Raw genomic sequence first — 106,817 nt, 5'->3', positions numbered from 1 at the left:
CCGACACAGCGGAGGTTAGGAGGAAGCCCCGAGCTGTGATTACACAGGGCTTATAAGGCAAAGAACAAGGTTACAACAATCAGCTGTGCAAGCAAGATTAGAACACAGGTACAAATCTGATTGGCTCAGGGTTCGATTCTAAAATGGGGTTCACGTGATGGGGCCTGACTTCAAAGTCTGGCACCTCACCATCATCCGTTTGTCAGTCAGGCACAGTGCAAGAAAGAAAACACACAAAAATAATCACAGGCACAAAGACCAGACAACACTTACAGACAGACTTAGGGAGCCGCGGCTTACAGGTTTGACTGTGTCTCTCCTGCCCCTGTGAGGAGGCAGACCACACAATCTCACTGTGCCTCTCCTGCCCCTGTGAGGGGGGCAGACCACACAGTCTCACTGTGTCTCTCCTGCTCCTGTGAGGGGGCAGACCACACAGTCTTGAGGCTCTCTCTCTCCCGTTCCTGTGTAGGAGCGGACCAGGACAACCCCAAATATAGAGTGGACTAGACAGACACCCTATTAGAAGGGCCTCTCGGTTCCAGTCCTTCAGGTGGTAGTGGGAAACCTGAGCCCCCTGTGAAGGGCTTGAGGTGTCCCCCAAGTCCCCCAGGACTGCCCTTATGAGCATGTCCACTCCGGTTCGTCCTTCACTACCTACAGGTTCAGATTCAAGTGGCTGGCCTAAACAGAAAACAAAACCACAAATCACACAGACACAGACCACACATAACGAACTGCCCTATTTTTCTTACCTTCGGAGTCTGGGGTCTCGCGGGGTCTCTGGGGCCATCCCGGACGAAACCCCAAATGTTGTGCCAAGTTGCAAGACCACCACCAAAAAGACCACCGAGACTCAGACATTTCCGAAATGCAAAAGCAAGGCAAGGCTTTATTTAAGCGAGCTGCAACTCGGGCCTCGTCCTACCCACCAACACAGCGGAGGTTAGGAGGAAGCCCCGAGCTGTGATTACACAGAGCTTATAAAGGCAAAGAACAAGGTTACAACAATCAGGTGTGCAAGCAAGATTAGAACACAGGTACAAATCTGATTGGCTCAGGGTTCGATTCTAAAATGGGGTTCACGTGGTGGGGCCTGACTTCAGAGTCTGGCACCTCAAATATAAAATATCAGTTATTCATTTAAAAAATAAAGGTAATCTGAAGGAGATTAGAGAAAATTACATGTGATGCCACTAAGACCTTTTAATTACTGCTACAGACTAAAGTACAAAAATGATATATCACCACACCTCTATTAAGAACTCTGAAATGGGGGGCTGGGAATATGGCCTAGTGGCAAGAGTGCTTGCCTTGTATACATGAAGCCCTAGGTTCGATTCCTAAGTACCACATATATAGAAAATGACCAGAAGTGGCACTGTGGCTCAAGTGGCAGAGTGCTATCCTTGAGCAAAAAGAGGCCAGGGGACAGTGCTCAGGTTCTGAGTCCAAGGCTCGACTGGCAAAAAAAAAAAAAAAAAGAATTCTGAAAATGGAGGTATAAACTAACAGTAGTAGCAACAAATACTGTTTAGGGATGATGAGGAAGTGGATCATCTACATTCAAGTAGATCCAAACTGGATATACAGAGATGTCTTCCATAAATCAGTGGTTAAATGGATTAGTCCAACCAATAATATTGAGTCATCCTGTAGCTATTTTTCACAGGTTATTTTGAGACAATCTCACTTTTTCCCTCTCCTGGGCTTAGACTATTTTTTATAATCTATTTCATGCTTCATAGTATAGCTAGGATAATGAATTCTTACCAGCTTTTGGCTTGAGGACTGCTTCTCCAAAATGTATTGCCTGGGCAATCCTTGAACTGCAATTCTCTTGATCCTAAGCTTTTTAAGTAGCAACAATTACAAATGTGAGATTCCATACTGTGTTCCATCCATTACCTTTCTTTGAAGTCACAAAATTTTAGAAATAGAACATAAATAAGTGCTTGCAAGAGTCAAGATTGAAGCTGTTAGTATGGTATAGATATAAAAAGAATATTTAGAGATCCTATGATACCAAATTCTGTATTTTCACATTGGTGGTAGGCAAGCAAATATTTCATATAACCAAATTAGTAAGAAAATCTATGTTCATAAAAATAAGAGATTTGGGGCTAGGAATATGGCCTAGTTGCAAGAGTGCTTGCCTAGTGTTCATGAAGCTCTGAGTTCGATTCCCCAGCACCATATATATAGAAAATGGCCAGAAGTGGTGCTGTGGCTCAAGTGGCAGAGTGCTAGCCAGCCTTGAGCAAAAAGAAGCCAGGGACAGTGCTCAGGCCCTGAGTCCAAGGCCCAGGACTGGCAAAAAAAATAAAATAAGAGATTTTGTACAATAACAAGAAATCCAATGTAAGTAGTATGGTAAAGCTTGTACCACTATCAGTCCTGCTTTTATATTGTAGCACATAAATTATTGCACAAACATTTGCAACTAGGAAAATTATATAAAAGGTACAGCTGTCCCTCAGTAACCAAGGGTAATTAGTTTCACACTCCTCTAGATACCAAAATCTGAATGTTTTTAGCATTACAAGTAAAATCAGTCAATGTCCTCCATACAGTGAACATCCAAACCAAAAGGCTTTTATCATTGAAATAGGAAATAAATGAGGAAATAGGAAATAAATATACTTGTGAAAGTTGTAGAACATGGTATATACTGGGATATTGAGAAGCTAATACAAAATTCCTCCCTTGGTACAAGTATACCAAAGCACATAATTGAAGGAATATATCAGGGGACCTGCATGAGAAAAATAAATTGAGATTTTTTTATTCCCCTTTGAAATCTTGAATTACAGTATTGTGTGTGGAACATTCCCTAACAGAGAATGAACGAGAGTAACCACACCAGCACACTCACCAGAATGAGAAAAATACTTGTTATACTTTATTGTGCAAGGGTAGAACTCTACTACTTGAGCTACAAGGGTAGTACTCTAGCACTTGAGCTACAGCTCTGCTTCTGGCTTTTTTTTTTTTTTTTTTTTTTTGGCCATTCTCAGGCCTTAGCACTGTTCCTGAGCTATCACTATCACTTGATCCACAATGCCCAGTTCAGCTTTATCTGTTATGTAGTACTGAGGAATCAAACCCAGGGTATTGTCGGGAAATTTTAGCCTCCCAATCTCTCCTGTCCTGCAGGAGAGACAGGAAAGCGTACCCCATGCAGTCGGGTCCAGGAAGAGGATATGGGGGCTGACAGACCACCACTTAGCCCTCCTCTCCACAGAGGACAATCAGGCAGCCCTGGTAGCCGGTCAGAGCCAAACTCATTTAATCAGGAGTTACCTGTGTAACTCATTACACAGGTTGGAGGGCAGTGAAGGGGAGGGATACATGCACCCTACGTAGGGGCTGTGATTTGATGCTGAGCTGTCCACCAGGGGTGATGTCATGGGACCTCCCTAAGGGGCGGCTCATATCTATGTCAGGGGCCCTCAGAACCGCCCTCAAAATGATGCAAGGTGTCTGGAGGGGTGTGCCCCACAGGGTATCATGCTTGCTAAGCAAGCACTCTACCAGTGAGCTATCTTCCCTGCCTATGGCTTTCCTTTTAATTTTTTGTTGTTGTTGTTGAGATGAGCTTCAACTCTGGGTCTGTACACTATCCCTGAGCTCTTCAGCTCAAGGCTATTACTCTACCACTTTGAGCCACAGTGTCACTTACCATTTTCTGGTGGCTAATTGTAGAGAGATAAGAGTCTCACAGACATTCCTGCCCAGGCTGGCTTTGAACCCAGATCTTCAGATCTCAGTCTCCCTGAGTAGCTAGGATTACCAGGTGAGCCACCACTGCGGCTTGCTTTTGGCGTGGGGCGGGGGGGTTGTTAGTTAATTGGACGTGAAATTTAGAAGTTTTCTGTCCAGGCTTGTTTACAACCACAGTACCTCATTTCTCAGCATCCTGAGTAACTACGATTACAGGTGTTGAGGAGCCTGAGCAGCTGTTTCACCTCCATATTGTAGCTTGGGGACTGACTGGGCCCTGAAGCTTCCTGGAATACTGTAGAACATGTCAATGTGAAGCCTGAACAAAATGCAATCTAAAATAATGAAGGTAACCCAGAGAGACTTCATTTGACTAGAAATGCTTTAGCCATTGTTTGTAAGACCTTCACTGCCTTGTTTGATAATTGTGCTGTGTACTGGAATATGTTTCTCATAGATGTGATTAACTAACAAATTCTATTACTAGTCAAGAGCCAATAGCGTCCCCTCACCTCAGTGACAAAATGCAAACTCTAGGAAACAAGTCAAGGACCCGAATTCTAGGAAAGGTCTTAACTCCTCAAGCAACAGATCAGCAGATAAATATTTAAAGTGCCAGGTGCTCCAACAGGCAATTAAGATAATCAATAACAGGACTCTGAACAAGTTACTGCCCCAATAAGTAACTAATGTATACATAGCCGGAAGGGACTGATGGCAAAAATCCCTGTAGACCTCCCCTTCCCCCCCACTAACAGTCTTGAGGTTGATAACAGGAGAAGGCTGACGCCAGGTTTCTTTTGCAAACTTTGTTGTCTTGCTGTTAAGTGACAATGCCCCAGCTAATCAGAAATAGATAACATGCTAAAGGTTAACCAATTACCTGTCTTTTTAACTGGGAAACCCCTAGACTTATTTACTATAAAACCGACGTAATCTATGCTCAGGGCCTTCGTCCATCCTGGGCTGTGTCCTATGTGGGCATAGGTCCAAGCTCGAGCTTGCTAATAAACGACTCTTTGCTTTTGTATCCGAATCAGCTTCTTGGTAGTCTTTAGGGGATCTCAATTTGGGGCATTTCAGTGGTGCTGTGGTGCAAGTGGTAGACCACTAGCCTGAGCACAGAGAACTCAGAGACACTTGCCTAGGCCACAGGACCAGCATAAGAGCACTCCAGAAGAGTGTCCCAGCTTGCTTGAACACCTGATTGTTGTAACTTTGTTTTTTGCCTGTATAAGCCCTGTGTAATCACAGCTCAGGGCCTTCCTCCTAACCTCTGCTGTGCCGGTGGGTAGGACGAGGCCCCGAGTTGCAGCTTGCCTGAATAAAGCCTTGCCTTGCTTTTGCATTTCGGAATGTCTTAGTCTGGGTGGTCTTGGTGGTCGTTTCGCGACTTGGCATAATAGCCTTCAGCAAAAGCAGCTCAGTGACAGCACCCAGGATTGGGGGGAAAATAAAGATACAGTAATAGGGTGAGGAACAAAGAGTATGGAACTTGGAATTCCTTCAGCAAGGAAGATGGCCGCTGGTCAATGTGAAGTTGGAGCACCTCTTGGATGGGCCAAAGGGGTCAGGGTTTTCTAAGCAGTATAGATTCCCACATAGGGGGAAAGGTAAGGTCACTGGGAATGCCTCAGCCTGAATCACGTACCAATGAATCTCCAAGAAAATGACTTGCACACATGGTCACATACAAACAAAAAGAATCTAATGTCAGTAATGTGACATTCTATCTCAAGAGCAGAGAGTAGCAATAGGGCCAGGTCACAAGCAGGACTTTTTTTTCCCCCCCCACTAATCCTGGGCCTTGAGGGACTCAGGTCCTGAGTATTGTCCCTGGCTTCTTTTTGCTCAAGGCTAACTACCTCTTGAGGCACAGCACCACTTCTGGCCCTCTGTTTATGTAGTACTGAGTAATCTAACCCAGGGCTTTTTGCTTGCCAAGCAAGTACTCCTACCACTAAGCCACATGCCCAACCCACAAACATGACTTTTATAAGGGCAGGTTCATGTAAGATGTAGAACAGGAAACTTTTGTGAAAAGGGTTTATATTTGCAGTTGTTGTAGCTGCACAAACAAGGGAGTTGGAAATTGCCTTAGGGAGGAACAGAGCTTTGAAATTACAGCTATCAGTGAAAAGTCTGTGTCACCTGATTTCAGAGAAAGTCAGTTTTGTTTCTCAAGTGGCTGACTGGGCAGGAAGATGGAAAGAGTGAGGGTAACACTCACCAGACCAGATCAGTTTATTATCAGTTTAAATTTATTATATATGTTTGAATGTATGTATGTATTTTGCCAGTCCTGGAGCTTGATCTCAGGGCCTAAGCATGGTCCCTGGCTTCTTTTTGCTCAAGGCTAGCACTCTACCACTTGAGCCACAGTGCCACTTCTAGCTTTTTCTGTATTAAATTATAGGAAAAGAATGTAACTCAATTAATGAAGTTCCAGGTTGAAGGACAATTTGGCAACTTGGGCAGTTAGGGCCAGAAAGGCACTGGGATAATGGCCCATCTAGCAGAAAACAAGAAAAGGATAATAACCTTTCTTGTTCCTGCCCAGGCAAGTTCTAAGTCCCTGCACTAGGGGCTCAGACAGAAGTCAAGCCCTCCCACTTTCATCCAGGATGGGTGAAGGGGGAAATGAAGAGTTAAAGTAAACCCCATTTTCAGGCAACCCCTATTTTGTTGTCTGTTTAAACTCTGAGCAACCCAGGACAAGCTTATTAGGGCCCAGCCGGTAGAGAACTCTAATCACTGGGAATGCTTAACTCTACTGCCCCTAGAATGCCTCGAGCCCTGAGCCAATCAGATTTGTCCTAATCTTGCTTGCTTGAACACCTGATGTAACTTTGTTTTTTGCCTTTATAAGCCCTGTGTAATCGCAGCTAAAGGCTGCCTCCTAACCTCCGCTGTGTTGGTGGGTAGGACAAGGCCCAGGCCGCGGCTCGCTTGAATAATTCTTGCCTTGCTATTGCATTTCGGAATGTCTGAGTCTCAGTGGTCTTCTTGGTGGTGGTTTCGCGGACTTGGCATAACAATGGGAAGAGTCCTACCAGAGAAAAACGTGCTTACAATCTAAAAGGCATTCCACAGTGCACTCCTTGAGAAATCCAGAACTCTTCCCAAGTGAGAATGGTTTAAGGAGCAAATACCTAACAAGAACAAAAAGTCTGGGACTTTACCTTCTGGGGTAACCAGGAAGATCTCTTCCCATTCAGGGAAAAAGCCAGACACCTAGTTTTACAGACTTGGGTGTGGTCTGTTTTTTACCCTAAATTGTGTTATCATCAGCATCACTGACAGCATATCATTGTTTCCTCACTATAGAAGGTGGAGCTCCTACCCACTTACAGCTCACATCCTCTGCTAGAAAACCCTAGGGACTGGAGTTTTTTAGCTAATCCCCGGCAGGCCTAACCACTGAAGCCGGGCCACATCTAGCAGCTTGCAGGAGCTACTGACTCCCCTAGGGTTTTTTCAACACAAGCCACCATCTTGTGCTCTTCATTCATTTTTCCCACCTTCTCTTTGGTTCACCTCCCTAGGCAAAGGATTCAAGCCACTGTTGACCACTCTGCAAAATGGACACAGCGCCCACATCTTATGATCAAGTGGTCCTAAACCATCTCCGCTTCAGAGCTTTCAAGTAGTTTCAACTTTCTGAAACTTGCTAAACACAGGTGAGGGCAAAGTTTATAGAGTAATTTATGAATCTTCCCATTGTGGAACTTAAAGCAACGAGAAATGGAAAGTAGAAGAAAAGTAAGGAGGTCCTAGGAAGTAGGGGAGAGTAGAAAAGGCTAGCAGAGTAGCCATGCTTATTAATATTCTAACAGGAGAACGTCTAGAGGGCAGTTCTCTCTAGTTCTCAATAATCCATATATAGAAAGAGGGCGGGGGAGGAAAAAGGTCTCGCGATTTCTGAGAGCTTTGGGACCTGGCGGATTTCAAGATGCCGCGATGTTAAGTGAACAAACGTGAGTAAGGGAGTAACCGTAAACCGTTTAAGCAGAGGAGCACGCTTGGGTACTGACGAGCCTGTCAGACTGGATATATTGTGTTCACAAACTGTTTTTCAGAACTGCAGTTTCCTGCTGAGAATCCCAGTTGGACTCATATCTGCCGTGGGAGTCCTTCCCTCCAGGTTCTCAGTTGTCGTCAGGGATGAGTTATGTGCCGTTGGGAAATTCGTTTGGGCTGGACCAGCAAGTAAGTGGCTATGAACCTGGGGATCTCATCTCTTTGTAGACACTTTCCTTCCCAGCTTTATCTAACTTGGCTTGTGGCCACAGTGGTAACTAGTTTCAATTCTCCTGGCCTTTAATTTGTTGAGGCCATAGAACGATGTGAAACTGTAGTTTTACAGGATTAAGTTTTAGCTGAGTTGTTTGGTCAACAGAATGGTACTAAACAGAATTTGTATGTTGTGTTCTAAGTCATACACAATGGCGTTTTGTTTGGTAAATCTTGAGCATTAGTAATGAGCAACTGGTGATTGTGATGGGGCTCAGGCCTCTGGAGGGACTATTTGTGTGAACTTCACCCTTGTTTACATCGATTACAAGATAATCTGTACTGGTGGCCTGAGGCATGGTATTTTGATGGCTAATTGAGAACGTGCCTATTGAGTAGGGAAATGGAGAATTTTTTTCTGTGTCTAAAGTGTGGGTGCAGCAGTCCACTCAGTAGGGCCTGCTACTATGGTGATGGAAACAGATGTGTTCTTCCTCAATTCTTGGAGATGCCATGGACTGGAAGAAGTTTGAACTGCAGCAGAGGCAAACCGAGATTCATTTTCCACAGAATGGAAAGTTTTGTGACATACAAGAACAGAAAAGGATGCTTTTCTTGACAGATGTCTGTACCTAATAAAGTTTAGACTGAAAGAGGAATGGACACCAGAGATGTTAGGAATGGTGTAAAGTTATACCATCTTAAATAACTAGTCGAAAACATTGTTTGTAAATACAAATGTATATCTTTGTTTTACCTAGGGACAGCCAGAGGAAATAATAGGCACATGGTTTTGTTCACTTGGGTGAGTCTGTGAATACCAAAATAATTCAAAGGCAGAATTTAATATATCATTTGTGCGATTTTCTTCTTTTTTTTTTTTTTTGCCAGTCCTGGGACTTGAACTCAGGGCCTGAGCACTGTCCCTGGCTCCTTTTGATCAAGGCTAGCACTCTACCACTTGAGCCACAGCGCTACTTCTGGCTTTTTTCATATATGTGGTGCTGATGAATGGAACCCTGGGCTTCCTGTATGGGAGGTGAGCACCCTACCACTTAGGGCATATTTCCAGCCCCGGGATTTTTTTTTTTTTTTGAGGTCAATGGACATGAAGAACATACAGTATGTACTACAAGCACTGTCTGTTATCGCAAGACATTTCCTAGTGTGAGTCATTCTCTGATATCTACCTGAAAGCAATTTACCTTATTTTTAAAGGCTATATGAGTAGTATGACAATTCGACGCTTAGGATTTTTTCACACCACAGTTGTGTTTATGTAGACTATCAATGAAACAATATGTTAAATGCAGCATAGAAATGGAAAAGTTAGAGCCCTGGTAATCTATATATCTGATACTTTTTTCATAAATCTATACAATACTGATAATATTCTCATGGTGCCAGTGCTCATGCCTGTAATCCTACTTAGGAGACTACCCCTGTGACTGACAGAAAAAAAGAAAAAAGTCTCATGACAACTGTAGTTAAATAATAAAAAGTTCAAAAATAGGTTTATTTTTAAAAATTTTTTTTTGGCTGGGCTTAAGCCGTGAACCTGGAGCCTAGGTATATCGCCCTGAGCTTCTTTTGCTCATGACCATCTCTACCACTTGAGCCACAGATCCACTTTTAGCTTTTTTCTGAGTAATTTATTGGAGATAAGAGACTCACAGACCCTTCCTGCCCAGGCTGGCTTCAAACTTCAATCTTCAGAATTCAGCCTCCTGAGTGGCTACAATTACAGGAGTGAGCCTCTAGTGCCTAGTCATCATAGTTTTGCAAGCATGTTAATGGTATAATAAGTAGCAAATAAATGACAATAAGTAGCAAATAAATGAACTTTGGCTTTTGTTTTGTGGAGGCAAAATAATTAGTATTTATATAGTTTGTCCTGTGCTTCAGTCATTTTTTCATAGGTATGAGTATAAAGAAAAGTTTTTTCATCAGAAAAGTTGTTTATTTTCTGTTGTATAGAGGAACTTTATTCTACAAGTTTTCATTTTCTGTTTGAAGAGTAATTTTAGAACTTCTCATGCCTAAAAAAGGAAAAAGAATTATACTTTCAACCTGTCAAGTTTTAATTTAGTACTATGTAAACACACATGGTATTGAGCCATCTGGTCAGTGATAAATTTTTTATTTCATGTTTAGTGATTTATCTAAAAAAAATATGATTAGGTTATACAGGAACTATGGGAGCCTCAAACAGCCCTAATGTGGTAGTTTTTGTTAATGCAAGGGCTTCAACTTATAGTGTTAAGTTCTCATGGCTTTTTCCACTCAGGTTGGTGTTTTTGAGCAGCGATAAGTCCCACAGGACTGTCGGAGTAGCTAATATTACAGTCAGAAACACAGGCACTTGACTGTTGTTACTTTGATTTATAGGTTTAAAGTGCTGTCTCATAGGAAAGGACAGTGATATTGCAAACATTAGTATCACATGGGTAAAATTTTAAGTTATTGAAAAATTGAAATGCCATTGGGGTGATTGAAGAGCTTTTACTATGAGAACCAGATCTTTCAAGTAGACCAAGAACCTAACAAAAACTGTAGAAATAAAATTTAAGACTTCATTTGTGTTTTATGATGTCTGCTCGGTATTTTATCTTAAATTTTTAATGTGTTAACATCTTTTCCAGTTTGCTGATCTAGACCTGAACTCCTCTAATAATCAAAGTGGAGGAGGAAGTACAGCGAGCAGTAAGTCATTTGTTGAATTTATAGTATTTCTGTCTAGTTATTTCTTTAAAAAGAAGACATTATTTGAATTACTTTCAGTTTTTTTGTTGGTTTTTTTTTTCTTTTGCCAGTCCTGGGGCTTCCACAGCACCACTTCTGGCTTTTTGTGTTTCTGTGGTGTTGAGGAATGGAACCTAGGACTTCATGTATGCGAGACAAACACCCTACCACCAGCCACATTCCCAGCCCCCTAATTTTAGTTTTCTTCTTGTACATTTTTATACCATGATTAATGGTTGCCCTTCCCCATGAAAATGCAGAGATTTAATGATGAAATCAAGTTATATTAATTCTTTGATAGTAGGTTTGGCTGTTTTGCTTTTAGAGACTTGTTTGGAGTTAATATTTGGATGAGGCATTTGGAGTTATTTGTAGCAATTGGTAAATAACCCTGGAAAATCTTGGTGGTTTTTTTTTTTATTTCAAAGCTTTTCATTAATTTCTTATTATACATGTTTAGTTTTGAATTTTAAATTCAGAGGAAGTTAAAATGGATTTATCCAAGTTTTCAAGTAGAATTAGGTGTTTTTACCTCAGTTGCTTTTTTCTTTCAGTTATATAGGCTCGCAGTTGATGATTTTAATACCTTAAAAATTAACTTTTTGAGCTGGACCATGGATAGCTCATGCTTGTATAATCCTAACACCTTAGGAGACTGACATCTGAGAATCACCCAAAACACCGAAGTAGAGCTATTGTTCAAGTGTTAGCCTGGAGCCAAAAAGCTAGGAACAGCAACCAGGTTCTGAGTTCAAATCCCAGTACACATACACACACACATTTAAAATACATAGTTGAGCTGTGGATATAGTTCTGTGAATTCAAATAGTGGTCCTGGTTGGCGGAATCAAAGTAAATATTCTTTGTAGCTGATTTTTCTTTCTTTTTTTTTTTTGTATTACTGTTTTGTTTTTTTGTTTTGTTTGTTTTTTGGCCAGTCCTGGGCTTGGACTCTGGGCCTAGCACTGTCCCTGGCTTCTTTTTGCTCAAGGCTAGCACTCTGCCACTTAAGCCACAGTGCCACTTCTGGCCATTTTCAGTATATGTGGTGCTGGGGAATCGAACCCAGGGCCTCATGTATATGAGGCAGGCACTCTTGCCACTAGGCCATATCCCCAGCCCTGTATTACTGTTATAAGGTATTTTAGCAGTAGAAAAAATTACTCTGGGAAATTGACATTTTGGAAAAAATGTATCTTGGAGAGAATATCAATATTACATTTTCTCTTCTAGAAGAGCGCTATATACCTCCTCATTTAAGAAAAAAAGAAGCATCTAAAGTATGTCATTATGGCATATGGGTAAACCTGACTTTTGCTTTTTTGGTTGTTTTTGGTCATGGGGCTTGAACCTGGCCTGTGCATTACCGCTGAGCTTTTCAGCTCAAGGCTAGTCCTCTACCATTTGAGCCACAGTGCTATTCTATTTTCTGGTGGGCAATTAGAGATAGGATTCTCACAGGCTTTCCAGCCTGGACTGGCTTTTGAGCCACAATCCTTAGATCTCAGCCTACTGAGTACCTAGATGACAGGCATGAGTCATTGGTGCCTGGCAGGCTTTTATTTTTAAAAGTAAAGACTGGGGGAAAATATAAATTTACAAAATGTAAACATTGGGCTAGGATATAACTCAGTTGTAAAATGCTTGCCTAGCAGATTGTAGCGTTTGATCCCTAGTCCCAAAAGGGAAAAGACAAAAACACACAAAATATAATTAAAAACAATAAAGATGTAAGCTTTTTTTTCTAGTGCTTCTTTCACATCTGTCTTCAAGAGTTTGCTTTTCAAAACTGGGTACGGTGTATGGCTCACACCTATAATCCTAGTTTATCAGGAGGCTGAGATTTGAGGATTGTAGTTCAAAGCCAGCTCTGGAAGAAAAGTCTCCATGAAACTCTTATCTTCAGTTAGCCACTCAAAAACTGAAAGTGTATCTGTGATGCAAAATGGTAGAGCACTGGTCTTGAACAGTAAAGGTAAGAGACAGTGCCCAGGCACTGAGTTAAAAGTCGCGCCCTCCCCCCCCCCCCAAAAAAAAATGTGCTAACTTTGTAGACATTTATATAATGGTAAATCATGAACAGTCTTTATTTCCTTTGCAGAGTGGGCCCCAAAGGTTTAGATTATATACATTTACGTATATTACCAAGTATTTAATCCATAGATATTAAGAAGGAAGTGTGTGGTATGGTTACTGGCGGCTTGCACCTGTAATCCTAGCTATTTAAGAAGCTGAGGTCCAGAAGATTGAGATTGAAAAGTCTGCTAGGATAAGAAAGCCCCTTAGACTCGATCTCATAATAATAATATTAATAGTAATAATATTAGGAGAAGGAGGAAGAAGAGGGAGAAGGAGGAGGAGGAGAATCAGCAGCATGATGTCTGGAGGCCCCTGTTATTGAATGCTAATCAATAAAGGACAAGCCAAAGTTCAGACCACAAAAGAAAAATATTATGGAAATAGTATGAATACTATGTGTTAATGAAAGAGATAACATAAAGTTTACAGAAGGAGTCAGAAAAAGTACTTAAAGCCAAAAGGAAACAAAGTATTAATATAAAATGAAAGGCTCTGGAGATTGTAATTGTCTATATAGTATAGATTAATTAGTGAAAGAATTCCTTATTTTCAAATTACTGCAGAGTTATCTTTTTCTTTTTCTTTTTTTTTTTTTTTGGCCAGTCCTGCAGCTTGGACTCAGGCCTGGACACTGTCCCTTGCTTCCTTTGACTCAAGGCTAGCCAGCACTCTGCCACTTGAGCCACAGCATTTTCTGTCTATGTGGTGCTAAGAAATTAAGCCCCGGATTCATTCACGCTAGGCAAGCATTGTACTACTAAGCCATATTCTTTTCACAGACTTTCCTGCCCCATATGGCTTGCCATGATTCTCATATCTCAGCCTCCTGAGTAGCTAGCTACAATTATACATATGAACCACCAGCACCCAGCTGCCCCTCTTGATGCCCTTGCTTTAGTCTTTTTTGGGTGGGTGTACAGAAATGTGTCACCTTCCCAGAACGTTATTCTTGAGGCAAAATAGTTCTTTGTTTCATCTGTTACATTTTGGTAGAGGAGAGGCTAAATAAAGATTGAACATCAGCTAGCTCGCTAGCTGCTGCTGAGACATGAGAATCAAAGGTTAAAGCCAGCCCAGGCAGACAAATCAGACTTTTTATCTCCAATTACACAGCAAAAAGTAGGAAGTGAAGTATTTCCATTTGGCAGAACTCCATCATTTAGCAAAAAGCAAAGTAGAAGCGAAAGGTCACAAATTTAAGCTCAGTACTGGCATGAAAAAAAGTTACAAAACAGCTGTCTGTGGAAAAGCCATTGATTTTTTTAATCCCACCAAGGATCAAATACATGCCATGAGCATGACAAATTTATGCTATTTTTGAAAATAGAAATAGTAAAGTATTATCCACTTGTAAAATTTGCTTTTTTCTTCAAGGATTCTATGATAAGGACAGTTCAGGGTGGAGCTCTACCAGTAAAGATAAGGATGCCTACTGCAGTTTTGGGTCTCGTGACTCAAGAGGAAATCCCAACTATTTCAGTGATCGTGGGAACAGTTCAAGAGGAAGGTAAGAATTTAGCTTAATTAGGCATTTGTTACTTGTAAGAGTGTTAAACAATTGAGCTAAGCAAGGCATTTGTGCCTTAGTATTCAATCCTAGTTACTCAGAAGGCTGAAAATTGTTTAAAACCCCAGACCAGGTTACAAATTCTATGAGACTCTTTTCACTAACAAGCAAAAAGCCTGAAGTAGACCTGTGGCTTCAAATGATACTGAAAAATCTAAGGGGCAGAGTCCAGATCCTGAGTTCAAGCTCTATCCCTACACACATCACTTTTTTAAAAGTCAATAAATACCCAGGTACCTATCTTTTTCTTTTTTTTTTGCCAGCACTAGGACTAGAACTTAGGCCTGCGTGCTGTTCCTAAGGTTCTTTTGCTGAAGGTTAGTGCTCTATCACTTTGAGCCACAATACCTTTTCCACTTTTCTAGTGGTTAATTGGAAATAAGAGTGTGGCAGACTTTCCTTCCTTAGATCCCAGACTCCTGAATAGCATGGAGCCACCAATGCCTGTCTTACATAGGTACCTTTCTAGAGATGGTAATTTCATCTTATAAATTTCCTACATTATTTATGTGCAGATTTGATGATCGTGGTCGGAGTGACTATGATGGTATTGGCAGTCGTGGTGACAGAACTGGCTTTGGCAAATTTGAACGAAGTGGACATAGTCGTTGGTGTGACAAATCAAATGAAGATGATTGGTCAAAACCTCTTCCACCAAATGAACGCTTAGAGCAGTAAGATAGTTTTTGAAATGTATGTTAATTGTAGTGAGACTTTTAATGTACTCTAACATATATAATAAATTTTATTTCAGTGATCTTTTTTCTGGAGGGAACACTGGGATTCACTTTGAAAAATATGATGATATACCAGTAGAAGCAACTGGCAATAACTGTCCTCCGCATATTGAAAATGTGAGTTTTTGTTTTACTTTTTATTTGTTTATTCAATTAATGGGTTTGAACTTGTGCCCTGGCCTGGGTGCTGTCCTTGGGCTTTTTTGTTCAAGGCTACTCTGTTTTTTTAGTGGTTAATTGGAAATAAGTCTCACAGAATTTACTGCCTTGCAGGCTTTGAAACACACATCCTCAGATCTCAACCACCTGAGTAGTTAGAATTACAGGCATTAACCACCAGCACCTGGCTTTGTTTTAACCTTTTATATTATGTGCTATAAGAAAAAAATGATAGGGGCTGGGGATATAGCCTAGTGGCAAGAGTGCCTGCCTCGGATACACGAGGCCCTAGGTTCGATTCCCCAGCACCACATATACAGAAAACGGCCAGAAGCGGCGCTGTGGCTCAAGTGGCAGAGTGCTAGCCTTGAGCGGGAAGAAGCCAGGGACAGTGCTCAGGCCTGAGTCCAAGGCCCAGGACTGGCCAAAAAAAAAAAAAAGATAGTTACTATTATGAATAAACTTTTGGTGTTTTTTTTTTGCCAGTCTTGGGGCTTGAACTCAGGGCCTGAGCAATGTCCCTGGCTTCTTTATGCTCAAGGCCAGCACTCTACCACTTGAGCCACAGTGCCACTTCCAGCTTTTTCTGTATATGTGGTGCTGAGGAATCAAACCCAGGGCTTTATGTATACGAGGTGAGCACTTTACCACTAGGCCATATTCCCAGCCCTGTTATGAATATCTTGAAATCGAAAATATGTAAAATGTAAGAACCTGAATTTCTTCATTATTTGAATTAGACCAAGAATTTTTTCGTTTTGTTACAAAAAGGTACTCTGATATCAGCCTAAACCAAGGCATTATAGAAATACTAATAGTCATTGATTTGAGTTACTTTGATTACATTAGTGTAAAATAAAAGTAGCTTTAGATAAGTTGGGGGCAGGGGGTTTATGGCCACAATTCTAACTACTCAGAAGCTAAGATCTGAGACAACAATTCAAAGCTAGCCTGGATAGGGACGTCCATGAGACCTTTTTCCCCCCCAGTCCTTGGACTTGAACTCAGAGCTTGCATGTTATTCTTTTTGTGCTTAAGGCTAGTGCTCTACCATCTGAGCCATAATGCCACCTCTCTCTTTTCTAGAGTAGTAGTTTGAGACAGTCATACACACTTTCCTGCTAGGCTGGCTTCAAACCACGAACCTTAGATCTCAGCCTCCTCAGTAGCAATAATTACAGGTGTGAGTCACCAGTGTCCAGCCCTTGAGACACTTATCTCTACTTAATCAACAAAAAGCCAGAGTAGAAATGTGTTCAAGTGGTAGTGTGAGAGCCTCAAGCAAAAAAGCTCAGGGACACAATGCCCAAAACTGAAGTCCAAGTCCCATTCATTACTGGCACACACATATCCTCCCCCCCTCCCCAACTGCTATAGAAGTAACATTTCTATTTATATTGATCTGGTTCAACTTCTTTCACAGTTCAGTGATATAGAGATGGGAGAGATTATCATGGGGAACATTGAGCTTACTCGTTACACTCGCCCTACCCCAGTGCAAAAACATGCTATTCCTATTATCAAGAAAAAAGAGACTTAATGGCTTGTGCTCAGACAGGTAAGTTTGCTTGTTAATGAACAATATAATACTTTAACTGGGACATGCTGTAAGTGTAGTATTTTCTTTAGGAAGCCTGTATATCCTATTTTTGTGGTTTTGATGATAGGTTAAGACTAGTTAAGGTATATCTTTTTGTATTAGACATTTGAATCTTTGAATGAAACCCAGTATACACATACACATAAATTCAAAGACTTTTGGGGAAGCCTTTAGCAAATTTCAGCTTAAATTGCCACCACATGAAAAAATTGTGAATTTGGTGGGAGGGGAATAAGCATAAATACAAAATATAAAATCAGAGGAAAATATGTGAACCCATTAAAAAATGTGAATTCCAGTTTGTGGGGAATGAGTCAGAGATGTATAGAGTTCTGTAACAGTTTGACCATGGGTGAATAAACTGTAAAATATTTCTTATATGTTGTGTGTGTTACATGTTTACATGTATATATTTACATGCTTACCTGCCTTTGCCATAAGAAACTTGGGGTTTATTTAGATATTTATTACTACAATAAACACATCTGTAAACCAAACTAGTAGTTGTTTAAGAAAAAACTTGGTTACCAGGCACTAGTAGTTAGGCTTATAATCCTAGCTACCGAGGAGGCAGAGATATGAGGATTGTTATTTGAAAGCCACCCAGACAGGAAAGACTGTTAGACTCTTATCTCCAACTAAACACCAAAAAGCCAGGGGTGAAGTTTTTACTCTAGACTCCAGCATAATTTCTAGCCTTGAACAAAGAACTCTGGAATAGTGCTTTGGCTGTTTTTGTTTGTTTGTTTGTTTGTTTGTTTGTTGTTGTTGTTGTTGTTGTCCTGGCACAAGGCTAGCACTCTACCACTGTGAGCCACAGCTCCACTTCTGGTTTTTGAGAGGTTCGAGTTAAGAGTTTCACAGACTTCCCTTCCATGCATGGCTTGGAACCATAATCCTAAATCTCAGTCTCGTGATTAACTAGAATCACAGGACTGAGCCACTGGCACCCATTTTCTGCTTCTGGCTGCTTTTTGTTTGGTGTGGTAGGGGGATGATAACTGTTTTTTTGTTTGTTTTTTGTTGTTTTTTTGCCTTTTCTTTTTTGGTACTAGGGATCAGACCCACCGATATTGGACTTACTAGGCAAGTACTTTGCCCCTGAGCTACATCCCAGGCCATTCTGGCTGATTTTAAAAAATAATTAATTGTCACCACAATAAGAATTGACAATTTTTTCTTTAACAGAGCTTTTAAGCCATGGCTTTTTTAAACAGGGTCTGGAAAAACAGCAGCATTTCTTCTACCCATATTGAGTCAGATATACACAGATGGTCCAGGAGAGACTTTAAAGGCTGTGAAGGTAAAAGCTTATTTGTAAAGTAATACATTTTGTGGACAAGAATTGTTATAGATCTTTAAATGGTGCTAATTGTACATTATTTTGTGGTGATGTAGATTACAAAAAGCATCTTGTTCTGATGACTTAGGTACAATAAAGAGAAAGTATTGGATTTTATTTAATGTTATGCTTACTCTTAGGAAAGTGGAAGATATGGGCGCCGCAAACAATACCCAATTTCATTGTTTTGGCCCCAACAAGAGAATTGGCTGTACAAATCTACGAGGAAGCGAGAAAAGTAAGTCTTTGATTATTGCTTTAATTATCAATTGTAATATTTCTAAGACTAATAAACTTTTTTCCTTGTAGTTTTCATACCGATCTAGAGTTCGTCCTTGTGTCGTCTATGGTGGTGCTGAAATTGGGCAGCAGATTCGGGATTTAGAACGTGGATGCCACTTGTTAGTAGCCACTCCTGGGCGTTTACTAGATATGATGGAAAGAGGAAAAATTGGATTAGACTTCTGCAAGTATGTTAGTTTTTACAAATGGAAGGGTTTTTTTGTTTGTTTTTTTTTCTTTCCAGTGCTTGGACTTGGAGCTCAGAGACAGAGCACTGTCTGTCCCTGGCTTCCTTTTGCTCAAGGCTAGCACTCTGCCACTGCAGCTACAGTGCCTTTTCTGACTTTTTCTGTATATGTGGTGCTAAGGAATCGGACCCAGGGCTTTATGTATGTGAGGCAAGCACTCTACCACTAAGCCAAATTTCCAAACCTAGTATTTTTTTTTAATAATCTTAATTTTTTAAAAACTTGTAATATCATTCCCTCTTATAGTACTTTGTCCTAATTTTCCAGTTTCTGAAAATGGTAGTGAACAGTGGAATTTTAACAGACCTTTTGTGATTCTGTTTACTACCTGACTAGATTAGTATAGTTAATTTTAGAAACACTATGCAGTATATTTATGACATATAAACCAATGGCTTACCTAAATTCAGCCGTTTTCCATTAACAGATACTTAGTGTTGGATGAAGCTGATAGAATGCTAGATATGGGATTTGAACCTCAAATACGACAAATAGTTGAACAAGATACAATGCCACCAAAAGGAGTTCGTCACACTATGATGTTTAGTGCTACTTTTTCCTAAGGAGATTCAGTATTACTAAAATCTTCCTGTGGAATGTTGGTGTTTTTAGGTACTTTTGTAGGTAAGTTATGTATCAATACAAGATAATTTAAGTGGTTTCTCCACACCCCTTCCACTTTTTCAGATGCTTGCTCGTGACTTCCTGGATGAGTATATCTTTCTTGCTGTAGGTAGAGTCGGCTCTACTTCTGAGAACATCACACAGAAAGTAGTTTGGGTTGAAGATTCAGACAAAAGATCTTTCCTACTTGATCTTTTAAAATGCAACAAGTAAGACTATCATAGAATCTGTAAGATGTAATGTTAGTCCTTTAATCCTCATAATCAACTCCCTTTGCTCTTCAGTATCCTTTACACAAAACACAAAGATTGGGCTGGTAATAGGGGCCTTATGGCAAGAGTGCTTGCTACCTCATATATATGAACCAGCACCAAATATAGAAAATGGCCAGAAGTGGCACTGAGGCTCAGCTGGCAGAGTGCTAGCCTTGAGCAAAAAGAAGCCAGAGACAGTACTTCAGGCCCTGAGTCCAAGGCCCAAGACTGGCCAAAAAACCCCACAAAGATTAAGCTAATTTGGTAAATAGGTGATAGTGTTAAATCATGGCTAACGAAAGTTTGCTGATTTTTCAGGGAAAGATTCACTGACTTTAGTGTTTGTGGAGACCAAAAAAGGTGCAGATTCTCTGGAAGATTACTTACAACAGGAAGGATATGCATGCACAAGCATTCATGGAGACCGGTCACAGAGAGATCGGGAGGAGGCCCTTCACCAGTTCCGATCAGGAAAAAGTCCGATTCTAGTGGCTACTGCTGTGTGTATATAATTTTTTTATTTAGTCATTTGTGAAGTTTGCTTTTTTTTAAAATTACTTTGCTTGCTTTGAATTCTTTGAATTGTTTGTTTGGGTTTGTTTTAGGTAGCAGCAAGAGGTCTTGACATTTCAAATGTGAAACATGTTATCAATTTCGATTTGCCAAATGACATTGAAGAATATGTACATCGTATTGGACGTACAGGGCGTGTAGGAAACCTTGGTAAAGTGTTTGGATTTTTTGTGTGTGTTTGCCAGTCCTGGAGCAGCACTGCCTCCAGTACTCTACCACTTGAGCCGCAGCTATACTTCAGCTTTTTGGGTGTTTAACTGGAAATTAACTCACAGTCTTACTGTAGTCTCGTTAGTCTCGCAGTCTTTCCTGCCTGGTCTAGCTTTAAATCTTGAAAATCAGATCTCAGCTCTCCAAGTTGGTACAATTATTATAGTTGTGAGCTACCAAAGCCTGGCTGATATTTTTTGTTTTCTTTTCTTTTTATGATGGTCATGGGGCTTGACCCTCAGAGGTAGGCACTGTCCTGAGCTCTTTTGCTCTAGGCTAGTGCTGTACCACTTTGAGCGACTGTGTCACTTTCCGTTCTCTGGTGGTTCATTTAAGGTAGGAGTCTCAATAGATTTTTTTCCTGCCTGAGCTGGCTTTGAATAGTGACTCTCAGGGCCCAGCCTCCTAAGCAGCCAAGATTATGGACACTAGCCACCAAAGCCTGGCTTTTTTAATGTATTGGTTGATTGATAGGCAAAGTATTTTTTAAATGTAGCCCTTTATTTTTAGGGAAAAAACTTAAGTAATAAGCTAACCAAGTTTTTGTTGCAATCTCTGACTAAATTCAAATGAAAAGTGTTATTTTGTATCACTATGTTACAGGCGACTTAGGCTTCTAAGTACTTTCATTAATTTTTAGGCCTTGCCACATCATTTTTTAATGAGAGAAATACAAATATCACCAAGGATTTATTGGATCTTCTTATTGAAGCCAAACAAGCAGTGCCATCTTGGTTGGAAAGCATGGCTTATGAACACCATTACAAGGGTAGCAGTCGTGGACGTTCTAAGAGGTAGAAGTCATTTTTAACCTTTATTCTGTTACTTGCTCAGGGAAGAAATTATACTTGTTATCTTATTAATTAATTAGTTGCAAGTAATTTTTTTCTTGCCAGTCCTTGGGCTTGAACTCACAGCTTGGGCATTGTCCCTGAGCTCTTTTCTCAAAGTTAGTGCTCTACCACTTTAGCCACAGTACCACTTTTCTGGTTTTAATTGAAGATAAGAGTCTTAAGGATTTTTCTGTCCCAGCCCACTTGATTCTCAGATCTTAGTCTCTTGAATAATTAGGATTACAGGCACGAGCCACTATTGCCCAGATTGTAAATTAAATCTAAGTTTTAGCTAACTTAATTCATTTCCTTTGGATAACTGATAATATCAGAGTGACAGAAAAAAAAGTCTTTACTGTTAAAGCTTTTAGGAATAACCATTAAAATAAAGTGATTAGAATAGGAATTAACTGAAAAATCAAGTTGGGAATTGGGAAACTTGAACAGAAATGACCACTTTACTTGAATTTCATACTCATGGATTACTACCTAGTGTCTTTCCTTAACTAGTAGATTCAGTGGAGGATTTGGTGCCAGAGACTATCGACAAAGTAGTGGTTCCAGCAATTCCGGCTTTAGTAGTAATCGTGCCAGCAGCAGCCGCAGTGGTGGAGGTGGTCATGGTAAAACAGAGGATTTGTTGGAGGTAATATTAATCTTTCTTTTGAAGTTATAAGACACATATACATACCTACATATACATAGTCATGCTTTCTAAAACATAAGTTTGTTACCCATACTGAGACTTGAACTCAGGGCATAGGCTCTTTCCTTTTTTTGCTAAAGGTGCTGATATTTTTACCATTTGAGCCATTTTTGGCTTTTTTCCTGTTTAGCTGGAGAGTCTCAGGGACTTTTTTTACTTTCTGTCTTTGAACCAGTAACCTCAGATCTTAACATCTGAAAATAACTAGGAGCTACCAACTGGAAATTTAACTTTTGAAAAACACTCTAAATTTCCAGGTTACCTTTTTCCTGGTGATTGCAAACTTAACTCATGGCTCTCACTTGCTAGATAACCATACTTCTATTTCCATTTTTCTTTTGTTGTTTTGTTATTGTTGTTATCTCTTGTACCAGCATTGGCACTTGAACTCACAGTCCTCTAGCTTTTTTGTTAAAGGCTAGTGTCTCTCGCTTCCAGCTTCTTGCTGATTAGCTGGAGACAAGAGTCTCACAGCCTTTCTTGCCCAGGCATGCCTCAGATCTCAGAGTTGGCAGAACACAGATGTGAGTCACTGGTGAGTGCTCAGGTTACCTTTGTTATTTTTGAAGTAGGCCCTAGTTTTATTATATCCAGTGTAGGTGTGAGCCTCCTAATTTATACTTTCTAACAGTGGGATAGATAATAGGCTGAAGCCATGTTGGTTGAGAAGTAATATCTTAAACTTTTTTTCTGTAGCAGTATTTCTGATCTTATACATTGAAAAGTGGAAGGAAAGGGAAGATATTAACAGTAGAGGATTTAATTTCTCTTTTTAAATGTTTCTTGATAGGTGGATATGGAGCATTCTATAATAGTGATGGATATGGAGGAAATTATAACTCCCAGGGGATTGACTGGTGGGGCAACTGAACCTGCAGCAAAGTCATCCTTTTATACAAGTCAATATGAAAACCACGTGTAAATTTAGCCAGACAGTGTATCCTGTAGCTTCAAGTACCTGCAATGCATTACCAGCCGTGATTCTCCTGAAAATTCTAAAGGAGCTCAGTCACCAGAAGAAATGAAAGGAACAATCAGCATCCCTGTTCAGAAGCGATTTGAAGAAAACGTGTAGTTTGGATTAATTCATCTCCTTCCTGCTTAGTCCCACCCCAAACTGCATTATAATTTTGTGACTGAGGATCATTTGTTTGTTAATGTACTGTGACTTAACTTTAGACAACTTACTATTTTGATGTCCTGTTTACTCAGCAGTGTTCAAAATATTGATTCTTTTGACCAAATAAATTTACTAAACTTGGGCTACAATCAAAAGTTGGCACACAAGGGTGATACAACTTACCAGGAATCTTTGTTCATATATTTTATGTTAAGGAAAAACATAATAGCCAGCATTAGGACTCTTTAAGTATATGTAGACTGTGAAAAGAAACATCTTACAACATGGTGTTCAATGTGGCAACTCATGGCTCAGGTGCTGGTTTGCTCATGGTAAGTCTTCTACCACTTGAACCACAGCTTCACTTCTCCCTGTATGGTGGTTAATTGGAAGTACAAGTGTCATGGACTTTACTGCAGAGACTGGCTACCAACTTCATTCATCAGATCTCAGCCTCCCGAGTAGCTGGGTTTAAGCCAGGTGTGAGCTTTTAATGTTAAATCCCATTAGAATTTTATCAACATAAACAGACCCCAGCATTAAGCAAATATAGAGGTAAAATTTTGTCAAAGTTAGAGATCAGATTGGCAGTTTGGAATTAATATAAAGAGCCACAACATTGTTAAAATGCCTACATTTTCAGTGGTTTTATGAATTTTGTTTAGATAAGTGTGTTTATTCTCTTCCATTTTCTCTGTCTGGCATATTTTAGTCACCTACGTGTAGTTATCTTTGTGTGTAGCCCTGATCAGGACTCAGTAGGAATATTATCAGTTTATTTGCTTCATTCAGTTTGCTGAATGTAAAAATATTGAAATACAAAGATTACTATGTTTAGCATTACTTTATTGTATTTAGGTGCCATATGCTATTTTTATCCTGAGTTTTCTAAAATAAAAAGTGGAGCATAATCCCTACTATAATTGTTCCTTAATATATTGAATTTGTATACTTGAACTGAGAATCTTAACAACCAAAGCATTTGCTGAGGGGTGTGGGACGATGGGGGCTTGCATTCTTTGGAGTTTGAGTGATATCCCTGAGCTTGAATTCCTCAGGGTTTGGGTTCTGTCTCTGAGGTTTATTGCTAAGCTCTTACTTTCCACTTTTTCCCCCCCTGCTTAGTTGAAAATGAGAATTTCATCAACTTTTCTTACCAGACTTTGAACCATAATCCTTAGATCTCAGCATTCTGAATAGCTGTGATTATAGGCAAGAGCCACTTGCACCCCAGCTTTAAAAGATACTTTTACAATAATTGATGCTGTTGCAATTGTGCCTTCTGATTGTTTCAATAACAGATGAAGTAGGTTGGAGCCTAGAGAATAAAGGATTTTATTAAAAAATACTGTACATTTGAAGGCTAGTATATATAGGTATAGATACAGTTATGTTGACATGAACTATAACTGCGTCTTTTTGTTTCTTATTGGTACTGAAATGTGAGCTCAGCTTTATGCTTTTTTGGCATATGTTCTATGTTGAGAACTCTTTTGTTAAGCCTAGTTTTTTAGCTTCTTCTGAGCAGCTGGAATTATGAATGACAACTATCTTGAATGCCAACTTTTTTTTTTCTTTTGCCAGTCCTGGGCTTGAACTCAGGGCCTGATCACTGTCCCGGAGCAGCTTTTTGCTGAAGGCTACCTCTCTACCACTTGAGCCACAGCACCACTTCCAGTTTTTTCTGTTTAGACGGTATTGAGGAATTGAACCCAGGGCTGTACACATGATAGGCAAGTACTCTACCACTAAGCCCAGCTAGAATATCAACTTTTTAAGCTAGATTTACACAGATATAAGGAATGTGCCGCCTCATATGTTTACAGATAAAGTATTTTACTCATCCCTCACTGGATGTGCCATAAACATGTGCGTTGGATGTTTTTATTAAATGGAGATATGTCAGCCTGATACTTTTATTTTGCCAGTCCTGGGCCTTAAATTCAGTGTCTGAGCCCTCTTCTTGTCTTTTTGCTCATCTAGCACTCTGCCACTTGAGCCACAACACCACTGCTGAGGAATTGAACCTAGGGCTTAATGTCTACAAGGCAAGCACTCTTGCCACTCAGGCCCTGTTCCCAGCCCAGCATGATACTTTTGCGGGCATTATTTCTGTTGCAATTTCATATCTCTAGAAGACAAGGGCTAGTTCCCTTTGTCAGCAATTCATTCTGTATTTGTAATCTTAACCACTCAGGCTGAGAATTTGATCATCCCAAATCCATCTATTGATGGACAGAAAAGTTCATTAAACTTTATCTCCAAAATAACCAGCAAAGGCTGGGAGTATGGCCTAGTAGTAAAGTGCTCACCTCGTATACATGAAGCCCTGGGTTCTATTTCTTAGCACCACATATATAGAAAAAAGCCAAAAGTGGCACTGTGGCTCAAGTGGAAGAGTGCTAGCCTTGAGCAAAAAGAAGCCAGGGACAGTGCTCAGGCCCTGAGTCCATGCCCCAGGACTGGCAACAAAAAGCAAAACAAATAAAATAACCAGCAAAAAGCCAGATGAGAGACATAGTTCAAGTGGTAGAATATCATTTGAGAAAGCAGTTACTGAAGTATATGTGTGTGTGCATAAATATACATATATATACACATAGTATATTTTACCTCCCTTTTAATACTGATGTGTATGTTATACATATGTATACACACATACATATGTACATACACACGGACACATTAGTATTAACTAAAAGGACCTAAATATACTAGTCTGTAAGAAAATTAAAAGGAAAAGTCTTGAAGATGTCCTGATTTGTAGTTAATTCAAATAAGTCTCATTGGATGCTAATGGCCCACACCTGCACTTAGCATTTTGGATGCTGATATCTATGGGTTGCAGTATAAAGTTAGCCAGGGCAAAAAAAAAAAAAAAAGCCTTTAGACACATCTCCAATTAGTCAGAAAAACCTGGCAGTAGAAATGTGGCTCCAGTAGCAGGGAACCTACCTGTACCAACACAAAGTGCCTGGTAACTGACATGAAAGTAGCCTACTTGTAAATCTTCACATAATATAGCCCAGTGTTTAGCCACTATCAAGGATGAGTTAATAGTCTCCATCCTCTACCATCTCAGCATTTTAAAAGTAAAATTTCCACATAATGCTTTCAATGAAAGTTCCTGAGTATCCAAACAAAGTAGATGTCTGTCGGGGCATGTGGCTTAGCAGAAGAGTGCTTGCTTAGTTAGCATGCATGAAGTCCTGGGTTCAATTCCTGAGTACCACATGAGCTTAGATGGGGCTGTGGCGCAAATGGTACAGTGTTAGCTGGTCAGGTCTGGTGAGTCAGCTGGAGTAGCAGTAGAAGCACACTTCCTGCTCTTGGGGATGTAGCCCACAGGCACGTCTGCTGGGCCCCGCCACTTCCCCGGGGGACCTAGTGCCTTACATCAACTCCCCGCTAGGTGATTGGCTGGGGAGGACTTAGGAGGTAAGGGTGCTGGGGGCTATATAATTCCTGATCTGTGCAACAATAAACGAGACCTGCTTCAAGCTTGTCCTCCTGGCGTGTGTTCCTGTGTGGGTCGTTCACGCTTATCTTCTGCCGGAGATGTAGCCCTGCAGTTTGCCTTGTGCATAAGAAGCTCAGGAACGGTGCCCAGGTCCTGAGTTGAAAGCCCAGGACTGGCAGAGTAGGAAAGGGAGGGAAGGCACTATCACTGTATCTCACCTTAGTACCCTGGATACTGTAGATATGTGTATTAGAACTAGGGAAGGGAAAGGGAATACCAAAATCAGGAGACAAAGGATAAAAAGACAACCATGGGCTGGGGATATGGCCTAGTGGCAAGAGTGCTTGCCTCCTATACATGAGGCCCTGGGTTTGATTCCCCAGCACCACATATACAGAAAATGGCCAGAAGTGGCACCATGGCTCAAGTGGTAGAGTGCTAGCCTTGAGCAAGAAGAAGCCAGGGGACAGTGCTCAGACCCTGAGTCCAAGCCCCAAGACTGGGAAAAAAAAAAAAAAGACAACCATTCCAAAAGCAAGACTTACAAAACCATTTTGTGTAAACCAACTGTACAACTCATGGGGATGGGGGAGGAGAGGGGAAAGGAGAGGGGGGTGGATAAGGAAGGAGGTAACAAGTTGAACAAGAAATGTACTCACAGCCTTACATCTGAAACTTTAATTCCTCTGTAGGGGCCCAAATGAGAAACCATGTTAATACTGAAAAAATTCTGAAATGCCAATTAATAGAAAGTTATTCTTAGTGTAAGCTCTGTCCTGGGTAGTGCTCCATGCAGATGCCCCTCCACCTGGTTAATTTTTCACCCAGTTACCTGGGTAACCAGCATACCTGGAGGCAGTTACTTCCCCCTTCCGTGAGGTCACATCCTAATCCACCTAGCCACATACCCCTGCCCCTGCCCTTGAACCACAATGCCACTTTGGCCTTTTCTATATATGTGGTGCTGGGGAATCGAACCCAGGGCTTCATGTATACAAGGCAAGCACTCTTGCTATGAGGCCATATTCTCAACACCTAGTTGGGAGGTTTTTAATGATATGTCTCTCAGAATAAGGAGTTTAACAAAATGAAAACCCAGAAGCTGAAATGTATTGTGGGTGGAGAGGGGAGAAAAGGAGAGTGGATGTATGGCAAATGTAGCCAATATATTTAATGAGCATATGTGAAAACTCACATGAGGAAGGCATGGACAGGATTAGGAAACGGGTGTAAACAATGGAAGGGGTGACATTGTACTCACAATGTGACTTGGTAAATTGAAATCCCTTTGTATTAAACATTTTTTTCAACCATGCTGATAGCTGTTAGTGTATCTTATTATTATCTTATTTTTTCACTAACAGATGCTATTGAGAAATTTGCATCTTATTTATCCTCATCCTCTTCATCCTACACATGATGCTGCTGCTATTACTGTACCTTAGAGGGTGCTATGGTCCCTTAGCTTTTTTCCACAAGGCGGTGCCCACATCATAGTCTTTTCTGTCTGGGCTATTTTTGAACTGAGATCCTTAAATCTCAGTTTCCTGAGTTGCTAGCATCACAGATGTGAGATCCTGATGCCTGCTTTCTTTTTTGTATATGCAGATATAGGAGTTTAAACTCAGAGGCTGGGTATTGTTCCTGAGCATTTTTGCTCAAGGATAGCATTCTTCCACTCAAGCCACAGCTCCACTTTTGGCTTTTGTATTTTCTTTCACTTAATTGGAAATAAGAATCTCATAGACTTTGCTAGCTTTGTCTTCAGATCTCATCCTCCTTAGCAAAATTACAGATATCAGTTCTTGGGCCTTAAGTTATTTTGTTTTGTGCCAGCCCTAGGGCTTGAATTCAGGTCTTGGATACTGTTCCTAAGCTTTTTTCTTCAAGGCTAGTGTTCTTCCACTTGAACCACAGCTCTACCTCTTGCTTTTGGGTGTTTAATAAACTGAGTTACATGGGCTTTCTTTCTTTCTTTTTTTTTTTTAACGAATGCTGAGGCTTGAACTCCAGGTCTGTGCACTGTCCCTGAGCTTCTTTTGCTCAAGGCTAGCACTCTGCCACTTGAACATTTCTGACTGAGTTACTGAGGAATTGAATCAGAGCTTCATGTATGCTAGTCAAACACTCAACCAGTAAGACACATTCCCAGCCCATGTCATGGACTTTCCTAACTATACTGGCTTTGAACCCATGATTCTCAGATGGCAGTTAGCTATGTTTACAGGTGTGAGTTACTAGCACCCAGCTCTTGGTTTGTTTTTTGATTTGTGCCAGCAAGCAAAATTTAGGGCTTCAAACTCATTTGGCTTTTTCACTCAAGGTTGGTACACTATTTAGGCCATATTTCCACTTGTGGCTTTTGATAGTTACTTAGAGATTAAACTCTCATGACGTTTTCTGCCTGGATAGGCTTAAAAATGAGGTCTTTAGGTCTCTGCCTCCTAACTAGCTAGACATGAGCTGCTAGCACCTAGTTTGTTTATTTTTTCATAGTACTGCAGGTTGAATTGAGCTGGAGGTTGAATTGTGGGGTAGATGTTCTTTTGAACCACAGCATTTTCCCATACTTTATTTAGTTGTTTTCTTCTTTCTTTCTTTCTTTCTTTTTTTTTTTTTTTTTTTTTTTTTTGCCAGTCCTGGGCCTTGGACTCAGGCCTGAGCACTGTCCTTGGCTTCTTTTTGCTCAAGGCTAGCACTCTGTCACTTGAGCCACAGCGCCACTTCTGGCTGTTTTCTATATAAGTGGTGCTGGGGAATCGAACCCTGGGCTTCATGTATACGAGGCAAGTACTTTTGTCACTAGGCCATATTCCCAGCCCAGTTTTTTTTTCTTTAAATAAGTTCTGACATTCATGACTAGTTTGACTTGGACTGCCATCCTATTTGCTTTCCTGCATGAGTGGTGGCCTTTTATTTCTGGTCCAGGTGGTGCTCTAACCCTTGAGCCACACCTCCACTTTTTGCATTTTGCTAGCTAATTATAGATAAGAGCATACTACTTTGTTCTCCCAGGCTGGCTTTGAACAATGATACTCATATCTCATCTTCCTCTTTAGCAAATATGTTAGGCATGAGCCACTGTGCCTCCCTATTTAGTGGCCTTGAACCTCAGTTTTCTGTCTCTACATCTCTGGTAGCTAGGCTTGTAGGCATTTACTACTACAGGTAGTCCCTATTTACCTTATAGTTTTTGTTTTTTGAGGATTGGAATTGGTGCTTTAAACTCATGACTCTTTTGATGTTTATATTTTTCTCTCATGACTTGTGCTGTACCCCTTCAACCATGTCTCCAGTCCAGCTTTTCTTGCTCTTTAGAGTTTCTTGGACTTTCCACCCCGTATTTTCCTGCTTGGCTGGCTTTAACAAAGATCTCAAAAGTCAGTCTCCTACGTAGCTAGAATTATAGACAGGAGCCTCTTGTGTCTAGTAGAATTTACTAGTTTTTAAAAATTTAATGGATTATGTTTTTTGATGTATCTAAAATTTCATCATGAAAATGAAGTGACATGATGTATCTCTGGTTCCTTCTACTGTTAAATTTTAAATTTATCCTAAGGGTCCATTTTGGATTAAATTTGTGAAAGAGATAAACATCAATGTGTAAACTCTACCTAGTACATATACCATTTCATTGTTCTGTCTCCTTGAAATGACTGTGATAAACGGAAATTACTGTCATGAGATAGACAGCTATTATTCCTAGAATATCTACTGTGTAAATATAAGTGTGTGAAAAGAGTTTACTAGGTCACTTAGAGTGAATATACATATGTTAACAGAAGTAATGGCATATTCAAATTTCCTAGCTATTTACAATTGAGTACAGGGCTGTGAATGTGGCTTAGTGGTAGAGAGGGTTTGCCTAGCATGCATAAAGCCCCTGGGTTCAATTCCTCAGCACCACGTAGACAGAAAAAGCCAGAGTGGGCACTGTGGCTCAAGAGGTAAGAGTTGCTAGCTTTGAACAAAAAGAAGCCAGGGACAGTGCGCATGCCCTGAGTTCAAGCCTCAGGACTGGCAAAAGAGGAGGAGGGGGAGGGGGAGGAGGAAGGGGAGGAATTGTTTTCTAAGTGTTACAGTTTTTGTAATCTTTATAGAAAGATTCCTCAAATGCTATTCATAAGTGATAAAAAGGAGCTCCTGTTTGTTCCATTATGTGAGATTACAACAGTCCAACTTTTGCAGTTTTGTCTTCACAATTGTTTTACCACTGTTTTGTTTCTCCCTTGAACTGCTAAACATCACTATCAATTCCCCCTCCCCCCCCCCCCCCCCCCAGCTGGGGCTTGAACTAAGGCCCTGGACAGTGTCCCTGAGCTTCTTTTGCTAGCACTCTACCTTTTGAGCCGCAGTACCATTTCTGGCTTTTTCTGTTTATGCGGTACGGTGGGAGTCCAACCCAGGGCTTCATGCATGCTAGACAAGCAGTGTACCACTTAGCCACGTTCCTAGCCCTCACACTTACTTGATATCAATGTGTCAACTGAATTTTGGAGCCTCTTAGGTGAGTTTTCATTCCTTCAGCAAGATGTTTTCAGGCTAATGTCACAGGTTAAGCTCTTTGCCTTAATATGATCCTCTTCAAGATCTTCCAGGTTCTACATGAGAGTCAACAAGACTGAATCACAAAGACCAGAAAAGCAGGTAAAATAAGTTTAGTATTGTCATTTGGTATTGGCTTCCACCACTAGAGATTGGTTTTTTTATAGAACACTTTCATTTTTGCAAGGCCAACAGACAACCAAATAACACGACCTGGACTTTTCATTTTCTGGCCAGTGAGTAGCTAGTACTTTTAAGCCATGTTCTATCCTAATAACTATTCCCCCAAAACGTCAATCTGTCATTCTACTTCTGCAGCTACACCTTTCTAGGGAGGAGCTTATCAGCTAGCAAGTTTCGCGGCACCATTGCTGACGTAAGCCAACAAAGGTCACGTGACACGACCCAGTCGCTTCCATAGGACATCCAGGCTAGTTGTGAGGAGAAGAAACTACTGCGTCGGTTCAGCCTTTCACACTATATGCACTATATGCAGCCGCTGGCAAAGTTTAATGTTCTAAGAATTTCTCTTCGGCTTTACAATACTGCTAGCTCTGTCTTCCCGTGATGCTCTGCCATTTGGTGTAACTTGGCTGCGAAGCTCTATAGTCCTCACGTCCGTCCGTAGCTTTCGTTTTTGCTCTTAAATTTCGTGTTTCGTTGTGTGTGTTTTTTTGTTTTTGTTTTTTTTGTGGCTCTGCCAAAATAGGAGATAAAGTTAGTCTGTCAATGGCAAGCTGCGCGTGAGGGCGTTATTTTAACATCTCGTTTGGGTGGAGTTGGGAGGGTAAGTTTAGTGCTGGAAGTTGCATTTTCATGAAATCCTGTGGAGTGACCTTTCCTACTGCGGCTGGTGCCTTCGGTGATGCTGAAAATAAAATGGCGGCTGAAAAAGCGAGCGGAGACGGCGTAGAGCTCACACCGAGTCTGACTGTAAAGGAGAAGGAGTCGCTCGATGGACTGGACAGGTACAGACAACAGTCGCGCGGCAAGTTGGTTCCAGATGGGCTGGCGCCAGTCTTCAGAAAGATCAAGCTGAAGCTTGCCGGCGGTGGTGACTGGAGCTTGTATCTCGGGAAAGGACCAGTAAATACCTCTCTGAAATGAGTTTAACAAGCCGTGTTTCTTCCCACAGCCGTCTCTTCGGATTCCTGAGCCTCCGCGAAGATGGCGCCAGGACGAAAATGCTACTGGGGAAGGTAAGGCATCTAAAAATACATTCTTTTGGCCTATGCGTTCTCGATACCCCAAGTCTAAGTCCCTTTTTTGCTCCGCCACTCCTTTAAGGCTGACAACAATGGCCAAGACACAGTTGAAAACTTTCAAGCCCTTGATGCCTTTTCTCCAGATGCTTAACTCTCTACTTTTTCCAAATTCTTTCTGACTCGAAGCAGCGCTTTGGAGGCAGACACCAACAAAATGAATATTGCTTATTGTCTGTTATTTTAGGGAACTTTTTTTTTTTTGTAAAGCCGACAGTCACTGAAATTTAGTATCAAAGAATGTACGAAGTTTTCAAATTTTATATTACTTGCTTTCCCCTCCCCCCCACTTTAGTTGTCTACACGCAATATATACTTTGTTTCAAAAATAATCTCAGATAATTTTTTTCGCTACAGTTTACACTAAAGCTTACACCTGCGTACGATTAATATATGTTTGACCTTAGAGTGATTTATATTCTTAGGATTTAAAAACCTACACAAATAGTAGACAATGCCGTTTAGTTAATGGCTGCTATCAGCCAAGATGGCGGAACCCTGGAATGGTGTAAATGCAGAGAGAAGCTTTAATAAAGAGAGAAGGTATAAACAAGGAAATGATAGCTACTGCATACTAAAGCCTATTCTGTAACTCCATAGCGCTTAATAAAACAAATAAATTTCCTATATAAAAATTCTCATGTATTTTCAACATTGAAAGCAACATTTTTAAAAGCTAATGTATATATCAATTTGAGGGACATTTAGCCATAAAGGTTCTTCGTTTCTATGGCATTTTATCAACCAAATTTTGATTAAAATGCGATTTCTTTTCTGTTATGTAGTATTATGACAAACCAATGAAATCAGTCATTGAGAACTCGATAGTTTATGGCCTCAAATGATGCATACCAGTTGTTGTACTTGTCTTTCTTTGCCTGTTTTACCTGACATAATATCTAAAAATCCATTCATGTTGTAAAGGAGAGGATTTCATCCTGAATTATTCCATTGTGTATATGTACCATGTTTGTAACATGAAGATGTTTGTACCATATTTGTAATTTTCATAGATTAAGCATAGTCACTAATTTCTATAATCTTTCTGTTTTGTTGACAAATAATCAGGAAACTAGTATGATAATTTTTTCAGCAAAGTAAATGAAACTATCATTCTTTGAGTGAAAATTGCTCCTTGAATAATATTAACAAAATTTGACATGATTTACACAATAGCTACACATTTCTTCCTTTGTATGAAAAGAATAATACAAAATATCTTTAAATCATTTGAATATTTTCAAAGTTTTAACTTTAATACATTAAAAGAGATTTGAGATTAAGCAATGTATTTTCTTTGTTTCTTTTTTGCCAGTCCTGGGGCTTGAGCTCAGGGCCTGAGCACTGTCTCTGGCTTCTTTGTGCTCAAGGCTAGCACTCTACCACTTGAACCACAGTGTCACTTCCAGCTTTTTTTAATGTATGTGGGTGAGGAATTGAACCCAGGGCTTCATGTATATGAGGTGAGCACTTTACCTCTAGGCCATAGTCCCAGCTGCAAACAGTGTATTTTGGAATTTCCGGATTTAATGTGATATTTGAAGTTGGTTACACGAATAGTATTTGAAAAATAATGGACCCAGGCCCTAGTATAGCTCATGCCTGTAATTCTGGCTATCAGGAGGGTGAGATAGGAAAATCATAGTTCAAAGCTAGCCTGGGCAGGAAAATCCTAAGACTCTTTTCTCCAATTAATCAGCAAGAAAATTGCAAGTGACACTGTGGTTCAAAGTGCTAGCCTTGAGTAAAAGAGCTCAGGGATAGCTCCTAGGCCCAGAGTTCAAGTAAAAAAAAAAGGAAAATAATGGTGATTATCTATTATTTTAGTCAAAATAGTAAATAAATTAATCTGATTCTTTTTATAATATGTAAAAATATTGGTTGAGCATTTTAAGCTTCCAAATACTTCAGTGTACATTTTTTTCCAGTGAGTCATGGCTAATATTATCAGCTGGACTGAGTTTTTCAAGTGGTACTCATTTTATATTCAGCTTAAAGTATGAGGAACCACTTTCAAATATTAATAGAGAAGTTGGACATTTTTAGCTGCAATGACTTTTTTTGTGTTTTGGTGACTTTTTTTGCCAGTCCTGGGCCTTGGGCTCAGGGCCTGAGCCCTGTCCCTGGCTTCTTTTTGCTCAAAGCTAGCAAGCACTCTTGTCACTTGAGCCACAGTGCCATTTCTGGCCATTGTCTATATATGTGGTGCTGAGGAATCCAACCCAGGGCTTCATGTACACTAGGCAAGCACTCTTGCCACTAGGCCATATTCTCAGCCCCCTAACTGCAATAACTGTTTAACATGAGAAGCTAATAAAGTAACTGTGAAGAACCTTAATTTTACTTAATACAGTATCATGTATATGTAGTTTATATATTAATTTGATTTACTTTCATTTAGATTTGACTCATTAACATAATATTAAGGTTATTTAATGAGCCTTCACATTTATATTAAATATTTATGTGTTAATTTATATGTGGGCTAGCATCACATCTATATGGAATTGTTTTTTTCCCCACTAGCAGATATTTAACTAAGGTTTCCTTCCATATGCCAATCTACTGTCATTGCCCCCTTTTCTGAATTAAAATAACTTTATTGAGGCACAATTGATTTACACGAAAATTAAATCTATTATACATGTACTTTATTATATGTTGACATGCGGAAATATGTGATATGTTTCTGTCAAGGCACGCATAACACCACATTTGAAAGTTTTGTTTATCCTTTGAAACACTCTTTGTTTTTAAAATTTTGCCTGTTGTGGGCTTTTACTCAGTCTTTGTGGTCTCTTTTAGTTTTTGTTGTCTGGGCAAACACTTAACCACTGAAGCCACTTTTCCACTTCTGGCTGCTCCAGGACCTTTTTGACTGAAGGCTAGTGCTCTACTGCTTGACCTCTACTGTCTGCTTTTTAGTAGCTTATAGGAGGTAAGAATCTCACAATCTACAGACATAGCTTCTCAGCTCACTTTGAACTTCCATCCTTAGGTCTTACCTGCTTGGATAGTTAGGATTAAAGACATTAGCTAATGGTTCACATCTGGCTTTTTTGCTGGTTAATTGAACATGAAAGTCTTTTTTTTATTAATTAAATTTTATTGACAAGGTGTTGTGCAAAGGGGATACAGTTACAAATAAGGTAGTGAGTACATTCTTGTCATATCTGTTACACCCTCATTTTTCTTTCCCTTCCCTAGTTCAGGTAGGCATATATACAATATCCAGTGTACCAAAATCATATACATATACCAAATCTTATACCATGTAGGGTACGCCCAAAGGAAATTCACCTAGAACATTAAATGTAACCACCACCACAGAATCCTCCTGTGTCATCTTGGAGTTGTTTCTGCTTATCCTTATCTTATATAATCATGTGTACATAGCTGTTGAGCTAGTGATCCACTGATAGGTCTATCGTAGCCCTTTTTATGTTTGTTTAGTAATTGGTTTTAGATACGTACTGTAAGGTTGCTAACCCAAATGTGGAAATACCATTTGAAAAGAAGTTGGTTATTTTGCAGACCTGTCTCTACTGTTCTCCCCCTCCCCCTAGCAGTCATATATCAAGGAGACCATGCCCCTTTGTTCTCTGTGTTCTAGGTTTGTCTTGCTCAACATTATTTGTTCAAGCTCTGACCATTTCCCTGCAAATACCAATATTTTATCATTTTTAATTGCTATGTGGTATTCCATTGTGTACAAGTACCACATTTTTTGTATCCATTCATCTGTAGTGGAGCATCTGGGTTGTTTCCAGATTTGAGCATATTTGTGAATTGTGCAGCAATAAACATGGATTTGCAGATAGATGTCTTTATGGTATCCTGAGACTTGTTCAGGATAGATGCCTAGGAGTGATGTGACTAGGTTATAGGGTATGTCTATGCTGAGCTTTTTGAGGGACCTCCATACTGTTTTTGAAAGTGGAAAGTGGTTGTCCTCCCACCAACAGTAAAGAAGGTTCCTCTTTCCTCCGGATCCCCCCAGCATTTGTTGTTGCCTGAGTTCAGAGTATAGGCTATTCTAACTGGAGTGAGGTGGTATCCCAGGGTTCTTTTTATCTACATTTCCTTTACTACCAGGGATGTTGAACATTTCCTCATATGTTTCTTTGCCATTTTTATTTCTTCTCCTGTGAAGTCTCTCTTTAGCTCCTTTGCCCATTTAATAATTGGTTTACTGGGTTTGTAGGGGGTTAGTTTCTTGAGTTCTCTCTCTGTAGATGACGGCTATTAGGCCTTTGTTGCTGTGCTGGAGAAGATCCTTTCCCATATGGTTGGCTGTCTTTCTAGTTTAGTGGCTATATCTTTAGATGTACATAGACTTTTTATTTTGTAGTAGTCACATTTGTCGAGTCTTTCCACTATCTGTTGTGCCCCTGAGACTCTTGAGCATGAAAGTCTTATAGCTGTCTCTGTAGGTTGACTTCAAACTTGATTCTTTGGCTCTCAGTTTGAGTATTGCATTCCTACATACTTACCAGTATTTGTTAATTCATTCATTGTGCCAGTAGTGGGCCTTCAACTCTGGGACTTTCCTGAGCATTCAAGGCTGGTGCTCTGGTTTCAACCACTTGACCCACAGTTCAGGCTGTACCATGGTTAACTGAAGATGAATCTCAGACTTCAAACTGCAATCCTCAGATCTGTGCCTTCTGAGTAGTAAGATTAGAGCCGATTCCCCAGCTTTTTTCTAGATCATTGAGTTTTTATTGCTAAGTTGTAGATATTTAACTCTTCTTTTTTTTTCTTTCTTTTTGTGCCAGCCTGCAGGCTTGAATTCTGGGCCTAGGCAATTTCCTTGAGCTTTTGGAAGGCTAGTGTGCTACCAATTGAACCTTAAGGCTTTTGGGGTTTATTGGAAATAAGAGTCTGGTGGTCTTTCCTATTCTGGCTTGCTTTGAACTGCAATCTTAAGATTTCAACCTCTTGTGTAACAGGAACCCACCCATTTAAAAAATGTTTATTCTTCTACATCCTCATCTTACTAAACTTTGATTTTTGCGTGCCATGAGTTTTGCTATATTTTATATGTTTGTTTGATTTTTAAATCTTTCTCTAGATATTTAAAAATAGTTTCTCTGATTAGTTCCTTGGTTAAAAGCTTAATACATTTTCCCTCTATCTGGGGAGTGGTTTGAATTCAGAGCTTCTTGTTTGCCACATATATTCCCTTCAACTTGAGCCAAACCACTGGTTTTTTTCTCCTTTAGATACATTTATATGTACAGATGGTATATGTAATGTGTTTTACATAATATTTGTAATATAATATAACATGACTAATATATAGTTGGATAATATATAGTATATACATTATAGTAATATGTACTCTAGTAATATATATAGTATATATATTTCTTACATCCATATAGTATATATATACATATAGTACATATGATACATGATATAACAAATAATATATAATATGTAAATAATATACCATAATACATTGTGTACAATCTAGTATAATAATATAATATATAATGAGATAATAGTATACAATGAGATACAATAGTAGTTATATCATATAAAGCCGGAACTCCTAGCTGCTCAAGAGGTTGAGATCTGAGGATTTTGGTTTGAAGCCAGCCTGGCCAGGAAAGTTCATGAAATTGTTATCTCTAGTGAACAACCAGAAAACTGGACATAGAGCTATGGCTCAGTGCTAGAGTGCTGTCCTTGACCAAAAAAGCTCAGGGACAGTGCCCAGGTTAAGAGTTCAAATTCCAGGACAGACAAAATAAATAAATAAAATAAAAATGTAATTATATAGGATAAAATACAATGATTATGTAATAAGTGTAAAATAAGATATATTTTTATAATATATTATTGTATATGCAGTATGTAATATATATTTTAATATTAAAGTGTTTTGGTTTTGGTTTTGGCTTGTTTGGCCTGGACTTGGTTTTGACTTTAATCCCCTTACTACACTTTCCATATTGTTGGAATCACAAGAGTATTTTCATGTATTATAGATTTAAATTTTTATGTTTATATATTTCCAGTTTCATTGCATTTATTTATTTTTAACTTTATTTTATTGTCAAGGTGATGTATAGAGGGTTTACAGTTATATACATAAAGTAGTGAGTACATTTTTTCGTCAAACATCTCTTCCCTCATTTGACTTTCATTTTATTGTAAAAAAAAAAATAACTTTTTTTTCTTTGTATTGTGTTGCATTTGTTCCATGGGTACTTTGGAAGAATGTGTACTTGCATGTCATATAGTTCTGTACCTAATTAAAATCATCTGTTAAACTATCCCAATGTCCCACTGTCTTCATTATTGTCAGTATGTACTTAGTATAGTCATATTCTTTGGTGTCCCCTATGTGATTAAATTACTTTATTTACAATGTATTTTTGCCTTTTGGTAGTTTTTCTTGACTGTTTTGTCCAGTAGTTCCTATTTATAAAGTCTACAGTGTCTAAGTTCCTCTGTATGTAGTCTCTTCTTTATCTTTTTCTTTTAACCTAGAAGGGCCCTTAGATTTAAAGTAAGTCTTTGTTGGCATTATACAGTTGGATTTTTTTTTCTATTTATTCATCCACCTATGTCTTCTAATTGGTATTTTGCTTGTTTTCATTTAAATTCATTACATTATGAGCTTTCTAATGTTATTTTGTTAATTTTTTACTTATCTTAAAGATCCTAGTTCCTGTATTTCTCTTACTGTCTTTTTTGTTAGATTCTAGTGATAAGGTTTTGTTGGTGATGGTGCTATCTGTATGTTCTGATACTGGGGTCCTTTCAGTTCTCTTATTCATGTCTGATGCTATATCCACATAAGTGAGGTCTCCAGCCTAGTGTTTTGCTGGTTAATTTTGCCGGAGTTTCATAGACTTTTCTGTTGGGGCTGGCATTAAGTTTTAATCCTCCTGAGTAGCTAGGATTACAAGCGTGAGCAACCAACACTGGTCTCCAGTTTACTGTGACAAATTTTGATGTCTTGTTTCCCTCTTACTTTTATTAGGTCTCATACAATTAAGTAAATCATAATAAAGCTATAGCAGGCTCATAGGTGATTTTAGGGAAATACCAGTATTTAAACTCAGAGCATTGGGTTAAACAGCTAGTATTCTGTCATTTGTCCCATAACCTGGGCCCTATATTTACTTTTTTTTGGCCAGTCCTGGGCTTGAACTCAGGGCCTAGGTATTATTCCCTGAGCTTCTCTATGCTCAAGGCTAGCATGCTACCACTTGAGCCACAGTGCCACTTCTGGCTTTTTCTGTGTGTGGTACTGAGGAATCAATGTATGTGGTTACTAAGGAATCGAACCAAGGGCTTCATGTATGCTAGGCAGACACTCTACCACTAAGCGACATTAGCATCTCTACTTTTTTGCATTGTTTTTGTTTTTTTGCCATTCCTGGGGCTTGAACTCAGGGCCTGAGCACTGTCATTTGACATTCACAAATAACATAAGTGTATTAATGTCTTCTATCTTCTTCATAGCTGATTTTACTGGTCCTGGGGAACTTGATGATAGTGTAGTGGCCAAGCTTGTACCTCCTAAGGGCACTCTTCTGATGATATTTGGGCACTCTTCAAAGCTTCAGTGTCTTGGTCTACTGGAAGGATGAAGTGTATGTTTTCTTTTTTCTTTTTTGTTGAATGAGGGACTTGTCAGCCTTTTCTCAAGACTGATATAGATCTACCACTTAGAGATGCAACATCACTTCTGTTTTTCTGATGGTTAGATAAGAATTCTTGGATTTACCTGCCCAGGCTACCTTGGAACTGTGGTCCTCAGATCTCAGCTTTCTGAGCCACTGATCCTTGGCGTATCTGCTTTTTTGTGCTGACGGCTTTCATTACTGCTTGCTTGGACTTCAAAAACTTTGACTTGTCTTTTGGCTTTCAAAGGGACAGGAGCTTCCTTCTTCCTTCTTGGCATCATCTTGATCAAAAGGGCCCAAATTTAATTTTTGTGCCTAAAATATTAGATATTCCCTTCGAGTGGCTCATACTTGTAGTCCTAGCTATTCAGGTGCTAAGATATGAGAACCTTGGTTTGGCGCTAATTTGAACAATAAAGTTCATGAGACTCATCTTAATTAACCACCAAAAAAAGCCAGAAGTGGTGCTCTGGATCAAAGTGGTGGAACCCTATCCTTGAGCACAGAGATGCCCAGGCTCAAGCCTAGGACTAGCAAAAAAAAAAAAAAAAAGAAAGAAAGAAAAGGTGGAGCTTAAAATAGTTCAAATGGAGATACACTTTGATAGAAAGGCTGTGTTTTTCCTCACATCCTTTGTTCTAGACACTTGGTATATTAAATTATTTCTGAATTTTCACCATTTGACAATGTAAGTTGTGCCCAGAATACTAAATCCAATCTTAATAATTCGGGTCATTGTAATGTAGGTATCTCTTTTCTTCACCACCCTTAAAAGGAAAGATGGGTTTTCTGAGTTGTTTTTAAGATGATCTCTAGCCTGGGGCCAGTGGCTTATATTTGTAATCCTAGTTACTGAGGAAGCTGAGATATGAGGATTGTGGTTCAAAGGCAGCCTGGGCAGAAAAGTCCCTATATGACTCCTATTCTATGTAACCACTCAAAAACTAGAAGTGGGGTGGGGGGCTGGGGATATGGCCTAGTGCAAGAGTGCTTGCCTCGTATACATGAGGCCCCTGGGTTCAATTCCCCAGCACCACATATACAGAAAATGGCCACAAGTGTTGCTGTGGCTCAAGTGGCAGAGTGCTAGCCTTGAGCGAAAAGAAGCCAGGGACAGTGCTCAGGCCTGAGTCCAAGGCCAAGGACTGGCCAAAAAATAAAACCCAAAAACAAATAAAAAACAGAAGTAGGGCTGGGAATATGGCCTAGTGGTAGAGTGCTTGCCTGTATACATGAATCCGGGTTCACTTCCTCAGTACCCACATATGTAGAAAAAGCCAGAAGGGGTACTGTGGGTCAAGTGGTAGAGGAAAAAAAAAACAAAAAACACAACCAGGGACAGTGCGTAGGCCCTGAGTTCAAGTCCTAGAAATGAAAAAAACAACAACAACAACAACAAAAACCAAACAGGTAGAGCTGTGGCTCAAAGTGATGGAGTATTAATCTTCAGCAAAAGAGCTCAGGGACAGTGCCTATGCCTTGAGTTCAAGCTCCACAACCAACTAAAAAGGAAAGAAAAGATGACATCAATCCTTGAAATAATTTTTTTTAATTTGTAAACTCGTGGAGCAAATGCTATTTTCTGGGAGCCTCTCAGTTTTGGTGTCTTTTTAGTACCCAGACTGTACTGGATATTTGTGGAAGTAGTCAAGGTCTTTTCTCCACTTCTTCTTCCGCCTTCTTCTTTTTGCTTTGAGTGTAAATGACTCTTAAAGCAAAAGAAAGTAGTGTCTGCATGTGTGCTTTTAATCAAGTTATTCACCAATTCAGTATTTATATATATATGCATGTTCTGCCTACTGTTTCCTGTTTTCTTACTTCCCTTGAAGTTTTCTCCTTCAATTGATAAATGTTCTGTCTCTGTCACACACACACACACACACAGAACTGAAATCTATTGTATTCAGTTGCTTCTATAGCACATCTCAATTTGAGTTAGCCACATTTTAAATATTTAAAAATTACATCAATCTGGGCTGGGAATATGGCCTAGTGGTAGAATGCTTGCCTCGCATACATGAAACCCTGGGTTCAATTCCTCAGCACCACACATACAAGAAAAAGCCAGAAGTGGCACTTTGGCTCAGGTGGTAGCATGCTAGCTCTGAGTAAAATGAAGCCAGGCACAGTGCTCAGGCTCTTGAGCTCAAGCCCCAAGACTGTAAAAAAAACAAAAAAATTACATTAACCTAGCCAATGTCGTACATAACTATGATCCTACACTTGGGATAGAGAGGCTGAAGGTTCAAGGCTAGTTTGGGCTACAGACTAGTGGCAATATATTAAAATTTCTGGACAAGAGGCAGTGGCTTAGACCTGAATTTTAGAGGCTGAAATTGGGAGGATTGTGGTGCAAAGCTTTAGATAGATGGAAATTGGCTGTTACTCACTTATTTTAAAAGCTGATTGGGTGGGAGGATTGTGGTTCCAAGACAGACTAGATTTTTTTTTTTTAAATCACATGTTTGGAAGTGGTAGCTTACTCTTTTTTTTTTTTTTTTTTTTTTTTGTACTGGAGCTTGAACTAAGTGTTTGAGCCTGTCCTGGCTTCTTTTTGCTCAAGGATAGCACACTACCACTTGAGCCACAGCACACTTCTGGCTTTTCTTTTATGTGTTAACTGGAGATAAGAGACTCATAGACTTTGCCCTGGCTGATTTCAAACAATGACCCATCCGATACCAGTTTGCTTAGTTAGCTTGGATTACAAGTGTAAGTCTTCTGTGCCTAGCTTCAAAAATAGTTTTGCTATATGAACTAGTACTAAAGTAACAGTTTGGAGTTTTGGCTTTTTTTTTTTTTGTGCTCCTATATTGGGCAGTTCTTATTCCCTTATTTAGCTGGAGGAAGCATTTAGGTTATGGCTCCATTAATTCTTAGAGAAGCTTCTCTAGTTGGAGGTGTGCATTACTATGGCTTAGTATCGTATCAGCTTACCAAACACAAGACTCTTAATTCAAACCCCTAGTACCACTAAAAGCAAACTAACAAACAACTCAGAAACTTCTCATATTGGTAGTGAATTACAGACATTTTTGGAAGAAAATGACATTGGCTTCTTCAGTAATACTAAAACATATGCATTTTTTTTTTCAGGAAGCAAATGCAGTTCATGGTTTTGCTTCTTTTAAAATGTTTATATTTTTCATTTCTAGGCTGTTCACTGCTACGAATCTTTAATAGTAAAAGCTGAAGGAAAAGTGGAATCTGATTTCTTTTGTCAATTAGGTCACTTCAACCTTTTATTGGAAGATTATTCAAAAGGTAATTTTTTTTTCTCTTTTAAATTTCTTCTTAATTTGTTTGCATTAGTTCTAATGATTTTTATTTTATATCAAGGCCACTTGGTACCAGTGTTTATGATCATCCTAGGAACTCATAAACTTCATAAGCAGTGAAAAAGAGTAGATAGAAGTGTAAAACGTTGGGGCTGGGGATATGGCCTAGTGGCTAGAGTGCCTTGTAGACATGAGGCCCTGGGTTCGATTCCCCAGCACCACATATACAAAAAACGGCCAGAAGTGGCGCTGTGGCTCAAGTGGCAGAGTGCTAGCCTTGAGCAAAAAGAAGCCAGGGACAGTACTCAGGCCCTGAGTTCAAGGCCAAAAAAAAAAAGTGTAAAACGTTGATGTAACTCATAAATATTCAGCAAGTTCAATGATTCAGTAAAACTTGAAACAATCTGTTGTTACCAATATTCAGTTACTGGTCTCAGTGCTAGTTTATAGTTAATAAGGGTAGGGTTTTGAAGTAAAGGAAATAAAAGTTTATATTTTGCTAGGCAACGAAATGACTCTACTGGATTACTATGTTACCAAACAGCCATCCTCAGGGGAGGAAAATGTATTTAAGGCAAAGCCCTAGGGTGCTAGGATTTTAGCTTTTCTTATATGTCCTCCCTTATTGGCAATAGTCTCAGAAATCTCATGTTTACAAAGGCTTCTTTCCTTCTTATGGTAAAGAGACATTAAACACCATAATGTAGCATATGGCTGAAGGCACATTGGTATTGAACTCTCCTTCAGAGTTTAAGGAAGAAAACAAAGAAAAATAAGTTAAACTTAACCCCTTAAGCAGAGCAGGCTGGCTAATGATAAAGTTTCATTATAACATAGTTGTCTTTTCTTGTTAAGTAACATGTTCATTACTATTGAAAGGGAGTAAGCTTGATACGTGAACATTTCTAGAAAAGATTGTGATTTTATGAATTGTAGATTTTTCTCTAACTTTTTTTTTTCCAGTCCTGGGGCTTGAATTCAGGGCCTCCGTGCTGTCATCACTGAGTCTCTTTGTTCCCAAGGCTAGCACTCTTATCACTTGAGCCACAGTTCCACTTTTGGCCTTTTCTGTGTATGTAGTACTGAGGAATTGAACCCAGTCTTCATGTATGCTAGGCAAGCAATCTTACTACTAGGCCACATTCCCAACCCCCCTAACTTTCACTTAAGATAGAATTATTTGAAAAGTCCATTGTATGGCCATACTATTTCAAAAAAGCACAGACTTATTTTCCTTAGTTTTCTTTTTGATAGTATTGGGATTTGAGCTTAGAAACTTATGCTCATTACGAAGATACTCAAAATTTGAGCTATGAACTAGACTTTTGTCTTGTCTCAGACTTTGATTTCCTTTTATATACCTCTCATATATCTACGATCATAGAAATACTCCTATAACTTTTCTTTTGTTGTTGTTGTTGTTGTTGTTGTTGTTGTTAGTAGTGGGGCTTGAATTGGGCCATGGGCACTGTCCCTGAACTCTCCTTTTTTTGCCAGTCCTGGGGTTAGAAGTCAAGGGCAGGGCACTGTCCCTGAGCTTCTTTTGCTCAAGGTTAGCATTCTGCCACTGAGCTACAATGCCACTTCCAGCCTTTTCTGTTTATGGAGTGCTGAGGAATCGAACCCAGGGCTTCATGCCTACTATGTAAGCCCTCTACCACGAAGCCACTTTCCCAGCCTGACTTTAGATTTTTTGTTTTTTTAAAGAAATTGTTATGGGGCTGGGAATGTGGCCTAGTGGTAGATCTTAGCCTTCTGAGTACTTTGGATTGCAGGTGTGAGTCACTGGTGCCTGGCCACATAGCATTCTTAATGATATTGTGTATTTATAGGAAATGTAAATATATATATATGTATATATATATATGTTTTATACAGAGAGAAAGGAAGAGAGACAAAGAGAAGAACAGGGAAAGAAAAGAGAGCAGAAGAAAATAAAATGTTTCACTCCCATTAATAGTATTTTGGGAAACTGAAGTAAACTCAAGGACAGTCATGGTAGTTATAACTGTGTGGCAGTAGTTTATCACAGTTAAATCTCTATAGTTTCAGGTGTTTTTTTTTCTGTTTGCCAGTCCTAGGGCTTGAACTCAGGTCTTCAGCACTGTTCCTGGCTTCTTTTTGCTCAAGGCTAGCACTCTAACCACTTGAGCCACAGCACCACTTCCAACTTTTTTTGTTTATGTGGTCCAAAGGAATCCAGCCCAGGGCCTCCTGCATGCTAGGCAAGCACTCTACCACTAAGTCACACTATTAGCCCCTAGTTTCAAAATTTTTATGCAAATTCGGTTGTGTAGTTTTAGGTTAGAAATTTATCATTCATATTGGAAATATGCTCTTGGTAATGTAATTTTTCTTTATCTTTAATTGCTTTTTATATACTTATGATGTGTAAGTGGCTCATGTCTCTTGTTACTGAGGAGGCTAAGATCTGCAATATCTCAGTTCAAAGTTCTCAAGGGCATTGAAAAGCAATGAAGACAAGCTTCACATGCTGCCACCTGTGAGCAAGAAAGAATGTAAACAAAGGAGAGGCTAGAAGTCATGAGTTCAAACCAGGGCACATCCACCACCAATAAAAAAAAAAATTGTGCTTAATACTTTAATATATGCTTTTTGGATTGAATCTTTTTTTTAACTGGAGGAAGAAATTTTGGGGATAGAATGTCATTATGTTGCTTAGGCTGCCTTAAACTCCTGGATTGTAATCAAGTCCTCCTCCTTACCCTTTCAATTAGCTGAAATAGCAGGTGAGTACTTCAAACAATTTTTATTTATTTTATTTTTTTAGGGTGAAATGTACAAAGAGGACAAATCAATCAACTTTTTTGGAACTTAGTCTCTTTGTATTGTGTTTTGCATTTTGTCTTTGCTAAAATTTATGTTTCTCTATCTCACCTTTCAAACATGAATTGAATATAGAAGTGTGTATTGATTTTTAGATTCTCTTTCAATTCTATACATAGGAGATTCCATCTCCAACAAAGTAGTAAAAAGCCATGGTAAAGATATAGATTACATGGTAAAAACATCACCTGTTAGCAAGAATGCTAAGCATTCTGTTTTTGCTTTTGTTTTTGTGTTTTTTTTTTGGCCAGTCCTGGGCTTGGACTCAGGGCCTGAGCACTGTCCCTGGCTTCTTTTTGCTCAAGGCTAGCACTCTGCCACTTGAGCACAGCGCCACTTCTGGCCATTTTCTGTATATGTGGTGCTGGCGAATCGAACCCAGGGCCTCATGTATATGAGGCAGGCACTCTTGCCACTAGGCCATATCATATCCCCAGCCCATGCATTCTGTTTTAAGTTAGTGTAAATTAGAGGCAAAAATACCTTTCAGTGTCCTATTGGTTTTGAATAAAACAAGGAAACTAATCCAGCTTCTTGTTTTTGTTTTTCTTTTTGCTAGTCCTAGAGCTTGAACATAGGGCCTGAGTACTGTCCCTGGCTTCTTTTTCCTTAAGGTTAGCACTCTGCCACTTGAGCCACAGTGCTACTTCTGGCCTTTTCTATATATGTGGTGCTGAGGAATCAAAACCTAGTTCTTCATGTATATGAGGCAAGCACTCTTGCCACTAGGCCATATTCCCAGCCCCTAATCTAGTGTCTTACATACAACTTTTTCCTTTTTTTTTTTTTTTTATTATCCTGAGGACTTTATTGGCAACTAGAGATTCTATTTTTCAATTTTCTTTATACAATATTTTGTTAACTTTAGTTGTATAAAGGGGTTATGATTCAACATTTTATCTTTAGGATTGACTTATGTATACCTATAAAAATATAGCTGGGAAATTTTGTACATTTATTTTTAGAACATAAAACATGATCCAAAGTAATTTAGTGCAAACTTAGGAAATTTTTATAATTCTATTTTTAATTTACATAATTGTTCAAAGTTATGTGATGGTTTTCATTTAAGTGTGTATTGTGTAATGACCAAAACAGGACAGTTGCCATATTTGTTACCGAAAATATTTATCTGATTGATCGATTGATTGATTGAGGACCTATAACTCTTGTTCAGCTTTTCATTCATTCATCATTTTGGCTTTTTGCTGTTTAATTAGACAATTTGTTTCTGCGTGGTTGGCTTCAAACCTTAGTCTTCAGATCTGTCTCCTGAGTAGGTAACATTATAGGCATGACCTACTGTTGCCTGGCTAAAAACTCCTCACTTGTTTGTTTAGAACTCAGAGAGGTCTCCTTTCATTATTTATTTGTTGTTTTGTTGGTTATGGCACTTGAATTTGCCCTCCTGGGCATTGTTCTTGAGCTCTTTGTGCTCAAATCTAGCATTATACTACATTGAACTACAGTACCACTTCTGGTTTTCTGGTGGTTAGTTGGAGATAAGAGTCACATGGACTTTCCTGCCAGGACAAGCTTTGAACCACAATCCTCTAATCTCAGCTTCCTGAATAGCTAGTATTATAGGTTTGAGCCACCAGCACCCAGCTTCTTCATTTCAAAGTGTGATTTGTGAAGCCAGGTTTTTAGAACCCAGGTCCAAACTCCAGCATTTGCATATTTGGTCCAATTATACCCCATCCCTTTAATGCCAAAGAAAAGAGAAAGTGAAGGAAAAAAGGAAATTTCATGTCAGCCATGGGAAGACAACACAGTCTTCAACTGTGTTGGTGGTACACATTGATAGGTGATTTGAGGGGTACTGGTGAAAAATAAATCAGCCTCAGTTTACAAGTGTGTTTGGTCTGGTTGACAGCTCATTCTTTGTCTCTGGATAACTAAATAGTGGTTGGTAGCTTTGGCCTTTTTTCTCAAAATGATAAGGAGATGGATGCCATTGCCTATCTGAGGGGACAATTTTTCTTTGGCAACAAGGTGCTTATCAGTAAATCTGTACTTTTTGGAGCCCATAGTGCAGGATGTCATGGCTTAGATCAAAGAGCATCAGTGTTAGGTAGGGGGATTGGGGACCAGCTTTTAGTTAATTAGCAAGTCAGGAAAAAGTAGTTTTAAATTTCTTTTTACTTTGTAAAAATGGTTTAAAGTTACTTCATTCTTGAGTATTACTGTTAATGGAAATTTAGTACAGCTAATTAACCTTGGTCCTTCCAACATGAGAAAAAAGGTTAAGATTCTTAAAAAATAATCATAAAGCTTATTAGCAGATAAATATGAAGAGAAAGAGATTGCATACATGATACAAAATATCATCTGAATTTAACTTAAGCTCGCTCTTTTTTTTTTAGTGTTTTTTTGCTAGTCCTGGGGCTTGAACTCAGGGCCTGAGCACTGTCCCTGGCTTGTTTTTGCTCAAGGCTGCACTCTGCCACTTGAGCCACAGTGCCACTTCTGGCTGTTTTCTGTATTTGTGGTGCTGGGGAATTGAACCCAGGGCTTTATATATAATATACTCTTTGCCACTAGCCCTTAAGCTCCTTTTGGAGTTCACTGACCTTTAATCAAGTGTGGAAAATATTGGGGGTGGGGCAAGGGCAAGAAAAATATGTTTACCAAGTCACCAGACAGGTTCAGAGATTGCTTCAGATGACCTGATAGTGTACTCTCACAGGATTACAAGAGGTCTGCCGTTTCTGGTTACTGCAAAGTGACTTAACTATCTGGGGAAACTGGGTCAGGAGCATTAAATTTTTTCTCTGTCTGTTGGGTCTCCCCTCCTCTGGTTGTTTTCTTTTACCCATCAGAGCAGAATACCTGTTTTAAGGGCCTTGAGAGATTTACTAAATTTCTTCTTTTCTAGAACATGGCCAACTGTCCTGGATTTGTAAGTTGAAGCTCTAGTGTTTTATAACTATTTGTTGACATACCTTACGGTTGAATGAAGCCTATCATTTATCCTCAGAAGGAGAAAGTTCACGAAAAAACTTGATTCTGTATTTTGACATCTTTTGTGACACCAGTGCCACATAGGCTAATCACCTTTAAATTCCAATTGCACCTCTTAATACAAAGCTACTATCTAAAGATGCTATGATCTTAGTGTCCCATATTAGATTTCCTTTGTATTTCCCGTTGCACAAGAATAACTGCTACAGTGGTAACTATAGATGTTAGGTTTGTATCCTGTTTTTACACATTAAGAACTTATACAGTTTTTGTGTTATTTTGATGAAGTCACATTCCTTTCAGTAAAGTCTGTTTAATTAAGTTAGTAACTGTGAATTGAAAATTTCTCTGATAAGTTTCTTGAGTTAAACTTCATGACACTTGCTACTGTAGATAACTCTGAAATGGGGTACTCTTACAATATTAGGCCTGGCTAGCTACAATTTTCATTTTTGTTATTTGTGCTCATATATTTTCTAATCATGGCCAATAAAATTTAAATTCAGGCCTCTTGGAATGTACTTTTTGATATTATGTTCCACCCAACTAGGTAGGCTTGATTATCCAGATGAGAGCAGAATACAGTGAAAGTGATAGAAAATTTGATTAAGAAAGAATCATTGCACAGAAATGAGATTATTTATGGCATGTTGCAACTGGAAGATGGCACTTCAGTTCATCCTTAGAGCCATCTTCAGGGAACTAACAGGAACTTAAGTTTAAAGGGTCAGAGGGCAAAATGTGTTTATAGTTTAATTGCAACACAAAGTGTGGCTTTGATGGTTATTATCTCAGTTTTGGTTGTTTTATGCTTCTGGAGAGGTTGTTAGCATAATCATTACTGGAGGGGACCAATCTAGATCCCATGAGATGATTTCTCTGTAGTTGTTCTCAATATATTGCCAAAACTTTAGGATAGCTAAAAGTTGACCTGGGGTCCTGTGCCTGAAAGAGAGAGAGAGAAAGAAAGAGAGACAGAGACAGAGAGAGAGAGAGAGAGAGAGAGAGAGAGAGAGAGAGAGAAAGAGAAATACATATGACCCTATTAGGATTTAATAAATTATTATCATTATTATTTTGCCAGTCCTAGGGCTTAAACTCAGCACTTGAGTACTGTCCCCTGGCTTCTTTTTCCTTAAGGTTAGCACTCTGCCACTTGAGCCACAGTGCTACTTCTGGCCTTTTCTATGTATGTGGAGCTAGGAATCAAACCCATTGCTTCATGTATATATAAGGCAAGCACTCTTGCCACTAGGCCATATTCCCAGCCCCTAAACTATTATTAAAAAAGAAAAGAGATGCTAATGCTAGTGGTTCATGCTTATAATCCTAGCTAGTCAGAAGGCTGAGATCTGAGAATTGGGGATCAAAGACAGCCCTGAACACAAAAATCTATCCGGCTCTTATCTCTGATTAAGCACCAAAAAATTGGAAATGGAGCAGAGATTCATGTGATAGAGCACTAACCTTAAGCAAAGCCACTCCGAGATAGCTCCTGCATTCAAGTCTCAGGACTGGAAAACAAAACAAAAAACAGCACAGGACATATGCCATGGAACGACAGCACTTCAACATATTATAATCATCTTTTGTCCTAGATAGGGACAGCTGGGGACTTAGAAGATAGCTTCTTGATTGGTATGTCTCTTTTCTGTTTCCTATAAATTTATGGCACCAAACATTTAGTGCTCTGTGTTTTTCCATTGTTCTTTTGCCTTTCCTTAACAAGTGTCCTCTCTGTGTCTCTCTGTCTCTGTCTGTCTCTGTCTGTCTCTCTCTCTCTGTCTGTCTCTATCTCTCTTTCCCTGCATCCCCCTGGGGTGGACCTTATAGTAACCTTTAGCCAAGGCTGGAAATTCACTTCTGTCTCCAGACGGGAGTATTTCCAGTGGAGAATGCTATATGTGGTCTGTGTTGGTTGGTAAGAGAGCAACTAATGGTGAGACAAGGGAAAGTGAAAAGGGATCCAAACAGATTACAGGTGGATGAGGGGAAAGGCTACCATGGGAATATTAATAAATCAAAACACTGGTTTAGTGTCTGAAGGTAAAGATACCTGTGTATTCAGACATAATTCTGCTGCTTTTCTACTGCCTCTTGGAGCTTTTATTGTTATTGTCACTGCCTGTGAAAAATTCCTATACCTATGTCCAGTCTACAGGGATGGTGTCACCTGTGAATTAGGCAAGTTTAGTTACAGTACAGTAGATTCATAGTCCACTTGGATATTTCTTTCTTTCTTTCTTTCTCTCTCCTTCCTTCCTTCCTTCCTTCCTTCCTTCCTTCCTTCCTTCCTTCCTTCCTTCCTTCCTTCCTTCCTTCCTTCCTTCCCTCCCTCTCTCTCCCTCCCCTCTCTCCCTCCCTCCCTCCCCAGTCCTGGGCCTTGGACTCAGGGTTTGAGCACTGTCCCTGGCTTCTTTTTTTTGCTCAAAGTTAGCACTCTGCCACTTGAGCCACAGCGCCACTTCTGGCTGTTTTCTATATATGTGGTGCTGGGGAATTGAACCTAGGGCTTTTCATGTATATGAGGCAAGCACTCTTGCAACTAGGCCATATCCCCAGCCCCCACTTGGAGATTTTTATTTTTTTTTTTTTTGCCAGTCCTGGGGCTTGACTCAGGGCCTGAGCACTGTCCCTGGCTTCTTCCAGCTCAGGGCTAGCACTCTGCCACTTGAGCCACAGTGCCACTTCTGGCTGTTTTCTACATATGTGGTGCTGGGGAATCAAACCCAGGGCTTCATGGATACAAGGCAAGCTCTCTTGCCACTAGGCCATATTCCCAGCCCTGGAGATTTCTTTATGTCCAATGTTCATAGCTACCTGCTACCTACCAGGTCTGTCTCTCTTTCTCTCTCTCTTTTTTTTTTTTATTAAACTTGGAATCTGTCTGAAGTTGAGATACTTGCTATCATGTATTTCCTTAATTATTATTTACTGTAAAATTTCTATATTTTCAATGGTAGCCCTGAAAGTAGAATTTTAGACGTACCCAAACTTCTGGGATTTAAATGTTGGGGCTGGCCCCTGTACACACCAAATACAGCTGAAACAAGTTTTTGAGAGAATAGGTATTTGTTATTTCATTTTTCTAAGGAATTACGCCATATGAATTATGGAAACTGGGTTTTTAGACCCCAGGCCATAAATAAAGTCCAGGAGTCCTAAGTTAGGTTCTGCCACTTACCTCCATATGCCAAGCAAAGAGACATGGTAAAGCACAGAGGAAGATTTATTAAATGGTAGCCTTGGAAGGATGATACTTTGATACATTTTCAGCCAGCTTCCAGGGTACAGACACTGCTTCAGATAGATAGGGATAATTAGGAGCTGTGAGAAGTGTGTATGTATATAGTTCATACTCACAGATGTAGCCATGTTTATTATTCAGTCTTTGTCCTTAAAGGAGTTCCAGAGAATTGTCTTCAGCACAGGAACCAGATGGTCTTTTGAATTTTTGGCTGTTTCTTTTAAAATGCTTATAAGACTCTTTATCTGAGGGAAAATTTGCATTCCATACAAGATACTTACCAGTGGATTTTCATTTTTTGGGAAGCCCAGTATGATTGTAAAGTAATTACAGCAGAGAGTAGCTCAAATCAAAGGGCATAAATACAAAGATGGGGAATTTCAGTTAAATAACAGCAAATAATAGCAAAAGCATCTTTTAAGTTCTTTCTTGCAGGGAGACATGGAGAAGGGAAGAGAAATGAGATGCATTATCTGGCAAAGGCCCCCGCAGGAAGACAATACCTTAGTACTTCAATTATAACAGACATTTCCCTTAGTTTTGCTGTAAGGAGGTCACGTCTAGCCAGTGCCATCTTGGCCCCATGATGAATTGTAGGGCTTGGCATCTTGTCTCCATGGTTGAGGAAAGGAAGTCTCACCCCCAGGTGATGGGTGTGCCTGAATTCCTAGAGACAGGGGTGGGCACTTGGCCTATAGGATACTAAACCTGTCAGTCCAATGCCTGAGTCTGGAAGTTTCCTGTGACTCTGCTCCCTAACCTGAGCCTATTTACACTTGGGGCAGCTTAGATGCCAGGGCGCCATGCCTCCATATTCCTGTCTAGTGTCCTGTCTCCTGGCTGGTCTCTAGTCACCATGATGTCCTAATTCAGCTCTCCCCTGAAACTGAATTGGTTTGTTGGTATTTTGTTCTATCTTTCCTCTCTGGCCTGTTTTCTAACAGTATTAAGCACGTTTGTGAGCTGCAGGCCTTTTTAACAATTGGCTTCTTACAGACTGCTAGCGATCTAGTAATGACTCCAAGATTTGATTCTTCAAAATGTGCCTCTATGATAATTTACCTTGTTACAGTTTAAATAGAGAGTTAGGGGCAGAGGGAGACAAATAAACAAAGAATTGGTCCTATATGTGTTCCTGTGTTCATTATCTTAGTCCTTGTAATGTTTTAGGTACCTGACAAAGTAGTCTGGTATTTCCTGAATTGCAGAATGGCTACAAATTAATTTCAGAAGACTGACTTAAAGCAAAGATGAAAAAATGAGGGCTGGGGATATAGCCTAGTGGCAAGAGTGCCTGCCTCGGATACACGAGGCCCTAGGTTCGATTCCCCAGCACACACATATACAGAAAACAGCCAGAAGTGGCGCTGTGGCTCAAGTGGCAGAGTGCTAGCCTTGAGCGGGAAGAAGCCAGGGGACAGTGCTCAGGCCCTGAGTCCAAGGCCCAGGACTGGCCAAAAAAAAAAAAAAAAAGATGAAAAAATGAGTCTGGGATGCTCAGCGTTTTCTTTGCTTTTAATTTGTGGTCCCAAGTAAGGAGTTCATATTTCTCCTCAAAACAACTAGTAAGCCTTCCTCATCTTAGGCTTGTATATATCCAAGCTCTTTTTCAAATAAGTACAGTCACTTTTAGGAGAGCTCTTGAGTCTTGTTTTAGCATACTTTCCACCAAAATTGATTTTGGAGAAGTTCCAGAGGCTAAGCTTTTATGAACAAATTACTGTTTAATTTTTTAAAAATTGGATCTCATATCTGAGAGCTTCTTGTATTTTACTCTCCTGACATCCCAGTAAGTACCACTGTGGTGAAACCTACCAGTCTCTCTTTAAAAAATATATTTTTAGGTAGCTCAAGCTCTCAGCTTTTGTACTCATCCTGATGCTGTAGCACATGAAATGTCTTCTTTAATCTATCTTTCTGCTAGCTTACTGGAGATGAGAGTGATTTGTCAGCCTGGTTTGGGTTTGAACTTCAATTCTCAGATCTCAACCTCTGAATAGCTAGGATTATAGATGTTAGACCACTGGTGCCCAGCCTTCTCACTTTCTTGAATTGTGGGCCAAAGGTGATGTGTGTATGTATGTGTGTGTGTTTGTGTGTGTGTGTATTAATTTTTATTGTTTTTGTTAGTTGTGGGTCTTGAACCTTAGGGCTTAGGCATTATCCCTGAACCCTTTTGCTTAAAACTAGTGCTGTACCATTTTGAGCCACAGCTTCACTTCTAGTTTTCTGTGAGTTAGTTGGAGATTAGCATCTCAAACATTTTCCTGCCTGGAGCTTTGAATTATGATCCTCAGATCATTGGTACATGGCTGGTGATTGTATTTTTTTTAATGTACTTCTTTTCAAATTATTTCACAAATACGGGGTTTCTGAGTCTTGCTTGGAATAGTTTCTGCAAGATGCAACTGGGTGGAGATTAGAACTTTTGGGACTCTCTTAGGACAAATAGCCAATGTCCAAAACAAGGAGGTGGTCCTTTTCTACCAATGTGTGTGTGTGTGTGTGTGTGTGTGTGTGTGTGTGTGTGTGTGTTGGGAATTGTGCCAGAGACAAAGAGTTTGTGTTGGGAATTATGTCAGACAGAATATCCTAATTTTTGTCCTGGGCTGGGGCTTGAACCTAGTTTGGGTACTGTCCTTTAGTGTTTTTCATTTATACTTGGTGCTGTACCTACCACTGGAGCCACAACTCCACTTTCCAGCTTATTCATGGCTAATTGGAGTAAAACTCTTAGGGACTTCCTTGCTTAGGCTGGCTTTGATCAGTGATCCTCAGATATCCACCTGAATAGCTAGGATTATGGGCTAGAGCTGCTGAGGCCTAGCTTAATTTTTTTGCATTTGAGAACTTTTGTCATGTATTTCTCAGACTTCAAATATACTATTGAAAGAGTTTTAACATTAAAGTTGATTCTTCTAAAATTCTCAAATTTGTTATTGTATGGTAGTTTAAATAAAGCATGTCGATCTCATCAGATACTTTTCTCTCAACACATTGTAGTTACACTTATGAAAGAATTTTAGATATGTTTACAGTTACTTGTTCTAAAGATACCTAAAAATAGCAAACATTCTTGTGCAAGAGAAAAAAACTTCTCAGCCTATTTTACTGAGTTGAGACTGCCATGTCATTGGTATTTGGCTTCCTTGGGTTTACTTTTTAAAACTTTAAGATTGTAAGCAACATTTACCTAATTGAATTTAAATGAATATATATCTGTCATTTAGAGAGATACCGAATCAGTTGGAGTTACCTGCCTTTAATTATTTTTGGTTTTTGTTGTCGTTAGTGGTGGTGAACTCTGCCTGGATACTGTTCCTGACCTTTTTCATTGAAGGCTAGTCCTCTACCACTTTGAATTACAGTGTTACTTTGCAAACCTTTTGTGAATTTGGATTTATGTAAGGAGCAGGAAACTATTATTTTATATTAAATTGAATATTGAAGCTTAAGATAGTATATAATACTTGACTCAAGGAAATATCTTAAATAAATATTTTTCCCTTTGAATGATTGAGTTGTCTTCTTTCTGGCAAGTGAGTGATTATTAAAAAAAAAAGAGAGAGAGTTCTTTTCTTTTTTGGGTCAATTATGGGGCTTGAATTCAGGGCCTGGTGTTGTCCCTGAGCTCTTCAAGTAATTGGAGACTCACGGGCCTTTCTGACCTGGGCTGGCTTTGAATTGTGCCCCTCAGATCTCAGCCTTCTGAGTAGCTAGGAATACCACGATGAGCCACCAGCACCAGGGAAATTATAACACTTTTTTTTTTTTGCCAGTCCTGGAGCTTGGACTCAAGTCCTGAACACTGTCACTGACTTGGTTAGCACTCTACCTCTTGGGCCACAGTGCCACTTCCCGTGTGTACTAGGCAAGCACTCTACCCCAAGCCACATTCTCAATCTGAAAAAATGAGAGTTTTTATGAAAACATGTGGTATTCCTAGAAATTTTGTTTTATTTTGAAAGATCTAAAGTTGGTTTAACAATAGTCAACTGTTTGGAACAGTAGTCTGTGTCAGAAATGTAGAGATCCAGTATATCTCCACAGTGTCAGAATTTATTGAATAGCCATAAATTCAAAAACAGTGTCAGTTTTATTGGCATTAACTCAACAAGTTCTACTGTAGTCCTTGATATCCTTAGTAGCAACACTAGTTCTTTCACTCCACTCTTAAATACTAATATTAACTTGTAGATCATACATATTTCACAATAACGTAGTTTTTTCCTTTCTTTTTTTTTTTTTTGTACATGTTCATATGAGGACTTCATTACGGAGCCTAATGCTCTTGAATGGATTTATTCTCTCAGGGTAATAAAGACTAATAAATAAGGCAAAGAGACCTGCAGAATTTAGAGGTCTCTGAAGGTACAGAAAGTGCCGATATAGATATAGGAAACTTAGAGTCTCTGAAGGTACAGAGAGTGCTGATACAGATATAGGAATCAAGTTTTCTGTAGGAACTGTATAAGAATTCCTATCAACTGCAGGTACAGAGCTGTCACATGGAGTTCAAAGAGTGGGAGAGCAGACAAATGGAGAAAGAAAAGATAGGCAAATATACTCATAATATCATTTGTGTGTGTATGTGTGTGGGTGGGTATGTGAAAATGAACCTAGATAACTTGGGGGTCGATGAGGTGGCAGAAATAGGGATAATGATTGAAGGTATGACACTGATCACGATGCATTATATGAATTAACTAGTAAGTTGAATTGAAAACCCTTTTCGAATTGAAACAACTAAAAAAAAATTGGCTTGAGATGTGACTTAGCCATAAAGTGCTTGCCTAGCATGTGTGAAGCATTGGGTTTGATTTCTCAGCACCATGTAAACAGAAAAAGCCAGAAGTGGTGTTGTGCCTCAAATGGTAGAGTGCTAGCCTTGAGGCAAAGAAGCTCAGGAACAGTGTCCAGGCCCTGAATTCAGGCCCAGGACTAGCAAAAAAAAAAAAAAAAGTATATATACACATAAATGTATATATATGTGTGTGTGTGTGTGTGTGCGTGTATATATATATATATATATGATTTAAAGGGCAGGTGTGGTTGGAAGACTATTTCTAGTGTCATTTTAAAGTAATATCAGTTAGGAGTAGCTGTAGTTGCTAGAGCAGCAGTGACACCAGCAGAAGTTGTTCTGTTTGCCAGTTACAAGGACAAGGCTCCCTCTGTGATCTATGTTACTACCACATCTTAGGTTGGGATTCTCTCATGCTTTTTTCTTTGTTTTAATTTTGAAATTGTTACAAATATATTCAGAGGGCTTGCCATTATGTAAGTTAGGTAAAGAGTACATTTGGTTTTGACAAGGCACCCCTTCCTTCCTTCCTGTCTCCCTGTTTTGCCCTCCTCTCCCCATCCACAAGTTGTATAGTTCATTTTCAAAATAGTGTCTAATGTTTTCTTTTCTTTTCTTTTTTGTATGTGTAAAGTCCTGAGACTTTTAACTCAGGACCTAGTTGCTTCCCTGAGCTTTTGTACTCAGTACTAGTGCTGACTACTTGAGCCCCACAGATCCACTTGTTGCATTTTTTGTGTATGAGTGTTTAAGTGGAAGTAAGAATCCCAGGTGCTTTCCTGGCCTTAATTCTGAAATCTTAGCCTCCTGAGTAGCTAGTATTATAGGCATGAGTCACTGGCGCCCAGCTATTTGCATTGTTTACAATTATTTATTTGTGAATTATTTTTTGGTTGCAGTTACTGATTCAGGCCCTCATGATCTTGCTTGGGATTTGAGCTCTACCACTTGAGCCAGAGCTCCAGTCAGCATTTTTTCTGTGTAATTGGAGATAGAGTTTGATATTTTAATGGATATTTCTACATGGGCTTGCTTTGATCCTTGTATCTCAGCATCCTGAACAGTATTATAGGCATGAGCCACTGGTACCGTGTGTGTGTGTGTGTGTGTGTGTGTGTGTGTGTGTGTGTGTCATTTTGCTTTTTAGTTGAGAGCTGAACAGTTTTATTAAAAATTCTGGCACTTTTGCCAGGTGTTGGTAGCTTATTTCTGTAATCATAATAGCTCAGGAGGTTAAGATATGGAGGATAATGATTTGAAGTTAGTCCAAGTATGAAAGTCCTATGTCTAGGGGCTGGGAATATGCCTAGGGTAAAGTGCTCATCTTGTATACAGGAAGCCCTGGGTTTAATATCTCAGTACCACCTAAACAGAAAAAGCCAGAAGTGGCATTATGCTCAAGTGTTAGAGCACTAGCCTTGAGCAAAAAGAAGCCAGGGGCAGTGCTCAGGCCCTGAGTTCAAGCCCCAGGATTGGCAAAAAAAAAAAAAACCAGAAAAGTCCTAAGTCCATTCAACTAGCAGTGTGCCAAACTGGAAGCATAATAAAATATTAGAGTGCCAGATGTGAGCAAGAAAGTCCAGTGAGAGCTCAAGACCCTGAGTTCAAGCCCCAGTATTTGTACACATATACAAAACATTGACAGTTCTTTTTAAAATATTTCTTTCTTGTTATAAAATGGGATGTAATTTAATTATTGTTTTTCATTTTCTAGCATTATCTGCATATCAGAGATACTACAGTTTACAATCCGATTACTGGAAGGTTAGTACAAATTTGAATACCAGTTTTGTTGTCTTCTGTGGAGGTAGATTATAATCAATATATTTTCATCTTTTTTTAACTTTTATTTTTTATTAAACTTAAAAAAATTGTTACTATGAAGGTGATGTACCAGAGGGATTACAGTTATGTGAGGTAAAGAATACATTTGTTTTGCATAATGCTACCCCTTCCCCTCACTCTACAGTCTTTACCTCCTATCCTCACCCATGAATTGTACACTGAGTTTGCCACATAATGTCTAGTACTACTGCTGCATTTATTCACCCTGGTTCTTTCATTTCTGTCTCCCACTTGCCTTCCCAAAGACAGATAAACAAGATTAAAGGAAAATAATAGTTCTAACAATGGAATATTGTTCGCAGAGAAGGAATCAGTACTTCTTTATTTATCTTTTGAGAAAAGGGTATTTGTTTGTGTGAGCATTTGGGCAACATGTCTTAGTCTTTTTTGTTTGTTTGTTTGTATTTGTTTTTGCGAGTCCTGGGGCTTGGACTCCGGTCCTGAGCACTGTCCCTGGCTTCTTTTTGCTCAAGGCTAGCACTCTACCTCTTGAGCCACAGCACCACTTCCAGCTTTTTCTGTTTATGCTGTGCTGAGGAATTGAACCAGGGCTTCATGCTTGCTAGACACGCACTCTACTGCTAAGCCACATTTCTAGCCCTAGTCTTTTTTTTGTGTGTGTGTGCCAGTCCTGAGCCTTGGACTCAGAGCCTGAGCACTGTCCTTGGCTTCTTTTGGCTCAAGGCTAGCAGTCTGAAACATGAGCTACAGCGCCACTTCTGGCCAGGTATATGAGGCAAGCACTCTTGCCACTAGGCCATAGTCCCAGTTCCCCATTCTTTTTTTTTTTTTTTAAATCTGGAATGCTTCACAGTTTATGTGTCATCCTTTGTACATGGGCTATGTGATTCCTGTATCGTTTAGGTTTCAGTATATATTCTGCTGAAGCACATGGGGTGTCTTAGCCTTAATTAGTATTATTACGGTTATTGCTAAATTACAGACAGAATGGCCTGATTCTAGAGGGCTTTACCTGGAGGTTTCAATAACTGGGTCTAGCCTCTAGGACCCAACTAATACTGGAAAGGCAAGAAAATCATTAAGTCACTGTAACATTTTAGGAGACAAAAAAAGTGAAGCATCCCAACCTGCCTTCTAGGTTACTTACATAGGTTTTAGGCTTAATTAGAGGCAGAATTGAGGGAGGAAGTGAAGGCAGTCTCAGTTCTGATTACTATCTTACTCTTGTACTGAATGCTAAATTCTAGAGATATCCATCCAGAGAAGTCCTTGTCACTTGAGGAGACAGCTTAGTCTTGAGAAGATGAGTGTTGCTACTTGAACAGTTATTTACTTTCATTTAGAGAAAGGGTGGTTACATCCTTGTTACTCTACTATTTTACTTTATTTTTTTGAGCTTGAAGTACTCTTCTTTATTTGTTGGCCTGGGCACTGAACCTGGTATTTTTGCTCAAGGCCAGCATAGTGTCACTTCTGGTGTTCTGATGATTAATTCAAGAGTCCTGCCTTGTATGGCATTGAACTGTGATTAAATCTCAGCCTCCTTATTAGCTAAGATTACAGAGCTATGAGCAACAAGTAGCCCAGCTATGTTTTTTTTTATTTCAACATGAATACAAGTTTAAGACATTGACAGAAATTCCAAATGTAGTTATAGTCTTGTTATAATATTTTTTTTTTTTAGAGAAAAGAAATTAGAAAGTTTAAAGAAAAGCAAAAGCTCACATTCAAAAGATTATTACTGGGAATAATGAAACAATCAGGCTCTGAGCAAAGGAACATCCTGTTTTTAAATTGTTGATTGATTTTCTAAATTTCTTTTTACCAGTCCTGGGGCTTGAACTCTAGGCCTGGACACTGCCTCTGAATGTCTTTTGCTCAAGGCTAGTACTTTACTACTTGAGTCACAGGTGCCACTTCTGGCTTTTTTCTTGTACATGTGGTACTGAGGAATTGAAACCTACGGCTTCATGCATGCTAGACAAGCATTCTACCACCAATCCATATTCCCAGTCCTACTTTGTTAAATTTTTTTTGCCTTACACGTATAAATCAGCAATGTGCTAAAGATATTTGCCAGAACCCTAACTCACAGCAAAATTGAAGATGCTAAGTTATCAATTTTTTTTTTTGGTGGGGGGCCAGTCCTGGGGCTTAAACTCAAGGCCTGAGCACTGTCCCTGGCTTCTTTTTGCTCAAGCCTAGCACTCTGCCACTTAAGCCACAGTGCCACTTCTGGCCTTTTCTATATATGTGCTGCTGAGGAATCCAACCTAGGGCTTCATGTAGAAGAGGCAAGCACTGTTTGCCGCTAGGCCATATTCCCAGCCCAAGTCCTCAATTTATTAATATACAATTTTATATTATATATAAGTAATTTATATACATTCTTTCTTATATATATTTGAAATGTCTAGATGGCATGTAATGATTATATAATTTGAAATCTTGTTAATCCAGGTTTTTGTTTGTTGTTGTTGTTTGTTTGTTTTGGGGTTGATACTAAGGCTTGAACCTAATCAGGACCTTAGGCCCTATCCATTAGTTTTTTGCTCAAACCCAGTGCTCTACCACTTGAGTCATAGCTTTGCTTCTGGCTTTTAGTGGTTAATTAGAGACAAGAGTGTCACAGACTGGCTTGGCTGAATTTGAACTAGAATCCTCAGATCTTATCCTCCTGAGTAAATTAGGATTATGGGCATGAGCCACTTGTACTTGGCTCAAATTATCATCACCATCAACAATAATAATAAATGTTAAATAATAAAATAAATAAAAAGTATGTAATTAAAAATTAATACATAGTAATAAAATAAAATTATATATAATAATTAATAGTTACATAGCCATAAAAAAGGATTATAATTCTATAATCAGTTTATAAATTTAATGCTCATTCCTTTACTCTTCCCCATTTTCCCTATCCTGTACCTACCCACAGGTGATGTAGGCCACTTTTTATATTATGTACACTGCAAATGACTGTATTTGCTTACCTTTCTTCCCTCCATTTTTGTGTTCCCCCCTTACCCCCAAAAGAAAAACAAATTTCCTTTTCTTGGTACTTATTTTGATAATACAACTTTCAGAGGACTTAACACCTTTTATTCTTCCTCTAAGTGTACCCTTGTTTAGTCACTTTGTGTATAAATGCATTGTGCCCTATATATTTTATCATGCTCAGTTACATTTTAGATTTAGCTTTCACATGAGAGAAAACGTGCCATTTGTTTCTTGAGCTTGGCTTACTACACTTACCATGATTTTCTCCTTCCCATTTCTCCACAAACAGAAACCATCTTTTATGAAGCAAGCACGCTTGCTATTAGGCCATTATTCCCAGGCCCAACACCAATTTTTAAAGTTCTTAACTCTGTCATCATTTCTAAGGTAGAGTCCCAAACTTTAACACATAACCTTTGGGGGACATCCCTAATTACAGTCTGTAGAAAATACTTCAGAATGGGTTTAGCAGTCTGATAATGTTGAGATAATCAGGCCTGTTATGCCAAACAGCCTGGGCTTGATTTCTCTAGTGTTGGCTGTGATAATGCCATTAGATGCTATAGCAGCAAATTGCGTAGCATAACAAAGAATAGATTTCACATATGTCCAGTCTTCCCCTTGTATATGAACTTTTTAATGTAAACTTTATTTAAATTTCCTTTGTTCATTTTTTTATCTCTCTCTCCTTCTCTCCCCCTCCCTTCCCAGTCAGCTCCCTGTCTCCATTTGTTGTGTGGGTACTAGGGCTTGAACTTGCTTTTTAGCTCAAGGCTAGCACTCTACCCCAGAGCCACAGCACAACTCCACTTCCTGGATTGACATCAAATTGTAATTTTTCTAGATCCCAAGTAGCGAAGATTATAGGCACAAGCCACTGAGCCTTGCCTAAATAACCATTCTTCTTTAGCTTTTCCCCGGCTTTTATTTATGTTACTCATAATATAAAAACAGAATACGGAGAAGGGAAAAGTAAAAGCTTTCATAGAAAACTTGTGATGTCTTTACCTTTACCCTTTACCACATGATCAGTTCTTGGTGGAAATTTTAGGGGAGAAACTGAATTAACAATTGGATAAATTATATAAAAGAAAGGCAGGTATAAAAGGTAGGTCCTTTTTCAAATTATGACTACAGAAGAAACAAAAACACCATTTCACTCCTCATTATATGTTAGCTATAAGTTGAATTAAAATTTTTTAATTGGGACTTGAACTCAAGGCCTGGAAACTGTCTCTAATCTGTTCTGCTCAAGGCTAACTACTTGGGAGACTGAAATCTGATGATTGTAGTTTGAAGCCACCCCAAACAGAAAGCCTGTGTAAGACACTTATTTCCAATTAACCAGCAACAAGACCAGAAGTGACAAGTAATAGAGTGTCAGCCTTGAGGGATAAAGCCAGATTAGAGTGCCAGGCCTGAGTTCAAGCTCTAGTACTGGCACAAAAAGTATTCTTGTTGATAAGTTTTTTAAAAGCAAACATAATTTGGAAAGATACTTTACTCAACTATTACACTTAAAGTACTTTATTACAGAGAAGTAGAATTTAAGCAAGATATGTTGCTTAATCCTTAAATGGGTTTATTTTGCTTTACTGTATGCACAACTGATATTTCACATGCTATATAGGTGTATTATGTGAGTTTTATCTTCAGTACTTTGACAGTGTATCTCTTGAGCTTTTATTAAGATTTATTCAAGCTAGGTCCAGTGGCTCCCTCATGTAACCTACCGACTCAGGAGGCTGAGATCAGAGGGTTCTTGGCCTGTCAGGAAAGTCTGTGAGATTCTTATCTCCAATTAATCACTAGAAAACCGGAAAGTGGTGGTGCTGTGGCTCAAAGTGGTTGAGCGGACAAAGCTCAGAGACGGTGCATAGGCCCTGATTTCTAGCCCCAGGACTAATTTAAAATAATAAAAGTTTTGTGAGAGAACTTCAAGCACCAAGACTGGTTCACACCAGTCATCCTGCTTCTCAGGAAGCATGAGATCAGAAGCCAGCCCAAGCAGGAAAGTCTGTGGGTTTGATTTGCAGTCCTCACATCTCAGCCTCCTAAGTAAGAGTCTGCATCATAGATACATGGCATAGAATGTAGTTTTTTGTTGATGTTGTTGTTTCGTTTTTGTTTTTGCCAGTTCTGGGGTTTGGGACTCAGGGATTGAGCACTGGCTCTGGCTTACTTTCCTTGAGACTAGCACTCTACCTCTTGGCTTTTTTCCTGTTTATGTGGTGCTGAGGACTTCATGCATTCTAGTCAAGCACTCTACCTTTAGACCACATTCCTAGACCCTCACTAACTTTTTTTTGTAACATTAAGTACAAATTTCATTATAATTTACAGTTTAAAAAGAACTACAGGAAGATTACAAACAGAATGAAAAACATTATTTTTCCCTGAATATTTCTTTTGCATTGTCTTTAGAGAGTTCTTTTGGCAGATATGTTTGCTTGTTTTTTTAATTTTAATTTTAATTTTTTGCTTCAATCTATTGAAAAAGAAGCCAGAACATTTCTCTAGGTTGCTAGTCTTCTCTGTTAGCTTTTGATTCATTCTTTATTTAAATTAGAATATATATAATGTCTTGTACTTTAAACTTAATGTATGTTGTAGATATAAGAACTTTAGTTAAGAGTTTCTTTCCCTTCCAGAACGCTGCCTTTTTATATGGTCTTGGTTTGGTATACTTCTACTACAATGCATTTCATTGGTAAGTGTTTCTTTAGATTTTTCTAGTAAATCATCATGTTTAATAAACACTATATATTAATGTTCATTCAGTATGTTTTCCATACTAACATTTTTACCTTTCTGGGCTTCTACATAAGCTGAATTCCTCATTCCCTCTGTATATACCTGTATTTTGGCCAGTGTATGTGTTAGTTTTTGGTTTTTGTTGGTCATGGGGCTTGAATTCAAGGCCTGGGCTTTGTTCCTGAGTTTTTTGCTCAGAGCTAGTGCTCTAACAAATGAGATAAGAGTCTCATGGACTTTCCCTGCCTTAGTGGGCTTTGAAACATAATCCTCAGATCACAGCCTCTTGAATAGCTCTTGAGGATTACAGGTGAGAACCACCAGCACCTGGCTATTTGTTAGTTTTTGTTGATATGATAAATACTAGAGGGAAACAATTAAAAGAAGGAAAGATTTGGTTTTTGCTCATGGTTTTAGCAATATTAGGTCTAATAGGACTATCATTTGGACTAATGATCCAGTTACTTCCTCCAAGTTATTAGTTGGTAATCAAGCCTTTATACATCCACCTTTGCAGGGATCAGGCATGTTTTAACCATAATACCCAATAATTTGTAACATAGTTATGTTGTTCAGGGCTGGTGCTCTAGTGCTATATTCCTGGTTACTCGAACTCATGACAATTAAATCACCAGCACTCATTCTTATTGGGCTAGGAGTCTTAATTTAGCTGTGCACAGCATCTGGTTTCCACTATTGAGATGGTAAAGAACAGCAATGAGCCACCACAGGGCTGGGTTTTTAAAGGTAGAAGCTATACACAAGAAGCAAGGTGGTCATGTAGCACAGATTCGGGGGTCAGAGCAAGTCACAAATGGGTTAAGCAAGCCATTTACAAAAGCAGAGTTTTGTGCTCAGGCTGACCTAATATCAACTTTAACAATTGTTACTATGTTTCCCTAATATCAGCTAAGCAAGCATGAATGGGCTAAAACAATCCAGTACTCAATCATAAATGGACCAACCTGACAGTCGCCATAGCATTTCTATAACTACTACTGATTATTTCTATAATCTATTACTATGACCATTTTTTACAACCTGTTACTGTGGTCACTACCTAGATAGAGAGAGGAACAAGGACTACATATATTTTTAAATGTCAAACTACAAGGAACTAGTCTGATGGGTTGGGGTAAAGCTTTTTAGTGTACTGCTCTCTAGCATGACGTCACCAAAGGGAGTTATAGAAGCTAAGAGCAAACTCTAAGACAGTAAAATTTACAAACCCTATTGTTTCTAGGAGCTCAGGGGCTACACTTTGCATTGTTTTTCACAGATTACTAAGTCTTTCCACAAATAACCTATAACTAGTGAACCATTTATAAACTTTCCTTAACTACCATTCTATATTAAGAATCAGGAATGATCATAATATACAAGATGTTGAAAGGCATGGGAAGTCTTTGAATGTTTTATAATTATAAAAGATGATGAACAGGGAAATATATGGCCAAGATTTGTGAACATGTTATCTAGGTTGTCCATAATATTAATTAATTAGCTAATTAGTTAAATTTCAGTACTGGGGGCCTCCAGCTCTCTTGGTTTTTTTCGTTTCTAGCCTGGTTGCTGGCCCTGAGCTTCTTTTGCTCAAGTCTATTTCTCTACCACTTAAGTCACATCTCCATGGACTTTTCTGCCCAGGTTCACTTTGAACCTGTATCCTAGGGTTTCAGCCTCCTAAGTAGCTTATATAAATGTGAGCCTCTAGCACCTGACTTATCCTAAAATTTATTGTGTAGTTTTATAATATGAATTTATAGACATGAATTTACCATCTAAGATAAATATTTTTCCTAAACTTCCTAAACCTTCTGCTGCTGTTTCTTTGTTCTCTACTTTTTACTGCTTCATTATGTCGTGTGGAATTAAAAACTTATTTGTTAGAGAGTGTAAAGTATAGATGATTATAATTTTTTTCATTTAAGTATTGTGTGTATGTATGAAAGAGAGAGTGTGTGTGAGTGTGTGTGTGAGAGTGTATATGTTCTGGTCCTTGAAATGCAGGGTCTAGGTGCTGGGTGCTTTCCTTTAGGCTTTTTTTGCTTAATGCCAGTTTCTACCACTTTAGCCACCGCTTTACTTGCAGGTTGTTTTTATATGCCAGGCTTGGGGCTTGAACTCAGGGCTGGAGGACTGTCCCTCGCTTCTGTTTGCTCAAAGCTAGCACCCTACCACTTGAGCCACAGCACCACTTCCAGCCTTTTCTGTTTATGTGGTGCTAAGAAATCGATCCCGGGCATTGTACATGCTATTCAACCACTCTTTTGGTAAGCCATATTCCCAGCCCCTTTACTCTTACAGGTTTTTGATGGACTTTTCCTAATCAGATTGGCTTCCAATTAATTAGTCTTCATATTTCAGTCTCCTGAAAAGCTAGGATGTAGGTGTGAGCCCCTAGCATCCAGCCACTTTAAGTAATTTTACACTTCAACCAATTACTTTCTTATATCGTCAGTCATATTTAAAACCAGTGATAATTGGGACTAGTTTGAAGTTTGTATTAATTTCTTAAAATTCTATTCAAAGTAGTCCAAGTTTTAACTTTTAAAGAGAACAGGTCAGGGCTGGGAATATGGCCTAATGGCAAGAGTGCTTGCCAGGTATACACGAAGCCCTGGGTTCAATTCCTCAGCACCACATACATAGAAAAAGGCCAGAAGTGGCACAGTGGCTCAAGTGGCAGAGTGCTAGCCTTGAGAAAAAAGAAGCCAGGAACAGTGCTCAGGCCCTGAGTTCAAGCCCCAGGACTGCCCCCCCCACTCCCCCCAAAAGAGAGAGAGAGAGAGAGATAAGAGAGAGAGGTCTTACTTTGAAGGAAAAAAACAGAATTTGTTAAGTTTTGTTTATTGTTATTTAATGATTTATTTACTGAAATGTGCATATCTGGTAATTGAATCCTCAGTGTAGTAAATATTTTGTTGGTTTTGTCTTGTGGGGCTTGAGTTCACAGCCTAGGTATTATCCTTGAGATTGTTAGGGTCAAGGCTAGCACTCTACCACTTTGAGCCATAGCTTAGCTTCCAGTTTTTGGGTACTTTATTAGAGATGAGAGAGAGCCTCTTGGACTTATATTCCTGAGCTGGCTTGGAATTATGATCCTCAGATCTGCCTCCTGAGTCACTAGGATTACAGGTGTGATTCATTGCCATGTTGCTTGAAGATGTGTTTTCTTTTTTCCTCTCAATTTTGGAAGACTGAAAATGGTATTATTATTGTAAGGTTGAGTATATGTGTACTAGAGTTTAGATACAGGGTCTTTAGCTCCCTCTTGGCTTTATCATCATGGCTGACAGTCTACTACTTGAGTAATGAATCTCCATTTCTGGGTTTTGGCTGGTTAGTTGAAGATAAAAGTCTTGAGAATTTATATGTTTGGGCTAACTTTAACCTCACTCCTTAGATCTCAACTTTCTGAGTAGCAAAGATTAGAGGCTTAATTCCAGTGTCCGGCATAAGATCTTTCCAATCATGTAAATATGGAAGAGTACAAAGGTTACAAAGTCTATGTTAGGCCTAAAAGTATGTAAGTTATGCCAAATAACTTGTTCTAATTTGGCTCATTTCGTCAATATTTATAGTTTGTTATTTGAGCATGAGAAACTTCACAGCTAGAACTCCATTAGATAAAATCCAAGATTGGTCACAGATTCTGTAGTTGGAGAATAGTTAAGGATACTTTTTGTTGATCCATTTTCATATACTTAAAATTTCCCCTATATTGAAGGTAAAAACAGAACAAAAAGGGAAAGCTCAGATTCAATTGTGTATGGTTAGGTTTATTAGTTGTGCATGATAAGTGTATCTTTTGATATTTGTTTAAAAGATTTAAAAAGTATTTTCCATAAGTGATTTTATTTTCATTTGTTTTTGATGTTCATCTTGGGGCTTGACTCAGTCTCTGGCCTTTGCTTCTTGAGGCTGGTGCCCTGTTACTTAAGCCAAAGCTTCACTTCCAGCTTTTTTTTGGTAGCTAATTCAAGATTAGTATCTCATAGACTTTCTTGCTCAGGCTGACTTCCAACTGGAGTCCTCATATCTCAGCCTCCTGTGTATCTAGGATGAGAGGAGTTAGCAACCATGACCTGGGTTAACATCATAGACTTTTTGTTACTGTTTTTGGTGGTGGTGGTGGTGGTGGTGGTGGTGGTGGTGGTGGTGGTTGTGGAGCTTGAACTCAATGCTTGGACACTTTCACTGAGCTCTTTTGCTCAAGGCTTTGCACTCTACCACTTTGAGCAATAGCTGCACTTCTGGTTTTCTGGTGGATAGATGGAGATAAGAGTCTCTTGAACTTTCTCACCCAATTTGGCTTTGAACCATGATCCTCATAGCTCATCCTTTTAAGTAGCTATGATTACAGGTGTGACCCATGAGTGCCCAGCCTAATCACATACTTTGTAACCATAAATGGATTATCAAGGTAAATAGGGCATTACTTTGCATTATTAGGTGCTGGGATGGGGATCTACATTTATTTATTTATTTTTGATTCCCTAATCAGGAACCAAATCTACATCTTTTTATGCTGATTAGAATATTGTTATTTATTTTGTAACATTAAGGTTTCATATCTTTTTCTTTCAAATAATAGAATACTATAGGGAAACAGACTGGCTTTGTTTCTAGTAGTACTCTTTATTTTTGGTTCTGGGTGGAAGTAGTATTTTATATAATTGAAGTAATAAAAAAAGTATTTCCAGAAAAAGTATGTTCTATTATTCCATTTGTAACTCTCTAAAGATAAAGCACTTTCTAAAGATAAAACAATTATGACAGTGTGGAATTAAGATTATTGTATCCATTAATGATTGGATTAGAAAATAAGCTTAATTTATCCACAGATAGCCATGTCGTGTGTGTGTGTGTGTGTGTGTGTGTGTGTGTGTGTGTGTGTAACAATGGTAATTACTACAAACTAAAATACCCTAATGGAAACTCATATGAAAAAATTAAAATAATTCCTTTACTGCATTGTTACTACTTAGAACCATTTCTCAGTAGATTAGAAATTAAATATGAAACACAAAATTAAAGCTTATAAAGAGTATATGAATTTTAATAAAAACTATAAATTATACTTAATTTGTATTTGGCTATTTTAGTCAGTGTATATAATTTGTTTTTTTAACATGAAAATTCGCCCAGTTAGAACTTAACTAGATAAAATGTAAGGTTGGTCACTGGTTCTGTAGTTTGAAAATACTTAAGGGTACCTTTTATTGGTTCATTTTCACCAAGTTAACATTTCCCCTAGAGTACACCCTTATCTTCTTTCCTTTTGGAGAATTTACTGGCTGGCTCAGGCCTCTAAGGCCTCTAAGGAAGTTGAGGTCTCAGGATGGTGGTTACCAGGCAGAAAAATCTATGACATTTTTATCTTTGATTAGCCTGGAAAAAAAATTAGAAGTGGAGGTGTTGCTCAAGAGGTAGAGTACCATCCTTGATTAGAAAAAGGCAAGTGGGGAGATGCCAGCACCCTGAATTCAAGTCACACTATTGGGAAAGAAAAAAGGAAAAGGAAGAAAGGAATGAAGGAAGGAAAGAAGAGAGGAAGGGAGGGGAACAGAATTTTTTTTTTTTGTTGTTGTTGTTTTCACTGTTGGGCTTGAACTCAGAGCCTGAGTACTATCCCTGAGCTCTTTTTGCTCAAGGCTAGCTCTCTTTCACTTTGAGCCACATCACCACTTCTGACTTTCTGATGGTTATTTGGAGACATGAGCCTCATGGACTTTCCTACCCAATTTGCTTTGAACCATGATCCTCAAATCGTAGCCCTCCTGATTAGATAGAACTATAGGCGTGAGCCACCACCACCCATGGAGAACTTTCTTATACCCCTCTATAATCAGATATTAATCTTAAAGTTTTATTGGAAGTTTTTGTTTTGCCAAATGATATAATAAATTGAAAATCCTGAGCTTCCCTCTTGTTTTCTAAGCTTTTGAAAACCATTCAAATATATATTAAAATAATATTGCTATTAAAATTGAGCAGCCAAAATGTTTTTGTTTTTTTATAACTACCAAGAAAAATATACATGAAAAACTGAAGTTCTTGTGTCTACTTTTTCTCAGGGCAATTAAAGCATTTCAAGATGTACTTTATGTTGACCCCAGCTTTTGTCGAGCGAAGGAAATTCACTTACGGCTTGGGCTTATGTTCAAAGTAAACACAGACTATGAATCTAGTTTAAAGGTAGGTGGTTGAGATTTTCTTTCCCCCAGAAACACTTGGTGAGTGTGTGTATGTTTGTGGGTGTGTTTTCTTGTTAAATGCTATTGAAAGTATAGAAAATTTAGGATATGGATTAAGAATACTAGGTTTGGGCTGGGGATATGGCCTAGTGGCAAGAGTGCTTGCCTCTTATACATGAAGCCCTGGGTTCAATTCCCCAGCACCACATATACAGAAAATGACCAGAAGTGGCACTGTGGCTCAAGTGACAGAGTGCTAGCCTTGAGCAAAAAGAGGCCAGGGACAGTGCTCAGGCCCTGAGTCCAAGGCCCAGGACTGGACAAAAAAAAAGAATATTAGGTGTGACTGACAGGTTGCAAAATAAATGCTTCATTTTTAGATATATGATTCTTAGCTACACCCAAATATCTCATGTCTTATAGACCTAACTTCTTAGGAAGCTGTGATTTGAGGATCATATTTGGAAATGAGACTTGCATACAAATCTGTGAGACCCCGAGTTCCAAATAACCAGCAACCAGTCAAATAGTAGAGGTGTACCTTAAGTGGAACAATCCTAGCCATAGGTGGAAAAAGCTGAGCAAGGAGTACATACATACATACACAACACACAACACATACACATACACACACACATTCTCAAATGTAAATTATTCTTTTCCAGTCCCACTTTTTTCATTTTCTTTTCTTTCTTTCTTTCTTTCTTTTTTTTTTTTTTCCCAGTCTTAGGGCTTGAACTCAGGGCCTGAGCACTTCCTTGAGCTTCTTTTGTTCAAAGCCAGTACCATATCACTTGAGCCACCACACCACCTCCTGCATTTATAGGGCACTGGGGAAACAAACTCAAGGCTTCATGAATGCTAGGCAAGTACTCTACCATTATCTACATTTCCAGCCCCCACTTCCACTTTTCAAAAGAGTTTCATGATCTGGAGATGTGCAGGTACTTACTTCATCTCAGCATCAACGTAACTTCCTGCCTCCATTCAGAAGAGCAAGAAGTCCATCATAATCTTTTAATCTTTGTTAGATTATGAACGTTTCCTTATAAAAACTATTGACTTTTAGTTGCAGAACATGTATCGTAGCAGAATTGTTGAACAGCATGTTCTCTGAGGCTTTTTACTTTATATAAATATTATTAACCATTTATAGGCTTTTTCTATAAATGAAGTCAACATAAAGGCTAAACTTTAGGTTCCATTGGATCATAACTATAATCCAAGCTTCTCAAAACCATCTCCTGATCAAATGAATAAAGAAAATATGGAATGTATATCTAAAATTAACCTATACTTAGCCATAAAAGAATAAAACACTATCATTTCCAGCAAAATGGATTAATTACAGACTCCAATATGGGTCAGTGTAGTATTTGTGCATTTAACAGTCATGCACCTAATACCTTAATCCTCCTCTCTTTTTAGTAATCACTTTTCCACTTGCAGGTTAACTCTTTATGGCTTATACATTCTGAGGGAAAGGAAGTATGATTCTAGTCTTTCTTGTTTTTTTTTTTGACTGCCATGGGGATTGAACTCTGGGCCTGGGTGCTGTCTTTTAGCTTTTAGGCTGAAGGCAAGCGCTCTACCCCACAGGGCCACTTCTGGTTTTATGGTGGTTAATTGGAGATGAGTCTAATGAAGTTTTCCTGCCCAGGCTGACTTTGAACTTTGAGCCTCAGATCTCTCAGTCTCCTGAGTAGCTAGGATAATAGTTGTGAGCCACCAGTACCTGGCTGATACTAGTCTTCTTGTACCTATTTTATTTCATTAAACATGCTGTAATTAATCCATTTTGCTGGAAATGATAGGTTTTTTATTCTTTTTATGGCTAAGTATAGGTTAATTTGTATATATTCCATATTTTTTTATTTATTTGTTCGGGAGGTGGTTTTGAGGAGCTTGGATTATAGTTATGATCAATGGAGCCTAAAGTTGAGTATTTATGTTGAGTTCTTTTATAGAAAAAGCAGGCTTCGGTTTATTTCCTGCAGCAAGTTCTGTAATCATTGTAATTGCTTCAGAATGTTTTACTGTGTTTGTAAATGTGGATTTAGAACAACATTGTATTTTAAAATTAACTACAAACATGTTAAAACCTAATTGTAGTTTTGCAGTCTGTAGTGGGTTGTATTTGATGGATAATGCAGTTTGACATTTCTAATTTGGTGTAGATTCTTTACTGAGAGTTCAATTTAGCATATGTTAGATCTTATATCAATGTTACATGAAAGAAAATGAAGTTTTTTAAAGTAAGATAATTACCCCTACTATATTTACTTCTCCATAGACTAATGTTATGGTTTGAATATGTTCCTCAAAAAATATGTGAAAATAGAATCTTAAGTGCAGTAGTGTTAGTAGATGATGCTTCTAGGAGTTCTTCACATTGTTATTATTGTACACTCATGAAAGGATTATAAGCCTTAAAATTACAGTTTAAATTCTAGGCACAATACCTCATTGTATCTCCTCAGTTGTTGACATACTAGATTCCAAAACTGTAATTGAGTTGGTTTCTTTTTGTTGTTAACAAGTCTAATATTCTGTTATGGCAGCACAAAGCAGATGCATTCCTATTCTGGTCTTTGTGTGTGCTTGATGGTACTGGAGCTTGGACCAATAGCCTGGGCACTGTCCTTTATCTTTTTTGCTCAAGGACAGTGCACTTCCAATTGTACCTTAGCTCACCTCCAACTTCTTTGGTGGTTAATTTGAGGCAAGAATCTCAGGAGCTGGCAATGTGCTTAGCAGTAGAGTCCTCATTCAGCATGCACAAAGCCCTGCTCAATTCCTCAGCACAACATAAACAGAAAAAGCCAGAAGTGGCTCAAGCGGTAGAGAGCTAACCTTGAGAAAACAGAAGCCAGGGATGGTGGTCAGGTCCTGAGTCCAAAATCCCACAACTGGCCAAAAAAAAAACTCAGACATTTTCCTGATTGGTTTGGTTTTGAATTTCCTCAGATTTCAATTTCCTATACAGCTAGGATTATAGGCATTAACCAAGTGTGTTGGGCTTTCTATCTGGCTTTGTGTTTTCATTTATAGCATACAAAGTACATTTAATGTGATTTTAAGGGCCATAGGATTTTCAAAATAATAAATTAACATTGGCTTCAATTTCAACTCTATTATAAAAGCTACCAACTGTATTATATTATACCACCTATTATATTAAGTTACCAACTGTATTATAATTATCTATTAACTACATTAACCCTCATCAGCCTGTCCTGGGAAGCTAACAGTTTGTGGCTGATACCTGTAATTCTACCTTCCCAGGAGGCTAAAACCTTCTGAGGTTGAAGTTTGAAGCTAGTTGATGCAGAAAATACATCACCCAACTAACCCAAAAAATTTTGGATTGGAGTTGTGACTCAAGTGGTAGAGTATTATTAGCATTGAGCAAAAAAGTGAGAGGTAAAGTCTAAGGTTCTGGGTCCAAGCCTTGGTAGTGGCACACACATGTACATTGCACGCACACGCACACACACACACACACACACGATATTGCTTTGTTGATGACTCAGTAGGAAAAATATTAATTTTAAGATTTGTTCCACTTTAAAATGTAGTACAATCTGAAGTTTGGCGGTTGAGCTATTTTAATGTGTAGAATAATAATTATAAAGTAGATTTTGCTTTCTTTCCCCACTTTTGCTCTGTGCTGGGACTCAGTGCCTGGGCACTGTCCTTTTGGTCAAGGCTGGCACTCTACCACTTGAGCCACAGTGCCCATTCTGGCTTTTCTTATATATGTGGTGTTGAGGAACTGAACACTCTACCACTAGGCCATATTCCCAGCCCAGCTTTTGCTTTTAAAGTTTCACAGAATTCAGGAGGAGTTTGTCTTTTTGTGCAGAGCACATGGTATTCCTGAATATTTATGTGTGTGTGTGTATATATAATTTATATATATTACATATAATATGTATTTATACAGTATATTTTATTCATATATATTTGATATTGTATGTATTTGCAAAATAAAATAAGCTTAATAGTACTCAAATTTTGATTTATTTTGAGAGAGGAGTGGCAGTGATGCCTACACTGTGAGCTCAGGCTGATTGTTCTACCACTTGTGCCACATGTCACTTCTGGCTTTTTGCTGGTTAATTGGAGATAAGACTCCCAAAGACTTTTTTCCCCAGGGTGGCTTCAAGTTGCTATCATCAGATCTCAGCCTTTTGAATACCTAGGAGTACAAGTATGAGCCTCAGGTACAGGTGATTTTTGTTGAATTAGTATTTTTTTCTTCTGTCTGTTAAGTATACATTTTCATGTTTTAGTAGAAGTAATATACCTCATCAGCGCGTTTACCCAAACATCTGTCGGTTATTCCTAACCTGAGTATTTTATATAACTGGTATACTATTAAAATCTGAAACAAGCATTCAGGGTTTATTTATGTATTTTATTTATTTATTTTTTTTTTATTTTTTTTTTTATTTTTTGGCCAGTCCTGGGGCTTGGACTCAGGGCCTGAGCACTGTCCCTGGCCTCTTTTTGCTCAAGGCTAGCACTCTGCCACTTGAACCACAGGGCCACTTCTGGCCATATGTGGTGCTGGGGAATTGAACCCAGAGCTTCATGTGTACGAGGCAAACACTCTTGCCACTAGGCCATATCCCCAGCCCCTTTTTTAACTTTGTATTTGCACTGCCCATAGTATTTTGTAAGTATGTGTGGTGGAGGGAGTTCAAATCCAGTACATTTGGTAGGCAACAAATGCTCTACTTCTGAGCTTTGTTTCGCAAATATAAGGAAGAATTATCCCTAGTCTACCTCATTTTAGGTTTACTCATGTCTAATACATCACAAGTTATATTGGTAAAAGGACATTTATTTACAATGAAAAGTGAATGAATTTTGTACATTGCCCATGAACTCCTAGTAGTGATAGAAGGTGGGTTTCTGTGGTATCATAACCAAAAAAAAAGTAAGTAACAGAAAAGAAATAGCAAAATAAACTCTCAGCAGCCTCGAGTTAGCTTTTGTAATAGTGATCAGGTTATTTTTTTCTATTTTTCTGAAGATGGTAGCTTAAAATAAAAATGTGAATAAAAAGCCCTATGTATACTATTTATATGAAAATTACTAACAGTGCTATTTATTTATGATCATTCTTAGGCTATACATCAAACATTAAATTTTGTTCATATTGACATTATACTAGTTTATTAACATAGATATGTACTCAATGTTCACACCAATTTTGTATTTTCACCTACTTGTTAACTTCTTTTTTTTTTTTTGGCCAGTCCTGGGCCTTGGACTCAGGGCCTGAGCACTGTCCCTGGCTTCTTCCCGCTCAAGGCTAGCACTCCGCCACTTGAGCCACAGCGCCGCTTCTGGCCGTTTTCTGTATATGTGGTGCTGGGGAATCGAACCTAGGGCCTCGTGTATCCGAGGCAGGCACTCTTGCCACTAGGCTATATCCCCAGCCCCACTTGTTAACTTCTTAAGAAAATTTTTACTGGAACAACCTACATGTTTACTTTTCATTTTAAACATTAAATGTCAGTCTATCAGGCACAACTTAAAATACATGCATTGCAGATAGGAACAAGGTAGGTGATTTTCAACGAGGTTGTCCTTTTACAGTAGTATCACAATTGATTATTATGTAGAATTACAATGGAAGTGTCGGAGCATGTTTCAGCTGTACTTGGATTTGAATTCAGGGCCCTATCACTTGAGCCACAGTTTAGAGAATCTGTTTACTTTAGATTAATTTTCAAATAGTCTTTTATTTTATAGTCTTATATTTTATTTTGGATTATTATCTTCTTGCCTATATCTTCCAGACAGGGGTAGTTACAACATCACCACATTTGACTTGTTGCATAATATTTCAATTAAGAGTTTAGACGTGGATTCTCACTGTTATAAAACATATTTAAAAAATTATTAAATTTTTTCTTTTTTCTTTTAGTTATTTTTTGTATATGTGGTACTAAGAAATTGAACCCAAGACCTCATGCATTAGGCAAGCACTCTACTACATTCCCAGTCCTATTCATTCTTATAGTATTCTGAAATTTGGTTTCTACAGGGGAGAATTATGAAGAACATCTATAATCAACCTTTTGAAGTTCAGAAAAAAAGATTTGGCTTCCAAAATTCATGTCTTTTTAGGATAAGCTTAGATGTTCTAATAAAACACAATTGTACTCCAGATTTTTTTTAAACAAGTTACTTTTAAGTGGTTCTAAAAAGGAGTGTAGGTTCAATATATAAGAATTTCAGAAAATAAATTGGATATTAATATTCACTTCAAGTTAAAATATTTTTCTTTACATATTAAATTGTGAGAAATTAAATTTTGTCAAATACAAGTAACTTGCTGCCACTTCAAATGTGATAACTCATTCAGCAATAAGTTATGAATGGTAGTAATTTAGTTTCACTTGTTATATTAGTCGCATATCAGAGTTTTATTATGCTATTGTAGACTTTAATCCTTAACATGGAAAAATAGTCTTGTACCTCTAAATTTAACACATTTTTATTTTCCACTTGCAGCATTTTCGTTTAGCTTTGATCGACTGTAACCCCTGTACTTTGTCCAGTGTTGAAAGTAAGTATTTTACATGTAATACTTGTTTTTGCTTGGTTTTCAAATTATAACAACGAATACATTTGTTTACAACAACTTTCTTTCTGTTGATAGCTGAGAAGAAAAGCAGGAAGATATAATCTTGATTCAGAAATTTCAAAACATTTTAGTTTAGTTTATTTTCTTTTAAAAAAGTGCTGTAGGGCTGGGAATATGGCCTAGTGGTAAAAGTGCTTGTCTCGTATACATGAAGCCCTGGGTTCGATCCCTCAGTACCACATATATAGAAAAAACCAGAGGTGGCGCTGTGGCTCAAGTGGCAGAGTGCTAGCCTTGAGCAAAAAGAGGCCAGGGACAGTGCTCAGACCCTGAGTTCAAGCCCCATTACTGGCCAAAAAAATTAATTAATTAAAAAAAATAAAAAGTGCTGTTACTACTTTAAGTAAAAGAGAAAGAAGGATCTTGCCTTTTTGATGACAGTTTTTTTCAAACATAGTGATTTCTTAATTTCCAACAGGAATTACTAAATTACTTCAAGTAGTATTTTTTAAATAGAAAAAATAATCTTCCCTCTTTTAATGCCTTATGATGAACATGTTTTATGTGCTTTGAACTTCCTTGGAAGTTCTAATACTTGTGCTATTGTAAAAATCATAAATTCACAAAGTAAAGTATAAAAAGCAGAGTAAAATATACTTTTTGTCTGTTTCTTATAAGACGTATTGATAACTTAGCTTTCAAAAGCACACAACTTTGGAGCTGTTTATAACGGATGAGTAAAATTAACAGTGTTGAAAGTCAAGTGATCACTTAACACTATATGGGTACATTTTGTATAGGTTTTTTAAAGTCTGAAATCTAAAAATAATATTTTGAGATAAAACTCAATATCTTTTATGCTTATAGTTGTTAATTTCACTACCATATTGGACATTTGGACTTTTTTTTTGGTAGACGTTAGCTACCCTTTAACAGTATGTTTAAGAGTAAGCTTTCTTTCTAAAAGGTGATACCATCTACATAAAACTTAAATTTGATGTAAAATCAGGTGGTATGAAGATGTCATTTACTACTGATATTTTCCCCCTTATTATCTTCACTAGATTAGTAAAAATATGAAGGATTTAAGGTCATTTTACTTTCTTAAAGCTATAATCCTTTTTTTCCCTCCAGTAATAAAATGAAGCAAAATAATATTGTCATTAGTAAATAAAAATAAGAAAATCAGATATTTATATTATATTTGTAATTATTCACTGGGATTTAGTTGTGTTGATCCCTGTTACTATTATTAAGTTGCTCATATTCTGGCATAAGGAATTGGACATTGAATAGATCCCTAAGTGAAAACAAAAATATGCTGTATTTTTTTTTTTTTTTTTTTTTGCCAGTCCTAGGGCTTGAACTCAGGGCTTGGTACTGTCTCTGGCTTCCTTTTATACAAGGATAGCACTCTACCACTTGAGCCAAAGTGCCACATGTGGTACTTGGGATCGGAACCCCATGGATTTTGCATGTTAGGCAAGCATTCTACACAGCTTACACAGCTAAGTCACATTCCCAGCTCTGTAATTAAAATTTTTATATATGCTTTGTAATATCAACTTTTAAGGTTGATTGTGTATGTGGGGGGGGTGTCTATGAGTGGGGGAGGGTGTTTGTACTAGGGCTTAAACTCAGGGCCTGTGCACTCTCCTGTGGCTTTTTTGCTCAAGGATAGGGCCCTACCAAGTGAGCCACAGCTCCACTTCTGGCTTTTTGGGTAGTAAATTGGGCTTCACTGTCCAGGTTAGCTTCAAAACATGATCTTCAGGTCTCGGCTTTGATTACTATGATTAAAAGTGTGAGCCAGCAATATCCAACTTCACTTTTTTCTTTCTTTGATTAATTTACCTTATTGAAATAACTGAAATGGAATTTGATATACTGGTGATTCTCCTCTCTTCCCTTCTCTCTCTCTCTCTCTCTCTCTCTCTCTCTCTCCTCTCTCCTCTCTCTCTCTCTCTCTCTGTCTCCCTCCAGTCCTGGGCTTAGACTCAGGGCTGGAGCACTGTCCTTGGTTTCTTTTGCTCAAGGCTGGCACTCTACCACTTAATCCACAGCACCACATCTGGCTTTTACTGTTTATGCACAGAAGAATCAAACCCAGGGCTTCATGCATACAACACAAGCACTCTACCACCAGGCATATTCCCATTCCCTTCTCAGTTTTTTTTTTTTTTAGAACTACCTGTATAGGATTTCATGTGAAAAAAAGTGTTCAAAAGCATGTATTATTTAGTAACTTTTTATAAGGTATTATATATATAGTACAGATCAAGCTAAATTATTTTAGGGATAGAAGCATGGCTCAGTGGTAAAGTACTGCCTAGGAAGCACGTGGAACTGATTTCAAACCTCCAATATCTAAAAGAAAGAAAAAGTTATAAAAACTTAAAATTTGTTTCTTCATATTTATTGGAATTAATAGGTAATTTAAAAATTTCTTAATGACTAATGATGATTTTGTTAGATGTTCATGAATTTTGGTATGATTATTTATGTATTATTTTATTTAAATAAAATTTTATAGTAAATCAAATTATATTGTATACATGTAGCATATTGTCATGTTCTTTTGTTTTATACTTTTGCTATTTTTGTTTTTAATGGCTGTATTGAAATTGATTCTTTTTTATGACCTGTTATTACAGTTCAGTTTCATATCGCCCACTTGTATGAAACTCAGGTAAGTATTTTAATTTACCCTTTTCTTAGAAAGAACTAGTTCTTTTTTTGCATGGTGACAAAATACCCAAGAAAAACAACTTAAAAAAAGACGAAAAATTATTCCATGTTCTCCTGTCCTTAACATTGTGGTTTGTACTGAGTCAGAAAGGAGGTAGATCTGGAAAGGAACTACTTATTTCTTCTTTGTTCAAAAGGAGAGAAAGAAGGATGAAAGGAAAGGAGGCAGGAAAGGAGAGAGGGAGGGAGGGAAGGAAGATGAGTGAGGGAAAAGAAGAGTTTTCCTAGGAAGACCAGGAGAGTGAGAATGAGATAGAGGGAGAGGGAAAGGAGATAGAGAGTATGATCCAGGCATTAGGTAGACTTTCCACAGACATGCTCCTCTTGGCAATCTTCCTTCTCACTAGGCCCCATATTAATAGTTGTGCTATGGAGTGTTCGATGGATTAACTCATTATCCATTTAATAATCAATCTATAGTCATGTTAGTTTTGTTTTGTTTTTGTTGCCAGTCGTGGGGTGTGGACTCAGGGCCTGAGCACTGTCCCTGGCTTCTTTTTGATAAGGCTTGCATCTACCTCTTGATCCACAGTGCCACTTCAGGCTTTTTTCTATATATGTGGTGCTGAGGAATCAAACCCAGGGCTTCATGTATACAAGGCAAGCACTTTACTACTAGGCCATATTCCCTGCCCCTATTTAGTCATGTTGAAGTTAGTAAATTTGCAACCTAGTCACCTTCCATATGCCATTGGTCAGGCACAAAGTCTTTAACAAACAGTGTTAGGGGGACATTTCATATCTAAATTATAATAGTAGCATATGGCAGAAAAAAATCTTCAGTTTGCCTTAGAGAATGTAAAATGTGCCAGAAAGTTTTAGGTTTTAATTGAAATGAACATGTCAATTTTATTGATTTCACATTTTTATTCTTAGATACACTTAGTGTGTTAAGAAATTTAAAGTTTTTGTTTACTAATCAAATTAGAACATAAGAAGCAGTTGCAGATTTTTCTTTAACATTTATAAATTTGCCTATAATAACTTAGCTCAATACTAAAGAAAGAACTGTAAGATCTGTATGTTGAAGTATATAATACATTGGTGAAAGAAACTGAACTGTACAAATAAATCGTAAGGTCCTATGTTAGTGGTTGAGAGAATGAAATTCAACATGTACATATTTTCATAATCTAAGGCTAAATTCAGTGGCATTTTGCAAAATAGACAAACCTACAGAGGTTCTAAGTAACTGAAGTTATCTTGAACAAAGCTGGTGATAACACATTTCTTTTTTTAATAATTTATTAATTAAACAAAAAATTTTGACAAGGTGTTGTGCACAAGGCGTACAGTTACATAGTAGGGCAGTGTGTACATTCTTGTGGATATCACATTTCTTGTTTCAGAAGTTTATTACAAGCTATGTGTTTTTGCTTCACACCTGCAATCTTAACTACTCAGAAGGTTCAGATCTGAAGTTTGTGGTTTGAAGGCAGCTTGTCCAGGAAAGTCATGAGACTCTTTCCTCCAATTAACCTCCAGAAAACCAGAAATGGAGCTGTGGCTTAAGTGGTAGAGTACTAACCTCCAGCAAAAAAGCCCAGGGACAGCACCTAGCCCTTGAGTTCAGCCCCAGAACCTTTATGCATATTCATGTATGTGCAAGTGCATATACACAAATCATATTACAAAAGTACCATAAAATGAAAGATGATTTCCATATAACAATGCACAATAAACCTGTGAACCAGAATATAGGGCTCAGCAATAAATTTGCTTATCGTATTGTCAGTTGATCTTATTTAATAGGAAAAGAACAATTTTTATTGATAATGCTGCTTTATTTCATCATATTCTGAAATAATTGATAGTCTTACACTATATGCAAATAACCCAAAATTTTTGAAGAGGTAACATATTTTAAGCCATAAAACTTGTGTGTGTGTGTGTGTGTGTGTTTTTCTCTTAGCTCTTTTTAGGCCAGCACCTATCACTTGCACCATGCCTGTAGTTCTGGCTTTTTTCTCATCTCATGTGCAAGCCAGTCCAGGCAAAAAGTTTACAATCCTTTATCCTCCAAATGATAAGCATGGTAATATGCATCTCTCACTCCAGCTATGTGGGAAGCATACTAGCTGGGCATCAGCTATATGGATAAGCACAACTGGAGAATTTTTGTCTAGACCTACCCAAACAGGAAGCAAGACTTTTTCACAGTATAATATTTGGACTTTAACATGTTGTCTATTTTGAAATGTTTTAAGTACATGTGCAAAACAGTGTGTTGCCACACAGTTGCAGTTCTAACACACAGACGTTGATGTAGCTGTATCCTTAGTTCCTGGCCAAATTTGAAAAAGTAGAAAAATCAAAACAATGAACAAAATAGGAATTCCTAAAAGTGATATTTTGGATGCAAGCAACATTTAAGGAAATACGTATACATGAGCATTTTTTTGTGGTTGGATTTTAGTAATGTCTACAATTAGCTTTTTTGTTTTTACTCATTTTAATAACATAACTGGAGTATTTTCCTTATGTACTAATTTTTGTAATTAATTACATAGCCTTTCCTGTTTTTATTGTTTGTTTGTTTTTTTTTTTTTGCATCCAAGACTGGAACTGGAACTTAATATCTGCTGATTTCATGCATTACACCTGAGCCTAATTACATAGTTTTTGTCTATATACCCAGATCTCAGAAGTATTAACATTATTTAAATTTAAAATTATTTAAGTTTAAAACTATTTAAAATTATTTAAATGGGAAATGGGTAACTGAATTTTTTTTTCTTTTTGCTGGTCCTATAGCCTGAACTCAGGGCTGCATATTGTCCCTGAACTTGTTTTTCTTTTTGCTGGTCCCAGAGCTTGAACTCAGGGCCTCGGTACTGTCCCTGAACTTTTGTGCTCAATGCTAGCACTCTATCACTAGTATCATAGTTCTACTTCTGGTTTTTGCTGGTTAAAGAGTCTTTTTAAAGTAATATCCTTGGGGTAAATTATTTCAAAAAGTATATCTTTTTAAAATTTATTTTTTAATTGTTGGCAATCCTGGGGCTTGAACTCATGGCCTGGATGACTTAGTCACTTCTGATTTGGATGATTAATTAGTTTACCGCCTGGACTAGCTTTAAATCACAGTTATCAGATCTTAGCTTCCCAGGTAGCTAAGATTATAGTTGTGAGCCACTTGGGCCTGACTGCAAAAGTCAGTATTTCTTACAGCTTATTTGAAGTTAGGGCAGCATGAATGTTGAAAAGTAGTTTTCAGAAGGTTATAGAGAACTTAAAGAAGTTACACAGTTTAGAGAATTCAATAAGAGATACATAAATGCTATTGCACAATAGTGGAAGATATAGAAGAAATATATCCTAGCAGAACATAAAGGGTAATTAATTTGTTTTGTTTTGTTTTGTTTTTGGCCAGTCCCGAAGACTTGAAACTCAGGGCCAGGGCCTGAGTGCTATCCCTGGCTTCTTTTTGCTCATGGCTAGCGCTCTACCTCTTGAGCCAGAGCATCACTTCTGGCTTTTTCTGTTTATGTGGTACTAAGAAATGAAACCCAGGGCTGGGGATATAGCCTAGTGGCAAGAGTGCCTGCCTCGGATACACGAGGCCCTAGGTTCGATTCCCCAGCACCACATATACAGAAAACGGCCAGAAGCGGCGCTGTGGCTCAAGTGGCAGAGTGCTAGCCTTGAGCGGGAAGAAGCCAGGGACAGTGCTCAGGCCTGAGTCCAAGGCCCAGGACTGGCCAAAAAAAAAAAAAAAAAGAAATGAAACCCAGGCCTTCATTTATGCTAGGCAAGCGCTCTACCACTAAGCCATATTCTCAGCCCAAGGGTAATTAATTTGATTACTTATAGTTCTGCTTTTTTAATGTATTATGCAAAACATGAAGATAATTGAGTCTATAAATTTTCTTCTGTATTAGCATATATGCTGTCCCTTCAAATAAACTAATCTTAATTCATGAAGCATTGTTCTGTGTGTGTGTATGATAGTAGGCAGACTTGAACTTAAGGCCTGGGTGCTCTCCTTTAGTTGTTGGGTTTTTTTGTTTTGATTTGATTTTTTCTTTTGAAGACTGGTACTCTACCTCTACTTCTTGCCTTTTTATTGTTTATTGGAGATAAGAGTTTCTGCTCAGGCTGGCTTTGAACTGATTTAATATTCCTGGTACCTACCTTTGAAAATGTTTTAGATATTTTTTTCCTGCACAAATCCCGAAACATCAAAAACTGTCATCAACCAAAAAACTTGCATAAATATGTAAACAAGAAATTACAAGTAAAAAAATCATTAGATATAAAACAATATTTTTAATTTTAAATGTTATTTGTGGTTGCAATTATCATCATCATTAGTTTTTACTTTGACTACATAGTGTTAGGTCCTAGGGTCTTTGCATATAGCTAGGCAAGCACTGTACCACTGAACATTTCAGTATTAGGAATCTAAGCATCTGCGCTAACCATAAAAAGCTTGTTTTTTCAAAGTTCTAATAAGGATTAGATAACTAAAATTCTTAAACATTTTATGAAAATCAACATAATTCCATAGAGATAAGAAGGAAGAAAATTGTTAGTAACATATTTTATAAAACAGTTTATTACTCTTAATTTAAAAAGTCCATGTACTAAGTGCTTGGTAACTTCATGGCTATATATTTGATAACTTAGATAAAATTACCTTAATTTCTTAAAAGACACAATGACCAAGTAAAAGTCACGGAAGGGAAGTCATTTATTATTGAAATTGAATTAGTATATTAAAGTAGTTGAGAAAAATCACCAAGTTTAGATTATTTCTGTTGAAGTTTTATCAGACATTGTGAGATAAATGAAACCCTTCTTTCCCCCCAAGTCATGGGTCTTGAACTCAGGGTTTGGACCCTATTGCTGAGCTTTTTTTAAGCTCTAGGGCTACCACTCTACCACTTGAGCCACAGCACCACTTTTCTGTTTCTGGAATTGAACCCAGGGCCATGCTAGTCAAGCACTCTACTACCAAGCCACATTCCCAGCTCACCAGTTCTTATATAGTTCTTTTAACCAAGAGTAGGGGAAGAAACTTTTCCCACCTCTGTAGATAGTGTTACCTTAGTGTTCAAACCAGATAGATAAAAGTGAACATATGACTCATAGTGCCATACGTGATAAAAGAAGAAAAAGAGTAAAAAAAAAATCTGATTAAAATAGAATTAGTTATGGTTGGTGGTTGTGCCAGATTTGTAAAAGTTGATATTTGTACATCAGTCCACATAATTAGCCATATGTATAATTAAGAAAACTTGTCCAGATAAATACCAGTTGCATTTATTATTATTTTTTAATGTCAGTTGCAATAACTTTCCAAGAGCTGGTGGTTGATGCCCACAACCCTAGGTGCCCCACAACCTAGGAGGTTGAGGTCTGAAGATCAAACCCATAAGACTCTTGTCTCCAGTTAACCACCTAAAAGACAGAAGTGGAGCTGTAGCTCCAGGGTAGAGAGCTATTATTCTTAAGCATAAATGCTCAGCGACAGTATTCAAACCCCAAGTTCATCTCAAGGATTGGCACACAGAGGCCAAAAAGTTAATCTCAAAAACTAAATGGATAATTCCTTAGCTTAATTAATCGATAGCTAATCATGGAAGTTTCTCTCAGAATAATGAAAAGAAGTCCTGGCATTACTGTTGGGAGCATTAGTTCCTATAAAACCCTGGAAATAAATTTAAGTATATTGGGGCTGGGGATATGGCCTAGTAGCAAGAGTGCCTGCCTCATATACATGAGGCCCTGGGTTCGATTCCCCAGCACCACATATACAGAAAATGGCCAGAGGTGGCGCTGTGGCTCAAGTGGCAGAGTGCTAGCCTTGAGCAAAAAGAAGCCAGGGACAGTGCTCAGGCCCTGCTCAGGCACTGAGTCCAAGCCCCAGGATTGGCCAAAAATAAATAAATTTATGTATATTAAAATATATAAGTGATTGTATTTGATGACTCAGTATAAAGAAAGGGATGTTTCTTCCTGTTAATTCTTACATATAGACAAGCCCAAGGAGATTTTTTTTCCCACTTGTTGACATTTGTAGAGAAAGGCAAGTGGATATTCAGTATGCTAGAATGACTTATTGAATAGTGTGTTCTTTGTTAAACAACTAAGGTATTATTCTCACAAAATACCATAAATTGACAAAAGATAGTAATAGGGTTTACTTATGGGCTTTTTGTGTAATTTATTGGCCTTAGAATATTATCCTTTTTGCAAACACTCAGGTTACAATTGTTATAGCTATGTAGTTAGGTGTAAAACAGACAATTATACTACACTAATTTTGTTATTTTTTTGGTTTTTTTTTAGAGTATGCTACATCCCTAGAAAATCAGTATAACTTGGAGAATGGATTACTTTGTTTTCAAGAGTAATAGCCTGTGGGTTACTTTGGGTAGTATTAGCATTCAAATAATGTTTAGTCTTTCAAGCTACATACAGTATTTTTTTATTTCTTTTGGTTTTTTAGTTGTTATTGTGAAGATGGTATACATAGGGATAACAGTTACATAAGAGTACCTATATAAAGAACACAGTTCTTTTTGGGCAATAGCTCCCTTTCCCCCTCATTGCTTCCCAGTTTTCCCCTTCTATCCCCACTTGTGGTGTTTTTGTATCTCTTTAGTGTTTTAAGTTTTTCAGCAAAAATCTTGGTGGTTTTAAGGAATATTCCTAACCTGATTTGTCTGTGTTAGACAGGTACTATGTAACTTTACTAGATTTTTTACTTTTTTTTTTTTTTTTTTGCCAGTCCTGGGCCTTAGACTCAGGGCCTGAACATTGTCCCTGGCTTCTTTTTGGTCAAGGCTAGCACTCTGCCACTTGAGCCACAGTGCCACTTCTGGCCATTTTCTGTATATGTGGTACTGGGGAATTGAACCCAGGGCCTCATGTATACGAGTCAAGCACTCTTGCCACTAGGCCATATTCCAGCCCCTACTAGATTTTTAACACAGTTGTTTGGGTGGTAGTTGTTTTGTGGTAGAATTTTTTTTAAGTGTAGAATAATATCTACAAGTACAAAATAGCATATATATTCATGTATTATACAAGAATTTATCATCTTAAAGTGGTAGATAAGTCCTTGAGGGAAAAGAGCTTAGGAATAGCACTCAGGCTAAGTTCAAACTCTCAAAAATTAACAAAACAATTTTCTTTTAGTTTTGGGTTTGAACTCAGAATGTTGTCCTTCCTAGGTAGGAATCCACTCACCACCTGATTCATACCCCCAGGTGCCTGTGTTTTTGTTAATTTTTTAGAAAGGTGTTTTGTCTATTTAATTATTGTTGTTTTTGTCAGTCCTATGGCTTGAACTCAGAGCCTGAGTGCTGTTTCTGAGCTTCATGTCTCTTGTTCAAGCTAGCACTGTACTACTTGAGGATTACAGGCATGAGCCACTGACATCCAGCAACCTTTAGAACTATTTATGTTGCTATTTTAAGTGTATATTTAAATGTAGCCTCTAATTTCCCCCATGTCATTCATCAGTGGAGCACTTTTATCAGAAAATTTATTTTTTTTAAAATTTCATTATTCATGTACATATAGATTTTATTTTACAATTTGAGAATTTTTTTTTCAGTTCTGATGTGAGTATATATGTGCAATATATATTTGAGAAGTATTCACTATGAAACATTGAGGTAGTTGATTATAAATATTGTTTTCAGATTTTGAAATGGTGTAGTATATGTGTTAGCAGTAAAAGCACAAGCTTTGTCTCAGAATGGCAGTGTGCCTGTGCGTTTTAGCTAGACACTCACTGCTTTCCAATGTTAGAAGTTCCACAGTTTTCCTCCTAATAGTTACAAGTTCCACTGAGTTCTGCAGCAACCTATGGAGTCAATTTGCCTCTGAAAAGGCATTCCCAGTGGAGCCTCCTATGACTGTGGTTTCCATTTCCAGAACTCAGCTTCTAGATTGCAGGATGACCATATGGAATACCATATGTAATGTCAGATTATGGTCTGGGGAATATCACCTCGTCTTCAGTCTTTAGTTGAAGTAGCTGCTTTTGGAGAACCAAGATTATCATCAGTCTAGCATTTTCATTACTGTGATCATCTGGGTGCTGGCAATCATTAATATGTCTTCATCCAGTTATGTTATACATATGGAAGAAAAACATTAACTGAGAGAGACTCAGCTCCCAGAATAAAATTACCCAGTCTACTGGGCTAATCAGGAAATGAAAAACATCTATATCACTATGCTCTTTTCCACCATCTACCTGGTTCCCTTGTTTCTCACGGTCATCATGTATGGCAGGATTGGAATTCTCTTATGTAGAATGCAATTCCCCACTCAAACAAGCAGAACCATGGTATCCAAGAAGAAGCAGAAGATTATTAAGATGCTGGTCACTGTGGACTTGCTCTTCATTCTCTCCTGGCTGCCCCTGTGGCCCCTATAATGTTGCTGTCCTACTATGTTTACTTCTCCATATGAACTGTGGTCATCAACATTTTCATATACCCTTTTGCCTCCTGGCTCATCATTCACAACAGTAGCATCAGTCCCATCATTTATGATTTCCTTCCTTCCTTCCTTCCTTCCTTCCTTCCTTCCTTCCTTCCTTCTGTTCTCTTTGTCTCCCTCCCTCCTCCCTCCCTCCCTCTCTCCCTTCCTCTGTCAGCCCTAGTCTTGAAGTGAGGGCCTGGGTACTATTTTGAGATACTTTTGCTCAAGGTTAGCAGTCTGAGTGCTATCACTTGAGCCATAGCTCCACATGCAGTGCTCTCTCTCTCTCACTCCCTCGCTCGCCTCGCTAATTGGAGATTAGAGTCCCACAGACTTTCTTGCCTGCGCTAGATTTGAACTGAGATCCTCAGACTGAGCCTTCTGAGTAGTTAGGATTATAGGCATGAGCCACTGGCACCCAGCTTCTTCATGTATAAAATTCTTTCAATAGTTTCAAAAGTGTTTTCCAGATCCATGTCTGCCACAAAAAAGGGCAGCGAAGTGTGGTCATCAATATATCCAATCTTCTTACCCAGAAATCTGCATTCCAAAACTGACTTGGGGGAAAAAATGCTGTATAGGAAAAGTGCTTAAAATATCAAACTGGAATTCATGATAGAGAATTTGAAAGAAGTTGCCAAAAGGAAAGCCCTGTTGTCTAGTAGGCACCTATGACTTACAACTGTAATCCTAGGTACTCAAAGGCAAGCGATCTGAAGATTTCAGAATGAAACAAGCCCAGACAGAAATGTTTGGGAGACTCTTTATCTCTATAGTCACAAAGAGTCAGAAGTGAAGCTGTGGCTCAACTGGCTGAGTGCTAGCTTTCAGAAAAGCTCAGGGAGAGCACCCAACCATAGGCTTGCTCTGGTAATCCTAATGCTGCTATGCATTACATAGCTGAATATTCTTGCATTGTGGCTTTGCCCTACATTTCTTTCTTTTTGAGAAAACATCTGCTGAAACTCTTTTCATGTACTGAGTTCTAAAGCACACAAAAATGCATTTGACTGAATAAATACATTCTAAAGGAATACAAAGCCTGGCTTCTCAAGCTTAATTGCTGCTTGAATCAAGTGAAATGTCTTGTAAATCTGTATATACACAGGTAACCATTTCCTCACATCAGCAATATTTTGCTGAAAATGCATTCTGTTATTTCTCCCTCTGATTTTATATTTGAAAATGTAGGCATGTCAATGCCTAGACTTATAAGGAACACAAACAATTCAATCACAACACAGTAGAAAAATTCCTAAAGAACAGGAAAAAAAGTTCATCATCACTAATTATCAAGGGAATGTCAATCAACACCATGACAGCCACTACCATCATTATAGAAGAAACAGAGGACAACAATGGTGATATGAGTAAGGGGAACTTATGCTGGTGGAAATGTAAATTAGTATTGTTCAAACCAGCATAGACTACGCTTAAGTAGCTAGAAATAATATATCTACATAGATATAGATAGGTAGGTAGGTAGGTAGGTAGGTAGGTTGGTAGATAGATAGATAGATAGATAGATAGATAGATAGATAGATAGATAGATAGATAGATATTGAATTGAAATTCCTTGGTATAACTACTTGAATTTAATTTTAAAAGTAAAAATAAAGAGAATGTAAGTATCCAAAACAAAAAGTTTTTACCACTCTACTTTTTTGCCTGTGAGATTTGTTTTGTTGTTGTTGATTTTGTGTGTATGTATATGTGTGTGTGACAGTCTTAGGAATTAGTGCTTCTGGCTATCACTCTGCCACATGATCTAGAGCTCCACTTCCAGCTCATTTGATTATGAATTGGAAATTAGAGTCTAAGACTAATTTTGCCTAAACTGGCTTTGAACTGAGATTCTCAGATCTAAGCCTTCTGATTAAGTAGGATTAAGTAGTGCCCAGCAGTCTTACCTTTTTTTTAATTAAGCCTTACCCTTTTTTAAGATGTAATCTAGAGAATATTAATTTAAAATACTGCTATCTTCATTTAAAGTCTTTGAAGTGACTTTCTTTGTCTTTTAATGTTTTTACATTGATTCTGGGTTTCCAGGTTGTATAATCTACAGATTATTTATATTATAGGATGTTTTATATAGATTATATGCAAATATATTACGCCGATTTTGATATCTTTGGAATTCTAGAATTACTAGAGCTCTGTAAGTACCGAGGAATGATCTATGTTGTTTTAATTTTGTTGTGCTATGTTCCATAGAAAACTAGAACTGAGTTTGGCCATTTATGCAATGTTAAAAGTCAAAGATGGGGCTGGGGATATGGCCTAGTGGCAAGAGTGCCTGCCTCGGATACACGAGGCCCTAGGTTCGATTCCCCAGCACCACATATACAGAAAAATGGCCAGAAGGGGCGCTGTGGCTCAGATGGCAGAGTGCTAGCCTTGAGCGGGAAGAAGCCAGGGACAGTGCTCAGGCCCTGAGTCCAAGGCCCAGGACTGGCCAAAAAAAAAAAAAAAAGTCAAAGATATTTCTACTTATTGATTTATAATCATTCTGTTTTTTCTAAATATCTTGTTTTCCTTCTGTTTCCTAGAAGAAATATCATTCTGCAAAAGAAGCCTATGAACAGCTTTTACAGACAGAAAACCTTCCTGTACAAGTAAAAGCAACTGTATTACAACAGTTAGGTACATGAATACTAAACTTTTTGTTATGCTTTAATTTATAAAAGGGAGCATTTTTTCCCTTTAACTAAAAAGTTAATTTTATTTAGGAGTCTAGTTGTGTAAAATTTCATAAGCATATTTTAATTTCATGTATGTCTCCTTTTCCTTCCCTCCCTCCTTACTTCTCCCTCCCTCCCTCCCTCCCTCCCTCCCTCCCTCCCTCCCTCTTTCCCTCCATATTCCTCCCTCCCCTCCCTTCCTTTATTTTTTGCCAGACCTGTGGTGCTGAGGAATTGAACCCAGGCTTCATATATACGAAGCAAGCACTCTTGCCACTAGGCTATATTCCTAGCTCCCCCCCCCCCCCCTATTTTTTTAGGTCAGTTGTGCAGCTTAGGTGCTCTCCCTGAGTTCTTTGTGCTCAAGGCCAGTGCTCTGCCTACCACTTTGAGTGATTTCTGGTTTTTTGGTAGTTATTTGGAAACTATCCATTAGCTAGGATTATAGGTATTAACCACCAGTGCTCAGCGGTCTTACTCTTTTTGGTCAGTTCTGGGGCTTATACTCAGGGCCTGAGCACTGTCGCTGGCTTCCTTTTATTCCAGGATAGCACTCTGCCACTTTCAGCTTTTTCTATATATGTGGTGCTGAGGAGTTGAACCCCGGGCTTCATGTAATACTAGGCGAGCACTTTACCACTAGACCATATTCCCAGAAGTCTTATTCTTCTTAAAGATATAATGTATACTATTAATTTAAAATGTTGCTATATTCATTTAAAGTCTTTTTTTAGCTAGCTTTGAATCTCAGTCCTTAGATATGAGTAGCTAGGATTACAGATGAAGCCACTGGCACCCAGCATATATTACTTTTTGTAAATGTGTCTTTTTTTCTTTATTTTGCCCAGAGTTGGTATGTCTGTATTTTTGCTTATCTTCACTCAGACTCCTTAAATACAGCTAGTGTTTTTAAGTTTGTCATATTATACCATTGTACTAAACCAGAAGAAGTCAGCTTAGTTCTTTATAAAATTGATGAAAATCAGGTGAGTTACATAACTTAATAATTTAACAGCAAGTAGTATTTTTTTAATCAAATGAAAGACTGAGTTTCCTATTAATATTTAACTTAGTTAAGCCATTATATCTGTATTGAACATTTGGGTTGAAGTTTCTTTTTTTCTTTTTTTAAATTTGGGGTTTCTTTCAGTATTTGTATTCTGAGCAAATATTTTAAAGTTTGTGGTCAGCTGGCCATATTATATGCCTTACATTATTAATAATTTCCAACACAACAAAACATAGTTTTAAAAAAATAATACATTTCCTGATTTACAACTTGTTTTTCATTTTTCTTAGTAATACTCCATAAATTTTGCTTGTATATCTATTGTTTAAAATGTACTTATTTGGGGCTAGGGATATGGCCTAGTGTCAAAAGTGCTTGCCGCATATACATGAAGCCATGGGTTAAATTCCCCAGCACCACATATAGAGAAAACGGCCAGAAGTGTACTGTGGCTCAAGTAGCAGAGTGCTAGATTTGAGCAAAAAGAAGCCCAAGGACAGTGCTCAGGCCCTGAGTTCAAGCCCCAGGACTGACCAAAACAAACAAAACAATAAAATGCAATTATTAAGCAAACATTGGGATATACACTCTACTCCTCTTACAGTTCTTTGAACTTGCTTTTCACTTAGATAATGTTTGTTGTTTGGTTCATTAATCAAATTTTGTTATACTTAGGATCTTTGCATAAGCAACCCAGAGAAGTAATTACCTCTTGGAAGTTTTTTTAAAAAAATTAATATGAATTATATTTGATTATGTAAACTTCTGGTTATTGTTGGGGAATAATGGTTTCTAAAGTTTTCAGTGTGTAGCAATGTTTAAAGAAACTGTAGGGGCTGGGATAATGTGGCATAATGACTAGAACGAATGTAGCCCTAGGTTTGATTCTACCTTACCACATAGGTAGAAAAAGTTCTATGTAGTCCTGTGGCTCAAGTGGTAGAGTGTTAGCCATGAGCACAAGAAGCTCAGGGAGAGTGCTCATGCCCTGAGTTCAAGCCACAAAGAGAGGAAGGAAGGAAGGAAGAGAGGGAGGAGAGAGGATGGGAGGGAAGGGAGGAAGAAAGGAAGAAAGATAGATATATCATACAAATGTATCTTAGAAATTTCTCAAGAAAGAGAAAGATAAGAAAAGGAAGGAAGGAAGGAAGGAAGGAAGGAAGGAAGGAAGGAAGGAAGGAAAGAAGGAAGGAAGAAGAAAGATATCATCCAAATATATCTTGGAAATTTTTCAAAAATTATAGTTATGAAAGGAAAATTTATGACTTAAACTCTTAAGTCAATACCATGCCCCCACATCACTTAAATATATTCTCTCTGCTAATAATCTTTACTAGTTTCTATATCTTTTGGGGAAGGGGTATGAAGCAGACTTTTCTATAATTACATTTGGAAAGTATAATTAAAGTATAATATAAAGTATAATTAATTTGGAAAGTGTGGTTTGACAAATAGATTGCTGAAAGTGTGTTTTAATTTGGTTCTTTTGTGATACACAACACCAAAACAAAATTGAATGATGGGTATATACTTGTAATTTTTTTAAATTACAGGTTGGATGTATCATAATATCGATCTAGTTGGAGACAGAACCACTAAGGAAAGATACGCTATTCAATATCTCCAAAAATCACTGGAGGAAGATCCTAGTTCTGGTCAATCTTGGTATTACCTTGGAAGGTAGGAACCAGCAAGAAAAGATACGCTATTCAATATCTCCAGAAATCACTGGAGAAAGATCCTAGTTCTGGTCAATCTTGGTATTACCTTGGAAGAGTCTTGGTCTAAAGTCAGTAGTCAATTTTTAATTCTGTGGTTGAATTTTATCTCCCTTAGAAATTTTTGTGTATTTACTTAACAGAACAAAAATTAAATTTGCATTTTACTTTATGATCATCAATATAATATTTACTTTATGGTCATCAATATAAATTGCTATTTATCAGTCTCTTCTTAGGAAATATTCATCATAATCACAGTTTTCAATTTATATTTCAAACTAAAATCAATTTGAAAATGCTATGGTTCAGAAATTAGACAGGTGGATAGAAAATAGTTTCTGTAATTTAGGATTATCTTATTTTTCATACTCTGCATTTTAGTACTGAAAAGTAAGTGATTTTTAAAAATAAACATTAATTTGATTCTGATAGATCTATTTCTATTTTTATTTTCTTCTTTGTGATACTTACTTTTTTCCCGTTTCTATTTTACGAAACTAGTCTCTAGTAAGGTTCATTGGAATTTAATCAGACCAAATACAGTTTTCTTTCTATATCCTTTTCTTGTCTCTTTCCTTCCTTCCTTCCTTCCTTCCTTCCTTCCTTCCTTCCTTCCTTCCTTCCTTCCTTCCTTCCTTCTCTTCCTGTCTTTCTTTTCTTTTCTCCTCTTTCATTTTTATTTTTATTTTTATTTTTAATCTTGGTATGTTTCCTGGGGGCTTGAAATCAAGGATTCAGCATTGTCCCTGATCTTTGGTGCTTAAGGATGTGGCTCCATCATTTGAGCAACAAGTTTATTTCTGCTTTTGGTGATTAATGGGAAACTTGTGACAGGCCTAGCTTCAAACCACAATTCTCAAATCTCTTTTTTTAGTAACTAGGATTGCAAGACATGGGCCGTGGGCACCTGGCTCACAAACATTTTTTTTGTGTCTATATATATAAATACATATATGTGTATGTATGTATGTATGTATGTATGTATGTATACATATGTATTTTGCTTTCTTTTGTGAGTAGAAGACTTTTAAGTGTCTTTTACAATGCTGATGGAATAAACATGAATTACTTAAGCTTTTATTTATGAAGGAAAGTCTTACTGGCTGTAATAGCTCAGATTGGCTATGATATTTCAATGCTTCGACTTACCTTCTGTGTCTTTCTTTTTTTTTTTTTTGGCCAGTCGTGGGCCTTGGACTCAGGGCCTGAGCACTGTCCCTGGCTTCTTCCCACTCAAGGCTAGCACTCTGCCACTTGAGCCACCAGCGCCGCTTCTGGCCGTTTTCTGTATATGTGGTGCGGGGGAATCGAACCTAGGGCCTCGTGTATCCGAGGCAGGCACTCTTGCCACTAGGCTATATCCCCAGCCCCCTTCTGTGTCTTTCTTCCATCTAGTGTTTATGTTGAAAAATCTGCTCATTCTAGGTGATATTTAACTTTTTTTTTTTTTTTTTTTTGGCCAGTCCTGGGCCTTGGACTCAGGGCCCGAGCACCGTCCCTGGCTTCTTCCCGCTCAAGGCTAGCACTCTGCCACTTGAGCCACAGCGCTGCTTCTGGCCGTTTTCTGTATATGTGGTGCTGGGGAATCGAACCTAGGGCCTCGTGTATCCGAGGCAGGCACTCTTGCCACTAGGCTATATCCCCAGCCCGACATTTAACTTTCAATATTCTATTTCCTCCTTTAATTTTTTTTTTTGTTGCTAGTGCTTGAGCTTTATTCCTTGAAAGGCTAGTGTTGTGCTATTTGAACTACAACTCCACTTTCAGCCTTTTTGGTAGTTAAATGGACATAAGAGTGTCTGAGGTAGCTTCAAACCATGAACGTAAGACCTCACCCTTCTTTACTAGCTAGGATTATAGACATGATCCACTTAAGCTAGTTCTCATCAAACGTTATCGTTTTCACACACACACACACACACACACACACACACACTTTATCCCCATCCCTTTCTTCAAAAGTTCTGCTCTGTTCCACAGATAATACAAATCTGGAGTGAAAACACATGGAATAGGTTGCTATTTTCCCCCCACTTCTTTATTGTTAATGTTTCATGTGTAAGACAGTGCTTACATTTCTTATCCAACTTGTTACCTTCTCCCTCATTTTCCCCCTGCCTTCTGCATTCCCTATTCTCCCCTCCCCCACGAATTTGTTTACACCATATAGTTTTATAATTATTACTGCTGCATTGGTTTGTCTTTTTATCCTTTTGTCTCTTGTTATTACCTTTCCCTTTTCTAGTTCTAATACACGTGTACACAATATCTAGGGTACCAAAATCAGGTACAGTGATATCAGAGATAAAACCATGGCATGTTCAAAATAACAACAATCCTATAAACCATTTGTTTCTATAATTTGGAGTTCATTTAGCTGAGCATCATCTTATATGTTCATATGCGCATAGCTATTGAGCTATTGTGATCTTCTGCTAGCATTATCCTAGATGTGTACTATTTATTCTCAATGAGGGAAACCATAGAGTCTTATGTTTTTATGGGTCTGGCTCACCTCACTTAGTATGATTTTTTTTCCAAGTTCTTCCATTTCTTTATGAATGGGGCATTGTCTTTCTTCCTCATGACGCATAGAATTCATTGTGTGTATATACCACATTTTCTTGATCCACTTATCTACTGAGGGGATCTGGGATGCTTCCATATTTTAACGATGTCAAATTGTGTTGTGATGAACATAGTTGTGCTGGTAGCTTTGGTGTGGTCTTGCCTGTAGCCTTTCAGGTAGATGTCCAAAAATGGGGCTGCTGGGTCATGGGGATCTCTATGTTTAGCTTTTTAAAGAAGTTCTGTACTGCTTCCCAGAGTGGTTGAACAAGTTTACATTCCCAACAACAGTGTGGAAGGGTTCTCTTTTTGCTACATTCCCTCCAGCATATTTTATTATTAGTTTTCCTGATAATGGACATTCTACTGGGGTGAGGTGTAATCTCAGTGTAGTTTTGACATTCATATTTTTTATGGCCAGTGATGTAGAAGTAAATTTACAAGAAATTTAGAGTAGCAAAATGAAGGGAGTAAAAGGAACAGAGCGATGATAATTTTGATTTAGCTTTACTGAAATGAAAAAGTGTGAAAGAATAAAAAATTACCAAAAAAAATTAAAATTAACAAAAAAATCTAGTAATGAAAGAAAATTAAAAAAAAAAACTATATCTCCCATAGTATTGGCTATTGGGAGCACATAAGAGGCAGCAGTTGGTGGAACACTCCTCAGCAGAGAACTAGGGTGCATGCACTCGCTCCCCAGGATTGCTTATTCCGGTAGGTACACTTCAGTGCCAGTAGCCAGCAGGGATGGGAGTGGGGAGGGGAGGAGGAAGTCTCCCAAGTCTTTCCTATTGGTGACTCACTATCCACTATCAGGGTACTTACAAGGGAAAATACACAGCAGTGGCAAAGCACTGGTTCACAGAGAAAGACACTGAATCTACTTCCATCTATAACTGCAGAAACTGTGAACGCTTTGGCAGCACACACATGCATAGGTCAGGAATGTAGAAGCAGTAGAACTGGCCACAGGCAAGGAAAAACAACAAAGGGACAAAAAGCCCAGTTCACTTGCTAGAAACCCAGCCTTTCTAAAGCCAACTCCTAACTATGAAACTTGAATGTAATGAACTCAGTTCTCACAGCAAATCAGCCCAGCTGTCCAGAATTGCCATCCTGCTAAAGTGGACCCAAATGTACGCATAGGCATCAGTGGCCTGAGGTCTTATTTGATCAGTGGACCAGTGTGAACCAGCACAGGACTGGCCACCAAAAGGAAGAGCTGGGGTGGTGTGGACAATAAGTTCCCATAACCCCTACTTCCACATGCGAAAATTACAAAGAAAAATTACAAGTTTCATGAATGGTCAAGTCAACACACTTGCTCCAAAAATCAACAGCATCCCAAGAAAAAAACCCCAGTAAGGGGTGAACAAGAGATGGAGAATAAAAAAAGAGTTCAGGATATGATGACAGAATTGGCCAAGGACATTAAGTCAGATTTCCAGAAACAATTCAGGGGAGCAGAGAGGAGAAATCTCTAGGGACCTTAGGAAGTGAAGAAAGAAACTACTGTGGCACAGGGTAGGAGAGACACAAAAACTTATAGGCATAGGCAGGAGCTTCCTGAATAGAATCCTAGGGAACAACAGATTGGAGACAGACAAAGGGGACTACATCAAAATGTTTCTGCACAGCTATAGACATAGCTACTAAACTAGAAAGTCCCAGCCAACCAGCTGGGAAAAGATCTTCAGCAGCAAGGAAACAGATGCCTAATGTCCCGTCCCATTTTATACAGAGAGCTCAAGAAAGTAATCCCTCCCAAACCTAATAAGCCAATCACTAAGTGAGCAAGGGAGCTAAGAGAGATTTCACAGAAAAGGAAATAAAAATGGCAAAGAAAAACAATGTATACAATAAAATTCTACACAGCTTTTAGAAATGATAAAATAATGTCATTCACAGGGAAATGGACAGGTCTAGAACAAATCATGTTGAGCAAGGCAAGCCAAGAACATAGATATGAACTGCACATGGTCTCTGATCAAGTATGACAAAACTGGACCCAAGGTGCCAATCCACAGAGAGACCAAAAAGTTCAGTCTTGGGACAAAGGTACCAAAATAAAACCTAAACACTAATTTATATGTTCATATATTAATATCTAGGCTGAAAAGAACTACAAAGATAAGGAAGCAAAGGACTTCTTTGTAATTAGTCTTAGAGAATTTAAAGGGCCTGGTATTCTTTACCTCACATATGGCATATACATGTGCACATCTGAAAGAACTTGGGAGGAGGGCACAGAATTAGTGGGAAATGGGGGGTAAAATAAAATAGAAAAACAATAGAAAGGGCCCAAACACTGCAAAGGACACTGATGAGATCAAACTAAGCAACTCAAGGGCATCAGCGAGGAGGGAAGAAATGAGAGAAAAAGAAGGACTGGATTACAATAAAACAGAAGAAATGTATATGTTTTTATCACCCGATCTGGAAGGAATTATGTAATCATAGAGTTAATAAATAAGCATTGTAGACTAGATTGCCAGTGTTCATCAGAGGGAAGCTTTTTTTTTTTTTTAATGAAGAAAACAAGGGGAGTGGGTTGGGGAAGGGAAGGAGGGAGAAAAATGAGGAAGGGGGTAACAAGTATGAGAAGAAATGTATATGTATTCACTACCTTAAGTATTTAACTGTAACCCCTCTATAAATCATCTTGACAATAAAAAACAAACAAAAACAAAGTGGATGAAGGACTGTAGAGAAGAATATTGCTAAATATGAGGGTACTGAGCTTGGGAAATTGAGGTTTCTGGTAACTGGGGGCTGAATTTTTTCTGTACCCAATAGGGAAGAAAGCATATTTTATACTGTTGTCTATGTAAACATACTAAGTATGAGGAAGAAGAAAAAAGAGATTTTTAAAAAGTATCAGAGTAAAAATGAAATGATAAAAAAGAATAAAAATGTAAAAATATAAAAGAGGAGAGAGGACAAAAAGAACAAAACATGGAATGTCAATATCAAGTAAAAAAATAAGATAAAAAATTTAAAAAATATTACAAAATATAAGAATGACCAAAAATCGGACACAAATTGAATAGTTAGAATTGTTGCGAAGTCTTCCTTGTTTGGCTGGTCTTGTATCTGGTTCTGTGTCTTCTTTCCTCTATTTAATGGAACCTCTGGTTTTCTTTTTTTTTTTTTTAAGTTTTTATTATTAAAACTGATGTACAGAGAGGTTACAGTTTCATACGTTAGGCATTGGATACATTTCTTGTACTGTTTGTTACCTTGTCCCTCATACCCCCCTCCCCACTCCCCCTTACTCTTCCCCCTCCCCCCCGAGGTGTTCAGTTCACTTACACCAAACAGTTTTGCAAATATTGCTTTTGTAGTTGTTTCTCTTTTTTTACCCTGTGTCTCTCAATTTTGGTATTCCCTTTCAATTTCCTAGTTCTAATACCAGTATACACGGTTTCCAATATACTCAGGTAAGATTACAGAGATAGTGTAGATACAATCACAAGGTGATACAAGAACATCATCAATAGTAGAAGCTACAGATACACATGGGAAGTTGAAAGAAGTTACAACTGTGATATAACAACCATTTCCATAAAATAGAGTTCATTTCACTTAGCATCATCTTATGTGATCATAAGGGTATAGCTATTGGGCTCTTGTGATCCTTTGCTGTGACTTGCCTGTGCTAATTATTCCCAATAAGGGAGGCCATAGAGTCCATGTTTCTTTGGGTTTGGGAGCCTCTGGTTTTCTTATGATAGTTTATTTGCCTGTGGCCTGGCTGGTTTGAGTGACTTACAGTTTCCAGGGGGTATGTCTACTGTGATCCTCCTCCAAGGCTCATGTATTCCTAGTGCTGTGAGGTGCCAGCACTTGCGGGTATGAGTTGGGTGCCCTCTGTAACTGGGGAACGCTGGTCAGTCTTGGAAACCTTGGGTTCTCCCTTTCTGTTTGCTGAGGTGACCTTTTTTTTGTTTTTGTTTTTTGCCAGTCCTGGGCTTGAACTCAGGGCCTGAGCACTGTCCCTGGCTTCTTTTTTTTTTTCTTTTCTTTTTTTTTTTTTTTGCCAGTCCTGGCCCTTGGACTCAGGGCCTGAGCACTGTTCCTGGCTTCTTTTTGCTCAAGGCTAGCACTCTGCCACTTGAGTCACAGCGCCACTTCTGGCCATTTTCTGTATATGTGGTGCTGGGGAATCGAACCGAGGGCTTCATGTATAAGAGGCAGGCGCTCTTGCCACTAGGCCATATCCCCATGTCCCTGGCTTCTTTTTGCTCAAGGCTAGCACTCTGCCACTTGAGCCACAGCGTCTCTTCTGGCTGTTTTCTGTATATGTGGTGCTGGAGAATTGAACTCAGGGCTTCATGTATATGAGGCAAGCACTCTTGCCACTAGGCCATATCCCCAGCCCCATGCTGAGGTGATCTTAGTCCCACCAGGAGCTGCTCTCCACTTTTTGTTTTATTTTTTTAAATTCCTGCAACCTGCAACTGGAGATTGGCCGCTGCCCTGGCCATCTGTGGCTGTGTTTACCTGAGGCCAAAACCCCCACAACCCCACCTGGGTTGGGTAGAACTTCCCCTGGGCGGAGCTGGCTCTCACTGCTCATATTCCTTTTCTCTTTTCAAAGATGGCCCCTTCATCCTCTCTTTTTCCTGGCCTGCTTTATTTCCTGTCTGCTCTGGCCAAAGATGGTGTTTTTCTCTGGAGGTGGGGGAAGAGCTACCTTCCAAATTCTGTTCTGTGGACATGAGAACAAGTGATAGTCTTTTGTGTGGTACTCAGGCGTTTCCTGGATTTTCGTAATGTTTGTGATCTGTCTGATACTGGCACTGTCTGATACTGGCACTATCATGCTTCATCTTACAAATAGGAAATATATATACTTACATGCGCACACACGTAAGGTTAGTACTAGTAAAACAAAATCAAAAGCACATTTTATATGTAGAGCATCCGTTCATTCCTAAACTTTTATTTAACCTAAGATTTATTTAGCATCCTGAATGAAGAAAGCACATGCCCATCATTTTGCCTGCATTTTTTTTTTTTTTTGCCAGTCCTGGCATTTGAACTCAGCACCTCAGTATTGTCCCTGGTTTCTTTGCACTCAAGGCTGTACATTACTACTTGAGCCACAGTACCATTTCTGGCTTTTTCTGTGTATGAGGTACTGAGGAATCTAATCCAACGCTTCATTCAGGCAAGACAAGCACTCTACCACTAATTCATATTCCCAACCCCACTACATTGAAATTTAGATACCCAATAAACTAGGTACCAGTGGCTCATGCCTGTAATTCTAGCTACTTAGCAGGTTGAGATTGAGGACCATGACTCAAACCCAGCCCAGGCAGGACAGACCATAATATTAATATTGCTAATTAGTCACCCAAAAGCCATGAATAGGGTGCTCAAGTACACTAGTCTTCAGGGAAAAAAAAGTCCACCAAAAATCAAAACAAAAACCAGTGACAGTGTCCTGAGTTCATGCCTTAGGATCAGCAAGGGAGTACCATACAAAACAATTTATATACCCAGTGAATTCTTCAAAGCACTTAGATGAAAAACCCGCATATGTAATAGGACATGAAATTAAGCAATAGACAGTAATCTGATTTAATTAGCATTCAGTTCTCACAATAGACCTGATAAAATTAGCAGAAATAATTTTCATCTTGAAAATTTATATTGTCTTTTTGCAAATTTTATTGTGGGCAAAGTATTACAAGATAAAAATTAGATGTTTTTACCATCCAAGCATCACATCTTGGTCCTTAAAAGTTGATTGCACCCAAAAGATGAGGGAAAGCACTAGTTCCTAAGTTTAAGCTGTAGGGTCAACAATTATAAACAATTTCCTTCCCTCCCTTCATTCCCTCCCTCCCTCCCTCCTTCCCTCCCTTCCTTCCTTCTTTCCTTCCTTCTTTCCTTCCTTTCTTCATGCCATTCCTGGGCCTTGGACTCAAAGCGTGAGCACTGTCCCTGGTTTCTTTTTGCTCCTTGAGCCACAGTGCTACTTCTGGCTGTTTACTATATATGTGGTGGCAGGGAATCGAACCCAGGGCTTCATGTATATGAGGCGAGCCCTCTTGGCCATTAGGCCATATTCCCACCCGGAATGTACTTTTTTAAGACCAACTATCTTAAGGTTGGTCTTTGGGATTGTTTGATTTTTCCATTTTGGAACACTCTTAGGTAAAGTTTTCTTTTCAAAACACTCGCTTATCCAAAAGCATTTTCTCTTTCCATCAACCTTTCCCCCAGAAAACACATCCTCATAATTTCTTATATCTGCTCTTTTGTATTAGAATATTTTTTTCTGTCTTCTTCATGCTTAATGTAAAATAAACTTTATAAATTTTTTCTACTAAAATAAAATTTTCTTAGTTCTTTTTTTTTTTTTGCATCAGGGCCTGAGCACTGTACGTGGCTTCTTTTTGCTCAAGGCCAGCACTTTACCGCTTGAGTCACAGTGCCACTTCTGGCCTTTTCTGTTTATGTGGTGCTGAAGAATCGAACCAAGGACCAAGTGCATGCTAGGCAAGGACTGTGCCCTTAAACTACATTCCCAGCCCTCTTAGAAGCAGTTTTAAATAAAGACCATGGTGGAATCTCAAATTATATATCTACTTAAAAACTTACAAAACCCATCCTAATATTTTGGTAAAGCAAGAAGTCTTTTTAGAGAAAATAAAGTTCTTTTAATATTTATGCATACTTTATTGATATCGTTGACCAACTTTGTTTACAGAGCCTTTCAAGGAAGTCAGTCAAGGTAGAATCTTGGTTATCTCTTAGCTTTGTTGAGAGGTACCTGGGTTTGTAGGAGAATATTGTTAGTTGACCAGTTGGGACTGAAATATTGGAAATCTTTGGGCATCATTTATCTTTAAAGACCATCATTTTGGGGATCACTGCTACTAAGTCTATACTTACTCCATTGTTTTCTTTCATGTGTGGATAGTTTGGCCTCTGGACATTTGGCCTTCTTCTGCCCCTTTTCTTTTGTTTTTGGTTGTGTTTGTTTTTTGAGGCTTCTGCTTTGAAGTATAGAAATCAGCCATTGTAAAGAATTTTATTCATAGCCCATATTTGACCTTGCTTCTTTGTTTCACTTGTTTCTGTTGGGGTATGTTTGTGCACATGCCCATGCACCTGAATCTAATCCCAGGATCTGGGTTCTGTCCCTGAACTTAGTTCAGAATTAATGCTCTACCATAACTTCACTCTTGCTTTTCTTCCCTCCCTCCCTCCCTCCCTCCCTCCCTCCCTCCCTCCCTCCCTCCCTTCCTTCCTTCCTTCCTTCCTTCCTTCCTTCCTTCCTTCCTTCCTTCCTTCCTTCCTTCCTTCCTTCCTTCCTTCCTTTCATCTTCTTTCTTTTGTCTATGCTCTCTCTCTCCCTCTCTCTTTCTCCCTCTCTCCCTCTCTCCCTCTCTCCCCTGTACTCCTTTTCTTTCTTCCTCATGGTTAATTGGACTATCCTGCTTGAGCAGGCTCTGTCTGAACTGTAATCCTTAGATCTCAGACTCCTGAATAGCTACAATTATTACATGTAAGCCATGTGTGCTAGGCTTTAATTAATTTAAAATTCTTACATTTTTCATTCCTGGTGACGTGATTTTACTTTTATCTCTGACTTGCATTTCCTAATCAGCATGCCCTAGCTCTTAGCCAAATATTATGGTTTTCTTTAGGAGTGCAATGAGGTGAGAATAGAACATCTAAATTCTTGAGATCAAAAGTTGTAGTTGTAATTTGGGGGGGAGGAATGTAGAAGGTTATTGGTCATGGGGCTTAGTCTCAGGGCATGGGCTCAAGGCTAATGCCTTTACCACATTTGGAGGGTTGTCCTAGAACTTTTCTAAACCTTTATTTTAGGCCTAAAGAGAAATATGAAAGGAATATAATGAAGAAATAGCTGCTATGATTCTTAATGAAATTTTTAATCCAGTACCTTAAAGACAGACATCTTCTTATCCCTTAAAGAATAAGGAGTTAAAACTTTTAATATTCTTATTCAGAGGCATCCTGCCCTTATCCTTGTATCTTACTTAGATGTCCAGTTTGTGTGCCAGGCTTGGAGAAGTAACTCAGGTTTTCTCTAAGTGGGATTTACTGCTGCTGGGTAGGTGCCTTTTTGCTGTCTTGTTTGATCAAGAACAGCCAGTTCTTCATTTCAAAATATCTGTCTTTTCCAGTCTGTGGCTTCTTAGCTGGCAGCTTGCTTTCTAAATCTTAAACTTTTCTGTTATTTCTTGTTGAATTCCACCCCCTCAACTTAATACATTCCTTTTTTTTTTTTTTTACTCTTTTTCATTAATTAAATTTTGTTGACAAGGTGTTGTGCAAAAGGGGTACAGTTACATAATAAGGCAGTGAGTACATTTCTTATATCCTCATTTTTTTTTCCTTTCCCTAGATCGGGAAAGCATATATACAGTACCCAGTGTACCAAAATCATATACAGTAACCACATAGCATATGCAAAAGGAAATTCACCTAGAACTTTAAATGTAATGTCAACAATAGAATCTTCCTGTGTCTTTCTCTTGGAGTTGTTTTTGCTTAAACATAATGTAAGGTTGCTGACCCAAACCTGTGAAAATACCATTTGAAAAAGGTTTTTTGTTTCTCAGACCTGGTCTCTACTGTTCCCCCTCCCCTAACCTCCCCCCCCCCCCCCCCACACACACACTTTAACAGTCTCCTTGATATATATCAAGGAGATCATGCCTCTTTGTTCTATGTTCTAGGCTTGTCTCATTCAACATTATTTGTTCAGGTTCTGGCCATTTCCTGTGAATACCAATATTTTGTCTTTTTTTTTTTTTTTTTTTTTTGGCCAGTCCTGGGCCTTGGACTCAGGGCCTGAGCACTGTCCCTGGCTTCCTTTTGCTTAAGGCTAGCACTCTGCCACTTGAGCCACAGCGCCACTTCTGGCCATTTTCTGTATGTGTGGTGCTGGGGAATCGAACCCAGGGCCTCATGTATATGTGGCAAGCTCTCTTGCCACTAGGCCATATCCCCAGCCCCTATAATTTGTCATTTCTAATCGCCATGTAGTATTCCATTCTGTATAGGCACCACATTTTTTGTATCCATTCATCTGTAGTGGGGCATCTGGGTTGTTTCCATAGTTGGGCTATTGTGAATTGTGCAGTGATAAACATGGATGTGCAGATGTCTTTTTGATATCCGGAGACCTGTTGTTCAGGATAGATGCCTAGGAGTGGTATGGCTGGGTCATAGGGTATGTCTATGCTGAGCTTTTTGAGGAACCTCCATACTGTTCTCCAAAGTGGTTGTACTAGTTGACACTCCCACTAACAGTGGAGAAGGGTTCCTCTTTCCCTGCATCTCCTCCAGCATTTGTTGTTGCCTGAGTTCAGAGTATAGGCCATTCTAACTGGAGTGAGGTAGTATCTCAGGGTTGTTTTTATTTGCATTTCCTTTACTGCTAGGGCTGTTGAACATTTCCTCATATGTTTCCTTGCCATTTTTATTTCTTCTCCTGTGAAGTCTCTCTTTAGCTCGTGTACCCATTTAATAATTGGTTTACTGGGTTTGGAGAGGGTTAGTTTTTTAAGTCTCTGTAGATGACGGCTGTTACTGTGCTGGAGAAGATCCTTTCTCATATGGTTGGCTGTCTTTCTAGTTTAGTGTCTATGTCTTTAGCTGTGCAGAAACATTTTATTTTGTAGCAGTCCCATTTGTCGAGACTCTCCCTTATCTGTTGTGTCCCTAGGACTGTATTCAGATAAGTTCTAGCATCTCTCCAACTCTGTCTTTGAGTAGTTTCAAGGATTCAGGTCTGATGTTGAGATACTTAATCTATTTTGAGTTAATCTTGGTGCATGGTGATAGGCTAGGGTCTACTTTGAGTTTTCTACATGTGGCTGTACAGTTTTCACAGCACCAGTTCTTGAAGAGGCTATGTTTTTTCCATTGTATGTCTTTAGCTCCTCTGTCAAATATCAGCTGACTGTAAGAATGTGGCTTTATTTCTGAGTCTTCTATTCTATTCTATTGGTTTTCAGTTCTGTTTTTATACCAATACCAGGCAGTTTTTGTTATGAAGATTCTATAATGGAGCTTGAAGTCTGGTATTGTGATTCCTCCTGCACTGCTTCTTTTGCCTGGAATTACTTTGGCTATTCTAGGTCTTTTGCTGTTCCATATGAATTTATGAGTTGTTTTCTCTATTTCATTGAAGAATG

At 38.4% G+C, this 106,817-nt stretch overlaps 1 protein-coding gene, 1 long non-coding RNA gene and 1 pseudogene across 3 annotated transcripts; all 3 read left to right on the top strand.

Annotated features, from left to right (window-relative positions):
• The first annotated feature begins 7,758 nt into the window (after positions 1–7,758).
• LOC125344547 lies at positions 7,759–12,093 on the top strand. Its single transcript, XR_007209582.1, has 3 exons — positions 7,759–7,932; positions 10,599–10,659; positions 11,932–12,093. It is a non-coding gene; the product is annotated as an uncharacterized LOC125344547 (long non-coding RNA).
• A 1,991-nt stretch (positions 12,094–14,084) lies between these two features.
• LOC125344548 lies at positions 14,085–23,242 on the top strand (annotated as a pseudogene).
• An 8,468-nt stretch (positions 23,243–31,710) lies between these two features.
• Positions 31,711–94,019, top strand: LOC125344549 (histone demethylase UTY-like). Of its 2 annotated transcripts, none has more exons than XM_048337040.1 (10): positions 31,711–32,005; positions 32,173–32,236; positions 43,101–43,209; positions 58,800–58,849; positions 64,546–64,604; positions 70,729–70,849; positions 77,380–77,434; positions 80,107–80,141; positions 91,195–91,288; positions 93,889–94,019. In XM_048337040.1, exons 1-10 carry the CDS (start codon positions 31,854–31,856, stop codon positions 94,017–94,019), a joined length of 870 nt encoding a protein of 289 aa, XP_048192997.1. In that variant the 5' UTR covers positions 31,711–31,853. The 2 variants fall into 2 exon arrangements, with proteins under 2 accessions (XP_048192997.1, XP_048192999.1); XM_048337042.1 differs by having other exon boundaries at positions 91,195–91,283; positions 93,889–94,012.
• The last annotated feature ends 12,798 nt before the right edge of the window (positions 94,020–106,817 follow it).

The sequence above is a fragment of the Perognathus longimembris genome, unplaced genomic scaffold (genome assembly GCF_023159225.1).
Source record: "Perognathus longimembris pacificus isolate PPM17 unplaced genomic scaffold, ASM2315922v1 HiC_scaffold_151, whole genome shotgun sequence".
Classification (NCBI taxonomy): Eukaryota; Metazoa; Chordata; class Mammalia; order Rodentia; family Heteromyidae; genus Perognathus; species Perognathus longimembris.
This window is presented reverse-complemented; position numbering and strand designations above follow the sequence as displayed.

Coding starts and splice junctions, on each gene's coding strand:
- LOC125344549 (XM_048337040.1), top strand. CDS start 31,854: ATGAAATCCTGTGGAGTGACCTTTCCTACTGCGGCTGGTGCCTTCGGT. Junction 43,210..58,799: donor ATTGGAAGATTATTCAAAAG/GTAATTTTTTTT, acceptor TTCATTTTCTAG/CATTATCTGCATATCAGAGA. Junction 77,435..80,106: donor TACTTTGTCCAGTGTTGAAA/GTAAGTATTTTA, acceptor CTGTTATTACAG/TTCAGTTTCATATCGCCCAC.